We start from the raw sequence: 144,179 nt of genomic DNA on the forward strand, positions 1-144,179 counted from the left end.
CTGAAATGAATTAATTGCTGAATTTAAGTTAAAAATGCTGAATTAGCTGGAAAATACAGAATTTTTAACCTGAAAACAAAAGTGCAGAACTTTTGAAAGCTAATTTTCACACAGAAAAGTTGAAAATAGCTGAACATGTTTAAAATGTAAATTAGAAAAAGATGAGTAATGACAAAAGAAAATTAGTCAGAAAACCTCTGAATGAATAAAAAGTTCATATTCTTCTAATCACTTCAAGAGTGGAATTATGTATTATAAATCTCTAATTCATAAAAAAATAATAAAAAAATGTAAAAACAAATTTTTGAATTGAACTGAAAAGATGAACAAACATTCTGGAGAAAATACAAGCTTTAATATACAGCATAATGTTTTTCAGACATATACACATGTATATCATGTTTAATGGTATTACATACATCAATTGTTTTGTATGTCATAGAAAATAACATAAAAATCTTAAGTCATATTGTACAGCTTCTTTCTGAAAAGGACTTAAATTAGTTCAACAAATGTTTTTTTTTATTTTTCAAAATAGAATAAAAATCATTTTAAAAAGAGACGTTTGGAATGTTTTAAGGTGTTAATAATCTGATCCTGTCATGTGTCTGTTCAACTTTAGTTTTTGGCACAGACTCCATTCTTAAAGAACAAATTGCAAAATAATAACAAATAAAATGAAATTAAAGTAGCTTTTTTTGTAAACACTTCACAGTAGAATAAATAAAAATAACTAAATTAAATAACTAAATGAAATAATAAGCACATATAAATACACGAAATTCAACTTTTAAAACCACAATCCTGAACCTTTAAATTGTGTTGGTTTCTTAGAACATGGCTGAACAGCTGTTTCTATCGGTCTACTTAATCCACTGATCTGTCTACACATCTTTTATTACTCATTCTTTTTTATGTTTTAATGTAAACAGTGTCCACACAGTGGTAAAAGAGAATGTATAGAGATTTTGAGTAAACTCAAACGAAAGCCTAAGGTGGTGACACAGTTTAACACATACAAATAATCAAATAAACACATTAGCTCATTTTGTGAACATTGATAAATAGTATCATTAGTTTACAGCATTGTTCAGCCATGCCACTAAATGCTTTTTTACACTGTTTTAACCTGGGCTCAGACACAAAGTCCCAATTAGTTAGTCCTGACTCTGACTTGTGTTTATGACTAATTATTATACAGAAGGCTTTATCTATCTGAACTCTAAGGACACAAATATGAAAAAACCTATACTTACCAGCTGATACCCACACTACACACTAGGTGTGCCATGTGACCTGAAACTTGGTACAAACCCATCATAATCATTCTGTTAACACTGGTTTTTAACACTGTTTGTGTTGCTGTTCAGCAGTTTAAAATGTTTAGATGGATTACATGGAATGAATTTGAGTTCTCTTGGGGTTTTTGTCTGTGTCTCGTTCTTAGCAGATTTTTTGTACATAATGTAGAATTGAAGTTACCACATTTCTGGTCATATGACATCCCGAGTGCCCAGTTAAAAAATCCCCACAGTTAATTCAACATTAAAACAAAATAAAAAATATGTTAAATAAATAAATAAAGGTTTGCTCTGTGATGAAATATTAAATAAGCATACATTGTACAGAGCTCTAACAATGAAAACAATCCTTTAGCCTGTTGATCAGAGAGAGCAGTCATTATGTCCATTTAAAACCTGTAATCAAAGAGCACAATGTTTCTGTGAAACTATAAAGTCCCAGATGATGCTCATCATGTCCAGTGACTTCAGAGTGGATCCTCCCTGTCATCCGGCCAGTGTTTGATGTGTGGCAAGCAGCACAGAAGCAGGATAGCTGAGGACTTTAAAAGAAGAGCAGAAAACAGGAACATATGTAGTTGTAAATGTAATATCAGTGATACTTGTCTTGTCAAAGGAATAAATAATGAAAATGTTAACTTACACACTCATTTAAGGAGGATCTTGACACTGCACAGAGGAGGCACAGTCAGTGTGACAATGGTGGTGATCTGCAGGGATGTTTTCCTGCAGCAACATTCCTGCCAACTGGCCATATGATCCAGAGTAGTTGGTTTGTAATGAACAGAAAGGTCTATATGTTAGGTAGTGTGCACTTAGAGCTGGTCCTAAGAAACAAACACATCCTGTAATAAACTGAATACCTTTAGTAGTGCTGCTGCAAATATAATGCCCTTCTATCATGTGTGGTTTCAAAGAAGGTGTTTTGGAGGCTCAGTCACAGAAACTGTGCAGTCTGTTCAGTCCTGAGTGTCTCAGCTCTGAAGGGATGGATCACAGAGGGAAACACCTGAGTACAGACATTACAATACACTCTAACACTCCTAAGGTCAAGCGAAAACACAATTTAAACACATTACAAAGAATTAATACATGTTTTCATGGAAATATGTCATTAACCCTTTTGTTGTGAGTAAATCTCACCGACTGCTTGTGGGACAAGCTAGAAGGAGGATTTATCACAGAATCTCTCCTGTGCTCCAGATGTGAAGTCTCACGCTCTGATCGTACGGTGAAGATGGTGATGATGAAGCCTCTCTGATCTGTGGCATTACAGTTTCTGGCTGCTATGTGCTTCACACTGTTGGATTTTACATGTGAAGCTTGGAGAAGACACAGAACTGTGTCTCTCTTAACAAAAAGAAAAAGAAAAAGAAAAGAAACCTAACAACCTCCCACCGCATCCCCCATTCAACTCCCGCCTACCCACTCCACTCAACTCCCCAGCCTCACACCATCCAATGTCTATACAAATGTAGGGTATCAGCTGGTAACAAAAACAAGTGTAACATATGTAGTACATATGTGACACTGCTGAAACATTTCTGGCCAGAAATGTGCAGTTATCAGCCAGTGCATTTATCATCCCAGACCCAGACCCACCCTGATAAATGCACTGGCTGACACATGATAAAAGCTCATAAAAATGTATGTTTCATCGAAAGATTTGTCCAAAAATATAATCATATAGTTTTGAAAAAGTTTAAAGATTATAACAAACCAAAATCAATAACACTTTTTGTAAATAGTATTTCAAAATAGAGGCACAGATAAACTGGCTTAATTGTCATTATTGCTGTAATTAGATTTTTCTTTTTTTTTTCTTTTTTTAAAAAAAGCAACCTTTAGTCTGTGTTGTTCTCTCAGAAACGATGAAGAAGCTGTTGAACATTTATGTGTTGTGTGGCCAATCCTCTGGTCCACCCTCCCTCCCTCCCAGCCACAGTGAGACTGGGGCAGCCTGGCAGGATGTTGAAGCCTGGCTGCAGAGAGGATATGCCTACACTGTTCGTTTTAAACTGGTATATTTGATTTTTCTGACATTAATAGATTACTGATTTTTAGATTTTCTGTAATAAATAAAATTGTCATATTTTACTGATATCATTACTTAATTCATTTAATTGTATTTTATGTAAACAATTCAAACATTATCCCGCAATGCAGTGTGTGTTTTCTTAAGTCAACCTTTAAATATCGCTCTACTTTCTTAAGTCATTCAAAAATATAGAAATTACTTACTGTAGTCAAAGATCTAGATCATGAATCATCACAGGACAATACACAGTATACAGGGTCATGGTAACTATGGTAGGTCTTCATAACTCCAGAATGGAGACATCGCTCTGGCTGAGAAATGAAAATTAGGTCAAGCAGTGTGTTCTTCTCTGTGGTAGGGGCAGTGATGACCTGTGCGTATCCCCTAGACTCAAACAGCTCCAGGATTGGTTTGTTTGCACTGGATAAAACATTCTCATTAAAATCACCACACACTATGATGGGATGACAGTCCATGATCTCTAATGAGTCTAATAGGCTTACCAGGTTTTTCAGGAATGGCCTCAGAGTGTAGTCTGGAGGTCTGTATACAACTGCAATCAGAGCACTGACTGGTGCTTCAACCTTTAAAGCCAGAAATTCAAGGTCAGTTACATTATGGATGTACTGTTTTTCATGCACTTGAATGTCACTTTCACATAAACAGCAACTCCACCACCACTTCTGTTTGCCATCTGGGGTAAGTTTGTGTAGGACAGGTGTCTGTTGCGTTTGAACAAATTGTAATTTTCCAAGTGGAGATTCTCTGCGACAAAAGAGCCCCGCAGGTGTGTTTCTGTTAGGCACAAAACATCTGCTAGACACAATTCATGGTGACTCTTGATGTCATTAATGTGAGCTGGCAGTCCCTCTGTGTTATGATGAACAATGGTGAAAACGTCTGACCTGCTCAGTGTTTGTCTCACGTGTAGAAGAGGCATCATGTCATCAAGGTTGGCTTGTCTCATGTTCTCAAGCGCTGCAGTGATTTCTGGGTTGGTGAATATTTTTTCTCCTCCATATCAAGAAGATAGAGTCCATTGAGAGACGTCACTCTACTGACAGCTACGTAGGCCATGCCGGGCTCAAAATGCTCTTAAGAGAGACAACAGCTGATGTGGTTGTCATACCCTGTACCTTATGTATTGTACATGCAAAGGCCAGCTTTACTGGGAACTGTCTTCGTACCACTCCTTTCTGCTTTAGATTCTCCTCTGCTCTCTCAATGTACACCATGTCGTCTGCTGGTGTGCGGTTATTCTTTCCAGATGTCTCATTATCCATTTGAAGTCCAAGCTTGATGATGTGTTGGTCATTTTCAGAGTAAACTACTCTAAGTAGTTTTCCAAAAGCTCCATTAACCAAACCACTTTGTATGTCAATGTTTCTGGTGAGCATGACACGAGCTCCTTCTGCAACTTTCAGTGTGTCTGGTAAATCGTTTTTACCTCCTTTGAATGGTCTGTCTTGAAGTGCCATTCTGCCAGTTCTAGGATCCTTTCTATAATCATCTGCATGGATGTCAATGATATGAGTATGGAGCAGAGCCAGTGTTGCAGAGTTGTGTTTATCCACTTCTTTGTTAGTTGCAAAAATGTGCAACGCATCAGTCGGACAAAGGGCTGGCTCAGTTATGGCCTGTGACAACAAATTTCTATCTGCTTCGCAAAGCTCATCCAACTTTCCTTTCACACGAATTCTGTTCAGCATCTCAGCAAAGACAACATCATCTTTCTGACGCATAATCTCAGTCAGAGTGATCATCTGAAAATGCTCCCGCCACAGGTCGATCTCGGACGGGTCGTGCACACAGAGAGGTTTAGACTGTCGCACTGGGGTAGCTGATAGAAGTCTCCAACAGCAATGACTGACATGCCTCCAAAGGGTCTCCGACTCCCTTTGATCTGTTTGAGTCTTGCATCTACATATGCAAAGAGATGTCTTGACACCATAGACACTTCGTCAATGACGATTATTTCAGCATTCAAAAGTTCTGATCTGACTTCATCCAGCTGATTGCCAAGTCCCTGAATGGGAGGTTTTAAGCTTCTAGGGAGCTTGAGAAGAGAATGCAGTGTTGTTCCAGAAATGTTAAATGCTGCAGTCCCAGTGAAAGCAGTTAACAGGACAGTGGGTTTTGATATGTCAACGTCGTCTGCATATCTGGGCACTTTGCTCAGTATCTTAGATGCTTCTGAGTAGATGCATTTGATAAGATGTGATTTTCCTGTTCCAGCACCACCATTAATATAAAAGAAAAACTGCTCCACATTCAGAGCACAGACTCTTTTAATGCACCAGTCTCTAACTGCATAAAATATGCAGGCTTGCTTCTTATTCAGATTCTGAAACATCTGACGTAACAATGTGGGATCAATAGCAGGGGGTTCCCTGATGGCTCTGACTTCTGTTGAAACATCAGCCTGACGGCTGTAGTCAGGCACGTCTTCCTGTTCATTTTCATTGTCTCGCTCTCTTTCTTGTTCAACAAGTGGCAACCTTACGAGATCTGATTCAGGTGCCAGGTTACACCATTCGTCAGTCACACCTCTGTTCTGCTCATATTCCTCAACAGCGCTCTCGATCTCCTCACTGTTTTTCTCATATTTTTCTCTGTTTCTTTTGACAATGTGTTGCACGTATTCAAGATGGTCAGTACCTGGTAGCTGTACACAGCCAGCACCATAGAAAGCCTGATAGGTTGGCAAAGATGGTGTTTTCAGTTCATGGTCTGAACGATGAGGAAGGTACAGTTTAAGCAGTCTTCCGTAATATTGCTCTGGATGTTTTTCTTGTGAGCAGCAGTGAAATCTGATGACAGCAGGCTTATCATTTTTGCGCCTTTGCACAAATCCCATCTCATTGAGAAGGGGCAAAACATCTTTACCTTTTGTTTGTTGGCCATAGACAATCCTGCAAGTAGCAGCAAAGTCTGCCATGCACATCTCCTCATACTCTGGAGTTTCAGGTCTGGCTTTGTATTTGTCATTCAAAGATGTCATCCAAACATTGGAAGACTCAGGTGTTGTGTTGTCCAGAACTGACAGGGGACGACTCATTTTCACTGGATTATCATCAGTTGGTATGAATATTACAGCACGTGAACATTGCTTCATGTGAAGACCACATGCACGAGCAACACACTCCTGTGCACTGATCTCTCGCTTCTTTGAATATGCCTGCATGAAGGCTCTCATTTCATCGCACTCATTTACACTGTCCTTATGGGAGTTCTCAATGACAGTTTTCAGGTACTCAGATAGCCCGCCCTCTTTTTTGATATATATTTCATTAAATAATTTGCAGCGCCGAAAGCATCTAAAACAAAGCTTATGTCGATATTACTGTTCCAGGCTTCAAGCAGATGTGGATTATAGCTGTTTATCCAAGAGTCTTTTGGATCACGCTTTAGTATGATCGTACTCCTTGTGTTCATTTTATTCAGGTATCGCTCATATTCTGCATGTGTCAACTTGCATCTTGCCAAGAGCTGCTCTAAACTCATGGAAGCAGTTTCAGGCTCATTCAGCAGCTGGTTCAGTGGTCTGAGCTTGTTCTTTGCTGTTTCTACCTCCAGTTCATCATCCTCACTGGGTCTTGTGATCATTGTGTCATTGCAGGGTGGTTTGGGAAAACCAAAACGGCACCCGGAGCTTAAACTCCTAAAGCATGTCTTTGTGTGGTTCTTACTATGTTTTTGCACTTCTGTAACTTTCTTGTACAGTTCAGGTTGTTTATGTGGATCAGGCAGCTGAGCTGTGATGTATTTGTTTATAAAATCAACAACAGTTTGATCATCATCCTCCTCAAACACAGGAGCACCTTCTACCCACAGGAGGCAGTGTATGTGTGGGCTTCCTCTGTGCTGAAACTCGACTCTGTAAAAGTAGTCAATGACTTTGCCAAGTGGCTCTGCAGGAGATAAGAGTAAATCTCTGAATAATGCTTCAACTCTCTTGTCAAACATGCGCATTGTTGTGACAGGATTGCTTCTCAGGATGTCACACTTTGCTGACCAGTCGAGTCCTTCAAAATTCACTTGTTCACCTTGCTGCCTTGTTATTGCCTCAATCACTTCAGGCCAGCGCATTTCAGCAGCTGAAAATGTGCAAAAGAACGTGGGAGTTCCCAACTGTCTGATCATGGCAAAAAGATCTCTTGTTGTTTTCTCCCAATAGGCTGGGGTTCCTCTCAGAGGCTGCATGAATCTCACTGCATCTTTATTTCGCACCAGTTTCTCCACCTCATGTTTATCTTGTAACATGCCTGAGGTTATTTTTCTCCCATCTCTGGTCAGAGGCTTTGCCTTTCTTAACTGTATCGTCATGCTGGAAGTAGCCAAGTGTATTTCAGTCACAAACTCTGCAAAGAACAAATAGTTTGTGTCTTTGGCAAAACGATCATCAATGCAGAAAAGTCTTGATTTGAAATACCCACTGGGGGATACTTTGATCAGCCTTCTTTCATCAAGTGTGTTTGGCCTGTAGGAAACTGCACAGGGAAGGCCATGGCCTCCAGTTTAGGTTTTTGAAAAAACTTATTGGATTGTTTCTCTCTGCAGGAGCAACAGAGTAGATTCCTTCACTGAAACATAATATCTCCTCAGCCACATCAGGGGGCTGCAAACAGGACTCGAGTGCAAAACCACCATTAGTCAGTCCATCTTCTTGCTCTGAATCATCTCTCATCTGCTCATGTGGTTGTTCACCATCATAGGGTAACATGTCAATATCCTGTTCATTTTTATTTTGTGCTTCACATAGTGCATTTTTCTCACAGCTGTCAATTTCCATTAAATCAGCCTCATCATAATCGTCCTCATTCATGTTTTCATCATCATCATCCTCATCATCTTCATCAGGAAGTGTTGGATCACACAGCTCAGCATCATCTCTGATGCTCACATCCTTATACTGTGGATGAATCTGCTTGAGTTTATGCAGTGCTTGCACAAGTTTAGACCAGCTTACAGTCTGAAACAGCTGATGACCTTTGTACGACAAGCGTCTCTTCAGTTTTACTCTCATCACCTGAGAATTAATTCTCAATCGAGGCAATGCTTCAACAGTTTCCTGTACCTCTGATGGGACACAGACCACATTTCCTCTAATTGCTCTTTGTCTGCCTTTGGGAAGAGGAATAATCTTGGCAAATGGTATGCACTTGGCTATGAGATGCCTCTCCAGGATGTTGAGATCAGACAGTTCAGCTGGAATATCAGCAAGATCCAGTTTATTGGCAACAGCAAGTACTGGCATGGATCCATTTTTAAGATGAGTGTGGCAGGTGTGACAAATCCACTCTCTCTTTCTCTCATCAGGCACATTGCACTGCTCATTTCTGCAGTTTTCATCACAAACATGAACAAACCTTCCTGTCAAACATGTTGCAACCACATGTGGGTTTTTGACATAATTTGACCTTATGCAGGGTCGTACTTGGTTTGGAAATGAAGCCTTGAAACATACAGTACATGGGTATGATGGTCCAACTTTGATATGTGATTTGAACACAGATATGGCCTCGTTGATCACACTGTTGTCACTCTCTTGGGTTTGTCTGTTCACCCATCTGTATTTCCTTCTTATTTTCATGGCACATCTCATGTTGTGCATAATCCTGAATGCAAGATTACTTTGATACCTGTCTCGCATTAGTTGTTTCATCAGTTGTTTGTGTCTTGCTCTGAATGCGTTGTCACGTGCATAACGCTGAGTCACTCGAGATCTCTGTCTCTCTCTGAATTCTGGGCTTTCTCGATACCTTTTAGTGATATAGCTTTTTTTCTCCTCTCTGAAATCAGTATTCTCATAGTAACGTCTTTTAATATATTGTTTTTGTTTCTGTCTAACTTTAGCATTCTCACTGTAACGTCTTTTAACATACTGTTGCTGTTTCTGTCTGAATTCTCCATTCTCATAGTAACGTCTTTTAACATACTGTTGCTGTTTCTGTCTGAATTCTGCATTCTCACAGTAACGTCTTTTAACATACCGTTGTTGTTTCTGTCTAACTTCAGGATTGTTTTTATATGCCTCGCTTGTGCAAGATTTTTTCTTTTCTTTGTACTCTTTATTTGAAGCATACTTTTGTTGTTCTTTCCTTTTTTGGTTTTCTTTTCTCTGATTTCTGGGTTTCTCTGATGCCATTAATCTTCTTTTCATTTTTTGTCTTTGTTGTTTATTAACTTTTTTCAGTTTTTGTAAAACTATATCAGAAAGATCACAGGCAGCAACATTTTTTATTGCAGCATTTGATTGACATGAAAAAGCATCATTCGATGGAAAGAAATTTAATTCACTGCATAGTTCTTCAGTTGGTATATTAGCAGGTTCATTCTGATCTTCATATGATGTGAACTGAGTCATGTGGACTTCTTTTTGTTTCACCAGTGGCGTACAAATGGACATTTGACAAAAGATGTTCTCAGTCAGACCAGTGGTTGTGTTTCTCCTTGGAGTAGAGGGGTTTGCTTCATCAACAGTTGTATCAGCGTGAGTAGGTGCCACAGCAGCGGCAGCTGTTGGTCTGCAGACTGTGTCTGTGATAGTATCACTCAGGTTGACTGTGCTCATACTGTAGAACTGCACAGGCTTCAGCTCATAGTTACAAGAGGGTGATATCTCCATCATTTCATAAGAATCTTGTAGCCTCTTAATCATGTCACTGAGGAGTGTAAATTTCAGCATCACAGCTGTACCACGATTACGTGACTGTAGTAGTAGAGAAAGACCACTGGGTGTTCTGGAGTGTGGGTCAAAGAACCCATATTCGCCTGATGTGGATCTGAACACTGCAATACACAATCCACTCATAATCAGTAAGGCATACTGCACATCTGACAACAGGCAGCTCAGTCCTGCTTCTAAGCTGAGAAAGGTATCTACTGCTTCCTCTGGAGGTTCTTCAAATGTCCCATACCGGGAAGGCTGTGTCATGTCGACATGATACATAGACCTGCGAGCATAAACTTTGTCTGGCAGCTCATCGGTTGCCAAATGAATACTCTTGGGGAATCTTTTCTTTGCCTCTTTGTACATCACATCACCTTTATCCAAGACCAGATTAAGGTCAGCTGTAGTCATGTTTTCATTCTCATGAAGGAATGCAAGAAATGTGAGTGAGTTACATGTGCACTGGTGGTTTCTGGAGTCTCCATATTTAGGATGTGCCTGGCTGTGAGATGCACAGACATGTGTTACAGAGGGCTGGTTTTCAAAGTTCACTCTTTCTGCATGAGATGGTCCTGCCACATCACTGTGATGGCCTCTTTTCAACAAATCAGCATAACCCACCTGTGGGGCACTTGACACCTCATGTTGTTCACTAAATTCATGCTGCAGTCCACTCTTTACAGCATCAGCATAAGATACCTGTTGTACATGTGCAGGAACATGTTGACCTGCCTGTTTGACACTGTCAGAATTGGTCTTTGTAGACACACTGTCTTCTGCAGAGCTCTGAGGAAAATCACACTCAGCTTGTTCACATATTGGTACACTGTGAATCTCATGGAACTTCTTCCAGCGTTGTTTTGCAGCTTTTGACTTTTTCTGCTTCCTTGGCATTTTCACACACCTGCAAGTGTTTCTTAGTCTTCAGAAAATATGTTCACAAGATAAGAGTGGCACACACCAGGAGATGTTGTCTTTGTTTTTATATTTCAGTTTTTATTTGTCTGAAACAGTTGTCTTTCATTTGACAGTTTGTTCTTCAGTCGAGAGAATATTATGTACTGTCTTTATTGGCTTGGCACAACTTAGCAGCAAGCCCAGAATGAAAAACAGGTAGAGAGAAAATCTAGAAGAGAGAACAGGCAGAGCAGGAGAGACACGGCTGGGAAATCACAATCAAACCGTGAATTAGAGTTTTCTTTGTTTGTTCAGTTTGTTCTCAGGTAGAGGCAATATATGCACTCTTTATTGCTTTAATGGCTTGGCATTTTTCAGCAGCAAGCCAAGAGTGAAAAACAGGTAGAGAGAAAATTTAGAAGAGAGAACAGGCAGAGCAGGAAAGACACGGTTTTGAAATCAAACCGTAGAGATTTCTTTGTTTGTTCAGTTTGTTCAAAGGTTGAGGCAAAATATGCACTCTTTATTGCTTTATTGGCTTGTGCATTTCTCAGCAGCAAGCCAAAGAGTGAAAAACAGGTAGAGAGAAAATTTAGCAGAGAGAACAGACAGAGCAGGAGAGACACGGCTTTGAAATCAAACTGCAATAAGATTCTTGGTTTGGCAAAATTTCTCACAAACCACAGGGTGAAATACAGATGGAAAGAAGGCAGAGACAACAGGTGGAGCAGGACAGAGGATAGAGGGGTTGGGGGGTTGGGATGTGAGAGAGAAGACTGGAGATCTGGTCCTTGTTCTTCTTCTGCACACTGTGAACAAAAAAGGAGAAAAAAATAATAATTTTATTAAAATGATATCACATGGTAATTGTATGAACTAATTGTGACTACTGAAAAAGGACAAAACAAATATTCAAGCTAAACTGTTGTCGGCTGCCATGTGCAAAAAGTTGCATAATTGGGCACTTTTTAAAAGAATAAATATTTAATTAAATTCAGCAATAATATTTTAAATACAAATATGATTGAGTGAATCATTAACTATTCACATGTAATGTGACGACAAAAATGTATGAAAAAAATATTTTAGCCCAATTGTTAAGCTGCACTTATGTGTATTTATTATAAAATTGTGTTTAAAAGGTCTAGCACAAAGTTTGAACCCATCACTTTATAGCTTATATTAGTCAGATTATTTTTTTATTTTGGTCTACTTCTCTTACAGTATGTGCACACCTACCAGGCAAAGCACAGGTGTCAGTCAAGTTCCTGAAAGTGTAAGACGAGAAATAATATGTTAGTTGTCTGTACAGTGTTATCAGACTAACAGAAATACATAACCCACATGACATGATACACTGAACTTAGTCAGCAGGGTAATTATAGAGTAATATAGCACACCAGCTGATACAGCAGCCATTTTGTAATTCAAACTAATTAACTGAAGTATTTCCACTTATGTAAGGCTTATGTAACGCTACTGTTAGACTGTTACTAGTCTTAGCATTGCTGCTAGCGCTAGCATTCCTGCTAATGTTAGCACTTCAGTTAGTGTTAGCATTGCTGCTAGCACTAACACTCTTACTGTTAAAACTGAGCCACAATGGCAATAATAAAGCTCATTTGTTACTTTTGTCTCACTGACCGCCAATAAATATCACAGGAATATCACAGTAATATTCTTTTTGTCAGTTAACAACTGCTAAGGCTAGTGTTAGCACTATAGCTAGCGTTAGCATTGTTGCTAGCATTAGCATTGAAGCTAGCGTTAGCACGGCTACTAACAGCAAAAGTCATAAAGCACTCTTACTGTTAAAACTAAGCCACAATGGCAATAATAAAGCTCATTTGTTACTTTTGTCTCACTGACCGCCAATACATATCACAGGAATATCACAGTAATATTCTTTTTGTCAGTTAACAACTGCTATCACTAGTGTTAGCACTATAGCTAGCGTTAGCATTGTTGCTAGCATTAGCATCGTTGCTAGCATTAGTATTGAAGCTAGCGTTAGCACTGCTGCTAACAGCAAAATGTCATAAACCTATATAAATGATAGTGAAGGTTATTCTTTTTTTTCTTTCTTTATTCTTTGAACTCTTTTAAACTCTGTTGGACTTGATATGTGAGTTTAAATGTCAAACATGTATTTTTACCATCATAAAAATAAAACAGTGCAGTACTGAGTGTACTGTACTTACCACAGCAGAGAGCAAAGCGGAATGACGACAGTTGGTCCAGTGATGGGTTGAAAACAGATGAGGCGTTCAGGTGGTGCTTGGAAATTTGACCATCAATTTGAACAGCAATAATGAGTATATACATGTCTGTGTGTTAGTCTCTGTATGTGAGAGACATAGAGAGATAGAGGGAAAAAATACACTAGACTAGTGTACAAATTGGTACTTTTTGTATAAGCGAATGAGTGACATACAGAAAAATATGGCAACTGGCATTACATGAGCAAATAAAAAGTATTTCATCTTGAACTGTTATGTGGGTTTTATTTTAAGACTACTTTAAGTTTGTTAGTGGGGAGATAAACTATACAGACTATAAACAGAGACATTAAATGAGATTAGATTAGTTAAACATTAGTTAAAATGTGGGAAAATCAACTACAGACAGGTAGATGCTGTAAGCTTTAATTATCCAGTCAGAAAGGATGATTTTAAAGTCATCAACAGACTCCAACTGCCCAGATCTGAAAAACCTGTGTGCCAATCACAATGCTATACTTAGTTGGCATATACTAACTACTGACCCCTGTCAAATCTGTCTTATTGTACCTATTGAAAAAGTTAATCTTACTACAACTGCTTAGATGCAGCAGACATTTTTAGGTTTAACCTTGGCAGAGTGAGAGAGAGCTCGTTAAGCAGGCAGGTGTGAGCCTGGTTGCTATAGTGACTGCACCCAATGGCTCCATACACACGCACACAGACATGCACCTCACTTTAGCTGCTTAAAATGAACAGAAAAGTCAGGCCGAAACAAATCCTTCCCAAATGAAAAGTATAGGTCGTATTGACAAAATTCTTTCACCGTGAGTGCCAGCAATGTCCAGTCTACCAAATTCTCAGTTTTCATGCCTGTGGAGTTTATTATATGGACGTGGTGACAGTGTAAAGACAGCCTGTACTTCTGATTTTCAAAGGAACTTTCTGAGCCATTTTAACATTAGAGTCTATGGAAGAGTTGGAGGGAGGAGGCTGCACATTGGTGAAATTTATGACAGAACCATAACACCTAGTACAATAGTAAACACATTGGATGAAAGAGGACAGCGATGGCTACGTTTTGAGGGTAAAATCATACCTGTAGAGCAAATGCTGCGGACACAGCAGCAGTTTTAAAAAAGATTTTAAGATTAATTTTTTCGCTCCTCTCACTCTAGCAGTTGAGCTGTCTCACTCTAGCCCCAACATTCCGTCCCATACACACCCATTATAAACTCTGAAACGGATGAAAAAACAGCATGAAACTTAAACTGGAACTGAAGAAAAAGTATAATAGATATTGAAAAGATAAATACAAGTTGAAAGGTTGAATGTCTTGGCTTCGTTTTAAAGTTTGAATGGTGGTTCTATGTCAACGTATGTGGAAGTAGTAGGAGTTTAAAATTGAGTAAGGTGAATGAGGATTTGAAGGGTCTCCCCATTGAAATACATGGGAAATTTTTGTTGAAAAAAGTTGAATAATTTAAAAAATATAAATGTTAAAAATGAGAAAAATAGAAGCAGTCGTGTCCAAAAGAAGAGGAATCTAACGGTGTTTGAATGGTTTTTCTAAGTTGAACGGTTTTGAAGGAGTAGGAGTACAAAAGACGTACGGAATAGATAATAATAAAATAGAATAATAAAGATTAGAAGAACAATACTGTGAATGCTTTTACAAGCATTCACACTAATAACTAGAAAGTGCATTTTCTGAAGAAACTGCAGTGTGAATGCTTGAATCTGAATGTATGCACTGAAATGAATTAATTGCTGAATTTTAAGTTAAAAATGTTGAATGAGATGAAAAATACAGAAATTTTCACCTGAAAACAAAAGTGCTGAACTGCTAAAAGCTGACAAGCACAGAGAAAAAGTTGGAAAATAGCTGAAAATGTTTTAAATGTAAATTAGAAAAACCTAAGTAATGAGAAAAGAAAATTTAGAGTCAGAAAACATCTGAATGAATATTAAAAGTTCATATTCTTTGAATCACTGAATGACTAAAGTGTGATCCCTCCACTTGGATCCACACAGTTTTAAAGGTTTACATCTCTGAGCTTTGAAAGACACTGTGTTGTAAAGAGAACAACGATGGCTTCGTTTTTGAGGGTAAAATGATGGCTGTAGAGCAAACGCTGTGGACACAGCAGCAGTTGAAAGAGAAGTGTTTCAGATTAATCTTGGCAGAGTGAGAGAGAGCTCGTTAGGCAGGCAGGTGTGAGCCTGGTTGCTATAGTGACTGCACCCAATGGCTCCATACACACGCTCACAGACATGCACCTCACTTTTGCTGCTTAAAATGAACAGAAAAGTCAGGCCGAAACAAATCGCTCCCAAATGAAAAGTACAGGTCCTATTGACGAAATTCTTTCACCGTGAGCGGCAGCAATGTCCAGTCTACCTAATTCTCAGTTTTCATGCCTGTGGAGTTTATTATATGGACGTGGTGACAGTGTAAAAACACCATGCTCTTCTGATTTTCAAACGAAACTTCTGAGCCATTTTAACATTAGAGTCTATGGAGGAGTTGGAGGGAGGAGGCTGTGCTTTGGTGACATTAATGAAAGAACCATAACACCTAGTACAATAGTAAACACATTGGATGAAAGAGGACAGCGATGGCTACGTTTTGGGGGTAAAATCATACCTGTAGAGCAAATGCTGCGGACACAGCAGCAGTTTTAAAAAATATTTTAAGATTAATTTTTTCGCTCCTCTCACTCTGGCAGTTTAGCTGTCTAACTCTAGCCCCAACATTCCGTCCCATACACACCCATTATAAACTCTGAAACGGCTGAAAAATCATCATGAAACTTAAACTGGAAATGAAGAAAAAGTATAATAGATATTGAAAAGATAAATACAAGTTGAATAGTTGAATGTCTTGTCTTCGTTTTAAAGTTTGAATGGTGGCTCTATGTCAACGTATGTGGAAGTAGTAGGAGTTTAAAAATGAGTAAGTTGAATGAGGATTTGAAGGGTCTCCCCATTGAAATACATGGGAAATTTTTGTTGAAAAAAGTTGAATAATTTTAAAAATATAAATGTTAAAAATGAGAAAAATAGAAGCAGTCATGTCCAAAAGAAGAGGAATCTAATGGTGTTTGAATGGTTTTTCAGTGTGAATGCTTTTACAAGCATTCACACTAACTAGAAAGTGCATTTTCTGAAGAAACTGCAGTGTGAATGCTTGAATCTGAATGTATGCACTGAAATGAATTAATTGCTGAATTTTAAGTTAAAAATAAAAATGTTGAATGAGCCTGAAAATACAGAGTTTTTAACCTGAAAACAAAAGTGCAGAACTTTTGAAAGCTGATGTTCACACAGAAGAAGTTGGAAAATAGCTGAAAAGTTTTTAAATTAAAATTTGGAAAACCTAACAAATGAGAACAGAAAATTTAGAGTCAGAAAACATCTGAATGAATATTAAAAGTTCATATTCTTTGAATCACTGAATGACTAAAGTGTGATCCCTCCACTTGGATCCACACAGTTTTAAAGGTTTACATCTCTGAGCTTTGAAAGACACGGTGTTGGAAAGAGAACAACGATGGCGACATTTTGAGGGTAAAATGATGGCTGTAGAGCAAACACTGTGGACACAGCAGCAGTTGAAAGAGAAGTGTTCAAGATGAATCTTGGCAGAGTGAGAGAGAGCTCGTTAGGCAGGCAGGTGTGAGCCTGGTTGCTATAGTGACTGAGCCAGGGGCTCCATACACACGCACACAGACATGCACCTCACTTTTGCTGCTTAAAATGAACAGAAAAGTCAGCCCCAAACAAATCCTTCCCAAATGAAAAGTACATGTTGTATTGACAAAATTCTTTCACCGTGAGCAACAGCAATGTCTAGTCTACCTAATTCTCAGTTTTCATGCCTGTGGAGTTTATTATATGGACGTGGTGACAGTGTAAAGACAGCCTGCTCTTCTGATTTTCAAAGGAACTTTCTGAGCCATTTTAACATTGGAGTCTATGGAGGACTTGGAGGGAGGAGTCTGTGCTTTGGTGACATTTATGAAAGAACCATAACACCTAGGACAATAGTAAACACATTGGATGAAAGAGGACAGCGATGGCTACGTTTTGAGGGTAAAATCATACCTGTAGAGCAAACGCTGCAGACACAGCAGCAGTTTTAAAAAATATTTTAAGATTAATTTTTTTGCTCCTCTCACTCTAGCAGTTGAGCTGTCTCACTCTAGCCCCAACATTCCGTCCCATACACACCCATTATAAACTCTGAAACGGCTGAAAAATCATCATGAAACTTAAACTGGAACTGAAGAAAAAGTATAACAGATATTGAAGAGATAAATACAAGTTGAATAGTTGAATGTCTTGTCTTCGTTTTAAAGTTTGAATGGTGGCTCTATGTCAACGTATGTTGAAGTAGATACAGTTTGAAAATGAGTAAGTTGAATGAGGATTTGAAGGGTCTCCCCATTGAAATACATGGGAAATTTTGGGTGAAAAAAGTTGAATAAAATTAAAAATATAAATGTTAAAAATGAGAAAAATAGAAGCAGTCGTGTCCAAAAGAAGAGGAATCTAATGGTGTTTGAATGGTTTTTCTAAGTTGAACGGTTTTGAAGGAGATAGACTACAAAAAACGTACGGAATATATAATAAAATATAACTAGAAAGTGCATTTTCTGAAGAAACTGCAGTGTGAATGCTTGAATCTGAATGTATGCACTGAAATGAATTAATTGCTGAATTTTAAGTTAAAAATTTTGAATGAGATGAAAAATACAGAAATTTTCGCCTGAAAACAAAAGTGCTGAACTGCTAAAAGCTGACATCCACAGAGAAGAAGTTGGAAAATAGTTGAAAATGTTTTAAATGGAAATTAGAAAAACCTAAGAAATGACAAAAGAAAATTTAAAGTCAGAAAACATCTGAATGAATATTAAAATTTCATATTCTTTAAATCACTGAATTACTAAAATGTGATCCCTCCACTTGGATCTACACAGTTTAAAAAGTTTAAATGTCTGAGCTTTCAAAGTCACGTTGTTGCAAAGAGAACAACGATGGCGTCGTTTTGAGGGTAAAATGATGGCTGTAGAGCAAACACTGTGGACACAGCAGCAGTTGAAAGAGAAGTGTTTAAGATGAATCTTGGCACAGTGAGAGACAGAGCTCGTTAGGCAGGCAGGTGTGAGCCTGGTTGCTATAGTAACTGCACCCAATGGCTCAGTACACACGCACACAGACATGCACCTCACTTTTGCTGCTTAAAATGAACAGAAAAGTCAGGTCGAAACAAATTGCTCCCAAATGAAAAGTACAGGTCCTATTGACGAAATTCTTTCACCGTGAGCGGCAGCAATGTCCAGTCTACCTAATTCTCAGTTTTCATGCCTGTGGAGTTTATTATATGGACGTGATGACAGTGTAAAAACACCATGCTCTTCTGATTTTCAAACGAACCTTCTGAGCCATTTTAACATTAGAGTCTATGGAGGAGTTGGAGGGAGGAGGCTGTGCTTTGGTGACATTTATGAAAGAACCATAACACCTAGTACAATAGTAAACACATTGGATGAAAGAGGACAGCGATGGCTACGTTTTGAGGGTAAAATCATACCTGTAGAGCAAACGCTGCGGACACAGCAGCAGTTTTAAAAAAGATTTTCAGATTAATTTTTTCGCTCCTCTCACTCTGGCAGTTGAGCCTTCTCACTCTAGCCCCAACATTCCGTCCCATACACACCCATTATAAACTCTGAAACGGCTGAAAAATCATCATGAAACTTAAACTGGAACTGAAGAAAAAGGATAATACATATTGAAAAGATAAATACAAGTTGAATAGTTGAATGTCTTGTCTTCGTTTTAAAGTTTGAATGGTGGCTCTATGTCAACGTATGTTAAAGTAGATACAGTTTGAAAATGAGTAAGTTGAATGAGGATTTGAAGGGTCTCCCCATTGAAATACATGGGAAATTTTTGTTGAAAAAAGTTGAATAATTTTAAAAATATAAATGTTATAAATGAGAAAAGTAGAAGCAGTCATGTCCAAAAGAAGAGGAATCTAACGGTGTTTGAATGGTTTTTCTAAGTTGAACGGTTTTGAAGGAGATAGATGCCAAAAAACGTACGGAATATATAATAATAACTAGAAAGTGCATTTTCTGAAGAAACTGCAGTGTGAATGCTTGAATCTGAATATATGCACTGAAAAGAATTAATTGCTGAATTTTAAGTTAAAAATGTTGAATGAGATGAAAAATACAGAAATTTGCACCTGAAAACAAAAGTGCTGAACTGCTAAAAGCTGACAAGCACAGAGAAGAAGTTGGAAAATAGCTGAAAATGTTTTAAATGTAAATTAGAAAAACCTAAGTAATGAGAAAAGAAAATTTAGAGTCAGAAAACATCTGAATGAATATTAAAAGTTCATATTCTTTGAATCACTGAATGACTAAAATGTGATCCCTCCACTTGGATCCACACAGTTTTAAAGCTTTACATCTCTGAACTTTGAAAGACACAGTGTTGGAAAGAGAAGAACGATGGCGACGTTTTGAGGGTAAAATGATGTCTGTAGAGCAAACACTGTGGACACAGCAGCAGTTGAAAGAGAAGTGTTTAAGATGAATCTTGGCACAGTGAGAGAGAGAGAGCTCATTAGGCAGGCAGGTGTGAGCCTGGTTGCTATAGTGACTGCACCCACTGGCTCCATACACACGCACAGACATGCACCTCACTTTTGCTGCTTAAAATGAACAGAAAAGTCAGGCCCAAACAAATCCTTCCCAAATGAAAAGTACAGGTCCTATTGACGAAATTCTTTCACCGTGAGCGGCAGCAATGTCCAGTCTACCTAATTCTCAGTTTTCATGCCTGAGGAGTTTATTATATGGACGTGGTGACAGTGTAAAAACACCATGCTCTTCTGATTTTCAAACGAACCTTCTGAGCCATTTTAACATTAGAGTCTATGGAGGAGTTGGAGGGAGGAGGCTGTGCTTTGGTGACATTTATGAAAGAACCATAACACCTAGTACAATAGTAAACACATTGGATGAAAGAGGACAGCGATGGCTACGTTTTGAGGGTAAAATCAGACCTGTAGACCAAACACCGTGGACACAGCAGCAGTTTTAAAAAATATTTTAAGATTTATTTGTTTGCTCCTCTCACTCTAGCAGTTGAGCTGTCTCACTCTAGCCCCAACATTCCGTCCCATACACACCCATTATAAACTCTGAAATGGGTGAAAAAACATCATGAAACTTAAACTGGAACTGAAGAAAAAGTATAATAGATATTGAAAAGATAAATACAAATTGAATAGTTGAATGTTTTGTCTTCATTTTAAAGTTTGAATGGTGGCTCTATGTCAACGTATGTGGAAGTAGATACAGTTTAAAAATGAGTAAGTTGAATGAGGATTTGAAGGGTCTCCCCATTGAAATACATTGGAATTTTTTGTTGAAAAAAGTTAAATAAAATTAAAAATATAAATGTTAAAAATGAGAAAAATAGAAGCAGTCATGTCCAAAAGAAGAGGAATCTAATGGTGTTTGAATGGTTTTTCTAAGTTGAACGGTTTTGAAGGAGATACAGTACAAAAAACGTACGGAAGAATAAAATATAACTAGAAAAATTTGCATTTCCTGCGAAAATGCTGTGTGGATGCCATAACGCTGAAGCTGTCTGCTGAAAATGACTGAAAAAGATGAAAAGCTGCAAAAAATTGTATGGCGGTAAAGAAACTGAAAAATTCTGCTGAAAACAGGTGAAGAAGCAGAATCTCTTGCTGAAAAGAGTTGAAAAGGCAAAGATTCTGCTTAAAAGGGGGTTCAAATTTGTACTGAAGAGGTGAAAAAGTTTCTTCTGAAATGAGCAGAAGATACTGAGATTTGTACTGATAAGAGATGAAAGGCTGAAAATTGTGCTTAAAATAGATGAATCAGCAGAATTTCTACTGAAAAGAGGGAAAGTTGTAGAACGTTGCACTGAAAACAGGTGAATCAGTGGAATTTCCGCTAAAAAAGAGATTTCTGCTAAAAACAACCGAAAAAGCTGGTATTTGTGCTGAAAAGGGATGAAAAAAACTCACAATTCTGCTGAAACGGGATGAAGAAGAGGTGTTGGGGTCTTGAGACGAGTTAAATAAGTTGAACTGATATGGTTGGGTACAAATAGTATGATTTGGCAATAATACTGCGTTTTAGCACAACTACTGAGATTTGATTGAAATACTATGATTTAGAAGAAATATTATGACTTTGTGCAAATACAATGTTTTGGCACAAATACTATGATTTGGTTGGAATGCTATGATTTGAAACTAATACTATGATTTGGCAGAAATACTATTATTTAGTAGAAATACTATGATTTACCAGAAATACTATGTTTCTCCAAAAGTACTATGATTTTGCAGAAATACTATGCCTTAGGAGTAATACTTTAACATAACAGATATATGATGATTTTGCAGACATTCTGGTTTTACACAAATACTATAATGTGGCAGAAATACTATGTTTTAGCACAAATACTATGATTTGCTATAAATACTACGATTTGGCACATATACTTCATTCAGCAGATATACTATAACAAAACAGAAAGTCTACGACTTAGTAATAATACTATAACATAACAGATATACTATGATTTTGCAGACAGTCTATTTTTTTCCACAAATAGCACAATATGGCAGAAATACTATGATTGTGCAGAAATACTATGTTTCAGTACAAATACCATGATTTGGCATTAATACTGCGTTTTAGCAAACCTGCTGAGATTTGATTGAAATACTATGATGTAGAAGAAATACTATGACTTTGTCCAAATACTATGACTTCGTCCAAATACTATGTTTTGGTTCGAATACTATGATTTGCATCAAATACTATGATTTGGCACAAGTACCATGATTTTGTACAAATACTACGATTTCGCTCAATATGAAATTGCAGTAATACTATGATTTTGAAGAAATACTATGATTTGGTAGAAATACTATGCCTTAGTAGTAATACTATAACATAACAGATATACTGTGATTTTGCAGACATAGTATGTTTTTGAACGAATACTACGATTTTGCTCAAATACTATGGAATTGCAGTAATACTATGATTTTGAAGGAATACTATGATTTGGTAGAAATACTATGCCTTAGTAGTAATACTATAACACAACAGATATACTGTGATTTTGCAGACATTCTATGTTTTTGCACAAATACTACGATGTCTCTCGAATACTATGAAATTGCAGTAATACTATGATTTTGAAGGAATACTATGATTTGGTAGAAATACTATGCCTTAGTAGTAATACTATAACATAACAGATATACTGTGATGTTGCAGACATAGTATGTTTTTGCACAAATACTACGATTTCGCTCAAATACTGTGAAATTGCAGTAATACTATGATTTTGAAGGAATACTATGATCTGGTAGAAATACTATGCCTTAGTAGTAATACCATAACATAACAGATATACTGTGATTTTGGAGACATAGTATGTTTTTGAACAAATACTACGATTTCACTCAAATACTATGAAATTGCAGTAGTACTATGATTTTGAAGGAATACTTTGATTTGGTAGAAATACTATGCCTTAGTAGTAATACTATAACATAACAGATATACTGTGATTTAGCAGACATAGTATGTTTTTGCACAAATACTACGATTTGGCAAGAAATACTATGTTTGGGCACAAATAATATGATTTGCTATAAATACTATGATTTGGCTCATATACTATAATCAGCAGATTTACTATAACATAACAGAAATTCTACGACTTAGTAGTAATACTATAGCTTAACAGAAATGTTATATTTTGGCACAAAAACCATGATTTGGCAAAAATACTATGATTTAGCAGAAATACTATGATTGAGCAGAAGTACTAAGATGTAGTAGAAGTACTTTGATTTAACAGAAATACTATTATGGAGTAGTAATACTTTCTGCAATCAGAGGTACTGCTTCTGTCTGCTTCATCAGGCCTTGTACTTGTATGTATTTCTGCCATGGAGCGTTAACAAGAATCTGAGGTCCGTATTAGACAAACTGCTAACATCATAAAACTTTGCAGAATTGTAATAAATTAGCAATATAAATTACAGGTCTGTGATAGTGTATAAATTTGTAGTGAAAAAAAACCATGTGGACCAAGGTGGAATTGAACCCACGACCTTTGGGCTGGAGACCCATGTCATTACCAAATGCGCCACCAGCATAGAGAGCCGGTGCCTGGAAAACAGGGAGATGAGCAGTCAGAATTAGATCACGGTGAGAGGCATAAAGCGTCTGGAGTTACAAAATGTCGTGTAACTCAAAAACTAGGTGGGATAGAAGCACAACTCCTTTACTGGGTGAATCAGCAGAATTTCATGAACTTTGACTGCGATTTCCATAGCTCTTTGTACCTCCGTCGCGGAGATATGACGAGAGAAGAAACGGCTTCATTTTAAGAGTTTGAAAACAAACATAATTTATGGCTCAACAGGAAGACGACACTTTGCTTTATTAAAATTATTGTGGCATGCAGATGAATCTTGCAAAGAAACTCACAGGGAGAGATTGAGCCTGTATTTCCATCCCAAGCTGGTAGGGGGAGCTTTTTATTGAACATACTTGCTTGTGCTACAATGTGCTTCAAGGGTCAATAACAGCATAACAGAACTCACTTATGGTACTGCATTCTTCCTATAAAACAATAACTGTCAGTGACTTTGTACCGTAGTATAAACACAACATTCAAGACAACAGTTAAAAGTAACGTAACCATAAACAATGAAACAAGAACATCTAAAATGCAGCACATGTCCCAAGGAATGATGGGAGAGAACTAGCTGTTCCCCCAACATGCCACATTATTTATGATTTGTGATTTGGCAGAAACACTGGGACTTGGTATAAATATTATGATTTACATGAAATACTTTGACTTAGCAGAAATTCTATAATCTAGCAAAAAGCACTTCAGCATAGCAGAAATTCTATGATTGAGCAGAATTACTAGGATTTAGCACAAACACTATGATTTGTCTAAAAAAACCCTTTATTTTGCAGTTATATTGTGATTTGGCAGAAATACTATGCTTTGAAACAAATACCAAGATTTGGCAGAAATACTATGAGCAGTAATAATATAACATAGCAGAAATACTGTTATTTTGTGAAAATACTATGCTTTGGCACAAATACCATGATTTGGCCAAAATACTATGATTTAGCAGAAATACTATGATTGAGCAGAAGTACTAAGATTTAGTAGAAGTACTTTGATTTAACAGAAATACTATTATGGAGGAGTAATACTTTAAAATGGGAGAAATATTGATACACACACACATACACAGAGCCTAAAGGGAACAGTGGCTGTTAAGAGTCTGGGCTTGGTATATCTAGGTCAGTTAAATTAGCTGCACCTGCTGTAATCAGCCCTTACACACACAGACACAGAGAGAGGTATAAGTTTTCTGCAGTGTATTTCTCACATTCACATTCAGGATTCCCCTCGAACTTCCTGGTCTCAAGGCAGCTACTCATCTCACTGAGCCAAACTCATTCTCACAAAGAAGAGGTGGATAGACTGACAATTGTGGTGAAATTATCAGAAGTTGCTGAGAACTGTGCTGATAAGAGGCAAAAAGGATGAAAATTTTGCAGAAAAGAGGTGAATCAGCAGAATTTCTGCAGAAAAGAGGCAAAGAAGCAGAACGTTGTGCTGAAAAGAGGTGAATCAGCAGAGTTTCTGCTGAAAAGAGTTTTTTTTTCTGAAAACCGCCAAAAAAGCTGGAATTTGTGCTGAAAAGGGGTGAAAAAAATGAAAATTTTGCTGAAAAGGGGTGAAGAAGCTAAAGTATACCAAATCAAAGTATTTGTGCCAAAACATGGTATTTCTGCCATATTGTGGTATTTGCGCCACAAAAGTTACTACATTACAACATGAATACAGATTAAAGATGAAAGAAACTGGCAACAAATTCCTCCACTACAAACCAGTCTGATACCACTTCTTTGCAGTGTTCACGTTTACTAAGGCACTACCCAAAAGGCGCCACAAGAGGGCACTCCAACACAACAGATGACCTATGTACACTGATGCACTTAGTAACAGTCAGCCTCCTACTTAGCCACTACGTAATACAGTGATATTACAGTGTACAAATTCACATAAATTTGCAGGGGGAACAAACAAAGCAGGAACAAGCCCAAAACAATCAAATAACTGTGCTGCCATAGCTATCGCTAACTAGCACATACGCTAAAGGTAACTAAAACCAATACACACAAGTAGCAGGGTAAACATCTTAAGCATGGAACATTAACTCACGCTTATGTGACACACACCATCCCCAACAAATACAGGATGGGCTATTTGCTCCCCTTCCCAGCAGCTCTCTCCTCAATCGTTAGCCCAGGAACGAAGGAAGACCATCTAGCTCAGAAGTCCCATGAATTCCCTCACTGCTCAGAGGCTGCTGGGTAATGTAGCTCACACTAACACAGGTTTTTCTACAAGCACAAATACTATAACATAGCAGAAATACTGTGATTTTGTTGAAATACTATGCTTTAGGACAAATACTATGATTTGGCAGAAATACTATGTTTTAGGACATATACTATGATTTGGCTCAAATACTATGATATAGCAGCAATACTATGTTTTGGTACAAATGCTGCGCTTAGGCACAAATATTATGATTTGGCAGACACTATGATTTAGCAGAGATAATATCATTTGGCAGAAATACTAAACTTTGGCACAAATACTATAATTGAGTGCAAGTACTTTAAGATAACAGAAATACTATGATTTAGCAGAAATACAATGTTTTTGCAGAAACACTGTAATTTCACTCAGATACTTCTGCCCCCAAACCATGATTTGGCACAAATACCATGATTTTTCAAAAATACTATGATTTAGCAGAAATACTATGATTGAGCAGAAGTACTAAGATGTAGTAGAAGTACTTTGATTTAGCACAAATACTATTATGGAGGAGTAATACTTTAACATGGGGGAAATATTGATATACACACACATACACAGAGCCTAAAGTGTACAGGGGCTGTTAAGAGTCTGGGCTTGGTATATCTAGGTCAGCTAAATTGGCTGCACCTGCTGTAATCAGCACTTACACACACAGACACAGAGACAGCTATGAGTTTTCTGCAGTGTATTTCTCACATTCAGGATTCCCCTCGAACAAATGGCCATAATTTCCTAACCGTAGGGGCTAGAACGCTCATTCTGACACCGATTTGTTCAGAAGAGATGGGGAAAACTTCAGGCCTTCATAATTCAGAGATAAAATATAAATTATTGAAGATATATGACTTGTAATACACTGTAACTGAGTAGAGGCAAAGCAAAACTGCCTTGACTTGCCCTCAAACAACGTTTTGTAACTCTAAATCTATATGGAGCATCAAAATCATTCTTTCACCGTAAGAAACAGCAGGCTTTGGTGAACAGTCATGGAAATTTTCAGGTCTCTGTTGAAATCAATCAAAAAGATATGACGAGAGAAAAATGTGCCTCATTTCCAGAGTTTGAAATCTGAAGAAATCTGAGTGAGGGAAAAATTTCCTACCCTCAAACAAGTGTAATTCATAGCCAAACGGTAATAGGTGAGGAAAAAATTCTTGAATTGTGAGCATCAGGGATGTCTGAAGATATATTGGCACAAGCGTCATGTCTCAACTTTGTTTCGTTAAGGAGATATGACGATTTGAAAATGCCTCTCATTAGAGAATTCCAGCGCTGATTTTGAAGAAACTCTCCATTGAGTTTCTATGGAGAGTTTTGAGACTTTATGTTACTCTGAGGAGATTTGCAAAAAATCTATAAGTCCCACAACAATGATAGTGACATTTTCTGAAAGCCAGCAAAAATACCTACGTTTTGATGTATAATTTGTGGGGGTTGAGTGGAAATTGAGCGAGTAGCAAGAAGTTGTTCAGACATGAAGAGAAAATTCAGAAAGGACGAGTGCACACTCTGAGTTAATTGCATAGCAACCATAACAACGCATGTATTTTCTGAAAAATCACAATTTTGCAACTGAAAACTTAAAGAGGTATAAAATTAAAATGGTAGAAGATCTGAAAAAGCTGAATCATTCAGGAATAGCCCAATAGTCTGAGAACATTTTAAAGTTTGAATGGAGTTTCTAGGTGAAAGTATGACAAAGTAGTTAAGTTTCAAAAACAAGCAAGTTTTAGCAGAATTGTGGAAGTTTTCCATTCATTTCAATGGGACAAATTAAAGGAAAAAAGTGTAATATTTTAAAAAGTATAACAGTAATAAACACCAAAAGTCATAGCACACATTAGCAGAAAGAGCAGAACAGTATAGAGTTTGAACGGAGAAAATCGGCTGAAAACTGAGGCAGTAGATAGACGGCAAAAAACGTACGGAAGTCCTAAGAATAATAAAGAATAAAGAGAAACAGGAACTCAATAGTGTGGAAGCCCTTTGAGGGCATCCACACAATAATAACTAGAAAGTGCATTTTCTGAAGAAACTGCAGTGTGAATGCTTGAATCTGAATGTATGCACTGAAATGAATTAATTGCTGAATTTTAAGTTAAAAATAAAAATGTTGAATGAGCTGGAAAATACAGAGTTTTTAACCTGAAAACAAAAGTGCAGAACTTTTGAAAGCTGATGTTCACACAAAAGAAGTTGGAAAATAGCTGAAAAGTTTTTAAATTAAAATTTGGAAAACCTAAGAAATGAGAACAGAAAATTTAGAGTCAGAAAACATCTGAATGAATATTAAAAGTTCATATTCTTTGAATCACTGAATGACTAAAGTGTAATCCCTCCACTTGGATCCACACACTTTTAAAGGTTTACATCTCTGAGCTTTGAAAGACATGCTGTTGGAAAGAGAACAACGATGGCTTCGTTTTGAGGGTAAAATGATGGCTGTGGAGCAAACACTGTGGACACAGCAGCAGTTGAAAGAGAAGTGTTTAAGATGAATCTTGGCAGAGTGAGAGAGAGCTCGTTAGGCAGGCAGGCAGGTGTGAGCCTGGTTGCTATAGTGACTGCACCCACTGGCTCCATACACACGCGCACAGACATGCACCTCACTTTTGCTGCTTAAAATGAACAGAAAAGTCAGGTCGAAACAAATCGCTCCCAAATGAAAAGTACAGGTCCTATTGACAAAATTCTTTCACCGTGAGCGACAGCAATGTCCAGTCTACCTAATTCTCAGTTTTCATGCTTGTGGAGTTTATTATATGGACGTGGTGACAGTGTAAAGACAGCCTGTACTTCTGGTTTTCAAACGAACCTTCTGAGCCATTTTAACATTAGAGTCTATGGAGGAGTTGGAGGGAGGAGGCTGTGCATGGGTGACATTTATGAAAGAACCATAACACCTAGTACAATAGTAAACACATTGGATGAAAGAGGACAGCGATGGCTACGTTTTGAGGGTAAAATCATACCTGTAGACCAAACACCGTGGACACAGCAGCAGTTTTAAAAAATATTTTAAGATGAATTTTTTTGCTCCTCTCACTCTAGCAGTTGAGCTGTCTCACTCTAGCCCCAACATTCCGTCCCATACACACCCATTATAAACTCTGAAACGGCTGAAAAAACATCATGAAACTTAAACTGGAACTGAAGAAAAAGTATATTAGATATTGAAAAGATAAATACAAGTTGAATAGTTGAATGTCTTGTCTTCGTTTTAAAGTTTGAATGGTGGCTCTACGTCAATGTATATGAAAGTAGATACAGTTTTAAGAGGACTAAGTTGAAGGAGAATTTGAAGGGTCTCCCCATTGAAATACATGGGAAATTTTTGTTGAAAAAAGTTGAATAATTTTAAAAATATAAATGTTATAAATGAGAAAAGTAGAAGCAGTCATGTCCAAAAGAAGAGGAATCTAACGGTGTTTGAATGGTTTTTCTAAGTTGAACGGTTTTGAAGGAGTTAGATGCACAAAAACGTACGGAATATATAATAATAATAATAAAGATTAGAAGAACAATACTGTGAATGCTTTTACAAGCATTCACACTAATAAAATAGAACTAGAAAGTGCATTTTCTGAAGAAACTGCAGTGTGAATGCTTGAATCTGAATGTATGCACTGAAATGAATTAATTGCTGAATTTTAAGTTAAAAATAAAAATGTTGAATGAGCTGGAAAATACAGAGTTTTTAACCTGAAAACAAAAGTGCAGAACTTTTGAAAGCTGATGTTCACACAAAAGAAGTTGGAAAATAGCTGAAAAGTTTTTAAATTAAAATTTGGAAAACCTAAGAAATGAGAACAGAAAATTTAGAGTCAGAAAACATCTGAATGAATATTAAAAGTTCATATTCTTTGAATCACTGAATGACTAAAGTGTAATCCCTCCACTTGGATCCACACACTTTTAAAGGTTTACATCTCTGAGCTTTGAAAGACATGCTGTTGGAAAGAGAACAACGATGGCTTCGTTTTGAGGGTAAAATGATGGCTGTGGAGCAAACACTGTGGACACAGCAGCAGTTGAAAGAGAAGTGTTTAAGATGAATCTTGGCAGAGTGAGAGAGAGCTCGTTAGGCAGGCAGGCAGGTGTGAGCCTGGTTGCTATAGTGACTGCACCCACTGGCTCCATACACACGCGCACAGACATGCACCTCACTTTTGCTGCTTAAAATGAACAGAAAAGTCAGGTCGAAACAAATCGCTCCCAAATGAAAAGTACAGGTCCTATTGACAAAATTCTTTCACCGTGAGCGACAGCAATGTCCAGTCTACCTAATTCTCAGTTTTCATGCTTGTGGAGTTTATTATATGGACGTGGTGACAGTGTAAAGACAGCCTGTACTTCTGGTTTTCAAACGAACCTTCTGAGCCATTTTAACATTAGAGTCTATGGAGGAGTTGGAGGGAGGAGGCTGTGCATGGGTGACATTTATGAAAGAACCATAACACCTAGTACAATAGTAAACACATTGGATGAAAGAGGACAGCGATGGCTACGTTTTGAGGGTAAAATCATACCTGTAGACCAAACACCGTGGACACAGCAGCAGTTTTAAAAAATATTTTAAGATGAATTTTTTTGCTCCTCTCACTCTAGCAGTTGAGCTGTCTCACTCTAGCCCCAACATTCCGTCCCATACACACCCATTATAAACTCTGAAACGGCTGAAAAAACATCATGAAACTTAAACTGGAACTGAAGAAAAAGTATATTAGATATTGAAAAGATAAATACAAGTTGAATAGTTGAATGTCTTGTCTTCGTTTTAAAGTTTGAATGGTGGCTCTACGTCAATGTATATGAAAGTAGATACAGTTTTAAGAGGACTAAGTTGAAGGAGAATTTGAAGGGTCTCCCCATTGAAATACATGGGAAATTTTTGTTGAAAAAAGTTGAATAATTTTAAAAATATAAATGTTATAAATGAGAAAAGTAGAAGCAGTCATGTCCAAAAGAAGAGGAATCTAACGGTGTTTGAATGGTTTTTCTAAGTTGAACGGTTTTGAAGGAGTTAGATGCACAAAAACGTACGGAATATATAATAATAATAATAAAGATTAGAAGAACAATACTGTGAATGCTTTTACAAGCATTCACACTAATAAAATAGAACTAGAAAGTGCATTTTCTGAAGAAACTGCAGTGTGAATGCTTGAATCTGAATGTATGCACTGAAATGAATTAATTGCTGAATTTTAAGTTAAAAATAAAAATGTTGAATGAGCTGGAAAATACAGAGTTTTTAACCTGAAAACAAAAGTGCAGAACTTTTGAAAGCTGATGTTCACACAAAAGAAGTTGGAAAATAGCTGAAAAGTTTTTAAATTAAAATTTGGAAAACCTAAGAAATGAGAACAGAAAATTTAGAGTCAGAAAACATCTGAATGAATATTAAAAGTTCATATTCTTTGAATCACTGAATGACTAAAGTGTAATCCCTCCACTTGGATCCACACACTTTTAAAGGTTTACATCTCTGAGCTTTGAAAGACATGCTGTTGGAAAGAGAACAACGATGGCTTCGTTTTGAGGGTAAAACGATGGCTGTAGAGCAAACACTGTGGACACAGCAGCAGTTGAAAGAGAAGTGTTTAAGATGAATATTGGCAGAATGAGAGAGAGCTCGTTAGGCAGGCAGGCAGGTGTGAGCCTGGTTGCTATAGTGACTGCACCCACTGGCTCCATACACACGCGCACAGACATGCACCTCACTTTTGCTGCTTAAAATGAACAGAAAAGTCAGGTCGAAACAAATCGCTCCCAAATGAAAAGTACAGGTCCTATTGACAAACTTCTTTCACCGTGAGCGACAGCAATGTCCAGTCTACCTAATTCTCAGTTTTCATGCTTGTGGAGTTTATTATATGGACGTGGTGACAGTGTAAAGACAGCCTGCTCTTCTGATTTTCAAAGGAACTTTCTGAGCCATTTTAACATTAGAGTCTATGGAGGAGTTGGAGGGAGGAGGCTGTGCTTTGGTGACATTTATGAAAGAACCATAACACCTAGTACAATAGTAAACACATTGGATGAAAGAGGACAGCGATGGCTACGTTTTGAGGGTAAAATCAGACCTGTAGAGCAAACGCTGCGGACACAGCAGCAGTTTTAAAAAAGATTTTAAGATTAATTTTTTTCGCTCCTCTCACTCTAGCAGTTGAGCTGTCTCACTCTAGCCCCAACATTCCGTCCCATACACACCCATTATAAACTCTGAAACGGCTGAAAAATCATCATGAAACTTAAACTGGAACTGAAGAAAAAGTATAATAGATATTGAAAAGATGAATACAAGTTGATTAGTTGAATGTCTTGTCTTCGTTTTAAAGTTTGAATGGTGGCTCTATGTCACCGTATGTGGAAGTAGATACAGTTGAAAGAGGAGTGAGTTGAATGAGAATTTGAAGGGTCTCTCCATTGAAATACATGGGAAATTTTTGTTGAAAAAAGTTGAATAATTTTAAAAATATAAATGTTATAAATGAGAAAAATAGAAGCAGTCATGTCCAAAAGAAGAGGAATCTAATGGTGTTTGAATGGTTTTTCTAAGTTGAACGGTTTTGAAGGAGATAGAGTACAAAAAACGTACGGAATCTATAATAATAAAATAGAATAATAAAGATTAGAAGAACAATACTGTGAATGCTTTTACAAGCATTCACACTAATAAAGATTAGAAGAACAATACTGTGAATGCTTTTACAAGCATTCACACTAATAAAGATTAGAAGAACAATACTGTGAATGCTTTTACAAGCATTCACACTAATAATAATAATAAAGATTACAACAACAATACTGTGAATGCTTTTACAAACATTCACACTAATAATAATAATAAAGATTAGAAGAACAATACTGTGAATGCTTTTACAAGCATTCACACTAATAAAGATTAGAAGAACAATACTGTGAATGCTTTTACAAGCATTCACACTAACAATAATAAAGATTACAACAACTATACAGTGAATGCTTTTCAAGCATTCACACTAATAATAATAATAATAATAATGAAGATTAGAAGAACAATACTGTGAATGCTTTTACAAGCATTCACACTAATGACATGGCCTCCTTGTTCACCTGATCTGAACCCCATTGAGAACCTGTGGTCCATCATCAAATGGGAGATTTACAAGGAGGGAAAACAGTACACCTCTCTGAACAGTGTCTGGGAGGCTGTGGTTGCTGCTGCACGCAATGTTGATGGTGAACAGATCAAAACACTGACAGAATCCATGGATGGCAGGCTTTTGAGTGTCCTTGCAAAGAAAGGTGGCTATATTGGTCGCTGATTTGTTTTTGTTTTGTTTTTGAATGTCAGAAATGTATATTTGTGAATGTGGAGATGTTATATTGGTTTCACTGGTAAAAATAAATAATTGAAATGGGTATATATTTGTTTTTGTTAAGTTGCCTAATAATTATGCACAGTAATAGTCACCTGCACACGTATGGAATCAGAACGATGCCACCTTGAAACGAAACCGAAAAAAATATTGAAACCGAAAAAATCGCTTACAATTTTTATTTTTCAGTTTCAATCCATTTTTTTTCAGCTTCAATCCATTTTTCAGTTTCAATCTGCTGGCACTGTTTTGGCGTCCGGAGGCGCGCTTGAGGGGGCGGGGATTCCGACCCGCATGAATTTGCAGACATTATAGAGTCCATTGCTCGTGCTGACCGAGCTGCCATTTTTCTCTTTTTGCCTCTTTCAATGGCTGCATCAAGTTCAGGTGGACCCTCTAAACCGCAGGTAAGTAATCATTTTCCGTCGTCTTTCTTTGCTATTTCACTCGACTGGACATAGGTTTAGTTTTTATCAGCTAAATCTGGTGAAGTTGTGGTAAAATTCCAACATTAGCCTATTCGTTGTAGCAAGCTAGCTGGCAGCTAAAATTTGCTAAATTCAGTGATGCCCCTGTCTCTTTTGTGAATAAACAAACACTTTAACTTTGAAATGGATTCTGCAGTACAGGGATTTGAGGTTCAAACTGCAAAAGTATCTACAAGGATGCCAGAGCCTTACTCCTGATGGCCAGTGGTGATGATAACATATTAAGCAATGGCAGATTCCAGGCACATAACGGTAAGACAAGTGTAGGTTTGGAAGTAACGTCTTTATGGCAGTGTTGCAGGTCACCTTTTTTTTTTTATACATCTTTGGTTGCCGTACTCTTTAAAACAAAATAGTTGCGTGTCTGTCAGTGTAAAATGGATGCTGTGCCAAGCCATTTGTAACTAAATTAATTTCAAATATGAATATTCTGCTCCAATCTGGACAAAAATTTTTCACATATTTTGCATTTTTTAGTATTTTTAAATCACAAATGTATTTTAAAATACATTTGTATTTGTATACATTTGTCACCAACATGTAGCCACACATCTGAAAGCATATTGATTTGCTCTCCTGATATTTAGACTGTAGTACTGATATTTTAACATTTCATAAGAAATACATTCATAAGAAATGTATTTCTTATGAAATGGATGTACTTGTTTATGGAAACGATTTAATTTGTTTATCTTCCTGTTGTGTTCATGTATGTATGCATAGATTATTATGTCATTAGTGCACAATTAGCAAATGTATCAATTTCTGTTCCAGGTACCATTAATAAGGAGGCAGTTCTATGAAAGATTGCTAACAAAGCTTCATGGAGCTCTACAACGCAGACCTGTAGATATGGACTATTTGCATTATGTCATCACTCATGAATTGAGACTTATACGGTCATTTGGTAATATTTTAGCAGTACCACAAGATATTCTTAATGCCTTATCCAATCTTTTGAGACTGATAAATTTTCAAGACGGAGAGAGACACCCACATTTTTCTCTTGTTGATGTTGTATACACAGCGAGAGGACAACGTAAACTTAGTATATCAGAAGAATCTTTGAACAGCCTCATCAACATGAAATTTTCCATTCCCAGTATAGCTCGGCTTCTGGGTGTCAGCAAAAGGACATTATTTCGTCGGATGCAAGAGTATGGACTTTCAGTGCATGCATCATATAGCAGTGTCACAGATGATGAGCTGGACAGCATTGTTAGGTCAGTTAAAATGAGACTGCCACACATCGGCTATCGAATGATGATGGGGGAACTGCAGGCCATGGGATACCGTGTCAGATGGGAGCAAGTGTCTGCATCGATGCATAGGGTAGATGCTGCAGGAATCCTAGAAAGGATGGCATCTGTCGGCTGTGTTGCAAGAAGAGTGTACTCTGTAAAAGGTCCCCTCTCATTGGTTCATGTAGATACAAACCACAAACTCATCAGGTTTGTGTACAGTACGTGTTTGTATGTTCAGTACTCTGGATACCCTGTAACTATTTTCATTTCTGATTTGAGTATAAGGCATTTTACGTTAACAGTTAGAAGATCCAGGTAAATTTCTATTTCTACAAAGTAAAAAAAATGTTCCTGTTTAGTAAGCAAAGAAACAAACAAGTTGATAAAGTCAGACTTGTGGACAAATGTTATACTTGAACGTGTGTGTGTGTTTCATATTTTGCTTTTTTTTTTTTTTTTTTTTTTTTTTTGTTAGATATGGCATAGTTATATTTGCTGGGATTGATGGCTATTCGCGAAAGGTAAACAATATTCCATTGCAATCACAATTTTTTTCTCAAAATTAACTACCCTATAGAGAGAAAGTGGCGTATTCTTCTTCCACTCCTTTGACAAAAAATTTACGTTCATTAGTGTTGAGTTGTCTTTATTTTACTTTAAGTATATAACTGTCTGGTGTTTATTAGTTTGTTAGATATTGTGTTTGTTTCTTCAAAACAAAATCATTTATTCATAAATTATGTTCCAGATAATGTACCTTGGTGCTGGAAATAATAACAAGGCATCAACTGCATTAGGCTTCTTTATGAGCTCTGTTGAACAGTTTGGCTTTCCTTTAAGGTAATGTAAAACCTTGATACTTTCTATATTATTAGTCAACTTTCTGAAAACTTGTTTGTATTCTATTTCGTCATGCAGAGTTAGAGGAGACCAGGGTGTTGAAAATGTTGGCATTGCTCATTGCATGTTTACTGTTCGTGGTTGTGGCAGAGCAATCTACATTTCAGGAAAAAGTTTTCACAATCAAAGGTAAGTTATATACAGGGCTTAGCATATATATATATATATATATATATATATATATATATATATATATATATATATATATATATCTTGTAAACCCAAATCAATCATCACATTCACCAGCGTCTTATTCAATATTTATTTACTTATTTTTAAATACATGGGTCTTTTATCATTAGTAAATCAAAAACAGGTACAAGCCTGGATTTGTAAACTGTGTTCTTTTGATATTTTTTTATGTTGTAGAGTTGAGCGCTTGTGGCGTGATGTCTGGATGGCTGTAACCAGTGTTTATTATGAGCTACTTCACAACCTTGAGGAAGACTGCCTGCTTGACCCCTCCAACAGCCTCCACCTGTTCTGTGCTCAGTACATCTTTGTGGAACGTCTGCAGAAGGACCTTGACACTTTCAAGAACGGGTGGGATAATCATGCCCTGCGAACAGAACAAAGTCTTACGCCTAATCAACTTTGGACTATAGGACTTCTTCAAAATCCTGTGGCTGCACCAGAAAACACTGAGGTACGACTATAAAATGTGCTATTACAGATGTTTTATAACGCTTAGGTTTTTGTACCTTGAAATTCATGACATGCATATATTTAAATGTGCACCTGTCTTGTTTTTAAAGACATACCTTTGTAATAGCTGCATACTATAGTTACACTTGCTTTTGTTATGAACAGTATATTTTCAGGACATTCAAGAACATTTCTCTTTGGACCTTGACTGTTCGAGACCAGAAAGTGGTGGTGGAGTAGTTCTTCCACCAATACAGTGTCCTTTGGGGCCTGAGGCGATGGCAGGACTGAGGGCAGCCATTCATCCTCTTAGTCCCTCCTTTGACAACGGAAGAGACCTTTATGAGAGAGTGCTGAACTACATCAGAGTTCATTCAGTAACACAACAGAACCCACTCAGTTAGCCTTTCTCATAGGATTTAACCACATTATTTGTATTGTAATGACAGAATAGCAAATCAATCAATCTTAAGATGTATTTTCAGATTATTTGATGAATGTATCTTTTTTAATTGCATCAGATACTGTTTTTACCTTTTATAACTTAATGTTTAAATTAGCCACATTCAGTTAAGCATCTCATGTCTGATGTTTTTGTAACTGGGTTGATTAAATTTGTTTAACATGTCATGTCAATAAATACTCTAAACAATTAAATGATATCCTTTTAATGACTGAAAAAAACAATTCATCAAGTGTAAGAATATTTATTTTCAGCAAACTACATGCTTCATATACAGAAAATATATTTAAACAAAATTCACTTAAACTTCTTCAGACTTAAAGAATTTAATTTGCGAACAAGTTGAATCTTAGACTCAAGTTTTTATGAATGCAGTCTTCTGAATGGGCTCCTCCGTTTTGAGAACATAGTTTTTAACATTATAAGAACAAAAAGTGAAACAACGTGGAAAAATAATCTTTAACTGTAAGTATTTTTTCCTTTTTTACTCTGTGTTCCAAGAACTGAAATAGGTTTAAAGGGTTAGACAAATAGTAGAAATACAGTGCAATACTGCATAACTTGTGATGGTATGCTATTCAAGTGTTAACTACACACGGCTGAAATCTCTCCCCATTGTGACAGCTGTTGTCATAACTTCTGTGAACTCGGTGTATGAGTTCATGTGTGCCACAGGAAAGAAGATTGTGTTTGTGCAGGCACTTACAAGTGGGCAACATATGTAGTGTTCAGGCATCGTATCTTTGCATTGATGCTCAAATCTTACATGTATTTTAAAATTTGCCCTTTCTGAAGGAAGGCATGGTTTGTGTCTTTGTCCAGTTAACCACTGCATAATCGCTGGGACAGACATTCTCAGTGGTTGGTGTTTGGAATTCCAGTGTTCGTCCTGGTCCTGTAGGTCTTGGATCCCATACTCACAGCTCTTTTTGTCTTTATCCTGATCTGAAGAAGCAGATTCGACTTACTTTAAATCTTTAACTATCATACCACAAAATTTATTAATATGCAAAACCAATTTTGTCATTTAGACGTGGTAGATTGTATAAAACATCAAAACATATAAACAAATCTTTACAGAGATTTCAGTTCCTTTAGACTGTTATTGTTTGTGATGACAATTTTGCAGAGTACAGTAGGTTTGAAAGAAATGTTACAACACTGTATTTGTAACAGCTGTTGTGTTAATGTTGTTTTGATGATAATACCAGTAACTGGCCGACGGCACAAACCTGAGCTTTCAAGATTCTCCAGGAAGTCTTGGAAGAAGTTGATGATGGCATTTTCTTTGGCATGCCTTGGACTTCCCCTCTCACTCAGCTCAGGCTCAAGGATGCTCATTAGGTAATCAGCATCCGGCTAAAGAGATTGGGGGGGTCACGTGTTGTGATTTCAAATAAACAATAAGAAATTGTTTATTTATTAAGAAATTATTTAATAGTCATTAATCTGAGCAACCTAAATAAAGGCTGAAACAAAAAAGTCCTCACAGGGCTATTACTACATCACATGTATTTTTAGAATCTGTTGTAAAAACTAAACCACTGAAATGAATAAAGACATATTTACCGCTGTATCATCATTCTCATCTCTGGGAACAAACAGGTTTGAACAGAGACTTTCGTGCCTTCCAATCATCTCCAGAAGGTTGTAGATCTTCATGCCATTTCTGATTTGCTGTAGCATTGGAGTCAGACCCACCATAGCATGCACAACAATTGATCTATTTAGAAAAGCAAACACAGTCATTAGTGAAACTGATGGGGTATGGTGGTCGAAACCAGGGTTTGAACTTACAAAATATTACTTTCAAATGTTTCTGGTTGGTATATTGTCTATTAAATTATACTACCTTATTATACTGTCCCGTTTGTCCAGCTTCACAAGTCCTGTGTAACCACAGCTCACAATGTCTTCAGTGAGGTCTGTCAGGTTGTCTGCCACTTCCACCTGAAAACATACAAAAACAAAACAGTAAATGATTTCAAGTTTTTGAAATTATGTAACTATACACACAGTGTCGGGAAGGTTACTTTTAAAATGTATTCCACTACAGATTACAGGCCCCAAACTGTATTTTTTAACGTATTCTGTTACGTTACTGAATGGGAGTAACATATTCTGAATAGTTTGGATTACTTAATATATTATCATGCTGTTTACAACTACATAAATGTGATTTATTATTATTACTGAAGGTCCGCGGCTCTGAATCATAGTAAAAGGACCTCTGGCTAATATGTCAGGTTCGTGTCGGGCTGGTAGCCAAAAACTAGCTTTACTTTGTTGTCTGGGTCAAATTTGCTAGTGAGAGACAGAGAGAGGCGTTGAAAGGCTCCAACGGAACTTATTGTTTCGGAGGAAAACACGAACACAGTGTACAGTTGAGTCTTAATAGCTTACTTACAAATGGGCTCGTCAGGCACTCTTCTTGGCTGCTGTGGTTATTATTATATTTACATGCTTCCAGCTCCCGTTTTTGCTCCGTGACAGCTCGGACTTTTCCTTTCTCTCCCTCCCTCGCTCACAGACACATAACGTGTATGGCAGTCCATTCTCGCTGCAGCACGGACTACACTGCCCATGAGGCTACATTCTTTAGGGCTATGCCTGTAACACTCTGCCTATTAGCTTAGCACAAAAACAACAACAAAAAGGCGCTCTCTCACCCAGGAAACACACAGTCGCAGAGAGAGCGCGCATCACCCTGTAACCATGGCAACCGTAACGCTGCCGCTGTGTAATTCATATATTTCAACAAAGTAACTGTATTCTAAATACCACCTTTTTAAACGGTAACTGTAACGGAATACAGTTACTCATATTTTGTATTTTAAATACGTAACGCCGGTACATGTCTTACGTTACTCCGCAACACTGTATACACACACAAACAATCAGCATTTTTTCACTAGTCTGTACAAACACGGCTCACCTTTTCAATTAGAGACCTATATTCAGTGTCATCCACATCATCTTTGGTCAGCTGAAGCGCATCGAAGTTTCCTGTTGCAAGAAACTGAGAACACCAGCTTCTCAGGAAGCATGGTGGTGGACCTCCCTGTGCAAGGCTCACTGAAAACACTTCTCCTGCAGTTCTGCAAGATACAAAGAAATATTTAACATGCTTCATATGCTACATAACGCTGGGAAATGTATAAAAACAGACAAACCTGTAGAAACTATTTTCTAAATCACTGATAGAGTAGGCAGGACTCTTTCCCTTCTTGCCACTGCCTTCAAACAGTCGAGTCTCAATACCATGCATCATTTCTACATAGAGATACAGAAAGACAAAATAATTTAAAGGGTTAACCTTATACTGTATCTTAATTTGATTTGGCCATATTCAATATCTGAACTGTAAGTACAATGTACATAGCTATACCAGTCAAAAATTCTTTGCTTAATGCACCAGTATCAATTCCTGCTTCTCCGATAAAAGTCACGTGGAGTTTGTTGACAGGGGAACCCCAGATAGCAAGGAAACATTGAAACAATGTTGAGTCAATATCAGGCGACGTCATTGAATCAACGTTGAAGTGTGACGTTGACCTGACGTCACTCTTGCACCCATTTTTAACGTTGAAACAACGTCAGGTTTTGATGTTGAATCAATGTTGAAACCTGACATTGATTCGACGTTATATTTTCTAACACTGTTGACATTGAAACAATGTCAGATTCTGATATTGAAACACTGTTGAGCTATGGTGTTGATTTTCCACCTCTTTCGCACAGTTGCTTTTTATTGAAAAAAAAACAAAAAAACAAAAAAGGTCAATAGACATGTATCATTTGCAAAATACTTTATTAAAAGACAAAGTTTCCTATTTACATTTCTATGTTTCACGTCACTTTTTATTATTTACTCCGGGATGGGGATGGATGATGTGCGTCCTGCGCGCCACCCGTACGATCTGGAGCATATCTGAGCCATTTCTGGACTGCTTGAGCAAAGACCAACTCAGACATAGAGTTCGCCCCTACCTGCTGCGCCAGGCCATCTAAGACAAAAATAGACACACACAAAAAAACAAAGACAAAAAAAAGGGAATTAGAGCACATGAATAAGCTCTTGTTAATTGTCTTCAGCAGGGAGAAAGTATGTAAACTCCTAGGCTGATAAACATGAAAGTCACCAGGCGGAAATCAGCAAACTGCCGCATTTGATTCCCAAAGAGCTATAAGCTGAAAATGTGATATGTCTTAGCATGGTGTGCCGTGTATCCTTTAAAAAAAGAAAAAGAAAACATGGGGTCCTCGGGCTGTACAAAGTGTACAACCCGAGGACAAAACAAGCCGAAGACCAAAGACTCCATCTCCAGATGAACCGGACATGAAAGTCTTGTTATTAAGAAAGACAAAGTAATATAGCAAAAACCAGACATAGGAAATGTGAAACACACCCAGCACATCAATTGATCCCTTTATTGTTCACTTTAGGCTCATAAAACTACAATAAATGTTAAAACTTACCAAATATGCATCTGCACAGCGCTGTCTCTTTAAATGCCCTTTTTTGCTTTGTCTGGTCCTTGGTTTTTTTTGCCCCTGCCCAGTTGAGTACAGAGGCCAGCTCCTTTGTAACGGCATAAACCATTACACGGCGGACTCGCACCTCCAGTGTGGTCCAGCAGCACCAATCAACGCAAAGCGTCTCACCTATAGACACATTTTATGAGATGGAATTAGCGTGTCTCATGTTTTAAATGTGTATGGAAGTGCTTGTGTGTTTACTTCATGTAATTGATGATAGAAACATGTCATTTAGTTTTCCCTAAAGCCTGATTTTCAAGTCATACAAAGAATAAACCAAAGTATTGGCAGTACAATGTATTTCTATTCCCTTTTGTTGGATATTCATTTGTTAGTTCTTGTAACTGCCAAAAGTGTTTACTAGTTTTTGCCTGTCACATATATTTGTGAATATATAAGAATATATATATATTCTTCTGTCGTTGCCACTGAATGAAGCCTCTTTGAACAAGATCATTCCGAGTGATGCAAATCCTAAAGTCTTTGCTGGTATATCACCTGACTTGAAAGCCATTGTAGCACATCTGCTTCACTGAGAAAAAAAAATTGAAAATGATTATTGTTTCTTAAAATGAAAGCAAATGTATTATAAACAAAACCAGATAATCTGAAATGGCAAAGAATATAAATCATACCTGACTAAATCAGTCAAAGGATCTGTTCTGTTGCTTGGCACACTGCACTCAGAGTCAGTACTGACATAAACGTCTGTCATGTGAGTGGAAGTGTCCTCAGGTCTAAAAATTATGAACAATAGCAAAAATATATGTGATGTAACTTATGATGTCCTTTAACCGATTTTACTGGCATTTAAATTGGGTCCTGAGCTTAACAGGTACGGTGATTACATTGTGTGTTTCAAATATACTGTACGCATTAAAATGTGGACCAAGTAAGTATTTACTGTAACTACATACTGAGCTCAAAACTGTAATGCCATAAAAATTTTTCAAAAGGATTCAGATGTAAACATAGGAAAATGTGTTTAATATGTATAAATTTGAAGGAACCTTTCACCACACAGGCTTGCATGCTGGGCAATCTCATTCACTGGAAAGCAGCAAAGACAGATTGGGCATGCTGTCATGTCCTAGAGAAAAAAATATTGTTAAAACATGAAAGAAACAATGATCTGTAAATATGTGGATTGAACATTATCACCTGCTTCATGTCAAGAGGCTCTCTACAAAAGCTTGGTGAATTCATGACAGACAGAAGCTGGACATCAGTCTATGAAGTACAGTTGTAATTACTACAATGCATTGTACATTAACAAAAACAGAATAGTCACACACACAGAAAAAAGCCTTCTATAATTCCGTGCACAAATATCCCAAATATTTATAGACTGTTAATAAGGCAATATTCCACAATATAACATAAATTCACCTCATCTTCCTCTTCTGTTGACTGAGACTTCACACAATTGTTGACATGGAGTGCTAGGATATGCAGAGGCATACTTTCCTTGCACACCTGGCAAGAAGCCTTTGGCATGGTTTGAAATTCAGCTGCATCTGATGGAAGAGGAGTAAGATCAAGGTCCTGCTGCAGCGGAACAACATACAAGAGGGTCTTTCCTGCACTGGAAACATTGCGGATCAGTCTTCCTGTGTAGCCATTTACATCAGGAGGAATTGCTACAAGTTTCCTCCTACCTTGACCACCTAAATACACAGATTGATAGAAAAAACATTGTACAATTTTCAACTTTCACTAGCATCTAAAAACATAATTTCAAAGAGGAAAATTATGCACCTGAGGACTTGTGCAACAACCATCCTTGCACTCCATCCATTTTGGGATATTCTTCAGTGATCATTTTATTAATCTAAAACAGTACATTTGGTAAAACGACATAATTAAGATATATTTTTATCAGTGCTAATATATGACCAAAAAAAAAGAATAACTACTATCATTTGCATGTCTATCATAATGATTTGATATAGAACATGTTTTTTTTTAATGTAAATGCATTTCTCTTATATAAATTTAACTACATTAAATCTGTGAGACATTACCATTGTATGGCTCATATCATCAGTCAAGATGAGGGATCTCTTTCCCAGCCCTGCTTGGCTCCGCTGCAGCTCCTCAGTAGCAGAAGGAGTGTTGGTACAGCCTTTATTCACTAGATATATATATACACTGAAAGGCTTGCTGGATTTAGGCCTCAGCGCACTACTTTGGAGTGGGGAAAAGCGATTTTTCCCCCTTTTTTTGGTAAAAAATCCTGGAAATGACCTACATGTGAGAAGTAGAAATAATTTTCAACATGCAGGGATTTTTTTTTTTTTTTTTTTTTACTAATCCAAATGATTAAAAAGTATAATTGCTCAATACAATTTCTAACCTTGCCATCTCCGTCTGCACTGTATCTTTTGGGGTCTGGGCTTGTCCACCTGAGTGCTCGTGAGAGTGCTCAGCATTTGGTATACATGTGGTATTAGGTTGCTGAAGACTTTGAGCTAACCTGTTGACTATATCTTGTGCCGCTGTTATAGGGCTTTGGAGCGTGATGTCACGGGGGTGGGCGTGGAAAGGATTTTGGCCCGATCCGCCATTTTGGGGGTCTAGCGCAAGTGAAAAGGGAGCAAAGGCACACACAACAGCCATGGTTCGTATTTGCTGTGTGGTTGGCTGCAATGTGTGATCGCACGACCGGCAAGAGAATAAGCTTGAAAAGGGTTTATCTTTTCATTCTTTCCCAACCTGGAAGCAACATGAGGCAGCTCGTGTATCGATGTTACCAAACGAAGGCGTCTAGCCTGGATAGCAGCTGTGAGACGAGCTGATATCCAGCTCTCTTCCATCTCCAAATATCTGTTGGTGCTCCAGACAGTTTCATTCCAGTAAGTTCTAAATCTGTTCATATCACTCTTTATAGCCTTTTCAATGCACTCTGAGGTCATAGCAAATTAGAACAAACATCCTACTGAGTGATTTTGCAGAACTACCTTCTATTTATAGAGTTTCTAATTATTTGGCATTATTGCAGCAAACCAGCCTATGAAATGGATGAAACACATCGTGACTGGGTTCCAGCGCTACATAAGGGACCTGCTTCAAACTTACCACCATGCCAATCAGATTACTTCTTCCATGTGTGGGGTAAAGAGGTGACCCTTCTGGATAAGATGGTGAAGGTTTGCTGCGTTTGGGGAACAGTATTATAGTAAAACCAGGGAAAATAAAACTCACTCCTGTTAAATATTCTTAAGTCTTTTGCTGTATAAATAGTGGTATTTATTTTTCAAAAGATACAGTAAATAATGTTAGTAGTGTGTGATATCATGTAAACACTGTCATGATTTTATGTAAACATTTTGTCATTTATAAACTATAAATGACATGGATTCTACACTGTAACTGATGTGATGTTCTATAAGGTGGTTTTAATAAAAAAAAAAAAAGAGGCAAAACTTAGTTTGTTTCTTTATTCAACTTTTGAACAGTGGTACTCAGTCAGTACATATTCAGTAAATGCAAATTATTTACATGGCAGTGCACTACAGGCATTTAGACCCCTAGATAAAACATTATGGCATTATAGCAGTGACAACTCCTCCACAGTAGCAGGTGGGATTTTTCTTTTTTGAGGACGGCTCCTTTTACCTTTCAATACAGATGGTCTGTTTATGTTTTGATCAAGAGCCTTTTTTTGGGCAGCTGAAGAGGAGAAGTCTATCTTATGGCCAACCTCTGGCTGTATCTTGGTCACATAACCCAGCAAAACCCAGTATGCAGGTTCATCTGTAACAGTCCTTGTGCCACAGATCTACACTGTTGCTTCTACATTAAACAGAAGAGCAGCGACATGGATGCAGGTCTCCACGACTCCGGCCATACAGGTGCAGTGGGCGGCTTCAACCTTCCCTGTGATGCTCACAGTGACCCATGGCTGCAATGCTGGTTCAGTCTTTGAGAGTGCAGTACCTGAAACACACACAGACAAAGTTCATTTAAAGACAAGAACTATGAGCCAAGGCCAACATAAATGTGTTTTATCTACTTTATCATAAATGTAACAGTGTTTAGAAAGTTAGCACATACATGTAATTTTTCATTTCTTTATGTATCCATCTATAGAACGCTGCATTTTATAGTCTAAATCTGCCTGTTCTCTGTCAGAAACCTGCCTGCAGAAAATGAACCTAAAGGATGTAATGCAAGGATGTCATCACTTTAGAGATGGAGAAAGCATAAAGTGACAATTATGAATCACTTAATATGATAAGGAGATTCTGCAGGTCATTAATCAATGTATAAAACTAAAGATGTATTTTTAGTGACACAAGATACAAATAATGAAGCAAGATGTATAATTAGAATTATTTATAATAAATATGAATAAATTATTGCAATTTCTTTAACCATAAAGAATAACTAAATCCTTCAGGACAATGTCACATCAATGCACTGAACTCACTATGTTATCCCTCTAACAGCCTCCACATGTTCTCACTGTAATTTCACCCTCATGAATGAATTTATGCTGCACTAATCTGAATGTTTGCAGGGAAATCAAACGCATTTCACTCGCAGTACTCAAGCTGACTTACCTTTGTTTGAATGACGACTTGTACGCGCTGACTCCACAGATAAGGTACGAAAATATGTCAGGCTACATCAGTAGCGGTTGGTCTTCAGGGTTTCTACTCCACCGCCGTGTTTCATACGGGTCCACATTTCCAATGCACGCGATTTTCTGCAAGTACCGCTGCTTCGCCTCTGGACGCAATCGGTCTCTATACAGTCCATTCTCTTTTGAGCTGCTTTTAAGCATCTTGTAATCATTGTTCCAACACAGTGTGTTTGTTTTGATTCGTAGACCCCGAAAATGGTGCCGCGCTCCCACAATGCATTGCGGCGTGACGTCAACTCCAAAGCCCTATAACACGGGCCTCTAACTCCTAAAAGAGACAGGGGCATCACTGAATTTAGCAAATTTTAGCTGCCAGCTAGCTTGCTACAACGAATAGGCTAATGTTGGCATTTTACCACAACTTCACCAGATTTAGCTGATAAAAACTAAACCTATGTCCAGTCGAGTGAAATAGCAAAGAAAGACGACAGAAAATGATTACTTACCTGCGGTTTAGAGGGTCCACCTGAACTTGGTGCAGCCATTGAAAGAGGCAAAAAGAGAAAAATGGCAGCTCGGTCAGCACGAGCAGCACACTCTATAATGTATGCAAATTCATGCGGGTCGGAATCCCCGCCCCCTCAAGCGCGCCTCCGGACGCCAAAACAGTGCCAGCAGATTGAAACCGAAAAATGGATTGAAGCTGAAAAAAAATGGATTGAAACTGAAAAATAAAAATTGTAAGCGATTTTTTCGGTTTCAATGTTTTTTTCGGTTTCGTTTCAAGGTGGCATCGTTCTGATTCCATACACACACAGATATCCCCCTAAAATAGCTAAAACTAAAAACAAACTAAAAACTACTTCCAAAAACATTCAGCTTTGATATTAATGAGTTTTTTGGGTTCATTGAGAACATGGTTGTTGTTCAATAATAAAATTATTCCTCAAAAATACAACTTGCCTAATAATTCTGCACTCCCTGTATTGTGGGTGCTCCTACTGTGCAAGAAATATAACAAAACAGATAAAAAGCACACAATAAAAGACACACAGTTATATTAGGTACAAAACAAATATACAATATTTGTTATAATCATAATGAAGTTGTAAAATAACAAAGATGTTTGTTATAATACATAACTTGAGGCTTTTTATATACAATGAAAAATATTTGCATGCATAAAAACATTGAAATTTCCTATAAATTATGCCAAACACTGCAATAACAAAAATTAAAAAATGTAATTAAAACTTTACTAGTAGTGTTATTGTCCCAGAGTCGCTCGTGCTGTCCCACCTTTCTCTCCTTTTGTTTTTTCCTTGCTCTCGCTCTTTGTTGTTGTGCCTTCGTGTTGGCTGGTCACCTATCAGCAGTCAGCTGTTCTGACTAACCTGCTGTTCATCGGCCATTAGGTTGTCTACTTAAAGCTGGAACTGTCATGGGGACCTGGAGGCTGGTGCAAGGATTTGGACCAAACGAGAGACAAGGAGGCCAGTTACCAACATGTGATTATCATCTGTTTGCGGAGGGGGGAAAATGGGAGTTCCACGTACAGACTTTTTCAGCCCAAAAACCGGAAGGAGCTCCAGAGATTCCTGGGATTCATCAATTTCTATCTACGGTAAGGGGTACCCCCTTACCAAAGAGATTTTGGTAAGGGGTACCCCCCTCACTCAACTCACCTCCCCCAAACTGGTTTTCCACTGGTCTCCCTCTGCCCAACAGGCTTTGATTGGCTGAAGCAGCATTCTGGTCCAGGTGCACCAGAGTTGACCGTTTGTGGTGGAGGTCGATGCCTTGGATTCAGGCATGGTAGCTATCCTCTCACAACAAGCAGAAGGTAAATTACACCCCTTTGCTTTCTTCTCCCAGCATCTCTCCCAGACAGAATGGAACTATGATGTGGGCGATTAGGAGCTTCTGGCCATAAAGTTGGCTGTGGAGGAGTGGCGTGTTATGGAAATTTTAACAATAACCTGCAACACACCCAGTGAGCTCGATTTGAAGTGGTTTGATTAACACATTGCAATGTGGAGAAAACGTTCAGATCAAACACCAAACAATTTTCTGAGGATGGACACCGCCCTGAACTCTTTTATACCTCCCCAAACAGAGAACATTACACAACTCTCACATGTTGGCCCATCTCACGAGGCGGCTATACCTCCTCCCTCACAGAGAGAATTATGACATTGTTTTCTGCTTAGCCGTCACCTAAGGATTTACATCCCTGATAAGGGAAGGAGTCCCACTATCTGTTTAGCGGCTCCCATTAAAATGGCGTTACTGTGAGAAAGTGAAATTACTATTACTAATGTGATATGATTAAATATGTGATTAATACAACTGAAAAGAAATCTGCTTCCACAGGCGACATTGGCTAGAGGGGAGCACCCGGTGCTGGTCTAGACCGACCAAAGAATTTTGGCATACCTTCAGGCGGCCAAGCGCCTCAACGCCCGGAAAGCCAGGTGGGCCTTATTCTTAACCGGATTTAACCTCACCATAACTTACAGGCTGGGATCGTGGAACTGCCCTCTCTTGCCAGTTTGTACCAGATATGAAAGCTGAAGAAAAGGAGAAGCCCATTCTCCCTCCTACATCCATCATAGGCTTGCTGACATGGGAGATAGAAAGGCTGATCAGGGAAGCCCAACAACAAGAACCTGACCCCGGTTCGGGGCCTACCGGTCAACTGTACGTCCCCACAACAGTTCGAGGAAAAGTCATCCACTGGGCTCACACAGTCAAGTTCAATTATAAACTTCCTCCAATGTCTGTTTTGGTGGCCGTCTCTTGTTAAGGATGTTCAGGAGTATGTCACGGCCTGCCCTGTGTGTGCAAATAATAAGGTACCAAGTTCCCCACCAGGCCTGCTTCAACCACTGCCCATCCCCAAGTGACCATGGTCGCATATCACATTGGATTTTGTCACGGCACTATCTCCATGATCAGATAACACCACCATCCTCACTATCACTATTATTATTATTGTACTATTTTTGTGCAAAGCTAACTGAACCTTGTGCTATATTAATGTAATGATAAAATAATATCAGTAGATTGAGAGCTCCAGCAGACTTTCTTAATGTACTGGCTGATTTATACACAAGTTGTTGTCCTGACTGATTTCTATTCTCTACACTGACAGTATACTCTTTATACTAACTTTATACTAGACAGCCACTGTGCACCAGTCACACACACTGTTCTTTACTTAAAATCCATCACAGTACAGCAAACTAACCTCTTTATCCTGCACTAACCTGCAGAATATTTTCATGCAACCTTTAAAAAACACAGTTAGTCTACCTTAGTTTGTTTTGTAACATGTTTCAAAATATGAAAAAACACATGTACAGACTCAATGCCTGATTTACAATAGAATAGAAAAGCCATTTATTGTCTTAAATATACAACGAAATTATGGAAATTATTATTTAATAACACAAGGACATACATGTAAGCTTAAAATTTTAAGCTTATCAAATTCCACTGAATAGTGCTGATCTTAAAATATGACTTTGTTCCTTACCTTCTTCCTCTCCTGTCCTGTCTTTCTTATCTTTCTCCATCTCTGAGTGAAGTTAGCTCTCATTCTCTCCCTGTGTAATACAGGACCTTTAGCTAGAAACACACTGTGTGACAAACTGCGTACAAACTATTTGTTTTCTGATGTTGTTGAGCAGATAGAAATGCTGCATTTAGAATTAGCTGCCACTTAAAAAACATCACTCCTGTTATGTTCGCTGCTCCTGGGGCAGAAATTGGGGCAGCATTCTTCATTTCTAACCTTCCATTGTGTATCCTTTGCCTCTGCCGCTACTCATTTCTGCTTCTTGATTTCCAAAGACAAGCACTCAAGCTGGACAAGTACTTGTTTGACGGTGTCAATGGAAAATTGTACTTAGTAGTCAGTATAAGCTTTTAATGATATGTTTAAATATGATAGAATACTGCATAATAACCTTTTTGATGACTTAGACTGTTGTTACTTGTTCTCTTTTATCAGTTCTCACAGCAATAGTACAGAGCTGAACAAGCAGTTCTGACTCCCTACAAGGAAAAGGAGCTGCTTCACACACACACACACACACACACACACACACACACACACACACACATTCACATACGCACATGCTCACGTATCAACATTCCACTAAACAAATGTACGCATTATTGTATTATTTTTCTTGTGTATAAATAAAGACAAGTGCAAGAACAGAGCGCACATCACAGGTCCCCACTCTGGTGTGAGCGTTCTGTGATCGCCCTTGCAAGTAAAAACTGCAGTGTGTGTGTCTTCACTCTTAGACTCTCAGCTGAAGAAGTGTCTTTTAGAATAAATCTCTTGACAGAAGGGTTGTCAGAAGGAAGCCTCTTGTCTCTAAAAATGACATGACAGCAAAGCTTAGGATTTAAAACTTGCATTTAAATAAATCACAAGACTTACTGAGCAAATGTCCTTTGGACAGATGAGACCAAAGTGAAGATGTCTGGGCTGCTGTTACGGCTGTGGCCATAAGAACTCTGTGTGGGCTGTTTTGTTATCTGTCCCTTTACTGTGCTTAAGACTCTTTGCAGGTCCCTCCCCTAATGAAGAGTAGTGAGCAGCTGATTGGACCATGGAACATGTGACTGCATTCAAAAAGCCGCTCTGACAGCTGCCGCGAGAGAGAGAGAAGCAAGCGAGCGGTTTGACAGCAGACGCGGACCTGGCCCTGGTTTCCAACCTATACTTTTCTGTGTATTTGTGTGAGCGTGCTCTGTGAGAGCCGCCACTGGTGTTCCAACTTAGGGCTTAGGCACGCATAGGCTGAAGCGGAAGGGGTGAGCCGCCTTTTTCTTTTGAACAGTTTTCTTTTCGGAGCTAGGGAGCGACGGTTAGGATTGTTATTTGTTTGTTTCGTTTCTTTCTTAGGGTTTAGTTAGTTTTCTCTGGTGGGTCTTAGTTGGTTTTGTTTATTATTTTGGCCTGGGTTCACCCTGGAGCTATGCTTCCTGACCTTCAATAAAATCACCTTTGTTTTACTCACAACCGGTTTCGGATGTTTGGCTTGGGAATCAGGGCGGGTACTTGTCTCTCTCTCCTCCAACCTTATGTACATCTCTACACGCCTAGACTAGGGGCGTAACAGCTGTAACGTGCAACAACGTGTATGGAGAACACAAAATACAGCATATCAGCACAAACACCTGGTACCTGATGATTTGCTTTGAAGCCACAGAACCTGGGCACCTTGCATTCATTGAGTTGACTATAAACTCTGCTGTATAGTGAAGAATTCTAGAGTCAGGTGTAAGGATATCTTTCCAAGAGCTAAATCCTGGCCAAAACTGTGCCATTTAACAGGCAGTGATCTAAGGATTGCAGAAAATCTACAGAATGGTTGAAAAAGAAAAAGATCGAGTTGTTACAATGAGTAATAGCTCATGTTTTTAGTTAATCTAATGTTGCATTTAAAGGATTGTAAATGCTAAGGACACCGAAGAACTGAAAGAGCGTGTTTTTTCTTTTTACCATGACTGTACTAACTGGCCAGGACTCATTTGAATATAATGAGTACCAATTAGTATACATTTTTGAATGGATAAGTTAGTGATTCAGTTAGTGGCTCAGAATCATCAGCATCTTGTCAGGTAAAGCAGTATATAAAGTCCACCCAAGAATGCTGAACAGATGGAGGTGTAGGGGCACTATTTCAAGATTTATGTTGCCCTTAATTTGGGCATAGGTAACAAAACAACTCGACCAGTCCAAAGTACAGTGTAGACAGCACAAGAGCTTGATTACAGTACAGTAGCTTCTTTCTTTTGGCTGCTTCCTTATGTACTGTTGAGTTGAAAATTTAAGAGATAGTTCAACCACCACTCAGGTTAGAAGGAAGTTGATTTCTGCATCCAGATACCAATTAAAATCAAAAACACAAAAATCACAGGAGAAGAGCAGAGCTCTATGTCAGTTATTTTATTGAACAATCACGTTCAGCAAAACAAAGGAAAAAGCAAAAGCTCCCCCAGGGCGTTCGCCGTGAGCACATGCAGATTAGAAACTAACACAAAACAAACAACAGCAGACACAAGCTACCCAATGCAAATCCAACTCGTGTTATATAGGGACAGTGATCCCCCCTCCTGCCATTGGGTATAACCTTCATCCTTTGTTCTTTCTTTTCATCTTCCACCTATAATACATACTTTCTGACCCTACCCCATAACTTCTCGAGAACCAGTCTTACATCCATCACTGAATCGAGTCCCTTTGTCAGTTTTATGGCCAAAGTGAGTCAGAAAGTCTGCAAAGCGGCAATTAACAGTTAATCAATTTGACAATTTTGTTGGGTGCGCATGCCAGACATAAACGACTATCTATGCTAAGTAAGGGTTTTTCTCTCCTTCAGGTGATTGAGGCATGGACCAGAATCTCAGGGGCATGCCCAGCAGGGCCAGGTTTGTTTACTATACAGGCATTGAAAGGGCTGTACTCACCGTGGGATGGTACAGATAAACAAAGATGAACGCTGAGAAAGGATCCTATGTGCATACTTTAGCAGTGGCAAGCTGCATTAACCCTATGTTGGACTAGTCACCGTTGGCTATAACACAATCAAAAGTTACTTATTGATCTTAATTACTACAATTTCAAACAGTATTGATCAACATGTGTTCCTACAACAAGTGGCTCAAACCTTTTCATAAATATGATGCTAGATATATTTGACCTAAATATGTGGGCCGTGTGATTTGAACATTCAGGTTAAATGCTTAACACAGTGACTCCACTTTATAAAATACTCCATTGTGAGTGGGCATAGCATATATGAGTATATATGATTACACAGAATTTACGTGAGTAAATATGATTACATGTCTAGTGTATACAGGTATATATGTCATAATAAAATCCACAACAGTACAAGGGGTCCCACAGCAGATCCACAGGATTGATTTGGCAGATTTTTTTTCTTCTACTCCTCTTCCTCTTCCTTTATATGTCCTCCTGGCCTTTAATCAGGTATGTTCAAGTTAGGCGAATGTATAACCACTAAACTATGAAGACACTGAAAAATGACAACCCATGAACACGTGAACACTAGTCTGATAGTTGGTATGATGTGAGCTGAGAGCAAACTGGCTGGCTGAACAGGTGATATTAGAGATTGCCAGGAATGCTGTTTGTTTTCATTAGTTAGAAAAGAGGTCTTTAGGATCCTGCTAGTCCCTGCTAGAAAATACCACTAAATCATATTTGAATAGGCATGCCTTTACAAATTTCGAGAGTGCCTGCTTCAGTATCTGCTTTTTCTCAATAGCGAAGGGCTACAAAATTGCTTATGAAAGACAGAGAAAAGAAGATGAGGAAAAAAAAACACTGTCCAACACTGTCAGCACAGTGCATCACCATACAAAATGTAACAACTATAGCTGAATTTGACTTAATACGTATCTCACAACACAGCAAAGGTAGAAAAAAAAAGCCAAAGAAAAATGATCACTGGACATTCAGAGAAAGAACTGTGTAAAAAACAAAAACAACAAAAACAGTGAGCAAGAAAACAGTATGAAGTATCGGAGCTGGAGTGGAAGTCATTTTCAGCCTGTGGGTCTCAACACATCAAAATTGCATTTTAAGAGGGAATGCAGAGGAGAGAGAACAAATGTATCAACACTTTCTACCAAATGTTCAAAAGCAATAGCAGTCACAGTATTTATGTGGGTGTTTGATAGTAAACAGAAGAACACAAGCAGCACGTCCCAGTTACATTTGCTTTGCCTCTGATCTGCACATGGTATGTTTTCCTACATAACTTCACTTCATAATGGAAGTCTGATTTTGCTAGATCTGGGGGGAAACACATTTTAAAGTAAAAAACACCAAAAACCACAAAACTAAAAATCCTATATAATTGAATTAAAATGAAAGCAGAACATTATGGTTTGGTAACTTATGAAAATTAATTTTACTTATTTTTTCCAAGAGTCCTTGCTTTATACCCAACCCAAACACACATTTTTGGACCCAAATTGGCCAGAACCTTTCTTTTTTTTATCCTAACATATATACCAAGTCTTTAAGTGATGACGTATGAACCCTTCTTCCGGGCCCAAACTACTCTGTGTTCACTAAGGCTGTTGTGTTTTTAACATGTTTTAATGTTTTGTATCTTGTTCTATTTAATCTCAACAAGCCCCTAAAAACAGTCAGTGATCACTGTCGGCCTCTCTCGGTTTTTATTACCACTGTTCATTTTAAAGCTCAGTTTTTAAACCCTTACACTGTAACTACAGCCCAGCCCATGCAGCAGTACATTAATGACTAACCTCGTATTGTGGATGGATTATCTCAGTTGTTCTCCTGACTGAAGTTTGGTCCGTTTACAACATCCTGCCATGCGATTGCATTTGTCCCTAACCCTCACGTTAACTTTTATTGAGTGGAAAAACAAACAGGCACACACAGACACAAACATGCATTCCCACCCTCATGCACACATATGCAAATACTCAGCACTCGCCCAACATGGAAACACACAGTACTGAGCACATTACACACACTCACACTCCTCAAACATACTCTACAGCACCCCTTGAAGGGGAATCTGCCCCCAGACTCAGGAGATGGTCCCCTTTACTCTGAGGTGGAAACAAGCAGACCCACAGCAGCAGGGAGGCCCACCAGCCCAGACCCTACCACATGGCCAGCTCTTCCTCCTGGCCCCCTGCCCCAGAGAGCGAACAGAGAACGGAGGTGTAAGAGCCTCCTCCATGCCTCACTCTGTCCACTAATATGTGGTGTTGATGCGTGCTGTTCTAAAGTGCAAAACAGGGTGAGGGGCATAGTGCCAATGACCTTCTGTCAGACAACGGCTGGTGCTAGCCTGCCCCTTCTCAAGAACGCTACATGTATTTAAAATTGAGGAGTGGCCATAAACACCAGAGGTGAGGTTGAATAAACAGACTGTCCTCCAGACGCCATTCAGTGTTCCCACCCCCAAAGCCCTGTATGCATGTGTCATAGAGCGTAAGTAAAAATGTAAAAATGAATGTAATGAGTAATGTGTGATATTAGTTACTTTAACAAACAGAGTGCTCATTTTGAGACTGACTGAATGGCTAATTACATTTTGAACTGGCTACAGTTTTATCCCACACAAGCCAAAATTCAGGACATGATCAAAAAAGCCATTTTAGGAAAAATCCAGACATATGTGATGATGGAGTTTTAAATCATATCATATCAATTTTATTTGAATAGCACATTTAGAGACCAAAGTACACCAAAGTGCTTTCCAGTAAAACCATGATACAGATAAAATCACAATATAAAATATAAATTACAGATATAAAATAATTACATAATATAAATGCAGAGCCAGATGAAAATCACACTAATTAGCCTTAAACGCCAGGTTAAACAAGTACGTTTTTAGATGTGATTTAAAAGATTGAATAGAATCTGATGCGCAAATGTCAAGAGGAAGATTTGACAACTTGTTGCATTAAAGGAACATTGGGGGTTGATACAGTGCTAGTGTGGCTAGGTGTGAATATGTGTTTTTTAGAAGTATCACAGTTTATTTCTAAAGGAATACATGTTATTTGTGACACTCTGTTTGAAACTATTAGCCTCTGTGTGTTTCTGTCACGGCTGCCGAGGCGAGCCGTGTGGTGTTGGTGGGAGAAAGGACCCAAAATGCAAGCAGTGGATGATAATGCTAGTGACGTTTATTTACAAAGTGGAGTGGTGGCAAAACAGGAGGACAATAACTACAGAAACCTAAACTGGGAAAACTAAATAACAAACCTGAGAAGATACCAAAAGGGGTGAGAGGCAGAGAGACGCAGACGAGGAACATGACACCGAGGAACACAGACGAACCGGCAACAGGCAGGAGAACACACAGGGCTTAAATACACACACCAGTAATCAGGGAATGAGAAACAGGAGGGCAACACAGCTGGGAGAAATCAGAGCTGACGGGACAGGGGAAACGTAAACTGAACACACTCACAACAGACGGAGACCTTCATAATAAAACAGGAAACTTAGACACAGAACCAGACAAGACACTGAACTAAACAGACAGATTCACAAACAGACAGTGTGACACCATGGACAGACGGAGGGAACACAGAGAAGTGGGGGCAGGCAGGCAAAGAACAGAAACCTAACAAATGGCAAATCACAACAGAATACATACTCGGAATGAACAAAAGCATAAGGAAACACAAAACACTGAGTCGGCAGGCTCAGGACCGTGACAGTTTCAAAGCGCTAAAGAAAAGTAAAATGCTCCTAAACTAGTTAAATTAAAAGTAAAATGCTCGTGCTGATGAACGAAGTGTTATGCTCTCAAGGGCCGATGTAAAGTAGTGAGGAAAAATACAGGGTGTCTGATTAGGGTGTTTTTATATAGGTGGGTCTTGTTTCAGTTGACCTCTGAGATGTAGAGATAAAAAAGGGTAGGATGTAAAGAAGAAAGGTGAAAAACCTTTGGTGGCTCTGTTGGACCTGGTTTCAGTTGACCTCTGACATGATAAGATAAAGGACACTGTTTGTGATGAAAACTATGGAAGTACAGTTGAGATGCTCTTGATAAGGATGACCTCTTCTGCTGACTGTAGGGGTCTAACTGTAACCCCCCTCTGTCTAACTGTTGCAGAATTAAGAATCTGAAGTTTTAGAAGTATCAGAGTTTATTTCTAAAGGAATACCTGCTGTTTGTGGTATTCTGTTTGAAACTATTACCCCCTGTGTGTTTCAGAGCACTAAAGAAAAAGCAAAATGCTCCTAAAACAGTTAAATCATCTATGTGTGTTTGTGACTAGTAGATAATTATGGGACTGTCTGCATTAAAGGAACATTGGGGGTTGTTACAGTGATAGTGTGGCTATGTGTGAATATGTGTTTTTTAGAAGGTGAAAAAAACTTTCTGTTTAAAAACTATTTGCTCCTGTGACTGTTCGAAGCACTAAAGAAAAAGCAAAATGCTCCTAAACTAGTTAAATTAAATCATCTATGTCTAAATAACAGAGCTCTGAGACCTATACAATCCTTTAAAACAGCTTAATTAAAACACATAATGGTTTCATTAAATAAAACGCTATTAAACACATGTAAACTCATATGACCCCCGAACTCACAAGCATGTACAAAAGTCCGTTCACGCGCACACGCACTCACATGAACGCGCAGAGGGATAGGGGAGGGGGTGAGGGGATGCGGGTGGGGGAATGCGGAGGGGGGGGGCAAAAAATGCTGTAGGTATATTACTACTGACATCCCTCAAACAATCAAACAGAGGACGTAGTGAAGATGAAACATCCCCAGTCAAGTGGAGGTAGATTTGAATATCATCACCATAGCAATGAAAAGAGACATTATGTTTTTCAAAAACGGAGTCCAAGGGCAACATATACAGGGAGAACAACACAGGACCCAGCACCGAGCCTTGAGGCACACCACAGCGAAAAGGGGCAGAAGAAGAGGAATATTTTCCCATCCTGACAGAGAATGACCTCTCAGAAAAATATGATTTAAACCATGAAAGAACATTTCCTTTAAGGCCAACTACATGTTCTAACCTTGCCAAAAGAATTTTAGGGTCAACTGTATCAAAGGCTGAAGTCAGATCTAATAGAACTAAGACCGCAGAGCGCCCAGAGTCAGCGATTAGAAGGAGGTCATTGAAAACTCTTAGTAGGGCAGTTTCAGTACTGTGACGCGGTTTAAATCCGGACTGGAATTTATAACTGATACTGTTTATCTCTAAATGGGTCTGTAGTTGCTGAAGCACTATTTTCTCTAAAATTTTTGACATAAAAGGGAGTTTAGAAATTGGCCTGTAATTTGCGAGAACATTATGATCAAGGCTGCTTTTCTTAATAACAGGTTGCACAACTGCATGTTTAAAGACAGTTGGAACACAGTGAGATAACAATGATGAGTTCATTAAAAGTAAGATCCAGGACCCAATTGTATTCAAAGCATCCTCAATGATACGAGAGGGAATAATGTCATGCAAAGAATTTGAGCTGCTCAGGTTTTTAATTATTTCCTTTAAAGTTGAGAATGACACAGGTTCAAACTGTTGGAAAGCTGCTGAACATTCGGAAACTGGGGCTTGATTTACTGCCGGAAAATGAGGGGCCCTTAACACTGAGATTTTATCTATAAAATGATTTAGAAATGTTTGCTGAGAGCTGGGAAAGCCTCCCTCGAAACATCACAGCAAGGATTAATCACTGAGTTACAGATTTTAAACAGAACTCGAGGATTGTAACTATTTGCTGCAATGATGTTCGACAAAAAAGAAGCTTTTGCCATTTTGGCAGCCTTCTAAATTTAGATCAGCTCGTATGCAGAATGTCAAGGGACACCTGAAGTTTATCTTTTATCCATCTCCTCTCTGCTCCACGACATTCACGTCTAAGAGTGCATAACTCAACATCAAACATGACCGGGAAATGGTCTTAAATCCCAGCATCATTAATGTCCATGATGTAAATATCCAGTCTATATGACAAAACCAAGTCAAGCGCATGGCCTTTAATGTGGGTTGGTTTTCTTACCCACTGAGTAAGATTAAAAGAGTCAATAAGGGCAAGGAAGTCCTTAGCCAGTAGGTCCGCCTCACAACATATGTGAATGTTAAAATCACCAGAAATAAGAACACGATCATAATTTTAAAAAAGAAATCCTAAAAGATCAGCAAATTCATGGATAAAATCCTTGTTGAGTTTCGGAGGTTGATACACCACTGCACAGAGAGTGTGGGGGGAGCCAGTCAGCTCCCTTAGTTGTACTTTGAAGCTGGAATACAAGGCAGGAGGCAATTGCTGCACTCGGAGTTTACTTCTAAAAACTGAGGCTAGCCCTCCACCCCTGCCCATGGTCCTAGGAGAGTTAAAGAATGCACAATCCAGGGGAAGACGTTCCGAAAATGAAGAGGACTCACCGGGGCGAATCCAGGTCTCCGTTAGGAACAGGAGGTCCAGCCTTGACGAGAGAAAAAAGTTGTTTACAACGAAGGACTTGTTCGCCAGTGACCTAGAGTTTAGCAGAGCCATCTGGAGTCACATTGACGCTACTAGGAGCAGGTCTCAGCCGGCGTAAATTGCTATAATCCACACCTCTTCCAGAGACCCGCTTCCAGTTCCATACAGGTGGGAACTCAACCAGTAAGACTGAGTGAGCTTGCTGTCCAGCATAGCGGATCCATCGATGACTACACAGTCTGAAAGTACACTGGGAGGGCCCACAAGATATCCATGATGGAGTGGTAATTAATAACTTCATGCGCTTTTAGATAGGCCTTAATACGAACACGAATACCACTCCGTTTACCCCGTTTCCTATGTCGTTTCTTGTGTGGTGGAAGAAAAGGCAGGTAGTATGTGCAGGCGGAGGTATGAGACTGGGAAAAATTCCCTAAGTTCCAATATAGATCCGGCTTTTGGTGATTCAAAGGTCGAAGATTTAAAAGAGTTTGTCGATCACAGGCAATTAGAGCAGTAGCATCAGGAAAGCATATAGAAAATAAAAAGGCAAAAAGTAAGCAACACTCAGGAAAACGGAGCCAAAGACGGCCAGCCGTACACACTAGCGCCATTTTGGTTAACTCACTACATCAAAAAAAAAAAAAAAATGAACAGTTTAAAACAGACAAACGCTCCATGTTCCATGGATCCAGTCTTTCACTGTGTCTGTGTGCTGTTTGGTGTAGAGCATCTGCACTTTATGACAACCTTTTCACAAAAAACCGCTGTTGAAACAAGGTTCATAACCACAAAGTATTAGCTAATGCCATTTTAATGCAATTTTTTGTGTTGTCAGGTGCAGCAGTTTAATTTTTTGCTTCCCAGCAGGACAAAGTTATTGAGGACAAAGCACATTTTGCAGTTTCCTGTGGAAGAAAAAGTTAAAAAGTCCATGTAGACACAAATAATGTTTCCTATCTGGGAAAATGGAGAAGCAAGGAGCTTTATCACTTCCACCAAGTGCTTGTCATAGATAGTGCCTATCTAAAGGGCTACTTTGCACTGACATGATGTGCAGTGCAGCAGATAACAGACAGTCAGCTATGGGGCTATGGCAGCACTCCAGAAGACATATCCAAGTCCAAGCCTGGTCCTTTGCTCTCTTGTTGTGACTTTTTTTTGTGAATGAACTGATCAGTTTTAAAACAAGATCTTGAAATTATGTGAAACCTCGAATTTCTGTGAATGTCACCTCATTATTATTGCTACACCTTTGACTAAAAGCTATCACAGTTGTTTGAAGCACTGTAACAATGTGGGTCAATTCTCCATGCTGTGAAGCAGGTGCTATTGTCTCACACAATTCGTACATGTGTTCAAGATTAAAGATTAAAGATTACCATAGATAAGGTTTCCCCAACCTTGTACTGTTTATAAGGTTGGAAACCTGCAGTCAGCTGAGACTGAAGAAGTCACATGGATGAGTGACAAAACGTTTCTGCCATGACATTCAGATATACAGAATCAATTTTGGGGCATAGATAACGAGTTACTACTACATTTTATTTACTTGAGTGCTGTCTAAGGAGCTTGGAAAGAAAAGTGTCTGGACTTCTTTAAGTGTTCATCCGAGAAGCTTCTTCAGTTCTTAGAGCAATTGGTGGAGAGTCTATGGGAGTGTCCCCCCAAGAGGGTTGATCCTCTACCTAATCACACACGGGTGTAGGTCACATCAACCAAGGTTTTGGGTGAACCCTCTGTGAGAAATAGCCCCACCCTATCATGTGATTTCCTGAGGTCAGATGGCCCAGAATGTGAGTGGGTGTTAAGGCGTTTGGGAAGGGTCTAAAACTGGATTATAGATGGCAGACAGTTGGTGTTTTCAGCCACGCCCTCTGTTCAAAGATGGTCGTTCACAGTGGACATAAATGGCTTCTTTCATTCCTCTTTCAAACCATCTTTGTCCAAAATGTGAACATTGGCATCCTTGAAAGAGTGACCTTTGACCTTTAGATGCAGATGGACAGCCGAGTCTTGTCCTGTGGAGGTGGCTCTTCTATGTTGTGCCATGCGTTTATGAAGTGGCTGTTTGGTCTCTCCAATGCAGAGGTCTGAGCACTCCTCATTACACTGTACAGCATACACCACGTTGTTGAGTTTTCTTTGACACTCCCATAGGGTTTAAAATCAGGGACTTTCCACCAGTTGCACTTAGAACTGTAGAAGCTTCTCGGATGAAATGTCTTCAAGGAAACTTAAAGAAGTCCAGACGCTTTTCTTTCCAAGCTCCTTAGACTATGATGACCTTGATGACTGAGAACCTTCACAGACACTTCAGTACTGTGGCTTGTATATCTACAATGACCACTGTGCAGAAAGAATTATGGCAATTTTTCCAAGTAAAAATAATTCTTAAGGTGCTATTGACATGAAATTCTAACCAGATTTTAATAACAACCCATCCAATCCATGCATGCAAAGATGACCATAAATTATGTATAATAATGTGAAATGACACAGGGAAAGTTGGACATGCTTACTGAAATTCATTTAATACTTAATAAATACTTAAAGAATATCTTGGTGCATTTTTTCATTCATCCTTCCTTCAATTATATGAAGCGTGCCATATGCTGTAAAACAGCCCCACACCACGATATTAGCACTTCACTGTTGGTATGAGTTTTCGGGGCGCAGTGCCTTTTAACTTCCACACATAGACTGCATTATGGCCAGGGGTGCATATAAGTGGTCCGCAGGTGCGCATTCGCTGTCACAATAAAAGACGCGCACCAGATAAGAAGTTGCAACACGCGTTTGCGTACATAAGATTTTCTGGAGGAGGACAGACATTTGTTTAGAACTCTTAAAGATGTCGAAGAAGCTCCTTTAAGCAATTACTTTGCTGTTCCTCCACCTCCAAAGAAATGTCAGAAGGAGTCCGAACCGCAAAAGAAGTGCGCATTCTCAGAAAATTGGTTGCAGGAGGTGAGCTGGCTTCAAACAAATGATGAACACACAGAGATGTGGTGCAGAATATGCTGTGAAAATCCCACTCAAGTGGACAAAAACAGTGCCTTTTATATGTAAGCAAACGCGCATTGCAACTTCTTATCTGGTGCGCGTCTTTTATTTTGACAGCGAATGCGCACCTGCAGATCTCAGTATTACACAGGCTTGTCTAAATGTTGTTCAGCAGACATTAAAAGCACTTCAACATGCTTTTGCTTCAGGAATGAAGTCCTGTGTGCTGGGTGTGTATATAGGCCATGACAGCTGAGTGCATTATGTCGTGATTTTTTACGCCACCACCTTTATTCATGTCTTGAATACTTTTTCTCTGTGTCATTTTTCATTAACATACATAACATAATTTCAGTGTTTTGATTTCTTTGCATAGATGGATTATTATAAAATAATTGGTGATGTGTTCAGTACTTCTTTTACCAGTTGTACAGTGGCGTGCAAAAGTATTCGCCCCCCTTGAACTTTTCCACATTTTGTCACATTACAGCCACAAACATGAATCAGTGTTATTGGAATTCCAGGTGAAAGACCAATACAAAGTGGTGTACACGTGAGAAGTGGAATGAAAATCATACATGATTCCAAACATTTTTTACAAATAAATAACTGCAAAGTGGGGTGTGCGTAATTATTCAGCCCCCTGAGTCAATACTTTGTAGAACCACCTTTTGCTGCAATTACAGCTGCCAGTCTTTTAGGGTATGTCTCTACCAGCTTTGCACATCTACAGACTGAAATCTTTGCCCATTCTTCTTTGCAAAACAGCTCCAGCTCAGTCAGATTAGATGGGCAGCGTTTGTGAACAGCAGTTTTCAGATCTTGCCACAGATTCTGGATTGGATTTAGATCTGGACTTTGACTGGGCCATTCTAACACATGGATATGTTTTGTTTTAAACCGTTCCATTGTTGCCCTGGCTTTATGTTTAGGGTGGTTGTCCTGCTGGAAGGTGAACCTCCGCCCCAGTCTCAAGTCTTTTGTAGACTCCAAGAGGTTTTCTTCCAAGATTGCCCTGTATTTGGCTCCATCCATCTTCCCATCAACTCTGACCAGCTTCCCTGTCCCTGCTGAAGAGAAGCACCCCCAGAGCATGATGCTGCCACCACCATATTTGACAGTGGGGATGGTGTGTTCAGAGTGATGTGCAGTGTTAGTTTTCCGCCACACATAGCGTTTTGCATTTTGGTCTCATCTGACCAGAGCACCTTCTTCCACATGTTTGCTGTGTCCCCCACATGGCTTGTGGCAAACTGCAAACGGGACTTCTTATGGTTTTCTGTTAACAATGGCTTTCTTCTTGCCACTCTTCCATAAAGGCCAACTTTGTGCAGTGCACGACTAATAGTTGTCCTATGGACAGATTCCCCACCTGAGCTGTAGATCTCTGCAGCTCGTCCAGAGTCACCATGGGCCTCTTGGCTGCATTTCTGATCAGCGCTCTCCTTGTTCGGCCTGTGAGTTTAGGTGGACGGCCTTGTCTTGGTAGGTTTACAGTTGTGCCATACTCCTTCCATTTCTGAATGATGGCTTGAACAGTGCTCCGTGGGATGTTCAAGGCTTGGGAAATCTTTTTGTAGCCTAAACCTGCTTTAAATTTCTCAATAACTTTATCCCTGACCTGTCTGGTGTGTTCTTTGGACTTCATGGTGTTGTTGCTCCCAACATTCTCTTAGACAACCTCTGAGGCCATCACAGAGCAGCTGTATTTGTACTGACATTAGATTACACACAGGTGCACTCTATTTAGTCATTAGCACTCATCAGGCAATGTCTATGGGCACCTGACTGCACTCAGACCAAAGGGGGCTGAATAATTACGCACACCCCACTTTGCAGTTATTTATTTGTAAAAAATGTTGAATGTTTGTAAAAATGGTGATGATGAGGCAGTCGCTCCATATATCGGTTGTTAAGCTTAACATGGGAACGCTTTACAAACATTCAGAGATGAACTTACACACTTGCTTTACTTCTCTCTGGGATAACTTCCTCGGTGATGAAATGCTGGTTTGGTAGCGAGGCTACAAATACACACAGCTGCTCTATCAGGTGAGCACACTGCTCCGATGTGCAACGGTTATGAGCCGAGTTACGCCGTGTCGCAAGTTTTGTGAGGTGCTTTTTTGATATTTAATGGATCGGATTACATTTTTTTATTTCTGGCCGATATCCGATCCAGTAATTTAGGTCAGTATCGGACCGATACCGATACGTAATATCGGATCGGTCCATCTCTACTAAAAACTGGTAATTCTCTCCTACCTGTCAGCACATGGAGTTTTTCCGCCTATAACTAAATAAATAAATACTGCAGGTTGGACACTTATTTGCGGGACATGTACCAGTTGCTGGATTTGGAGTCTCCCATTCACAGAGCCAAATTTTTGAACCAGAGTATTAAAATAAATCACAAAGGCGATAGACTAAGATTAGCGGCAGACAAAGCTATCACTGTTAATTTATTTGGAAAATGTAAATGGAGAGAATTAATAATAGTTGGCACACTTGGATTGCCCATACATGAACGATAAATGCAAGTGCATTTTGACCTCAGGACTTCCAGGCTATACTGCTATGGCGTTCCATGTATGCCTTGCCTGCTAGCATCTTGCACCCTGCTGTTATGTGCTGGATTGTCTCAGGGGCATCTTTACACAGCCTGCACCTGGGGTCTCACCTGGTGTGGTAGAGCCTGGCCTCTGTGTGTTGGAATTGATATTTTTGATATAGTCATTTGTGTTTAGGAACATATAATCATTTATGCTTAGAAATATATAATCATTTGTATGCTGATAAAGTATCCTTATTAGGTCTGATAAAAGTCTGCGTGCACTTGTGTATCATTAGATGAGCGGAAGCAGCCTTGACATTATAATTTCCATTATAGATTTAGAAACCAGACTTCTGCTTTTCTGCATACCTCATACACACAATTTAAGTTCATTGAAAGGTCGTATGTGTATGTATGGTATAGCTGGAAACACACACACACATACACATGGACAGGCACATACATTGCTCACACACACATGCTTGCCTTAAAACTGTCACGTGGTTAACTGAATTATGTGTAACCTCTGTTGTCAATAAAAGAGTGAGGCGGACGCAGAGGAGTTGGAGTTGCTTGGACAGGCGAGTCGCAGCACTGCTCTCCAACGCTCCCCTTGCAAGTGAAATGTACACTGGTGTCTGTGTAGTTGCTTTCAGTAACAGGTTTTCTTTACCAGCAGGATAGACTTAAACCCAACACTATGGATCTTGTGCTAAGAGCTTGTGCTCCTCTGTCCTGTCTTTCAGTCCAGCTTTGTCCAGCCACTGGTATCTTTGTTGTATCTCAGCCACTTCTTCTATGTGCCAGCGGTACATACTGTGCAGGGGCCTGTCAGTGGCTTAACTCTCTTCGTTTGGCCAACTCATTATCCCAGCGGGGTATCTGATTACAGGCAAGTTGTAGGTATTGTTTGCTTGGATCTTTTTCTTGCCATTAAGCTGACTCCTTAGGACTTGCCTTACTCTCTGCAGGTATTTGATGGTTGCACCTTTCCTAGTGGCCTCTTCATTGTTCCTATTTACCTGTGGGATTTTCAGGTACATGCAGCTTTCCCTTAACTTGTAGCTGTCTGCAATTTTCCTTTCTAGTAGTACAATCCCCTCAGTTCTGACTACTTTACTTTTGTTTGTTACCATCCGACTACATTTCTCCAGTCTGAATGACATTCCAATGTCATTGCTGTATATCCTGGTGGTGTGGATAAGTGAATCAATGTCTCGTTCACTCCCGGCGTGCAGCTTGATGTCATCTATGTCGAGGAGGTGGCTGACGATTACTCCATTACATAGACTGGTATCCATAGCCAGTCTTGTTGATGATCTCACTGAGGGGATGTAGGCATATGCAGAACAGCAACTGGGACAGAGCATCTCCTTGGTAAACGTAGCACTTGATGGCAACTTGTGCAGTTGGATTGAAGTTGGCCTCTAGTGTTTTTTGCTACATCCCCATTGAATTCCTGATGAAGGATCTTGTATGCATGCCAGGATCCACATGTGGGACACTGAGTCATAGGCTATAGTCAATCCAGGCGATCTTGGAGTCTTGGGTGATGGCTTTGTCTACCAGTAGGTGGTCTTTCATCCCCTCTGGTGTTCCTGCAAATTCCTTTCTGTGCCCAAATCTGATGCCTGACAGCAGCTTCTGTGTGGTACTGAGGGAGATAGTTGTTTAGGACCGGTCCTTTCAGGAGATCCTTGGGGATCAGGACTGTCTGGATTTTGGTTAGCCATTCTGGGTGTGTCTGGTCCATTAGCAGCTATTTCATTTGTGGTGCCAGACGCTCATGGAGCGTAGTTAGCTTCTTCAGCCAGTATGGGCTGCGTTGTTATCCTATATGCTCTTCCAGTATTCCGCCATTTCCAGCCTTCCAGCCTTGTTTGGGTTTGTATTTTTTAGCTGTCACTGAGAGTATACCTTGGATGTTTAAATGGAGTACAGCTGGTTTATTCTCCATCTGCAGGTGGTTGGCCATGAAAATGTGCAGGTTTCTATTCATAGATATTCTATTCTGATGTTACAATGCTGATGTTAAACAATTTTTGCCTTCCATAATGGTTATATTTCTGGTGTTAATTATTGGTACATTATGATTATGTAAAGGTGACAATTTGGGTTTAAATACCATTTAATTTAGCAGCAGTACTAACCACTGCTCCACTGTGTTCACCTGTTAGAGCACTTTCATATTATTTAATTTTGTCTCTTAAATTTCTTTACAAAACTAAATAAAAAAATATGAAAATAAAGTATAGAATATGAACCCCTGAATTACTAGTTGTAAAAAATAAAGTCCTTCATGCAAGAGTCATTGGCTGGAAAGTAACACAACTGCACTGTAAAATATAACTTGTTGTTTCAACTTAAAAATATCAGGTACAGGGCTGCCTTAAAATTTTAAGTTAAGTCAAGAAATAGAGTTTGTTCTTGTAACACAACCAAATGTTATGTTGATGAAAAATCACATGTTGTCTAAACTTTCGTCTTAGTTTAGTTGACTGAGATTTGTTAGTCAGTTCAACTCCTTTAATTGTCATTTTTACTTGGGAAAACCCTTTCAGCTAAATTAAAATAATCTATTGTTAAAACTCTTGTGCTAGTTCAGTTGACTTGGGTTTTTTAGTTAATTCAAATACTTTAGTAGTTCTTTTAACTTAGGAATCTATTTTAGCTTAACTAACATAACCTGTTAGCTAAGTTGATTTAAGTTTATTAATTAACTGAGCCTTAAGGTAGCTGAGTGAACTTGTAAATCAGTTTCATTTTAATTATCAGAGTTGATTGACTGGATGTAAAGAAAAATGTGTATTAAACATCTTAAGTTGTTTTTTTTTTTTGTTTTTTTTAGCTTTCTAACATCCATTTCAGCAAAACTACCTGTTAGGTTCATCTTAGATCTCCGGTTTAAATATCTACATTTCTTCAAATTAATTTTCTGTTGCTTACAGAAAAAAATAAAAACCCACAGATTCCATTAAAGTGTATCTGATCATTTCAGGCAGAAAGTTTGTTTTAAGAACATGACAAGACAATTACTCATGAGCACCCAACATTCACCATTTATTGTGCCATCTTAGTCATCTGAGAAACAGAAAAATCAGTGACGTAGCTCATCAGGCTCACAATCCATCAAAACTCAAAGGCTGCTCCCTGTGAAACAATAAATTTGAACTTGGTCTTGAGCCCAGTTTGGGTGAAGATTAAATTCTGACCAATACTCTAGGAGCAGTAGTGATTCTTGTGAAGTAACAACATAAAGTCTGCATTAATGTAATGTATCAACGGGACACTTGCTATTTTAGAAAAGTTATTCTTTACATTTGCAAACTTTTTAAACTTCATTGTGCTCAGTCACACCTGTTAGCATAAAACGTGAAATATTAAAATAGTACAAAACCTTTGATAAGTGACAGTAAAGATCAGTTTATAACAACTAAGACATCAAACTCTTGTATTTGTCTTCGTTTACAATTGCAACAAATTCCACAGAACCAATATCTCTGAAAATGAGTGCATGCTTCTGAAACATTTGATAATATGGATATTTCAGAAACATCAGTTTGAGTCTGCTCAATTGCAAAACAAAGGAAAAACTACTGACTTGCATGAGATAAGCATCTGCAGAGTCCACCGTTATATTGTTGTTCACATAAGTTTCTTAAACCATGAACAAATGAGTAATTGTCTAATCTGGAATGTAAAGAGTGTAAAGAGTCTGTTTCTTAGACCATGCACTAGTGAGATGCACTGCCTTCCACCAATGTTCATTAGGACGTTCTGAATGACTTCAAAGATGTCCTTAAGTTCCTTTGGATAGTGTATGTTGAGGGCAAAAAGAAGGCCCATCAGCATGGAAATGGCACTTGAGACATCCCTCAGATTAGACAGGATTACTGCCGCCTCAAGGACAACCAACACATCGATGATGTCTTCTTCTTTCACCATCGCAATGCCAACTTTCATCCTCTTAGAAAACGTGTCTTCAATACCTGTCGGCTATAAAAGGGTTCAAAGACAAAAAAATAAAATAAAATTACACAATTACAATTACACAATATCCCTTGTGCTTAACAATTCATGTCTTTCCAAAGAAGAGCCATACTGATGCTTTGGATGATGGTGATTGGCTTTGGGTAACACTTATTAGTTGTTAAAGTTTTTTCAGAATGAGATATGCACCCCCATGTTACAAATCCATTTCTTGCTTTAAACAAAGACCATGTTCATAAATAACTGAGCATGTCTTCAAATGCAGAATGCAAACAACATTTTCAATTTAAATCTACTTATGCTAAATATTGGCTGTGCTCTAAACCAAATCTGGCTGAGAATACATGAAATGTGCAAACTGCAGCTACACTACAGGATCAGATTATGGCTCCATAGACAATGCTTCTTTAATCAGTTTATTGATTAAAGTTTATTTTTCCCCCTATATTAACAGCATGAAAAAAGAGCATATAGACATGGCTGAACAGGTTGCATAACTGGCACTGAATATCAACATCCAGCTTTACCCAGCTGCCCAATGACTCTCGGCCAGTAACCTTTAATTGCTTACCCAGTCTACACAGTCTCTTTTCCAGGGTCCAGGACATTTCACCAAAGTATTGCCCCCCACAGCTGTAGCAGCCACTGCAGCCCCTTAAATATCCTAATATCTCTGCCATTACAATATACAATGTGAGAAATCAAACGTAAAGCTGAAGTGAACAGTACAGCAACGAAATGTCAAAGACCCTGGTGAAGACATGAATAAACACAAGACACTAATAATATCAATGCTAGCTTGCCAGTTAGTTTCTCTGAAACCCAGACCAAATCCAGTGTCAAAGATCTTGTAATAATACATTTGGTGAGGAAAAAGTACACATGTTATCATGTGGCATCTATTGTTTCATAGATGCCACATGTTTCATTTAAAATCCACTGTGGTGCTGTCATTATTAAATTTACTAAAAGAAACAATGCTAACCTTCACAGTCTTGAAAGTGTGTGAGGGCTCTTCCTTTAGAAAATGAGGTCCTCTGTCCTCTTCCTTTGTGTAGGGCTCTGGTCAAAGAAGTCAAAAACAAAAAAACATTTTTTAAACAGTGTTTATGAAGCATGTAGACAGCTCCAAATTCACAGCTTTTTGATGCATAATTCCATCAATATATGATTATCATTGGAGATTTTGAATCAGGCTTATCAGGACATTCAAGTAGAATATGATATCCAACCTACCACCAATATACACAGATTCTGTAAAAGTTACCACACTAAATGTCCAGTTGTGAAATATGATGACTGACTTTACTTATCAGCTTTCTTTCAATGAGTTCATCAGTTGAACTGGATAACCTAAAACTTAAACAAAGGATTAGATTTCGCAGTTGAACACTTACATCATCATTGAAGCATTTTATGAGCCTAGTTAGCCCTCCTATGCCGCTCTTGATTTTGTACAGCTCCACGAACCTCTCCATAATGGTCAAGCACAGCAAAAAGGAACCCTTTCAGGTCAACAGATGTAAGACGGGCAAATTCTGCTTCAACCTGAGCAATAGAAGAAGAGGGGTGGAGAGTACAGGCAGAATAAAAAAAAGATTCTTTGAGACCCAAATTTAAGCAAACAGTCATCTGAGGCCCATTAGAGAAAACACAAACACACAAAAGCAAACAAACAAAAAGATGCACTTTACCTGCCGTTCAGCAAACAAGGAAGTTCAGAGAACAATAAGCTCTGTCTTGAAATCTTTTAAAGTAGAATGATTGTGAAAATGACTTATGTGATGTAAAACTTTAGTAAACGTGCGATTAAAAGAACACTGAGTAAAAGGACAAGTAACAGTTTCCTTATTCCTCAGATGTTTACCTTGATGAGCAATACTGTTTTAGTCCAACTGCCTCATTAAAGTTACACAACAGGCTTTTTACATTAAAGCCAGCAAGTCCATTACATACTCCCTTTTTAGATCTGAAATACTGTGCACATTCTGTGTATATGTAGTGGACAGCAATTTACCCAAAAGAGCGCAAAGTTTGCAAGTCCACCTCATTTAAATGACAAAGTCAGACGTGATCATCTAGACCTGTGAAAATAAATTAATGACAAACTTGCAGTTATGGATGTTATTACAACCACAAGAACCTAAACAGTCTGCTCCATTGCTTTTGTTAATGAATCATTTGTTGGTAGCACGTCTGAATATTTAGTTTATGCCACCTGCATGTGATCATCAATAGTGCCATATTACTTCTTAAGAAGTACCCTCACACTACAATCTTTATATCATTTGTTCTACAGAGCTATTAAGTTACAATATAATCTGAGGTGTTTCCAGTATGACAAAATGCACAAATTGTAACTTACCATTTGACTCCACTGACAAAAATAAATCCCCAGCATCAAGTTTGGCTTCACAGACCTAAAATAAGTAAAATAAAAATATATGTTATAATTATATTGTTTTCGCCATTTATTCATGTTTGCTAATTTTCTGACATATAAACAATGTTAGTTTTGTTACAATACAGAGAATGCAGTTTAATTAAAAGGTAAATTATGCAAAAAAAAAAAGTTAGTATGGAAACTCACACAATCTGGTCATACTGATCACAAGAGTTCAAAAATAAGTCAAAATAGTGAGCTGTTGTTAAGCATAAAGCATTTCAGGGTAACAAATAACTGCACAATAGAATTAAAGCAAAAAATAAGCACACTGGAGGACTATCTGATAAAAACTAATATAATGCTGGTTTGTAGACCATATTTTGTCTCAGTCCTCAGTGCACTCTTGCAGCTTAGCATGCAGCAGTTAATAACAACTTAAGTGATTACATAGGGGTAAACAGATGACAACAAGCATCGGAGTCCTGCCAAAAGGTTCTTTTTGAACCCAGTCAGTTATTGGAAATATTGCCAAAATGAACTGCCACCAAAATACAACAGCCTGTGAACGTGAAAGAAATTCACAAGTACAGAGACAATATGAAATAAGCTTTATTAATTAGCTGAGTTAGCTTGCTAATATCGCAACAGTGGTTGAGTGCACAACCTTAAAGCTAGCGGCACAATACTTGTGATTTGGTCAGTGCCACATTAAACCCATAAAAAAGGCCATGTGTCAGTTTATTAGGTCAAGTTTGGTCATGACACACAAGCTGGACCTTGTCGGCTAAAGTTACATTAGCTAAAGCAAACATTTCGGTAAAAGAGAAAAACACACATCATGCCATAAATTCAAAACATGTTCCAACTTTTGTAGCTCTCTTTCCTTATAGTTATAACCAATGTTACTCACCTTGAAAGCATATTCCAAAGAAGACGATTAGAAAACGTCCAAGTAAAGTGAGCATGTCGTTAACCGCCAATTCCCCATGATGCACCTCGGTAGCAGTCACGTGAGGCAGTTTTGAATCCTGCTGTGCTCAACAACTTCAGTCATCTATCGTCAAACTGATATAGAATAATATGTTGAAATAACAAACAGCTAGAATTACATTTTACAGTGTGGTGGCATTATACTGATTCTGTAATAATTAATGAAGCGATTAAGATCCTTTATTGGTTCTGAAAGGCTCTTCATAGGTGGACATTTGGACATCTAGCTGTGCCCGTCATATGAGAATGGCTTTTACGTGTTATGAATTCATTTACAAGTAACTGGTTATTGCACTGTGAAAATAATTAGGTACATTTCATATTCCTCTGTGAGCAGGATGTGACATAAATAGCTTTTTTTCCATGTTAAATTTTACACAAGTGGGTAACATTACTACATAAAAATATATCCAAACAAGCTGTGAAATGTGAAAGGTAATCTGATCCTCAGTTTGCTCACTTGTCTGATGTTGGAAAGAAAGATTTCATTGTCAAATGGACTAAATTAAACAGCCCAGCAGTCACTGGCAATGATGGGCTGTGTGTTAGAAAGTATCACAAATTTGTATGTATTATATTGAATGGACTAGAACAGAGGAAATGAGTGGAACAAGCAAAGTGTAGCAATTACACATTAGACTTTGATAGCAAAATGAAAATCCATGTAAAGCCAGTGAGGACGAACTGAGCACAATATGTGTTTATGTCGCCAAACCTTTTCATGTATTTGTCTTGGAGGACAATGTCCATTCAAACGGGCAACAATAGAGAGGAAGTGACATAAGCGACACCTTTCCTCCCTTTTCAAAATGCATAACTGATTATGACATGTGCGATATTATTGTAGAACCAGCCATTTGCATTTCACTGTGGTGAAATGAACTCATTTCATGGTCTGCTGGGTGGTTCAGGCAGTCCACAAATGAGCTAGAATTTCCACTGGCCCAGTATTTGCATGGTTGGGGCACTGGACAGTGAAAGGGGTGTATGGAGAAATGTGAAAATTAAGTCTATAATGCCTGGTTGCAGTTCACATTAGTGCCAAGAGATTTGCATATCACTTTGCTTAACGTGCAGTAGAAAGAGATCGATTATTCTGCAAGCTTTTGAGCACAGACAAGGCAAATATTGGAAGGTCTTCTGTCATCGATGTCAATCTCACCCTCCTGGAATGAGCTCAGATTTCCATATCAATTCTGTGATATTGGTAATAGGCAAACAAGGCCATCAGTGAGGAGACTGCCAAGCACTACTACAATCTAAAGTCCATTTTAAAGCTTAAATAACATCTGGGTTGCTTCACAACAGTGTACAGAAACACTGAAAGTATAGTTTTTGTCAAATTACACAGGGGCTCTTGCTTTCACCTTCACATCTTTATTTACAACCATCTTAAAATCACAAACTGATCTAATGAACATGATACTTAGATAGAACACAGCATCAGAAAACAGTGAAAACAAACTGTACACAAAAAGAATCCAGACAGGTGCTAACAACTACACCATCTTGCATCCTTAATAGCGTTCTGCTCAACCAATTAGTAGAGCACATTTTCAGGCCCTATATCTAACTAAGGCTTTCACTGAAATTCACCTACCTTATTGAGTCTTTTCTACCAGTTGGTTTACATCTGTAATGCCCAAAAAATCCACCAGAAGGCACTGTGAATGTAAACGGTTGGCTCTTCTTATCCCTCTCCCAACCAGGAAGTCAGAAACAAAAAACCATCCAACATATTTTGAGTGTTTTTGATGAAACTAAGGTAGGAAGATATAATTTTTTGATATATGACAGTGTTAGAGGACTTACTAAACAGATGTATGTTACTTGACAGCATTAAAAAAGTGAAATTAAATGTTTAATAATTTTTTTAAAAAGTGGTCAACCAAACGGTTGATTTGTCCCTTTATGGTGCTAATGCTAACATAACCTAAATGTTATTAAAATAGATTATTTGACATAAAATCAGATCACTAGACCCATTTTTTTATCCATTGCTATTGATAAATCACATTAAGTGTTAGCACAGCAAGAACATGATGAAATAATTTCCTCAGTAAGTTATTTTTGTAACTTTCTGAGTTAATATTAGTAAATATTGTAAAAATCAAGAATAACACATTGTTAGGTTTTGTATTGTTGATTGTCATTTATGCTTAGAAATATCTACTCATATATGCTTAGAGTTTTATAATTAGTTGTAGATTGATAGAGGTTTGATCCTTAGTAGTCTGCAGACACACGTTGTTTGCATTCCAGAGCACTCTGGCTTTCACACCCACATCTTGGGAGCATGGGAGAGGCCGTGCCTTGTCTTATTGTTTTATGGTATAGCAGGACACCTACTCTGTATCTGGTTAAGCATAAGAGTCTTTTGTTTAGATGGACCGCGAGACTCCTGGCACCAGCTTTGGGGAGTCTTCCTGGGGTCACATCTTGACCCCCCCCCCCCCCCCTCCCCACACACACACACACACACACACACACACACACACGGTATTCTTTGTTCACATGTATACCTATGTAAGATGTCATATGTTAATGAACCTATGCATATTCATGTAACCACAATAAAAGGAGTGCTATGGGGAACCTGGTTGGGAGTCTGACGGAGGTCAAGTGGGTGGAACGACACTTGGCTCCAGACAGGCCTCCCTCATGCATGAGTAACACAAAGAACGTTGCCTACTTGTGTCTTGTTCTTGCTGTGTAATTACATTGCCTTCAACATCACACGTGGAAATCACAAATATCACAACTGATTACCTTTTAATCAAATTACAGTAGCTGGTTAATCAATTCCAGCTACAAGAGGGACTGTGCCCTTACTAAGTTGTCAAAATTATAATTTCATGTTTAACAAGTACTATATGGTCGCTAAACAGTTATATGGCTAAAAATCACATGGGTCTGTGGCATGATACTCATGATACCATCCACCTTCAACCACAGTGTGTTTGAGGTCATGGTTTCATATGAAGCCACAAGGGCTGGCACTCTCCACCAGTATATTGCCAACAAAGCAGTTGAGTGGGGCTTTAAATTGTTCTGCCAAACAAGTTCATCTGGCATCATCCACGACTTGCAGCTGTATCAAGGGGGGTCTACATTCTTCAGTGCTCCCCTCAGTGAAAAGGAACAGAAGCTACCTCTAAGGGGCCAAAGTTGTAAAAAAACAAAAAACACTATGCAAACCCATAAAAGAACCTCAGCTCTTCACAAGTTTCAGCTTGGTCCAGAACTTGCACACCTCCTTGGGTGTCAGGTGCATTGGTACTGTATGACCAAACTGCACTGGTGGAGCTCCCCTGATGGCAGACAAAGACCTGATGACGAAGGTCCATGGAGCCTATGATTACAGGCTCTGATGAAGGTCTGATTGCAATAAAATGGTTTGACACCAAATGTGTCAACCTCCTAAATAATGCCTGTGGGTTCATGCCTCTTTCATCGGTCAAACGGTGGAGCAAAGAGTCCAATGCAAAGATCACCATCCCATGCCCATCACTCATCCCTGTATATAATTAGCATATGGGAGGAATCAAGCTTTCTGATATGATATTACACCTGTATAAGTTACAAGTTAAGGACATGGCATATTCCACTGTTCGGATACATCCTTGACTTGAATACCTGGTCTACAAGAGGGACTGTGCCCTACTGGAAACCGCGGCTCTCAAAAGGTTTCTGCTTGGCTGTGTCTGAACCAAGTTAACAAGCCAGCATCTAGAGTTGGACAACCCTGATTCAGCTCTCCAAGACCACAGAATAAATGCTACACCCTAAGACCCCAACGACCAAAACCACAAGCAGATGTGCTTGATTTGCACAATTTTTATTTTATTTTTTTTTAAACAAAAATGATTTTGCACAGTAGCATTCAATCAGAAGTGGCCTGAATGTGAGTATTTTGTGCTGTTGCACATTTTTCACATTGTTGTTTGATATAATAGTTTCCTTTGATGGAATGAAAACACCAATGGTCACTGGCATGCTACTAGAAATAAACTGTATCCAATGCCCTGAATAGTTTTTGTTATTAATTTAATTATAATTTGGCCCTTTATTGGTCTGTCAGCACATCACGGCCAGTCTGCCTCCCACTTTGGACCCCCACCAATTTGCCCACAGGACTAATCGATCCACCGAGGACGCTATCACCATAGCGCTCCACACTGCGCTGAGTCACCTGGAGCACCGAGGAAGCTATGTGAGAATGCTCTTCCTGGACTTCAGCTCAGCATTCAATCATATCATCCCGGAGATCCTGGTCCAGAAACTGTCTCACCTGGGACTCTCCACCCCCATCTGCCTCTGGATCAAGGACTTCCTGACAAACAGACCACAGTCTGTCAGACTCGGCCCCCACCTGTCTAGCACCATCACACTCAGCACCGGGTCTCCACAAGGATGTGTTCTGAGTCCCCTCCTGTTTACGCTCTACACATCCGACTGCTCCCCTACCCATCTCTCAAACACCATCATAAAGTTTGCGGACGACACCACTGTGGTTGGACTCATCTCAAGGGGGGATGAGTCGGACTACAGAGATGAGGTCAACAGACTGACTGAGTGGTGTTCAGTTAACAACCTCCAACTGAACACCACGAAAACTAAAGAACTCATCTTGGACTTCAGGAAGGGCAGAGCAGACCCGGCCCCTCTTTACATTCACGGGAACCGTGTGGAGAGGGTACACTCCATGAGGTTTCTGGGCGTGCAGATCTCTGATGATCTCTCCTGGACTGCAAATACCACTGCGGTGGTAAAAAAGGCCCAGCAGCGTCTCCACTTTCTGAGAGTGCTCAGGAGGAACAACCTGGAGGACAGGCTGCTGGTGACATTCTACAGAGCCACCATAGAGAGCATCCTAACGTACGGCATAACAACATGGTATGCAGGGTGCTCAGCTGCAGACAGGAAAGTTCTGCAGAGGGTCATCAACACAGCCCAGAAGATCACTGGCTGCTCTCTGCCCAGCCTGGAGGTCATTGCAAACTCCCGGTACCTCAGCAGAGCTGGCAATATCATCGAGGACCATTCTCACCATTACCATCAGGCCGACGGTACAGGTCACATAAAACCAGGACAAACAGATTCAGGGATAGCTTCTTTCCCAGAGCTATCACCGTTGTAAATAAGCACAAAAACGATTGAACCTGCTTAGCCATACCATACTGTCACTGTCATTATATTATGCTGCTATTCATACTGTCATACTGTCATTATATTAATGCTGCTATCCTGTAAATATCATACTTTACTTTTGTTGAGTACTTACGTTTGTTTTATTGTACCTTTTATATTTTACATTTATATTTATTATTGCATTTTGCACCAAGGGAATGGCACTCCAATTTCGTTGTACCCTGTACAATGACAATAAAGGCTATTCTATTCTATTCTATTCTATTCTATTTGATTTTTTCAACTGTATTATCTACTGTACTTGTATTTGCATGACATTTCATACTTTTACCATGTAGGGACATGTCAACCATTTGGTAGAGATCAATACTTTAAAAACTACAGGGTCTATTGAAAAAAAAAAATATTGATTGTGGTTATTCCTCACCCAAGTCAATAAGAAATGCAAACAAAAAATTAAAAAACTTTGTAATTCAGGTACTTAACTACCTTAAAATATATATATTTTTTTGTTTATGTTGTTTCTAGTATGTTAATGCATCAAATATCATTTTGTATGAGTTTTTTCCCAGTGGACAAGAGGGTGGTTTTCCCTGAACAGTGAAAGGGGCCTGACTGTTGTTTGTGTTCATCTGAGGAACAAATTTCCTAGAGTCTCTGTTGGGGTAGGGTACCGGAAGGAGGCTCTGCTGGGAAGTCCACTGTATTCATATGGAACTTCTATACTTACAGTATGTGGACAATCAATATTATATGCTAACATGATATATTTTTATGTGTTGAGTTGAAAATGTGGACCTAAAATGCACATTAATGGAACAGAATTAAAGATCAAAGTTTACCTTTAAAAAAAACACTGAAGGACTAAAGAAAATCCATAAAGCCACACGAAGGAAACCCGGGCAACAAACAGTATGACCAAACAACAAATACAAGTAGACTGAGGATTTAAATAGTCACATGAAGTCACCAGGAAGAGACACACAGCTGAGGAAAAAACATAGCACAGGTGAACAGATTTAAGATAATGAGACAAAGGGGAATTATAACTGAATAAAAAGCACAAGAGACAAATGCTACTAAAATAACACAGGAAATAATTTTAAAAAATGAGACCACAAATCATAGATGAACACTTAAACAAAATACAGGGCTCGAGCGGCAGTTTGTGACTGGACTGCAATGGCTACTCAGGTAGAGGAAGATGATGACATGGATTTGAATGATCGGACTCAAGCAGTTAATGGAAGAGGTCGAAGAAGTGGAAACAGTCGAGAGAATGAAAGTTTGGGACACAGAATAGTAAATGAACTCTAAAACACAACAGTTCGGATGAAGGGACCACTGTAGTCTGCAAAAGGATTGTTCAGAGAAGAACATGACAGCATCCAACTTAGTCCGATAACTTTACCCAGGTAGCTTAAAAGAAGATTGGTGATATTCCACTTGCAAAAACCCTTTAAGAATTTACTGATTTACAATTTACTGATTGTTTGCAAGACTGAGGAGCAGAAAAACAAAGTCTTATATACTGACACTATCTGTTAAAAAAACCCAAACTAAAACAGAAAAGGATTATAGGAGAGAATGAAGTAAAGAGAGGGGTAATAACAGAGTTACCAATAAATGGAGAACTAGAAAAGCTTAAACGGAGCATTCATGGTGTGGAGGTGGGTTGAGTAAAAAGATTGTTGAAAACGATTAATGGTGAAAGAGTTGAAAATATGTCTATAATGATGGAATTTCAAGTAGACTTGTAGTCAAGACCGCCTAATCCGAGACCAAGACAAGACCAAGACCAGAGGGTATCGAGACCAAGACAAGACCAAGTTGAGACGAGACCAAGACCGAGACCAAGTCGAGACGAGACCAAGACCAAAACCAAGACCGAGACAAAAAAAGTCTTTAAACTGCAGCCAGATGCTGCTTCGTTTACGGGTGTCAGGGATATTTATGTGTTTTTGCTTTCGCACAGCCCTCCTCACCGCTGTCTACTGTCTCGCTCACTTACTGAGAGGACAGACGCACGCTCCACTTGACTGTCGCGTCTCTCACCCTCTGTTTTTCACATAATGATATTATCCTATATCCTCGCATGTGATTGGCCACAATATGGAGGGATTGGAGCATAACTGAGCCACTGTGTGAGAGCTGAGCAGCGAAAGGAAATTAAGTGAGGGTAGAAATGACTGAAAGATTATTAGGCTCTGTTTTGAGTTTTGTTCAAAAAAGAATGACTTCATATATATATATATATATATATATATATGTATGTATTACTTCTATATACATATGCAGGACACCTTAAACTAGTTTTTTTAATTAAGCAGCAAGGCAGAACAAAGTCGGGCCTGTATCAAGACACAGGGACTAAACCCCAATTCATCCAGACCCAGAACTGATCCGGAATTAAAACAGGACTACAACATGTGAAGAGGAGAAATATTTTACTGCTATTATTTGCTGCTATTTTTATAATCATCATTACCATTTCATTATTAATAGTGATGTTGCATCCAGATGCATTCAGATGTTCAAATATATTGGTATTATATTAGTCTTTATTACAGGTCCAGTAAGAACCACTTTAAACTGTTGAGTTGAATCTATAATTTTAAATGCTTTTCAATGCTCCTATAATCTTAAATGTTTCTGTGCAGACTGCAGGGACAGGAAATATACTCTGTGTAAAAGGAGACAGGAAGTTACATGTTTTTGAAGTTGCATGCTTTGCAAAAGTGAAACCGAAAGCAGAGTCTGAGTGCAAGTACTGTGAGTAGGTTATGAAACTGTAGTATTTTATTATGCATTTATATCTTTGGATTAAGCTTTTAGTAGAGGCTTTTGATTAAAACATTTATTCAGTAGATTACATATATAGTTCCAGTTAGGTTATTGCATGTAAGGATGAGCCTCTGTTCTGGTGAAAGGTCAGAAGTGCAATGGGTGAGATGAGAGAGCATTTAAGGACGAGACACACATACACACACATAGTTTCAGTTGTGTACGTGCTGGCCTTCTGTCTGGTGGAAAGGTTACAAGGGTTAGCTGATGAAGTGAAGGGTGAAATACAGGGCAGCAGAAGCTGACACCCACATACACACACATATTAGGTAGATTCATTTATATAGGTAAGAGTTTAATCATGTTTTGCTTGCAACTGCAAAATTGTGCCTGCATATGTGACAGTTTGTGCAGAACGTGTGCCTGATGTTCCAGACAGATAAGCCTGGGCAGGATGGTGACAGGAAGCACCTGGGTTCGAGCCGAAGACAATGTTCTTTTTAAACTATGTTAAAAGTTGTCAACTGAACGGTTGTGGTTTTGGATTGACGTATGCTGTACTGGATCTGCCTGGCAACAGAAGAGGGGGCTGTACTATTTTCAACCCTGTAAAGTCTTTGTTCTGACTATTGTGAGACAGTTCAACCCTGAATCTACACAAGTGTTGGACTCCACATGTGTGTGCATTAAAATCTTCGTCTAATTGCACCAGGCCGGATCAGTGGTCATTATTTTGGATTCCTCCTCAATATCTGAACCCTTAACAAACAGTAACCAAGACAGAACCAGAATCAGAACTAGATGATAGTAGCACTGAAAATCATCATAGACCTGCACTACACTTATTTTTTAATTCTACCAAAGTCCACTATTTAGATTCTGAAAAGTTTATATAATTATTTAGCCTTGTTGTGCAAACAAGCCTGCATAACTTAATAAATATAGAATTTGAAAAGTAACAAATGGTATCTAAAAAGAAACACTAGGTACTAGATACATGTTCTGATGAGTTTTGGCAAACAACCATTTGACTAACATGTGTGTCTCACCTGCTCTTGTTCCATCTCTGTTCTGTCCTCATTCTCCTCTCTCTCCCTCTCTGCTCCTCTCTCTCTCCCTCCCTCTCTGCTCCTCTCTCTCTCCCTCCCTCTCTGCTCCTCTCTCTCTCCCTCCCTCTCTGCTCCTCTCTCTCTCTCCCTCTCTGCTCCTCTCTCTCTCTCCCTCTCTGCTCCTCTCTCTCTCTCCCTCTCTGCTCCTCTCTCTCTCCCTCTCTGTTCCTCTCTCTCCCTCTTTGTGCTGACAATCAAGCCAAACACCAACATCATCAAATATACAGTTGAAACCAGATATTTATAAACTCTTCAGATAAAAACACTTTTTTAATTGTAACATCAAATCAGACTAAATGTTTATTTTTTTAGATTGATAAATATAAAAACATATTTGTTAACTTTAAGAGTAAAGAGAGAAACTATCTGTATTTCTTAATTGCAAATGGCACCAAATTGTATTCAAAACTGAGCCACACTTATGGAGCTCCACAATTCTTTTCCTGGTGTTTTGGTTGACATCTCTTGTTTTTCCCATTTCAAAGAAACAGGCTCTGTGTTTTGCCTTATATGCATCCACAGGTGTGCCACCAATTTACTCACATGGACTCTACTAACCTATCAGAAGCTTCTTCAACTCAAAATGGAATGGTCTGGAGTTTTCTTATTAATTAACACTAAACTTAGTGTATATGTACTCCTAAATTTGATGAAAGTGATTAAAATAGACAGCTCCCTCTTTTTATTCTGACATTTAACTAATTCAAAAGATATTTCAACATTTATTTATCTAAAACAAAAGTTTACTCTAAATTGATGTTTAACAGTAAAAAAAAGTTTTTATGTTTTCTCCCTAAAGTGTAAATATCTGGTTTCATCTGTGAATATACTGCTGTGTATTGAAATTCCTCTTGTTTTGCATAGATATACTGAACAACATACAAAGCATAATATATAAAATAACATCTACCTGAGTTTTTTCTTTGAAAGAAGCTCCTTATGTCCATTGTTGTGTACATCAGTACACAATTGAAACCGATTTAGAGAGTTTGTTTAGCCGTGGAGGGAAACAACTGAAAATATGAAATGTAAGCTAAGACTTTCTAAAAAATCAGCATTGTTGTTCGGCTTTTTATTTATCCATTTGTTGATTCACTTGAAGAGCAAGTAACGCAACCAAGTGATCGGTTTGATATCAATCTTTTGTGATACACCGTCATATTTACATTATTAGTTCAGTACGAATGATTTGCTTTGGTACCTGGTCAAACTTAAGCTGTCCTCTGTCTGCAGCAAACTCGCAGGCAGCAGCTTCTCCCCCCTCGCTCACATGGGTGCTGTGCTCAGTCGCCCAGTGCCTGAGCTCGGATCATACCAAAATTAGGAGGAATTTACGACGGTGCGCTCTGTGCTTCGTGTGTTGTTTTTGTTTTATACAGTTGTCAGCCAGGCATCTAACTAACAAATTACACTCCAAAAAACCCCATGCTTCTGAAAAAATGACCCGGGCTTAAGCCCAGTAAGCCACCCCCCACCCCCCGCTCCATTGATGGTTGACTCCAAATCTCCCGAACACTATGTCGATTTGAGAACGGAAGACCGAAACAGCGAGACCAAGACCGAGACCAAGACAAAAGTCCGTCGAGACCAAGACAAGACCAAGACAAAAGTCCGTCGAGACCAAGACCAAGACAAAAGTCCGTCGAGACCAAGACCAAGACAAAAGTCCGTCGAGACCAAGACGAGACCAAGACCACGTAAAAGTGGTCCACGTAAAAGACCGGTCTCGAGACATCCAACTCTAATTTCAAGGAAACATACTTCCAGAGAGGACTAAAATAGGATTTTCAGCCAGTTAGGCCTTAATCAATGGATGAACTTCATATCCACTGTTACGTTATCGGCCTAAGGGTAAATTGAATGTAACAAGAAATGTGGGTGGTGGCCAGGACAGAGGGCAGGTGGCTGTCATCTGGTGGTTAAGAACTTGCTGTTCAGCCAATTATCCAATCCTGGAACAGGAATGAATTCAATCCAACCACTCAGCAGGCACTGGTCTCCATTCAGACACACCCATGTCCACACATGAGAGGGAGGCGAGGGAGAGAAAAACCCACAAGCATCCTCTGGTGGGAGGAGTCACACACACACACACACACACACACACACATATGACCCACATGATCATGGTCATGACATCATTTAAATGGAAAAGTATTTTGGTGTGGCAGTTGTAATGCATATAGCTCATCATGGGGTACTAATAATGATTGTAATGGAACAGTAATTGAAGAATTAATGGACGATAAAAATCTTATAGGTCTAAATGATGGGACAGGTACAAGGACTGAGTACATGGCAGGTAGTTAAAGATACAGCACTAGGCAGGGATCACTATCCTATAATAATAGGATAATATTGAGTGGTCGACTCTCTTCGTTATTACCTTTTGGGGGCCCTTTCACCCTGGTCATGGCTGATTTCCTCTCCCACTTGCGGGAGGGTGGGGAGGCTAGGGTGGACAGCTCCCTGGCCTAAGTTAGGTGAAGGAGGTATGCGGCAGGGTGTGGTTTTTATGCTGTATATAAAAAAAACACTTAACAAACTGCAATCCTGTGGTCATTGAGTCCTTCATTATTACAGGGGTACTTCAGGAACGAGGCAGACACCTCTAACTAGGCCTGGGTATCGTCACTGATTTCTATAATTGATTGATGCCGATTTACAAGGTCTGGTTTTGATTCAGAGGTGTGAGCATCACAGCAGATGTCTTTGTGTCAAACTAACTGAGGATAAAACAGAAAAACATGAAGGAGATTTTCCTGGCCTGGCTTTTTATAGCAGATAACCTTAAAAATATTCTGCAGTAGAAGAAAAACAGAAGAAAACCATTAATCAACATATGAACATTACCTGATGCTGCTGAAGTGAAGCAGGGCAACGTTACAGAGGTTTAATTAGAAACACAGCTAAGCGTTTTGCAATTTTGCATCATTTGAAAAAAATTAAAACGCATTGAACAGCAAAAATGAGGCTTTCTTGTTGGAAACTGACAGCACTGAACACAACAGTAGACTGGTATGTATTAAGAAAGCGAATAATGCAGAAAACAGAGATTTGATGGTAAACTGGTCTCTGAGTACACTGAGAGAGAGAGAGAGAGAGAGAGAGAGAGAGAGAGAGAGAGAGAGAGCTGTGCAGGAAATGTGATTAAACATTAAATTAGGAACATGTTAGGATACTGGGTTTCTGGGTTTGTGCTCCCTCTGTTGATCCCTGGTGTTAGTGTTCCCCTGTCTCGTCAGGTTAATCAGGTCCAGCTATGTCTCCCACCTGTGTGTGATTTCCCAGTGTCCCTCTGTGTATTTATAGTGTGTGTCTGCCTCTGTTCCTCGTCGCGTCGTCTGTATTCATCCTCTGCGTTCATTCCCTGTGTTCTCTACATTACTCCGTGAATCCTCTGCATGCTCTCCCTGCTGTCCTCCCTTTGTGTTCAGGTTTGCTCTTCTATGGTTTAGTTTCTCCCAGTTTAGTTTCTCCTTAGTTCTGTTTTGCCATCCCCACTTTGTATTCTGTATTCTTAATAAGCCACCCTCACATCTTAGTAAGTGCTGCATTTGAGTCCTCCTTTCCACACATCACACGGCTGCTGCCCCAGTCGTGACAAATATTGGACTGCATTGATATAGCGCTTTTCGAGACCCTCAAAGCGCTTTACAATTCCACTATTCATTCACTCTCACATTCACACACTGGTGGAGGCAGCTACAGTAGTAGCCACAGCTGCCCTGGGGCAGACTGACAGAGGCGAGGCTGCCATATTGCACCATCGGCCCCTCTGGCCAACACCAGGTGGTAGGTGAAGTGTCTTGCCCAAGGACACAACGACCGAGAGTGTCCGAGCCGGGGCTCGAACCGGCAACCTGCTGATTACAAGACGAACTGCCAACTCTTGAGCCACGATCGCCCTAAATAACATTATTTGATGTAAAAAATGTTTATAAGAATCATTTTATATGTTTTTCCATAGCATTACATTTGAATTTAACAGTTCAATCTTTCAAATAACGGACAAATATTTGTGAAATCATGATACATTTATGAATGTATTTTGTCTGTACATATGCATATGTACAGACAAATATATGTAAAAAACAAGAAAATTATGATTTATTACATTTACAGTGATTTTACGTTATTTTACATTTGAAATGTAAAATCAGTCTATTTATGTATGTAACACTTTTACCACCGGCTCGTGTAACAAAACCCACCTTATGCCTTCGGGTGAAGTCTTAACCCTGGTTAAACATTCTGTGATAAAAGATACATCTCGAAAAGTAAATATCAGTCTAGGGTATCGTATGATTCTCTCGTCTAAATAATCAGTTGGAGGCTACGGGAAATACACTTGGCCTGTAAACGCTTATGTATCTGAATACTTAAATGATAAAACACCATGCAATAAAACCAACACAAGATCTCAGTTTTGGAAAATGTATTAAACATTTGCAGGAAATTCACATTCAAACCCTTTTTTTTTATGAAGAAGAACGAATATAGAAAATAAAATAGAACCCCGGGGGATAGGTTTTAATCTTTCTTTTCTCAAACTGTCTAATTTTATTTTGAGTGCACTCTTAGTCTATTTTTGTTGGCGCGCTTTAGTTGGAGCTCTTTTTAATAACGATACCTCCGTGCATCCGTGAAGTCTTGGCCGCATCCGATGAATCACTCGCTCGTTGCGGTAGCAACCGTCTCCGCTCACAGCAGCTAGCAACGAATCTCCGGTTCCCTCGGTAGTAGCGAATCGTCCTCCGTCAACGACTCTCTCCCGAGACGACTCTCAAAACTCCTTCTGTCCGTTCAGGCGGTATCTCCTTCAGCAAGGACCGTGGCGTTAGCCTAGCTCCGGCTAGCTAACGTAACCAAACTTGCCTCATGTTCACCAAGCACAAATGGATACGGAAAGTCCAACTCAAACGCTCCGAATAGTTACCGGAAAGTCCACAGTCTGTTGTTTTGTTGTTGCCGAACAACTTCAACATTGGCGACATACGCAGTCCCGGAGTCTTTGCTCTGACTACGCCATTTGCACATTACTCCTTTTCTCCTCTCTTGTTCTCGAGTCTTCTCCCGGAAGTGAAAAAAAACTCAAGGTCATGAACTCACGTAATGTAGCGTAAGAAAATAATTTTTAAACCTCTTCTCTTTTTAAAGACATTCACATTCCATGAAATTATGTTTTTAAAGTAACTGATTTTAAACACAACTATTTATGCATTCTAACACATTTATTTATATCAAATATTTATGCAAGTTTTAGCTTCACCATGAACTGTAATTTTATCTTTAACTTATTCCCATGAAAAAAAAATACAAAATAAATACCACTGATATTTATCAGAGTATTACACTCTCCCCCCACCAAATAAAAGCATGCCCTCATGACTTTGTACCTTGAAACATAAACATTATGGCACAACTGGTGAGTAAAACACACAACTAAGCAAAGATGGGTGTACCTATCCACTTGTAAATACAAGGGGCTGCTACAACACTGGGGATGACCTGGTTCATCATAAGTTAACCTTAAAGGAGCCCTCCTTAACCTCTGAGGTCTGGTCTTAATGTCAAAGTCAGGATTAGGCTCAGAGTTAAGTTCAGTGTCTTCTTCTTGCAAGAGAATGTCTTCAGTCAGTGTTTTGTCTTTGTCAGTCTCTTCGTGATTCTCGCAAGTCTCTGGTAGTTCAGTTTCGGTTGTCTCAGTAGACTCAAATTCATTTACACTGTCCATTTCAGGTTCCTCCACACATTCCTGCGTTACTCCCAGCTCAACTGTTTTTGGTTGTTCAGTCAAGTCGCTTAAGGAAATATCCAAATCCAGACTGAATGGTTCCAGAGTACCATCATCCATGTTGTTTCTGAGAGGTTCAACAATTGAATCATACCAAAGTCCATAGTCCTCATCCTCTGAGTCAATGTACTCTTTTTCAACTTGATCACTGGGTGTAACTCCTTCTCTTTCAGAGTCTTTATCTGGCGTTTTCTGTGATAGTGTCTTTTCCTTTTCAGGTTTGTCTGTGCGTTCTTTCTGTTTTCTCCGTCGAAGAACTCTCCTTGTAGGTGTAAGATCCGTATGGGATTCAGGATCTAGACATATCCTCTTCCCAAGAGGCAGTAGGTGATTTTGATGGAGGATCTTGATTGGTCCATCACCATCTTCAGGTTTCAGCCGGAACACTGGTAGGTTCGGCATCTTGCTTTCCACAACATATGGTTTTGACGCCCAGCGATCGGCCAGTTTATGCTTCCCTTGTAAGCCGAGGTTTCGTAGCAAGACTCTGTCTCCAGGTAACAACTGTGTGAATCTGATTCTTTTGTCATACCTCTGCTTATTGTTATCATTTTGCTTGGCAGCAACGGACTCTGCTAGTTCATAGGCAGCCTTTAACTCCTTCCTCATGTCAGAAACGTACTTGAGGTAAGTTTTCTGTTGTGTGCCATCACTGGAAGTCTCAAAACATAGATCCACAGGTAATCTGGCTTCACGCCCAAACATAAGAAAATAGGGAGAGAATCCTGTAGCTTCATTAGGAGTGCAATTATAAGCATGAACCAAATGAACAATGTGCTGACTCCATTTTTTCTTTTTGTTCGGTTCCAGAGTCCCTAACATGTCCAACAATGTCCTATTAAACCTCTCGGGTTGGGGGTCTCCTTGAGGATGATAGGGCGTCGTTCTTGATTTTTCACCTCCAAGTGAACTCAAAACTTCATGGACAAGATGACTTTCAAAATCTCTGCCCTGATCACTGTGCATCCTCTGTGGCAATCCATAATGAACAAAATACTTCTCCAGCAACACTTTTGCAACTGTAGAGGCTTTCTGGTCTTTTGTTGGAAAAGCTTGAGCATAGCGAGTGTAGTGATCAGTAATGACCAGAACATTTTCTGTGTTGCTCGAATCAGGCTCAATGGACAGAAAGTCCATACAAATGAGGTCAAATGGTCCATCACTTTGCAAATGCGACAAAGGTGCAACTCTCTTGGGTAGAGTCTTTCTTTTTATGCACCTCTCACAAGACTTGCAATACTCTTCAATCTCTGACTTCATCCGAGGCCAGTAAAACCGATCTTTAATCAGGCCGTATGTCTTGTTGAGGCCCAAATGACCTGAGTCATCGTGCAGTGATTTCAGTACGGTGGTTCTGTACTTTTCTGGTAGTACCAACTGAGAACAGCGTGATTTACCTGGAGGAGTTACAATGCGATACATCACTCCTTTCTGCATCTTTAACCTGTCCCACTCTCTCAACAGCAAAGAGCAAGTTGGATGCTTGGTCTTGTCAACTTGGTTGCCATTGCCATTACTCAGAGCTGACCACACTTGTCCTATGCCAGGATCTTCCCGCTGAGCGGTTGACAACTCAGTAAGACTCACAAAGGGCATATTTTTAACACTCAAAGAAGCCAGATTGCAATAAGCTTGTGGGATAGCTTGTGGAGAAGTGCCCAAAGGGTCAATGGCTCTTCCAGAGTGTGGATTTCTGTGCTTTATCACCACAGACATTTGACACATGGCTCTCACGCCTGCTGCAGGAATGTCGTTCCACTCTGACTTGTGTATTGAACTCGGATGTGGGCGGCGAGAAAGAGCGTCGGCATCAATGTTTTGGACTCCTGATCTGTACTTGAGACTGAAGTCATATGTAGATAGGGCAGCAAGCCAACGGTGACCCGTCGCGTCTAGCTTGGCAGACGTTAGCACATATGTCAGAGGGTTGTTGTCTGTCCTCACCTCAAACTTGGTCCCATACAGATAGTCATGCAGTTTGTCCACTACCGCCCACTTCAGCGCCAAAAATTCCAATTTATGGGCTGGGTAATTCTTCTCTGAAGGAGTCAAACTCCGACTGACGAAAGCCACAGGTCTCAATCCTTCACCTTGATCCTGGTACAACACTCCTCCTAGCCCTTCCCGGCTAGCGTCTACATGTAGCACATAAGGTAGCTGAGGATTCGCAAAAGCCAACACAGGAGCTTGGGTAAGTCGTCGCTTCAGCTCCTCGAAGGCTGCTTCACATTCTTCACTCCATCGACCACCAAAAGGCTCTGAGGGGTTAAGGTAAGTGCTATCCTGCTTTTCCTTTGCTTTCTTCTTTGCAGCTGGGGGGTAACCGGACAACAGTTGGTTCAATGGGTGAGCTACCTTGGAATAATCCTTCACGAAGCACCTGTAGTACCCACAGAATCCAAGAAATGACCGTAATGCAGTCACAGTGTTGGGTCTCGGCCACGTGGTTACAGCTTCAGTCTTCTTTGGATCGGTAGATACCCCATCTTGAGATATAATGTGTCCAACATAAGTTACCGATGGCTGACAAAACTGGCATTTATCCAGTGACAACTTCAGTCCTTCGTCCTTTAAACGGTCAAGCACCTTTAGCAACCTGGTCTCATGCTCCTCAAGCGTTGCTCCAAACACAATGAGATCATCGAGATAAACCAATACCTCAAGCAAGTTCATGTCTCCAACAGTCTGTTCCATTACCCGCTGAAACGTAGCGGGAGCCCCTGTCACTCCCTGTGGCATTCTTTCAAATTGGAAGAATCCAGCCGGGCAAATGAATGCTGTCTTGTCCTTGTCGGAGTCTGCCATGGGCACTTGATAATATCCACTCCGAAGATCAAGCACACTAAACCACTTGCTTCCACTGAGACAGGCCAAAGCATCTTCAATTCTTGGCACCATGTATTGGTCTGGGACAGTGCGGCGGTTTAGAGTCCGGAAATCCACACACATCCTTATTTTCCCATTCTTCTTCCTCACGACCACAATGGGTGAGGCATAAGGACTGCGTGACTCTGTAACAACACCAGCGTTTTTTAGCTGCGATAGATGCTGTCTCAATGCCTCCACGTCTGCAGGCGGCAGCCGACGAGACCTCTCACGAAATGGTTTGTCCTCTGTGGTTTTGATAGTGTGCTGGGTGCTCTTACTGCATCCTACATCAAACTCATGCAGAGAGAAAACCTCACTCCGTTCCATCATTTTTGTCACCACTCTCTCTTTCCACTCCTTAGGAACTGGTGAGTCTCCAAAGTTGAAAGAAGAGGAGCTCAACTTCCCAGGTGACTCAACTTCAGACTCTTCCTTTCCAGGTGGAGATGACACAACGTCGACTGGAAACAGATGAGCTATTGGCGTCCCTCTGGTCAAGGTAATTTTCCGTGCTGACATGTTTCTAACTAGAACAGTGATTCTTTTAGCCGTCACACCAGTGGAGGTCTGCAACTCTGGTCTCACCAGGAGTCCATCGGGAAACCGTGACTCATCCGCAGGGTCATCAGGTGAGTCTACAAGGATTGTCTGAGTGCTCAGCACTCCCTGAAACTTTGGTGCCCCAGTCACTTTGGCGACTCCCCCAGGCCGTATGGTGACAGGTTTGGTTTGAGTGAACCACACAGTTCCTCCCTGGTTATTGTCAGTATCAGGTGGTAGAACTGAGATCTCACTGAAAACTTTTCTGAAGACTGGGTGAATGTGCATGGATCTCACAAAGTTTTCTCCTCCCTTTTCCCTGCAGTGGCTAAGCAATCGCCTCACAGTGGGTGTGTTTGTGCCAACAAGCAGGGAAGCTTCACCTCTCACAACTGGGTCGGGACATACCAACACAAGTGCATCAATGGTCTCACTCACGCCTACGTCTGCTTCCAAAAACTCCAGCCTAAGTGACAAATAGCCATCATAAGGGTACTCGGCAGAACTAAGACCCCATATCGCCAAAGTGTCGATAGACGTCAATGGCAGGTGTGTCAAATATCTGTCGTAGAAGGATCTGTACAGCAGAGTTACTTGAGAACCAGAATCGAGTATGGCTTTAGAGTAGATGCCTTCAATCTGTACTGACACTACAGAGCTAGGGCCCACTAAGCCTGCAGGTACAGTGTCGTTCACTTTTCCATCTAAGTTGCTGCACTTGGTGGAACGTTTTACAACCACCGGGATGCCAGGCCGTTCCTCTACTGGATCTCGCGGTAGTTTCCCGATTTCTTTGTCAGTTTAATGAGGTGCTTATTGACTTTGAGTAGGTTTTCTTCACCCTCACATTCTCTCTTAAAATGTCCATCCTCCCCACATCTATAGCAAAATATTCCAGGTTTATCCTCTTGATAGCCAGACCTTTGTGGGGTAGCATTTTTTTTGTAAGGTGTCTTGGCAGGGATTTCTAGTTGTGGAATCTGGGTGTCTGGATGTGATGCGACTGCAGCAGCTTTAAGACTAAGCATCTCAGCTTTCATGACACTTATCTCTTTTTTCAGCTTTGCTACTTCAGGATCGACTTCTTGTTCAGGTGCCGACTTGGAAACAGGAGTTACAGACTGTGACATTACTGGGTTCTTAAGATTGTTTCTGCTTTGGAGCATATCCTCTTCCTCCCTTACTTCTTTTAGCAACTCACTGAAAGAAGGAGGTTCTCGCAGCTTGTGAGTCATACAAAGACGAAGTGCAATCATGTCTTGTTGCAGTGCTCCTCTCACAACCTGCTCCATCCGTAATCGATTCATGTCAGACAGTGCCACGCCTCCTTTTCTGAAAATACAGTGCAGCAGTTTATCCAGCCTCAACAGGTAAGTAGACAGTTTTTCGCCAACATTTTGGTATGTATGTCTAAATTTCACCAGAAGATCAGATGCACTCTCAGTTGTTCCAAAAGCTGTCTCCAAAACTTGCATGTAGTCATATGAAGTTGCAGTGGGCTTCTGCACTCTTAGGAATCTTACAATGTCAGCAGCTGGACCTTTCAGACTTTCCACTATCCGCTGTTTCTTTATATTGTCACTGCACTGCCACTCTTCTAGCAGATGTGTTGTCTGCTCTGCCCAGGCATCATACTCTTCCTCCCCATTGGGCGTAGGTTTCACACCAGAGAACATGCGCAGCTTACGATAGCTCTGAGAATCAACAGATGTGGTGTTACATTTATCCACTAAGGAACTGATGGCATGTATCAGAGCAGTGTTCACGTCAAGGGGTGAAGGCTGAAGTAAGCCACTAACATCAGTAAGAGTTTTACCTTCAGTCTCCAGGAATAACATTAGCTTAGATTGAAACCCGTCATTATCTGCAGGAGCAGTGAGCACATGAGCCGGCCATGGACCAGCCTCCCCAGGAAGTCCAACAACACCAGGTAAGGTTTGATTAGTCAAGTCAGTTGAAGTCTTGATCAGTACAAACTGTGTCTTAGAAGCTACGTCAAGACAACGGTCAACTATCTCGGATTTCCCAAATACTTTGACCTGACTCAAAGCTGATAGCAGAACTGCATCTGTGACATCTGGGTCCACATCACTCAAGACAACTGCATGTCCATAAGCTAACTGCTTCTTTTTGCACCAGGCTTCAATTTCAACGGCTTCCATTTTTCTTTTTAGCTCAAACAGTGAAAGATCTCACAATAAATGTAACCACACTTGACAATTCCCTGTTATTAACAATGAAAATAATTACCTTAGCAATCTCAAAAAAAAATTAAAAATTAATTCCCTCTCTTTGTTGAATAAAGGAAAACCAGGTCAGCCATAACAAAAATACATATATCCCGGGACGAGCCCCCAAAAATGTAACACTTTTACCACCGGCTCGTGTAACAAAACCCACCTTATGCCTTCGGGTGAAGTCTTAACCCTGGTTAAACATTCTGTGATAAAAGATACATCTCGAAAAGTAAATATCAGTCTAGGGTATCGTATGATTCTCTCGTCTAAATAATCAGTTGGAGGCTACGGGAAATACACTTGGCCTGTAAACGCTTATGTATCTGAATACTTAAATGATAAAACACCATGCAATAAAACCAACACAAGATCTCAGTTTTGGAAAATGTATTAAACATTTGCAGGAAATTCACATTCAAACCCTTTTTTTTTATGAAGAAGAACGAATATAGAAAATAAAATAGAACCCCGGGGGATAGGTTTTAGTCTTTCTTTTCGCAAACTGTCTAATTTTATTTTGAGTGCACTCTTAGTCTATTTTTGTTGGCGCGCTTTAGTTGGAGCTCTTTTTAATAACGATACCTCCGTGCATCCGTGAAGTCTTGGCCGCATCCGATGAATCACTCGCTCGTTGCGGTAGCAACCGTCTCCGCTCGCAGCAGCTAGCAACGAATCTCCGTTTCCCTCGGTAGTAGCGAATCGTCCTCCGTCAACGACTCTCTCCCGAGACGACTCTCAAAACTCCTTCTGTCCGTTCAGGCGGTATCTCCTTCAGCAAGGACCGTGGCGTTAGCCTAGCTCCGGCTAGCTAACGTAACCAAACTTGCCTCATGTTCACCAAGCACAAATGGATACGGAAAGTCCAACTCAAACGCTCCGAATAGTTTATATCAAATATATCAAATATTTATATCAAATATTTATGCAAGTTTTAGCTTCACCATGAACTGTAATTTTATCTTTAACTTATTCCCATGAAAAAACAAACAAATACCACTGATATTTATCAGAGTATTACATGTAAATTTAATGATATTCTAGAAAAACAGTACAAAACTGTAAAATACTTTTATATTAGGATTTTATTTTTACAGTGTACAACAGACAGCTTTGCGCGTGCTGAGCTGATTTTGTCGCAGCACTTAGATATCATCTGGCTCTAACCTTGCTCGCTCACTTGCACATTTGCTTGAACTGAAACAGAGCCACATCTCTGGGCACGACAAAGACAAAATGAACTGGAAAATACTGTCGGTCCCTGTGGGTGACAAGGTGATGGTGTTGTAGACCAGTGGCAACTGAACAGACAAGGCACCGTGTACCACAGTCACTTTTAGTAAATCGATTTTAAACTTTTGGGTCCAAAAATGGGTCAGTCTGCTTTTCCAAATCATAAGAAAGTATTGCTCAAGTCCCAAGGCAAATAGGGGCATAATTTATTCCTTGAATCTTTAAAGCCAAGGCCAAAATGAAAAGCTTAATGTCTTATAAGTACCTCACTTAGGTTTATGGAAGCCTTATCTCAGTGATGCTCAGCAGCCCAAATTCCCTATTGAGTTTTGATTATTAAAGCCTCATACAAGGAAAGCTGTAGATGTTAGTGAACCTCTAGAGCCACATTCTATACCATACTTACAGCTCTGAACTGTCTATGACTGTCTTGTGTCTTTTGTGATTAACCTCCTACACATATGGGCGTTCTAATGACTTTTACAATCAATTTCACACAGTATTGCAGCGTCATCAGTACTGGTTTGAGAGCTGCAGACACAGGGAGAGGTCAATAACTTAGATGCAAGCCACCTTAATTATAATACATGCTCAGCTGGGAATTGTGAGAGACTGATGGTTTCACCTTTTCGTCAGACTATTATACAACATGAAGCTGTAGTTCATGAAGTTCATACTTGAAGTTAGGCTCACCATTAGTTTGCACCCACTTAAAATAAGCCTGCCGCTTGGCCTTGTCCAACCTAGCTGGAAAACTCAAAAAAACAAAAAAACAAAACCAGTGCTCAGCTCAGATAAAATAATTATTGTGGGTGATTTTAACATCCATGTAGATGCTAAAAATGACAGCCTCAACATGGCATTTAATCTGTTATTAGACTCAAAATGTAAAAGAACCCACCCACCACTTTAATCACACTCTAGATCTTGTTTTAACATATGGCATAGAAACTGAACATTTAACAGTGTTTCCTGAAAACCCTCTGCTGTCTGATCATTTCCTGATAACATTTACAATAATTGATTACACAGCAGTGGGGAGTAGACTTCAGAGTAGATGTTTTCATGAAAATGCTGTTTCTAGTTTGAGGATATAATTCATTCACTGCGATCTTCTTCCACACTATTTGCCGACACAGTGCAAAGCAGCTACTGTCTTGTTAAGAATTTTACAACTTTACATGCGTACGACTCTGGATACTGTAGCTCCTGTGAAAACTAAGGCCTCAAATCAGAAGTACCTGACTCCGTGGTATAATTCTCAAACACGTAGCCTAAAGCAGATAACTCGTAAGCTGGAGAGGAAATTGAGTGTCACAAATTTAGAGGATCATCATTTAGCCTGAAGAAATAGTTTGCTGCTTTATAAGAAAGCCCTCCGCAAAGCCAGAACATCTTACTATTCGTCACTGATTGAAGAAAATAAGAACAACCCCAGGTTTCTCTTCAGCACTGTAGCCAGGCTGACAAACAGTCAGAGCTCTACTGAGCCAACAATCCCTTTAATGTTAACTAGTAATGACTTCATGAACTTCTTCACAAATAAAATTCTTATCATTAGAGAAAAAATTACCAATAATCATCCCACAGATGTAATATTATCTACAGCTACTTTTAGTACCATTGATGTTAAGTTAGACTCTTTTTCTCCAATTGATCTTTCTGAGTTAACTTCAATAATTACTTCCTCCAAACCATCAACGTGTCTTTTAGACCCCATTCCTACAAAACTGCTCAAAGAAGTCCTGCCATTAATTAATTCTTCAATCTTAAATATGATCAACCTATCTCTAATAATCGGCTATGTACCACAGGCCTTCAAGCTGGCTGTAGTTAAACCTTTACTACTTAAAAAGCATCTCTAGACCCAGCAGTCTTAGCTAATTATAGGCCAATCTCCAACCTTCCTTTCATATCAAAAATCCTTGAAAGAGTAGTTGTCAAACAGCTAACAGATCATCTGCAGAGGAATGGCTTATTTGAAGAGTTTCAGTCAGGTTTCAGAGCTCATCACAGCACAGAAACAGCTTTAGTGAAGGTTACAAATGATCTTCTTATGGCCTCTGACAGTGGACTCATCTCTGTGCTTGTCCTGCTAGACCTCAGTGCTGCGTTCGATACTGTTGACCATAATATCCTAGTAGAGCGATTAGAACATGCTGTAGGTATTACAGGTACTGCACTGCAGTGGTTTGTATCATATCTATCTAATAGACTCCAATTTGTACATGTAAATGGAGAGTCCTCTTCACCCACTAAGGTCAATTATGGTGTTCCACAGGGTTCAGTGCTAGGACCAATTCTGTTTACATTATACATGCTTCCCTTAGGCAGCATCATTAGAAGACATAGCATAAATTTTCACTGCTATGCAGATGACACGCAGCTCTATCTGTCCATGAAGCCAGGTAACACACACCAATTAGTTAAACTGCAGGAATGTCTTAAAGACATAAAGACCTGGATGGCCGCTAACTTTCTGCTTCTTAATTCAGATCAAACTGAGGTTATTGTACTCGGCCCTGAAAATCTTAGAAATATGGTATCTAAGCAGATTCTTACTCTGGATGGCATTACCTTGGCCTCCAGTAACACTGTGAGGAACCTTGGAGTCATTTTTGACCAGGACATGTCCTTCAACACACATATTAAACAAATATGTAAGACTGCTTTCTTCCATTTGCGCAACATCTCTAAAGTTAGAAATATCCTGTCTCAGAGTGACGCTGAAAAACTAGTTCACGCATTCATTACTTCCAGGCTGGACTACTGTAATTCATTATTATCAGGATGTCCTAAAAACTCCCTGAAAAGCCTTCAGCTGATCCAAAATGCTACAGCAAGAGTCCTGACAGGTACTAGAAAGAGAGAGCATATTTCTCCTGTTTTGGCTTCCCTTCATTGGCTTCCTGTTAAATCCAGAATTGAATTCAAAATCCTGCTCCTCACATACAAGGTCTTAAATAATCAGGCCCCATCTTATCTTAATGACATTGTAGTACCATATCATCCTATTAGAGCACTTCGCTCTCACACTGCAGGCCTACTTGTTGTTCCTAGAGTATTTAAAAGTAGAATGGGAGGCAGAGCCTTCAGTTTTCAGGCCCCTCTTCTGTGGAACCAGCTTCCAGTTTGGATTCAGGAGACAGACACTATCTCTACTTTCAAGATTAGGCTTCAAACTTTCCTTTTTGCTAAAGCATATAGTTAGGGCTGGACCAGGTGACCCTGAATCCTCCCTTAGTTATGCTGCAATAGACGTAGGCTGCCGGGGATTCCCATGATGCATTGAGTTTTTCCTTTCCAGTCACCTTTCTCACTCACTATGTCTTAATAGACCTCTCTGCATTGAATCATATCTGTTATTAATCTCTGTCTCTCTTCCACAGCATGTCTTTATCCTGTTTTCCTTCTTTCACCCCAACCGGTCGCAGCAGATGGCCCCGCCCCTCCCTGAGCCTGGTTCTGCCGGAGGTTTCTTCCTGTTAAAAGGGAGTTTTTCCTTCCCACTGTCGCCAAAGTGCTTGCTCATAGGGGGTCATATGATTGTTGGGTTTTTCTCTGTATGTGTTACTGTACGATCTACTGTACAATATAAAGCACCTTGAGGCGTCTGCTGTTGTGATTTGGTGCTATATAAATAAAATTGAATTGAATTGAATATGGACACTTTTGTAAGAGCACAAAGGAACAGGAGTTTATGGTAAATGGACTGATTCTTATATAGTGCTTTTCTACTCTCCCAGAGTACTCAAAGCGCTGTATACAACATGCCACATTCACCCAATGACACCCATTCTCACAAGCTCTTTATCTATACTTAGTGCTTTCTAACTACATTCACACACAGGCATACTCCGATGGATGCATCGGAGAGCAACTTGGGGTTAGTATCTTGCCCAAGTATACTAAGGACATGCAGACTAGAGGAGCCAGGGACTGAACCACCAACCCTCCAATCAGTCAGGATCGGAGCCATTGCCATAGCTCCTTTTTCAAAGCAGCGACTATTGTTATTAGCTATTACTATTGTCACAACACAGACTTATGCAAACTTAAGTGAATCACGTCCGCCCCTTCCTGACCCCTTCTGTTGAAAGGAGGTTTTTCCTTCTCACCCACAGGTTAAGAGTGTTGGAAGCTGTTGGATTTTTTGACTTTGATTAGCATACATTGTAAAAGGTGGGTACAAAAATGTTAACAACTGTTTGTGTTGTTGTTATGTTGCTTCATCTTTTCTGTGAGCACTTTGCTTTTATCGTCACACCATTTATATGAAACTATGCAAAATAATGGTCTAAATCTTCAAACTATAGTTCTTTCTTAATTTTTTATATTTTTATAAGTTTATATTAGTGATGGCATTCAGCTTTCAATACTTCTTCAATAAACTTACTGACAATTCAATTTTATTTATACAGCGCCAAATCACAACACACACACACAGAAAACACACACACATCTCTTTGTTCATTTCTTTTCCAAATGCATCATCCAGCACTAGAAAGACCTGATAAGAATTCAAACTTTTCTTCTTAAAAAAACAAAAACATATTTAACAATGTAATGATCATCACCTATTAAACTGCATATCAATATAACACTAAGTAATCAGCATCTTCAAACTGTGGAAATTATGGTGCACTGAACACTGTATTTTAAGGCAGTAGTTTTTGTTTTATTGCTTCTGTTAAGGTTCAGAATATTGAGGGGGAATCCAAAAAATAACCACAGATCCAGCCTGGTGCACTTAGACGGCATTTTAATGAATTACACATGTGTGAGCTCAACAACCCAATCAGTATTGAACTGCTTTACCATATTCAGACAACGGTTTTATAGGGTTAAGATAGTACAGCCCCCTTTTCTGTTGCTAGGCAGATTTAATACAGCATACGTCAACTCAAAACCACAATGACTTTTAACATAGTTTAAAACAGAACATCTTCTTCGGGTCGAAGCCAGGTGCTTCCTCTCAGCCCGCCTTCGCTGTCGCTTATCTTCTGGGACATCTGGTGTACTTCCTGGAACAGACTACCACGTACGCACCCAAACTTTGCAGTTATAAACTCTTACCTACTAAATGAGTCTATCTAATTTGTGTGTGCGTGCACGTGAGGGGGCGCGTGCGTGCTGTGTACTGCGTACGTGTCATGACCTCTCTCACTATATGTGTCTGTATGTGTGTCTCGCCCTTAAATGCTCTCACATCTCACCCGCTGCCCTTCTGCCCTTTCACCAGAACAGAAGGCCAGCACAACTGAAACTATGTGTGTGTATGTGTGTATGTCTGTACATACACGCTGCACCTTAATTGACCTCAGCTTAAGCAACCAGGCTAAGGCCATCCTGTGTGTAATGATCTTGACTTATGTAAAATATATAAAACAACTGTTTCAATCTAACACAACTACTTAAGGCTTAATCTGCAATAAATGCATAATAAACACCCTACTCTTTGGCTTGCACTCACTCTGCTTTCGGTTTCACTTCTGCAAAAGCATGTAACTTCAAAAACATGTACTTCCTGTCGCTGCAGCTCAGTCTTCTCACCCACTGAAGACTCCAGTGTAAGCATATAAAAACATTCAAAAACCTTTAAATTATAGATTCAACTCCACAGTTTGAAGTGGTTATAGCTGAACCTGTAATAAAGACTATAACCATATATTTGAACATCTGAATGCATCTGAATGCAACATCACCATTAATAATGAAATGGTAATGATGATTATAAAAATAGCAGCCAATAATAGCAGTAAAATATTTCTCCTCTCGATACTTCACAAAGGCATTATGGGATAATGCAATTTAAAAGCCTAGGTTAAAATGTTATGCTTAAAAATGACCCAGCTTCGAGGTGAGAGTTTCATCAGAGCCCAGGTCAAGCTTCCAGAGGATACCGTGAAGAACATCAGCTTCGATCGAGTGCATCGTCTCACAGACGACAGTCAAGCAATAGGACTGGATTCACTGCTGACATCAGGTGAACTCCATGAAGCCCTGATAAGTATGCCCAGCAATAAGGCTCCAGGTCCAGACAGCTTTCTAGCAGAATTCTACAAATAATTCTGGACAATTTTGGCACCAGTTATCCACAGAACGTTGCAGGAAATCAAGGAAAATGGCAGACTACCACCAAATATCAATTCTGCCAACACTCCTTCTAAAACCAGGCAAAGACCCTGTATTTACCACCAGCTATCATCCTTATTAATGTTGACCTCAAAATAATCTTAAAGCTCATAATACATCCTGACCAAATGTGTCATAAAAGGTATAAATACACAGTGCTGTTGAATGGGTCTCCAGCTTCAAGTTCTTGGGGATCCACATCTCTGAGAATCTGTCTTGGTCAACTAACACCTCCAGCCTGGTCAAGAAGGCCCATCAGCGCCTCTTTTTCTTGAGGGCACTGAAGAAGAACCACCTGTCTACCAGTGTTGGTCAAGTTACTTGAAAAAAGTAATCAGTTACTAATTACTGATTACTTCCCCCCAAAAGTAATCCCGTTACTTTACTGATTAGTTATTTTCAAAAGTAATTAATAACTTAGTTACTTAGTTACTTTTTAAAAACACGATTTACAACCTGAATAGGTGATAAAGCGATAGATCTTTCAGCCCAATTCTACTTTTTCTGCATAATCCATCATACAAAATGTAATCAAATGGAAAAGTCTCTTTTTAAAACTTTAAATCTTTTAACTTTATGCATCAAGCAAAAACTTAATTATATGCAACATTCTCTGACTGGAAGAAATTTGTTTAACATTTAAACCTATTTTCTGCACATTCCAGCACATAAAATAAAAGTGGCTCGGGCCACTTCGGAGGCGGGGTGCCCTCGGCCTCTCGGCCCAGGGCTTGGTCACTCTGGCACAGCTGGCTGCCGGCGGAGCTCACGGGCACGTCACTGCAACCCCCCTGGCTTCTGCTCCGCAGCTGCTGAGTGACCCCTCATCTGGGACTCTCCTCAGCTCTTTCTGGATAGTGGCGCGGCTGCCCCTCTGTTGGTCTTCCTTGGTCTCTTGTGTTCTGGGGGCCTCTGGATGTCTAGAGTTTTGATCTCCTCCATACCTGCTTCATGCCCTGGAGGACGGGGCAGTGGCCCCCCACACCCTCTAGCCGATCATTACATGAAGGAACCTTTAAAAAAAAAAAAAAAAACAAGCGCGTCCATGCTCACAGGTGTACACACAGGTGATCACACACACAAACTACACCCTTTTTGGCTCCTACCTCAAAGCACACTGTGCGCTGTCGATCTTACGTGCTGCACAATAATGTTTAATATTTAGTATTTACTGACATATTCCCATAGATCATTGTGATGATGTTTATTACTCTCGTTTTCTTCTGCTTGCTTTCTCTTTCTTTCTCAACAGGTGATCCAGGTGATCGATATATGTATTTTTTGTCTGCTTATTCTGTTGGTTTTTGGTTTTTTGCCCTTTTTCCCCGTCCCTCTTCCCCGCTGTTTTTCTTTCCCTCTTTCTTTCTCCCCTTTCTTTCCCCCAGTCAAGTCTGTCCCGTATTCAGCAAGTGAAAATAAAATAAACAATAAAAGGTGAATCAAATGGACCATTACGGCAAGGCTGGGATGGTCAATTTGGTAAAGTAAATCCGTTGGGCATCTTTCTTCGCCTTTAGACAATAATTCTGATGGCAAAAGAACCAAACGGGACAGGCAAAAAAAAAAGAAAAAAAAAAAAGGAAAAGTCTCTTTTTAAAACTTTAAACTTTAAATCTTTTAACTTTATGCATCAAGCAAAAATTTAATTATATGCAACATTCTCTGACTGGAAGAAATTTGTTTAACATTTAAACCTATTTTCTGCACATTCCAGCACATAAAATAAAATGTTTTTTTGTGTTTACACTCACTCTTTCAAATAGATGCAAGTAAAACACAGCAGAAAATAAATAAAATCAAAGACTAGTTGTTCTATTTTCACCTGTAAAGCAGGAGTGGGGTAGGCGGAGGTTTACCCTGGTGCAGGTGTGCTGCAGCGGTCAGTGGAAGAATCCGCGAGTTTCTCTGTGAATTTCACATTACGTCATAGTACACTCGGTGCTTGCTTGGAAGTTTAGGGGTTTTTTCGCTGTAAAAAGAAGTTTTCTTCCCACGCAGTGAACAGTGGACATTAATGTTTTTGTCACTTTTTATGGAATCAAACTCAAAGTAAGGTCAGTACTTCCACGCTTTAAACGCTGCATGCTCATACTCTCTCCCGCACTGTCCATTGTTGATCTGCACACAGCTGTTGTCACGAACGTCGCACTCGCTTACGTCACTGTCATGAGACGTTCTCGCAAAAAATCACGGTTTTAGTAACGCAGTAACGCAGCGTTCCTACGTGAAAGTAACGGTAATCTAATTACCGTTTTTGCAATAGTAATCCCTTACATTACTCGTTACTTGAAAAAAGTAATCAGATTACAGTAACGCGTGACAAGTAACGCGTTACTGCCCATCTCTGCTGTCTACTGACATACTGGGTAACTTCTAGTGCTGTGCAGTAGAGAGCATCCTGACCAACTGTGTCACGGTCTGGTATGGGAACTGCTCTGTCGCTGCCCGTAAGGCACTGCAGCAGGTGGTGAAAACTACCCAACGCATCACAGGGACTCCACTTTCTGCCATTGAGGATGTCCACAAGAAGAGACGTCTACGCCAGGCATGCATCATTCTCAGGGACTCCTCTCATCCTGCCAATAAACTCTTCCAGCTCCTCTCCTCCAGAAGGCGCTACAGGAGCTTTCAGACTAAAACCAGCAGGTTTAGGAACAGTGTCACAACAGCCAGTGGTCGGCACAGATGGGAGTACTTGGAAGCAGACACAGTGAGTACAGAATTTTCACAACTAATTTATTTAGCGGAGACAGTGGGAGAAACACAATGTGATAAACAGTGGAAAACAAACACGCTAGCTCAATAACTACTATTTGCAAACTGGAGTGAATGATACTGATCGTAGGTCCGTTTACAGAGCGGGGTTGCAGAGGTGATTAGGGATTCCTGGCTGGAGGCTGCCGACAGAAAGACGGTGTGAACGTTTGTGGTAAGCTGTTAACATGGAGAGAAACTCGTTACGAGAAATACAACCTGTTACCACCATGAGTAGCTTACGGACTGGAAAGTTGACCATGCCGGGTTTCAGAACAGCCTCCTGATTGCTGCTGATTAGGCCCAGGTGAGAGACATCAACTGCCTCCATCTCAGAGAAACTGCTGCCAGCCTCCAGACACACCCACCACTCACTTGGAGTGTGACAAACAGCTTCTTCCCCACAGCTGTCACCCTACTGAACTCAGTCCCCCACTGAACCTTTCCATCCACACTCACTTAACCCTTCTACACTCCTCTTCCCCCTTATCCTCCCCAATGACCATGATCATGACTGTCATTTATTCTCAACATTCAACATATGCTCACATTGGATACTGCTATAGTTTAGGACACTGACATAGTATAGTCTCTGTTATAGTACGTACTTATACTGTTGCCTATTTTATTCCGTTCAGAGCGCTTTGCTTCAACTATGGTAGATATATTCATAGCACTCTGTAGATCTGTTTACCACACATCAATACACCTGTGCATATGTATCACATCTGTATATCTAATAATAGCGTAATAATGTATACTTTATTGATCCTGGTGGGGAAATTCCTCTCTGCATTGGCAGTGGGCAGCCGTTGGGCACCCGGGGAGCAGTGTGTAGGGAAGTTACCTTGCTCAGGGGTACCTCAGGGTAGACGTTCAGTGGATTCGAAACCCCGACCTTCCGATCATGGGTGACCAATCTACCTACTGAGCTATCCCTGCCCCGTATCTCCCATCTGTATAGCAATGTAGAACATCTGTATGCTATACAGTTCATCTGTATATCTGTACATATGTATAACATCAGTACATCTGTATATTTGCTCTCTGTATAATTTCAATTCAATGTAATTGTAGTTTTTACAGCGCCAAATCACAACAACAGTCGCCTCAAGAAGTCTCTCAGAAGTCGTGGCTGGATGGTGTTGAAAGCACTGGAGAAATCAAAGAACATGATCCTCACAGTGCTTCCAGGCTTCTCCAGGTGAGTCAGAGCTCGGTGCAGGAGGTAGATGATGGCGTCCTCCACCCCAATGCCAGGCTGGTAAGCAAACTGCAGCGGATCCAATGAAGACCTCACCAGGGGGCGCAGATGGTTTAGAACCAACCTCTCGAGGGTCTTCATCAGATGGGATGTCAGGGCTACCGGCCTGTAGCTGCTGAGGTCCTTGGGATGGGAGGTCTTTGGTACCGGTACCACACAGGAGGTCTTCCACAGCTGTGGTATTGCAGTGACAGGCTCAGGTTGAACAGATAACAGATACAGATAACAGATAAGAAACCTCCAGCAGAACCAGGCTCAGGAAGGAGCGGGCCCATCTGCTGTGATTGGTTGGGGTGAGAGAAGGAAGACAGGATAAAGACATGCTGTGGAAGAGAGACAGAGATTAATAACGTGTGATTCAGTGCAGAGAGGTCTGTATAGCGATATAAATATCTGTATACTTAACTTATTTGCACATAATCTGTCATAACTATTCCACCATTAGTCTACCCTTATTTTATATAATCTGCTCTTATTGCACTTACTGCTCTTTGCACTTATTAGATGCTGATTAGATGCAAACTGTATTTCGTTACCCTGCATTCATACATGTGTAGTGACCATAAAGTTGAATCCTAATCCTACAGCAGTATCTAGAATGTGGCTTTGATTCCAAGTATACTGTTATACTTCATTGGTTTATGCAAGCATATATAGAAGAGTATGAGGATCTATGAAGCAAGCCAAAAAGGAGACAAATGGTGGCCAATGTTTGCAGGTGGCACTTCACTTCTTCTTTGGCTTTATCCAGGGATAATATAGAAAGTGCAGTCTGCCACCTACTGGCAGCCCACTGTTTGCAGCAGTGCCTAGTGTTGAAGGGGAAGATTAAAGTTCTGTCAGTCAGTTAATTTATTATGGATTTAGATGAAATTAAGTTAATTGGGGCAATCGTGCATCACTTCAAATTGCCAGTTTAAGTTTGCTTTAATGATTGTTATTAAACAGAAACAGGGAGTTTTGCATTTTGCAGCTCTGTTTCCTCCATATTACACAGAAACTACCACAGGTAATTGAGTGGTAATAAAATAGAAATTACTACATTATTACATTCTTGTTTCTGGCTTGTTATCCCACTATTACCACTAATGTGGAACTACACCTGTGTAATAACACAGGTGTAGTTCCACATTATTACCCCCAGTTTTTGGGGCCTTATTATCCAATTATATACATTTTAGTGTAATATTACTCAACTGCAACCACTGTTGCTACCAAAATATTACTTGGATATTAAGTGGTTTTACTTTAGTAACTGAGTGGTAATAATTTACTGCTAGTTAGTTACCCTACTATTACTACTTTATTACCTAATTATAATAGAACGTGCGACTGTTTTCTTTTATTTAATGTTAGTAAGTCTATGCAGTGTTGAGATAAGGAATATGGATGAGTCTGCCTCCTGTACTGATGTTTCAGCTCCCCCAGTCAGTGCCCATAGACGAGCTGTAACCTTGAACAACCTTGTTGCTGGATGTTGTCTCCCCACTGCTGAAAGTAAACAAGGCAAAGCTGACAGAATCCGAATGTTTCTAGGTAGTGATCTGTAAGCATCTCACACTGATAACACTGTTTACATAATTAACCATCTTACAAAATTAATCTCCCGCAGGTGAAATTTAGATACATTATCTGTCAACTTAATGCCAGATATCTGGGATCGACAGTAGCCCTTTTTTTTCCTGGCCTTTAACAAAGTTCTGTGTTCCAGTGCTGATTTCTGGTTCTTTGGGTCATTCATTTTCATTTCTGTTCTTATACATGTGTTGTGGTGGAACTTTTTCCTCTGAATGTCAAAGCAGGCTGGCAAAAAATAAATCAATAAATAAAAATAAAAGAACGAAAACCTGAGTGTGTAAAAGCAAGGGAGCTTGGAAGTGGGAATTCCAAGGGGATCTCTGACTGTTTCAATTAGAAAATGGATGAGACAAATATTCACAACATTTAATACGCTCATATGGCACAGAGGCTATTTTCCCTCTAGGTTTATGGATAATTACATGCCCAGTGGAGATGTAAAAAGCTTATGAGAGGGAATGTAATGAAGGGAGATATAAAAGAAGGCATCAAAAGGAATACTTAAAATGGGACCTACAGGAATCAAAAGATTTGCTGGGTAAAAATCAACTGCAGCTGCTGAAGTATCCTTTGGCTTGTAGTGTTGTCCCTTTTGTTGGTGTATCAGTGTCACGTGGTGGTGACTTTTTATGCACAATATGCATCAGCATATTTGTAATTTTACACCGTCTTTCAGTTTGTGGTTGAGCTGTTTTTGTTCCTAATGCTTCTATTTTTGCAATAATAATATAATAACCACTTACATTCTATGAGGGAAGACATTTGCAGCTGAATTACTGCAGTGGTGGCACCCTAATACAGTACCATGCCCAAATTCAGTGAGCTCTTTAGAGCTTATTCTTTAGTGTTTGTAAAGGTGCTTAATTTTACACAACTGGTGCAATGGGACTGAAAACGCCTAAATTCAAAGATTAAGAGTGGCAGCTCAGTACTTTTCTCCATGTAGTGTATCTCCTCAGTGGTCTTTTCTTTTTAGAGATTGGGTTAAAAATAGTTGGATTAAGCTCCATGATTTGTTACAGGATTACCTGCCCATCCTCGTATGTCCTTGTATAAAGATAGCGATTTATGTTCATATGTTGGCGCAGATTGAAAATGTTTCATTACATCTTCCAATGTCAGTTGTTTGAGTGCTGATGATAACTAAATGTGAAATGACAACTATAAACAAAAAAATAAGAGTCACAGATTTTCTGCCTAATTTTTGTAAAGTAAAAAACTAAATTTAACCACTCAGTGAATGAAATACAGTGAAGCTCTTAGGGACTCTGTGTTCTTTTGAAAACTTAATCAAGTCAACAGTTCTATTTCTCCCCTGTATCGTTCTGGCAAACACTTTTTTAAATGTGTATGTTGCACCTATTTAATTTGATGATCATCACTTGCTTGCCACAGTCCTTCAGTTAGTGTAGGCTCTTCACAATAAGAGGCTGCAATAACTGATGTACTGTGCTAGGCCCTGGGTTTGAATGCACATAGAACTCTGTCCCACCGCTGCACAATATGCTATTTTGGCCCAGGACACTTTGGTAAATGAAATTTCAAGTGTTTGGTTTCCTGGTTAAATAACAGCCATGCAGTTACTACAGATACAATGCACAGCCATCATGTGAATTTCCCATTCAGCTATTCTTCCTGGGCTCATAAAGCTAAAAATTTATTCTAAGACAGAGACACATGTACAATATGACATATATATATATATATATATATATATTTGTCTTGTCATAGTGTCATATTGTACATAACTCACTCTGATATTAGGGTGCTGTATGGAGCTGTTTTGTTGTGTTGTGTAAGCCTTGAAAACACATTTACATAACATAACATTTGATTTTACAGCACACACAAAATTTCAGATTGCGGCTAGTGTTGATCTGATGCCAATAGCAGCATTAGAATCAAAACTTTCGATATTTGGATCAGTCCGCCCACCTCTACCCCCCCTCCCAACAGTGTAGCAATCAGAATTGTTGTCTGAAGGCCAACAGATTTAATTTCCCAACCGGACAGCATTTGCTATAATGGTCCACTTAATTAACAGTCGTATTTTATTAAAACTTTATTAGAAGTTTTTATTTTGAGTTATTACAATCACAACGGACCAGACCAGGGGAGGGAAAAGAAAAAGAAGAAAGAAAGAGAAATTGGGATAGAGCGATAGACAGAGGAAGGAAAAGAGGGAAAAAACACTGAAAATCTGCTTCAGTGCTAATGATACAACATATGTTTAGAGACAACAGCCAACCACCATAGTGTATGTCTGTGAGTACCTGTTTGTACACCTGCATGGACACTTGTGTGTACACCTGTGTAGGGTGTGCACACGAAGGAGGGTCACCCAGCAGTCATAATTTAATGATTAGAAATCTCCCCTCTGGATCTATAACTGTGATAAGTACTGTGAAATTAACATTTTCATGTACTAAAATTGCAAATAGTATTTTGTACTACTTTTTATAATCCATTCCATTGTACCACCAGACCATACTACTGGGTAATAATCAGGATTAGACATAATGAATGCCTGGGTTAACTGCCTGACCGATTTTTGAATCAAAGACCTTTCATGCCTTTAAACCATAGAAATACCATTTCCCAATTTAGCATCCATTTTATTAGTATGCTCTGTCCAAGACAATGTGCTATGTAAGATTACACATAGGAGCCTGGCCTCATGGGCCTCATCAACAGGTACACCATTAATGTAAACCTCTAAAACTGGATTCCTTCTAATAGAATAGTTGGAGCCAGTTATCATATTACTGTGTCTTAGACACATTCAGAATCATAATATATTATTATCAATATTCAGGCCCACTTTTATTTTGTTTAATCTTTTTAGGATTAGATGCCATAAATTTAGTTGAATCATCCACATACATAGAGATAATTACCTCATTAAGGACGAGTGGCAACTCTATTGTAAATATAGTATACAACAGTGGTCCAAGACAACTTCTTTGGGGCACTCCAAACTCTACAACACTAACATCTGAAAATGTCTCACTTTCAATTATTCTCACTGAAATAACAAATAATCTGCTGCATGCATGTGCATTTTTTCCATAATCCAACAATGAATTTATTGGACGACTATTATATCCAGAAAAAGGTTATTTGATATTTTTCAGGATTTTCAGGATTACTTTAGCAATTTTCCACACTTCTGGGCACATTGTTTTCTATAGAACTGCAGTTTATAATATGACAAATGGCCAGAGCAAACAGATTACTACATTAAGCAGTGTTACATCGAGTCAGTCAACACCCAGAGGTTTGTTTTTGCAAGTTTTAACATATTTTTGATTATATTTGTATTTACTTAGTTAAAGTTAAATTTACAGTTTCTTTCCTTTAGAATTTGCATTTCAATTAGATATAATGCATCTTCATCTGCTCTAGGCATTTTATTTTTTAGATTATTTACCTTACCTTTATAAAACATTTATTTAAATAATTTGCAATATCAATATTAGCTAAGAATGAACCTTCTTTAGTTCATTATTATTTCTTACCTCTGGAATTTCTTTTGCTAAATTATAGCCAACATGTACAAAGAAATCATTCAATTCATTTGCAATGTCTTTAATTTTATCAAGCACAATATCTTTATCTTTTTAAAAATAGTCTGGATAATTCTGATTTTTTTTAGCCCTTTTTGATTATGCTATTTAATAATCTCCATGTTTCTTGTGTGTTACTTCTACTTGGCTCCAATAATGTGTGGTAATATTCTTTCTTACTTGTTCTTAAAATATTTACTAATCTATTTTTATATGACTTGTACTTTATTTCAGCATCTTTTGTCCTCTGTTTTATAAATCACTTATATAGATTATCTTTGTTTTTACATGTGTCCTCTATCCCCTTTTTGATCCATGGTTTATTTGATCTGTGATGTTTTCTAGTGATTTTCATTAAAGGACAATGTTTTTCAAATAGTGAGATTACAGTTGACAAGAATGCATCATATGCACTATTAGACTCTTCATTTTCAAAAACCTCATTCCAATTGTGTTCCTTTAAGTCCATGTGGTGAGGCGTGGTCTGTGGTGCGGTGCGGACACACCTCCGCCGTGTTAAACACAGGGAATCAGGGTTTGGGAAGAGAGAGTTGTGAGCTGAAACGTGGTGTGATGAATGTGCGGCTGCCAACTGAGAGCTGCAGCTCTGAAATAAAGATGGCTCTGACCACCAATCTATGGACCCGCCGTGTCTCAGTCATGCCACACTGGTGCCGAAACCCAGGTCTACGCCTGAGCCAGGAAAGGGAGGACCTGGCCCAGATTTTGGCCGAAATGGCGGCCACCCAGCGGGACCAGGCAGTGGAGGCATGCCGGCAGTGGGAAGAGCTGCGGGACCAGACCGAGCGTCACCTGGAGAGAATGGGAATCTGGCGATGCTGCCGCTGACACCCCCACCGGTGTATCCTGACGGTGGGGAAGCAGTGGAGGAGCCGCGTGGGGCACCTTGACAGCCGGAGGTGGTGGACAGGGTGCGGGGGGTCCGCGCTGATACAGCCTCCCCCTTCTATGCAATCATCCCCTTAGAGACCTCAGCCCAAACCTACTGCAACAAAGTCTATACACAATCCCAGCAGCATTTTAATTTGTCCCCTCGATATCTTATTTGTCAACGGGGGAACCAAGAGGGGCCTCACTCCACGAAAAAGAACAGAACATCATTGAACAAACCAAAGATCACAAAGATGGCCTAGTATTGATGCAGACAGGGAGGAGGAGTGATAGAGGTAAAAGGCTGGGGGAAGACAGAAAAGATGAAGGAGGAATGAAGAAGAGCAATGCAGGATCTGAAGTACAACAAATGCTGTAGGGAAGGAAAAGAGTCAGCACAGATGCTCAAAAGAAGACGCTTTGATAAAATAGTACTTAAACACCTCTTTGTCACCACCTTTGTCACCTCAAAGCAGCACTGGAACAGGTACGTGGTGAAGAGCTTCTTGAAATCAGAAATCACCTGCTGGTCCATGGGCTACAGGACAGGGTTGGTGTTAGAGAGAACCTTTATAAACTTGAACTCGGATGTTATCTTCAAAGGTAGGTGGATGAGCAGGCACATTGTCCAGGACGAGAAGGGCTTGCAGGGGTAGGTTGTTTCCCTGTTTCGCTTTGTAGGATAGATACATCAGTTTAAGCATTTAGAGATCAGTCAAAATACTGTACTGAGATACAAGTCAGGTGGAAACACTCAACACTGCAATTAGACAGGGAGAAACAAAACATCATGAGCTGACACATCAGTTTAGGTTTAATATTCCATGTCTTTATTTCATCCTCATATTATTTATCAAAGTGTAGTAAAAAGTGTTCACATAGATCAGCAAATACAGCAAACAAAGCAAATAGTGTAATCAAGCATGATTTATTTCTTCCAGATATTCTCTTTCTTCAATTCAATTGTCTTTTATTTCCTGTGTTCACAACACCAGAATATTACGCATAAGGGATAAAGACAGATTTGATCCTCTCAAACTAACATGAAGCTAAAATAACTTAAAATGATTTAGCAGCACTTATAGTGACCCCACACAAATACAGCATTTACTTGTAATATTATTTACTTAAATTTAATTAAAATTTCATTCAAAGGACAAAGAACATGATAAACTAATCACATGGTGTCCTGTTGATGTCAAAACACCTGACAGATAAGAATCTCTTTAAATCTAGTTTTCATAACAAGTTATCAAACCCAGATGCCTTCATCCATGACTGAGCTTTGACTTTAACCTACACTTTAATAACATCTTTTTTCTAAACCATATAGTCTTCTTTCTCATATTGTAATAAATGACATTATATACTCAGGGGTGGATCTAGAAGGGTGGCATGGGGTGGCAAGTGCCACCCTAAAATAATAATAACAATAATAATAATAATTATTATTATTATTGTTATGATAATAATGCATTTTATTTGAGGGCACCTTTCTAAAACCCAAGGTCACCTTACAAAGAGAAAAAGACATCAATAAAACAGTAGATTAAAATAGATTCTAATAAATTAAAATACAGAAACCAGCAAAATACAACCACAAACAACAAATAAAAAAACCCCCCCAAAAAACAAAACACGATTTGACAGCAAGTAAAATCTGTATTAAAGCGAGTAAGCCAGTTTAACAAGTAGGTTTTGAGTTGTGATTTAAATAAGGGAAGGGAATCTATATTTATTATAACTGGAGGAAGGGAGTTCCAGAGCTGAGGAGCAGAGCGACTGAAAGCTCTGTGCCCCACAGTGGTAAGGCGAGCAGAAGGAGCAACAAGATGAGTGAAAGATGTGAGAGAGCGGGAAACTGTGGTGATATGAAGCAGATCACAGAGAAGAGGAGGGACAAGGTTATGAATACACTTAAACGTGAGAACTAAGATTTTAAAGTTTATCCTGGCTTCTATGGGCAACCAGTGAAGCTGTTGAAGAATTGGTAAATGGTAAATGGCCTGTATTTGTATAGCGCTTTACTATTGGGGTGATATGGTCTCTTAAGGGAGTACGAGTTATGACCCGAGCTGCAGAATTCTGAAGAAGTTGAAGTTTATGGAGGGACTTATTGGGGAGACCAAATAGGCGGGAGTTGCAATAATCGATCCGGGAAGTAATAAGACTATGGACAAGGATGGCAGCAGCATGGGGAGTAAGGAAGGGACGAAGTCAGCTAATGTTACGTAAGTGGAAGTATGCAGACCGGGTTATGTAATTAATGTGAGACTGAAATGAGAAAGTACTGTCAAGTATGACACCCAAACTATTTACCTGGGGGGAAGCAAGGATGGAGGAATTTTCAATATTAATGGAGAAACTGTGAGATTTGGTTAAGATAGAGGCTGTGCCAATGAGTAAAACTTCTGTTTTATTACTGTTAAGTTTGAGAACATTGGAGGAGAACCAAGATCTGATCTCCAAAAACAGTTTGAGAGGGAGGTAGGTGGGAGGGATGAATTGGGTTTAGAAGAAATGTAGAACTGGGTGTCATCAGCATAACAATGAAAATTTATATTATATTTTCGGAATATTTGGCCAAGAGGGAGCATGCAGATAGGAGGGTGTGATTAATGCCAATGGATGCTAATCTGCTCAGGAGGACATAATGAGAAATTGTGTCAAATGCTGCACTAAGATCCAGAAGGATGAGAATGGTTAAAAGACAAGAATCAGCTGCCATCAGAAGGTCATTAGTAATCCTTAACAAGGCAGTTTCTGTACTGTGATTGGGGCGGAGCCAATAAGGGAAGACAAGCTTTAACTAACACAGTGGGAAGAGGGTCGAGCTGACAAGTGGATGATTTTGATTTTTGAATAAGATTTGATACATCAGCTATAGAGGGAAGAGTAAAACATGAAAATGACTGGGAGGCCAACAGTGAGGAAAACAGAAAGTCTACTTCACAGTTAGAAGCTCCTACAGAGTTAAGTTGTTGGTGGATATCAGCGATTTTATGAGTGAAAAAAGATATAAGAGAGTTGCAAAAGTCAGCAGAGTCCATATGAGAGGGGAATGAGTCCGGAGGTTTTGTAATTTTACTAAACAATGAAAAGAGAGGCCTGGAGTTACCTTCACTAGAACTGATTAAACCAGAATAGTATGCAGATTTGGCTGAAGGAATGCAGTCCTTATACAACAAGATATGATCGTTATACATTTCTTTGTGTATGGTAAGTCCGGTTTTCTTGAACAGACATTCCAGTTGGCGTCCTTTAGCTTTGAGATGGTGCAGGTTAAGAGTAAACCATGGTGCTGAACGGGTGTTTAAGTGGAGCAAATATGTTAAGAAGGTTATGGAGGTTGACATTATAGTGAGAAGCAAGTTCATCTGGGGATGAGGAGATGTGAATAAATGGAAGGTCATAAATGGCAGATGAAAGATCAGCAGGGTTAATATTACTAATTTTTCTAAATGTGATGTCACGGGGAGTGCAGGTTTTGGAGGCTGTTGTATTTACAGTAAAAGAAATAAACTTATGATCAGATTGGGGAAACAAATGAGCTTTACAGTGAGTGGGGGTAACGCCAGAACAGCAGACAAAATCCAAGATATGACCTTTAGAATAAGTAGAAAATTTTATGTATTGTAGGAGCCCAAAACTTTCCAGACAACAAGTAAAATCTTTGGTAAGAGGGATTTTATCATTGTCCATATGGATATTGAAGTCACCAACAACTATCAAATTCGGGGAAAGTACCGAGAAATGAGTAAGAAGAGCAGCAAAGTCATTTAAAAACTCCTTATTTGGCTTAGGTTGCCGGTACACAGTACATATAATGGTGGGAGTAGATCCAGGGAGCTGTATTGTGATGTATTCAAATGAGTGGAAGGGTGGGGCAGAGACAGGGAGAACCAGTGCTTGTGGTGAATTATTGGGAGGCCGCTGCCCCTCCCAGAGTTGCGAGATTGACAGATGTAAACAAACTCAGATGGAGTGAAGTCATTAATTCAATTCAATTTTTCAATTCAATTTTATTTATATAGCGCCAAATCACAACAAAAGTCGCCTCAAGGCGCTTCACAGGTACAGAGAAAAACCCAACAATCATATGACCCCCTATGAGCAAGCACTTTGGCGACAGTGGGAAGGAAAAACTCCCTTTTAACAGGAAGAAACCTCCGGCAGAACCAGGCTCAGGGAGGGGCGGGGCCATCTGGTTGGGGTGAGAGAAGGAAAACAGGATAAAGACATGCTGTGGAAGAGAGACAGACGTTAATAACAGGTATGATTCAATGCAGAGAGGTCTGTTAACACATAGTGAGTGAGAAAGGTGACTGGAAAGGAAAAACTCAATGCATCATGGGAATCCCCAGCAGCCTACGTCTATTGCAGCATAACTAAGGGAGGATTCAGGGTCACCTGGTCCAGCCCTAACTATATGCTTTAGTAAAAAGGAAAGTTTGAAGCCTAATCTTGAAAGTAGAGATAGTGTCTGTCTCCTGAATCCAAACTGGAAGCTGGTTCCACAGAAGAGGGGCCTGAAAACTGAAGGCTCTGCCTCCCATTCTACTTTTAAATACTCTAGGAACAACAAGTAGGCCTGCAGTGTGAGAGCGAAGTGCTCTAATAGGGTGATATGGTACTACAAGGTCATTAAGATAAGATGGGGCCTGATTATTTAAGACCTTGTATGTGAGGAGCAGGATTTTGAATTCAATTCTGGATTTAACAGGAAGCCAATGAAGGGAAGCCAAAACAGGAGAAATCTGCTCTCTCTTTCTAGTCCCTGTCAGGACTCTTGCTGCAGCATTTTGGATTAACTGAAGGCTTTCAGCGAGTTTTTAGGACATCCTGATTATAATGAATTACAGTAGTCCAGCCTGGAAGTAATAAATGCATGAACTAGTTTTTCAGCATCACTCTGAGACAGGATATTTCTAACTTTAGAGATGTTGCACAAATGGAAGAAAGCAGTCTTACATATTTGTTTAATATGTGCGTTGAAGGACATGTCCTGGTCAAAAATGACTCCAAGGTTCCTCACAGTGTTACTGGAGGCCAAGGTAATGCCATCCAGAGTAAGACTGGATGGCATTACCATCATTAAGAGAAACAAAATCAGTATCAAAATCAGAAGCCGTGGCTGTTGCCACGTTTCAGTCAAGCAAAGAAAATCCAACTTACGGTCCGAGAGGAGATCCTGGACGAGATGCCCCTTACCAGTAAGAGAGCAGATGTTTAATAGACCGAAGTTGATGCTGGAATTACCATGTCTGACAGTAGGCTTAGCCGCCCTAACAAGGGCGATGAGGGTAAAAGACCGAGCAGGCAGCTAGGGTGCGAGCAGTAAAAACCTGCAAATATTGGGAGAGCAAGTCAAAACAGGATTACACTTTAAATACGTTTTAAGTACTTGGTTCAAGTTGTCGTCAGTAACTTTAGATCAAATAAAAACAAATAAATACGAGAACAAATCAGTAAGCAGCGGCAGCCAGACACGCCACCGGAAGTATTGAGAATAGAAATATTTTACTGCTATTATTTGCTGCTATTTTTTATAATCATCATTAACATTTCATTATTAATAGTGATGTTGCATTTAGATGCATTCAGATGTTCAAATATATTGGTATTATATTAGTCTTTATTACAGGTCCAGAAAGAACCACTTTAAACTGTTGAGTCGAATCTATAACCCGAAATGCTTTTGAATTTATAATCTTAAATGTTTATGCAGACTGCAGGGTGAAAGAGTAACTCTGTGTTAAAAGAAGACAGGAAGTTATATGTTTTTGAAGTTACATGCTTTTGCAGGAAGTGAAACCAAAACCAGAGTTTGGATGATGCTATTATCATCTTTTATGCATTTATATGTCTGATTAAGCTTTGATTAAGTTTTAAGTAGTTGTAGTAGATTGAAATATTTGTTTTATACATTTTACATAGAAGTTAAGATCATTACACACAGGATGGTCTTAGCCTGGTTGCCTAAGTTGAGGTCAACTAAGGTTCAGAAAGCAGATGCAAACTCTGCACGCACAGACAGACGTGACATACACATACAGACACAAATAGTGAGAGGTCACGACACGTACGCAGTACACAGCATGCACGCGCCCCCGCACGTGCACACACACACAGACTCATTTAGTAGGAAAGAGTTTATGACTGCAAAGTTGTGCCTGCATAAGTGACATTTTGTGCAGAACGTGGACCAGATGTCCCAGAAGATAAGCGACAGCGAAGACAGCTGAGAGGAAGCACCTGGCGTTGACCCGAAGAAGATGTTCTGTTTTAGACTATGTTAAGAGTCATTGTGGTTTTGGAGTGACGTATGCTTTGTTTAAATCTGCCTAGCAACAGAAAAGGGGGCTGTACTATCTTAACCCTATAAAACCGTTGTTTGAATATGGTAAAGCAGTTCAATACTGATTGGGTTGTTGAACTCACACATGTGTAATTCATTAAAATGCCGTCTAATTGCACACCGGACCGGATCTGTGGTTATTTATGGATTCCTCTCTCAACAATGAACCCTAACAGAAGTCATAGTGAAATGATCTCTTGCCACCCCAAGTGCCACCCTAGTTTTGCATATGACAGTGTTGTTTATTAAAATAAGATAGTAACAGTGAACAGTGAATATAAATATTAAAACTGAATATATTAGTAGTGTTCCCCCCCACCATTAACAAATGGTTCAGCCCATAGCACAGACCGGCCTTTTTCTTATTTTCAGTAGCAACCGATGCTTGTGATTGTGCCAGAGCACATTTTGAACAACACCATGGGAACTTCAGATTTCACACAGGTGGTTAGTTTTTGCACTTTGGAAATGGAATGAAGATGAGTGTTATTAACCCTCCGCAGACACGCTGCACCTCCAAATCATATCACATCACATTTAAGCTGACACAGCAACAAGCTGCAGCCAGACTGAGTCTTTCAGCCCGCTTTGAAAGTTCGGAGTCCAAAGTATACATCGGTTTTTAAATTTTAAATACAGGCCGGTAAATCCAGAGTTATGATACAAATATATATATATAAGCCATGCTTTTTTCTATATACTGTCGTCACGTTTTGGGTTTTTTTTAAAAAAAGCATTTTCTAAGGACAGCGCGAAAACAGTAAAAAAAGGGGAAAAAAGCCACCTCTTTCCTATCGGTGGAAAAATGTACCATGTTGACCAATTAAAAAAAAAAAAGTGAACACATGGGATTTGGTTGTTTAGGAAGAGGTGAAAGTTTTGGGAGTGACGGTAACGCCAGCGAGACAGAGCGAGTGAGAGTTTTTAGATGTGGGAGATTTGTGACGTGTAGTGTGTAGTTAGTGTGTTGTGTTCTCTTGTGTAGTTAGTGACACACAAAATAAAACAACGACTACACAACAGACTGAGGGCACTAATGAATGCCACAAAGGCACATTGCAATGGAAACACTGTCACCAGATAGAAAACCAGCGATTCAGTAAAAGGACTAGATGTTACAGTCCCTGATAATGCATTGCTTTAAATGGAGAGAATCTTGAGGGATGGCTGTTATGAGGAAAGGCAGCCTGGAAACTTTGCCAGCAGCACGCATCATTATGCCTCAACTTTTTACCCAAGCTAATCTGCCATTTTTCCTTGGTTAGGTTTAGGGATTAGAGATCTGATCTAGATTATCATTTTAAATTTGGGACACATCATCAGTAGTGGACCTTGGATTCATCGGGTGTTTCAGCCATTATCACTAGACACCCTCATCCAAGGAGGCCCTGCCAGGGTTGATCAGGCCCCGGAGTGTGTCACTGGTTTATGTTAAATTGTTATTTCTTCTTTCTTCTGTTTGATTTTCTACAGTTTATTCTATCTATTCACTGCAACTGAGAAGTACTTACCTCTTTAACATTTATGGAGCCTCACTTCTTCAAAGGGATAGAAAAGGTGATAGAGAGAAGTAAGACAAAAGGGACCAGATAGGAGAGAGCAGAGAGGAGAGCCGGAAGGGGGGTGCCCGATCTGGGTTCCCACACCTCTCCGCCGGATCGGGCTGTTACACTCTACCTCCCCACTGCCTCCCAGAAAAGGGAGGAAGAGCAGAGGGGAGAAGAGCAGAATATTTTCTTTTCTTTTCTTTCATTCCTCCTTTTGGCTTTACTACCATGAGGTTAATTGCACAGTCCCCAGGAGGCCCTGAGACAGCTGCATCAGTCAAGCAGTGAAATTTCTAATGTTATGTTTTGTTGTCAGCCTTGTCAGCCCTTTTTAGCCATCCGGTTGTTCAGTCTGACGTCACTGGCCGTGTCTGGGCCTAAACTCCGCTGCAGGTCCATATATCAAACGATCACTGTGGCATTACTGAGAGTTGAAAAACTGTCTAAAGTCTTTCATCTTTAATAAAATGATCAGTGTTCTGCTCTACCAGGTGTAACAATTGAGTTTAACATCCAGGCATCCATGAAAATGGAATTTATGACATTTAACGGCGTTAGAAGTTAGCAGGAAGTTAGCTCGCTAGCTTCTATGTAAATACAATATAGCATGTCCTGACTGCGGGGTTTTGGAAAAAAATTCAAATGTACAGCTCTGCTATAACTTCCAACATAAATGAAGACAGAAAACTAAACAGCAGTGACGTTTGTAGGGTTACTGAAGTTTGGCTAGCTGGTATATAATGATGTGCTACGTGACCGCTAGCGACACAGCTATGTTAGCATAACATAAACAAGCTAACTTTTTTTCCACTCGATAAAAGTTAACGTGAGTGTTCTCGGTGGTCAGGAACAAATGTAATCGCATGGCAGGATGCTGTAAAAGGACTAAACTTCAGCCAGGAGAACAACTGAGATAATCCATCCACAATACGAGGTTAGTCATTCATATACTGCTGCATGGGCTGTGCTGTAGTTACATCGTAAGGTTTTAAAAACTGAGCTTAAATAAATGATTAGCAGTAATAAAAGCCGAGGGAGGTCAACAGTGATCACTGACTGTTTTATGAGCTTTTTGAGATTAAATAGAAGAAAATACAAAACATTAAACATGTTAACAACACAAAAGCCATATTAAACGCAGACTACTTCAGGCCCGGAAGTAGGATTCGTCACGTCATCACTGAACAACCGGATAGCCAGTGACTGGTCCTCTCAGCAGTGTTAGCTAGTTCTCTTATAGCCTGCCGTTGTGCCTGTCCTCTGATCCCGATCTCTCTAAGCAGTTTTACTGTTGTACTGGCAACAAAGCCCCTGCACCCCACTTCCACCGGGCACAGCTTGATCTTCCAGCCTCTGTCCTCTGCCTCAGCTGCCAAGCTGGCATACCGCAGCTTCTTATGCTCAAATGCTTCCTCCCATGGTACCGTCAGCTCAATAAAGTTCGCAAGTTTTTGGGAGTTAGACCAAGGGACGAGGTCTGGTTGCAGAGTAGTTGTTACGATCTCTGTGGCAAAAATTAGCCTCTGATCCAAGTCCACTTGCATCTGCCCTGGCAACCAATCCCTGGCAACCTTCAGCGGGCCCAGGTCCGGGGTTGAGGGGCTTGTCCTCGGCTTGTCTCCTCCCGGGAGTGATACACCTCCTGTTGTTAGGCCTGCAGTTTATCCCTGTGGTGTTCTCCTCTGTCTTTTTTTATTTTTACGGGCACACATAATTTGTGGGGCATCTTATTGCAACACCTTATTGTTCTGTCATTTTAGTTTTAGTAATATTTTTAAATGGTTGTACAAAAAACAGCAGGTGTATTGGCTGCATTTTTAGATAAGTAGCTGTATACGTTTACAAAATGTGTGCATACGTTTTCAAAATGTACAATTTATATTTGCATTTCAAGTTCTAAAAAAAAATTACTCAACATGTCTGTTTTTTTACAGTAAAAAAAATACTACTAGGATTTTAAGTTTTTTGTGTGATTTCAGATCAGTAATATTAATACAGTATGTCAGTGAAGAAACAACTAAATTCAGACACGTGAGGTTGAGCTAAAAAGAATGACACCAAGCAAGACAAGGGAAAAAATAAAATGAAACAATTTGAGGGTGAAATACAAATGTAAAATCAAAAGGAGTCAAAACTGGTTATATTTTGGACCTCAGAGGGTTAATCCAACAAATCATGAAAAATTAGGTTTAAATTTGTTTTCATGACAGTGCAGATTTCTGACATTTTGTGTTATTTAACCATGAAACAATGTGAATTTTTTTCGACCAAAAAACAGTGTGAAACTTAAGTTAGACTTAAATGAACCGCCCCATGTTGTGTAGCTTTCTGGATTTTGTACTTATTGGGCTACATATTTATTTATTATACAGGCTATACAGTACACAAGATCAAAACTCACATGTTTTATGTAACGAAAGTGTTTAATTATGTGGGCTACAGAAAATAATTAAGTTATAGAGTATATTTATATGAAAAACGTGTATACTTACTGCATTTGAATCATTTTAACCACATGTAACCACCAGCATATGTGTTTGAAAAAAAGGCTTTGATTTTGCCACCCTCGTGCCACCCTAAGAAAATTTCTCTAGATCCGCCCCTGTATCTACTACCTCGGAAAATTGCAGAAAAAATTGTCTTTTTTTTGGCGTAGTTTAAGCAAACCTGGGAGCACCTACATGTAATGCCAAAACAACTGGGTCATTCATTTAAATATGTAATTTACACATAATTTCCTTAGGGATTAATTAAGGGATCAAGTATTCTGATTTTGATTAAAATCAAGCAAACCTGAAAAGAAAATTCCCAAATGATCGTCTTGGGGCTAAGGAAGAATCAGATGATTTATTCATGTATAATAACTTAAGTGTATTTAGTGAAATCTTGCAAAATTCTGTCTTCTTATTATTCATATTTTCCTAGGGTTGAAACTGGACTGGTTGAAACTTTTTTCACAGTTTCTTGCTTGGTTATCGCTTCAGTGCTGTACTCAACATCAAAACCCTTTTGCTAACTCTGATTTTCCTGAGAGAAACTAGGTGTTTTGTAAATACCACTGAAGCAGAAGAGGTGAACTGCCCATTTATTTTTGTACATTTGTCTCTTGGTTTCTCTTGTTTAGTGAACTAGGAGGAGGGTTTCTTTTTCCATAGGGTTTAGGTAGTACTTCCTCTGTCATTGCTCAGCAGCCAGAAACATGAAGTGGACCCAAGAGCAGATTCAGAGGGAGGCTCAAAGTAATGTGAAGAAAAGCTTTATTTATGTATTTGTTTTATTTATTTAAGATAAATGCTAGAAGTGTAACTTGAATGCTATGAACATGAGCTAAGTGCAATGAGCACAAAATATGAGGTTCCAGGCTAGGGGAACTGGGAACATGAGCCGTGACTGTCAGAGCTTGAAGGGGAAACAGTGGTTTGAGAGGTGGTTAAAAGCACTGAAACAGAGGGAGAGAAGAGTCAGGGCGGTCTTGAGAAATAGGTGAGAAACTTCCAGTTGAAAAGTCTTAATGCCTTACTTGTTTCCAGGTGGAGTGATGGGGGGGGGGGGGGGGATTGGGGTGGCTGGGTGAGTCCAGTGGTAAATGGATCCAAACAGTGAGGCAGGGAGGCAGGCAGGTGAAGCTGGCGAGCATACAATGAATGATTACCGGCTGCGGTGGAGCAAAGGAGACCAGCGTCCAGGAGAGCGTGGTTATGGCAAAGATAAGATGGTTTTCCAAGGAACAGTACAAGATAACACAGGTAAGTAAAGTAAGTAACTAGAGCAATGGTTAGCACAGAGGTTCCCAAAGTGGGGGGTGCGCCCCAGAGCCATTGCAGGGGGGCGCGGTATGAAAAAAAAGAAGAAAAAAAAAAGAACGCTTGACAGGGCTCCCACACAAACGCAAAGCAGAAGATGAAGCATCACCAAATATGTTTCCAAACCAACTTCATTCCAACCCAAAGACTAGAAAATATGATGAAGCATATTTTGCCTTTGGCTTCACCTGCACAAGTGCCAAGGTAGGTCTCCCCTGCAGAATTAGTTTCCCTGCGTCGGGAGCAGCGCTGGGCTGTCTAAATCATGGGCAAACAGTATCCAACATTCTTGATTTTTAGTTCACAAACACTTCTTAAAATGACATTTTGGACATGTTAGCTCTTTATAGTTAAAGTTACAGTGGGATACAAATAATATCAGGCTGATCCTGCCGTAATTTGTTCTCCCGGTTCAAATCACGGACAAACAGTATCCCACAGCTGTTTTTGTTTTTGAAACCATTTTGCACAGAGAGACATTTTTTGAAAAATGTATTGATAGCAATGTTGTGTAGTTGTTTTTTCACAGGAAAAAAACAACTACACGTAAAATAATGACACCGTGATGCCTCTGGCTTTCTAAATGGAGGGACAGTAACTGTGTGTGTGTATGTAAGCGTTTAAAAACTGCAGATAGTCAGATTAACAGTGACAGTATTTTGTCTCTATCCGCCATTGTAGAAATTCATCTAATGTAAACAATAACATGGCGCACAGCGTGACGTGAAAAAAGGCACACACCTTTGACGTTGCGTGACGAACTCCATATTCCTCGTCCACACGTAAAACGCAAAAACGGGGTTTTCAAAATTCTCCAACCTGACAGGAGTTTTATAAAATGTCCATTTTCAGTGATTCAAAACGCTGTTTACGTGTGGACGAAAGGTGCAAACGCATAGAAAAAGCTGCGTTTTCCAAAATACCGGTGTAGGTGTGGACGTAGCGTAAAAGAGTTAATAGTTTATTTTATTGCTACCTGTAATTTATTGCAGTTTACTTTTATTTGTTTAACTGTTTACTAAATGTTTGAGGTGTGAAATAAACTGCAATGGAGTTTGAAAACAAAATATGGGTGTGTGTGTTTGGAGGATGTGTTTGTGCGGGGGGGATTTTCTTGTAAAACAAAGGGGGGCCTAGTAGAGCAGGGCGATATGGCCAAAAATATTTATCACGATATATATTTGAAAATTTGCGATAACGATATAACTGACGATATAATTGATGCGCGACAAAATACAACTCCACAACATTACTAGCGCAAAAAGACAACCTTCCATTTATTTTCACTTAAACAAGAAGCTGGTTTTTATGTGCATTAAAGCTATATAAAAATTTAACAGTGCAAATGCAAATTCCTTGCTGAAAGTTTAACCAAAAGGCATTTCCAGTAGAAATGGGCTGACATATCCTGAGCATAACCATGTATAATATCCACTGAAGTTAAAAAGAGTTGCTTTGCAACATTAAACTGCAGTGTGCGGTACGTATTTTTCGGACCATAAGGTGCACGGGATTACAAGGCACATTAAGCGAAACAAAGCAGTCAGATAAATCAAACTTTATTAAACTCATTCTTCTTGCTTCCTCCACTTCTGTACCATTGATTCATTAATGCTGTATTCTATCACAGCTGCTCTATTCCCATGTTGTTGCAGTATATTAATTACTAACCTCATATTGTGGATGGATTATCTCAGTTGTTCTCCTGACTGAAGTTTGGTCCGTTTACAGCATCCTGCCATGCGATTGCATTTGTCTCTAACTATCAGGAACCTTAACGTTAACTTTTATAAGTGGAAAAGTGTTAGTGTTCGTCCTCCAGCTTCACTGTTTATGTTATGCTAACATAGCTGTGTCGTTAGCGATCACGTAGCACATCATTATATACCAGCTAGCCCAACTTCAGTAACCCTACAAACGTCACTGCTGTTTAGTTTCCTGTCTTCATTTATGTTAGAAGTGATAGCAGAGCTGTACGTTTGAATTTTTTCAGAAATCTCTCAGTCAGAACATGCTATATCATGCTTAAGTAACTAGCGAAACTAGCGAGCTAACTTCCGCTAGATTCCTGCTAACTTCTAACTCCGTTAAGTGTAATAAATTCTGTTTTCATGGATGCCTGGAAGTTAAACTTCATAGTTACACCTGGTAAAGCAGCAATGCTGATCATTTTATTAAAGATGAAAGAATTTAGACAGCTTTTAACTCTCAGTGATGCTGCAGTGTTCGTTTGACCTGAAGCATACGGAGTTTAGGACCCAGATTACTTCCAGATTTAAGAGCATCTTAGTCCAACAAACACGGCAATAACGACGGCCCGCTTGCATGTTCTGCAAAAAAAAAGTGCTTTGTCGTGTATCTGACGGACAAACACCAAACCAGTTCCACATCACTGAAGTTGCACCATTTTTACAAGCCAATTCTGGTTCATCTGTTTCACTCAACAATGGCCAAAGGCACTGCGCATGCGCGTTTTACTCATATTCTATCACGATATTTCATTTTCCTATCGTTGCCTAACATTATACCGGTATTACCGTGAACGGTATAATATGGCCCAGCCCTAGGGCCTAGCAAAAAAAGTTTGGGAACCACTGGGTTAGCACAAGATACATGAAGCCACGAACTAACATAGGGTTAGCAGACAATCTGGCAAAGGTTAGTTGTGAGCGCTGGTCTGAAATACAGCCGGTCCAGGTCCAGGTGGGAATTCTGGGAGGAGTGATAATGACTCCACCCAACGGAGGAGCACCAGATACTGTGGAAAAACACTGACTCGCCCAGACCATGACATCCTCAGAATAGCTAGTTTTGTATGTTATTTTGGCCTTGGTTCACCCTGGAGTTTATGCTCCCTAGTACTAATGTCATCATTTACTGGAATTTCGGCTGGTTTACTGGCTTTGGGGACGAGAGTAGGGACATCCTTTTAACATGGATGCATGGATTTATGCTGCTGCCTTATCGCTGGTCCAGAGTGTAACAGCACTTCACTTTTACTTATTTAAATACATTTTAAACAAAATTTAAAGAGAATTATTATTAAGTGATATACCTTTATTAGTCCCACAAGGGGAAATTTCATAAGGCTGCCGACCTATTGTACGCAATGGCGGCGCCATCTTACCCTCCGACCATACATACATTACACAAAAACATCACATGGGGAAGACAGGTCAGAGAGGTATAACTACTACTACTGTTAAATGCAGTGCTCCCTGTTCTCCTGCTGTCTAATAGTGAGATCATCCACTGATTCGGGAACCTTGGGTGTTCCAGGTCCTTTTGTGCACTCAACTTACAATGATTTTGAAAAAAGATCACTTTGATAGAATGGAGTCCAACAATGGTAGGAAGTAGGTCAGCAGGACAGGAGTCCCTGGACTCTAGATGGTGGTGGTGGCAGAGATGAAGCAGGTGGAGACTTGGATAAGAATGACATGAATGAGAGAGTAAGGTAAAGAACTGAGATTTGAAGAACATGAAACAGAGGCTAGTGACTAGGCCAGATAATGATGATAGAATTTGACAGTAGGGCAGCAGAAGACAGAGCTACTTCACTGTTTCAAATATGACTATATTCAGCCTTGTATCCAATAATAATAACAATAATAATTGCATGGAAAAAGTTGTATTGGAGACTTCATTGTTCAACTTGTGGTACCTGGCTGTGGACACCAGGGTGTTAAAAACAACACGATTGGGTTCTGTGTCGTTGTTTTCTGGCCCTGGTTGAAAAGAGACATTTTTTGCTCTTTATATTAAAACATGTCACACATGTCAGCTCACTGGTCAGCCCAATCAGACTATTACGCCTGCTCCTCTGTAATGGGAGTTGAATTGACTCGACATTTAAGAATGTCTCACTGCACCATTTGTCAATGAGTGGATGACACAATGGCAGGTTTGGGATTGTTAGACACTCTACAAAGTTAGATTTATATTCATAAAAGTCCAGTGGCACAAAATGAAAAGTCCAAGTCTTGTGTTCATTCCCTCCCAAGAAAAAACAGAATGAAAGTCCTGCAATGTGAGATGATCCCTCACACTGGTCCACACCACATACCTGTGATGTATTAAAACTGCACCCTCCATTTGCCGTCACGTTAGATATCATTCCCTCAAGTTCATCCAGTGCCGGTGCTTTGTTGTTGTTGTTTGTTTGTTGGTTGGTTTTTTCTCACTTACCTGTGACTGGCTATCAAATTTATATCTATTTTACAAAAAAATAGTAAAACCTCAATGGTATGGACTTTTATTTAAATAAAAAAAAACTTTGCAAAATATCTGTTGCTATTAAAGATTCTAAGATTAAATTAAAGATTAAAGATTCTAATTAATGTATTTAATTGTGTATCTATCTGAAGAACTGAAAATTATTTAAATTGTCAAAATTGCTATTTGCACCTTTTTACATTATTCATTTGACACTGTAACAATCATGCACTTGTATGAAGATATTCCATTTTATTCCTAACAAGATGTGGTCCTTTCTTTGGGAGGAGGATACTGGTTCGAAATACTCACTGACAAAGCAAATCGATACCTAATTACAAGCCTCACATTATGATGCTTCAGCAGGGGAATAGAGAGAGGCTTTCCCTTCAACTCTTAAACCAAGGGCTCAATAACACCAAGATTATTTCTTCACCCGTCATTTGCATGCTGCCCACATAATGACCCCTCACTTTGAAAATCTATTTCCATTTTTGTCTTAAAGTCAGCACTTTTCAGGGGATGGAGATTTCTCTTGTTGTGGTCCATCATTCAGCCTAAGATGTATTCGATTTACACCACAAAAACGTATTGAAGCTAGTTTTGTCTTGCAGAAATTTAAGTACTATTCTCTGGTACCAGATATTTAACAGAAGCAAGCAATCTTTGGTAAATTGATCAATGATCAGTGGTTTGATCATGGTTGTTGATCAATGGTCATGACAATTTGCATATTAATAATCAAGAAACTGACCTCACATCAGTCATTATGCAGATGTGATGTTTATAAGGTTGGGGAACCTGCAGTCAGCTGAGTCACTTGGATGAGTGACGAAAGGTCCCGATGTCCTCTGATGGTCTGCATTATAGTCAAAGTTTCTCCACAAACAACCGTGATCTTCCAGAAGGATAATCAAACTTTCTCACGTTATCTCTGCTTTATTTATAATGCAACAAGCCTAGACTGCTGGGGGCTTCCCATGGTGGGCTGAGTGTTTCTTATTCATCCCCCTCTTTTCACTATGTGTTTATACACCACTCTGCATTTATGTAATAGTTATTAATATCTGTCTCTCTTTCATAGTGTGTCTTTTGTCCTGCCCCCCTCCTCTCATCTCCAACTAATAGGCCTAGTTCTACTGGAAGTTTCTTCCTTTTTTAAAGGTTTTTCAGTTCCACTGTCATCAAGTCCTTGCTTGTTTTTCTCTGTATTATTGTAGGTTCTGTACCTTACAATATCTTATACAAGATGTGGGTGTAATGAAATAATATGTGAAATAATCTTAAAGCCTTAAAGTGCACAGCTTCCAGGAAAGTTTAAAGTAATCTAAAATATTTTTCAGGTTTTGTCTTGACGCATGCTCAATCATCTTGGTAAGGACATCCCAAAGAGTTGACTCGATGAGTGACGAAACGTTTCTCCCACTGAAAACGCTATGTCCAGATAAACAGAATAAACAGATTTTTAGGTTTTACACCACTCTTTTTTTGACACCACTGAAATATATAATGTCCCCTTGCATCCTCACATTTCCAAGCCTTTTCTGGGTCCCTAATTGTACCGTCCAAACTGCAACATACACCTAGACAAAAAAATATTACCTTGCAGCAATGGCAGGGGTGTGTAATACATTTTTTCACAGGGCCACATGAGACTCTGTGGAGAGTGAACCCAATAAGCTGAACTCAGTTCTGCTCAATATGAATTTTCTCTCTTTGTAAACTGCTAATGGTGAGAGTCTTTCCTGTTAGTGAATCTGCCTTGCCATGGCAGGAGATCTTGTGCTGCCTTAATAAGCCCCTAAGCTGTGTAAGCGAGAGCCCTCTGCTCCTGGTAGATCCAACCATGCACACCAGATCTGTATAAGATAGAGGCTAGACAAAACTGTGCACTCTAGTCCTCCGAGTTGGGGGTTGTGCAATGAATGAATGCCCCACTCACATAAAATCAACACTATTACAGAAACTATTGACAGATTGCAAACCACACGCTCAGTTCTTGAAACAACCAGGAGTCCATCCGGAGACTTATGATATGCTGCAGCCAAATCCACCAGGAAGCTCCTGGTGGATTTGGCTGGGTAGGAGGTGAAGCAGAAGCACTGAAAAGCACCCAAAACAAAAAACACAGACACACAGACTAAAAACACAGTTACTATTCCCAAATTGGATGAAGATTTACATGATTAATGTGTTTAAAGCATGGGAATTGATGAGAAAACAGTGGTTGGGAAATATTGTTGTAGATAACAGCAGTGTTATGTTTGTCCATACTGCCTGCTGTTGTTGCTGTTACGGAGAGTTCCAGCAGGTATCGCTGTGGTTCTCTCTGGGTTATGTGTACTTCCTGTTATGAATGTACAAACGTTCATGTTGGCTGTTAATAAACGCCTGGCATACAGTTACAGCGGACTGATTATTGTAAGCAAACCTACATGGTGTCAGAAGTGGGATTTGCTACAAAGCCTGCACAGTCCAAGAAGAAAAGGGGAGCCGGTAAGGACAACGAAAAAAGCAATCTCCGCACAACATGGCGGACGGATTCTGGCGCCCAGATCCTCTCATCTTTGACAGCAACGTCGCTGAAAACTGGCGTAAGTTCGAGCGCGAATATGACATCTTTATCACCGCTGCCCACAGTGACAAAAATGCAAAGACTAAGGCCTATATACTCCTCAATCTGGCAGGACCAGAGGCCATCGAAAGAGAGCGATCATTCACGTATGCCCCCGCAGTAATATCAGCTGAAGGCGTAGTAGAAGTCGCCGCGGAATCGAGGGAAGACCCCGCATGTCTAAAGAGAAAGTTCAGGGAGATCTGCAACCCAGAGACCAATGTCATAATGGAGAGGCATAACTTTAATAAAAGACAACAGAAACCCGGCGAAACCATTGAAGCATATGTGAGCACGTTAAAGAACATGGCCAGAACTTGCAGCTTTGGTGCACTACAAGACAAGTTAATCAGAGACAGATTAGTATGTGGTATAACCAGTGACAGCGTCAGACGTTCCCTGCTTAAAGAGACGGAACTAACTCTTGCCAAGGCGGTGCGTATATGCCAAATAAGCGAGCTCACAGATCAACATAGCAAAACCCTCTCTACACCAAAGCATATTACATCTGCTAGTGTGGACACTGTACAGATTAAACATGGCAAGTTCAAAAGGAAAACAAATAAACCTCTAACGAACATTCAAAATTGCAGAAACTGTGGTGGTTTGCATCCAGCCACACAGGAGCAATGTCCTGCTTTCGGACAACAGTGTCACGTCTGCAAAAAATACAATCATTACAAAAAGCAATGCAGAAACAATGCAAAACCACGTCACAGAGGCAAACAAGTGAACCAAATTTCAGAGGATGCTGATCCAGACAGTGATGAGACATTTTGCATTGAACACCTAACAACGGAGGGCGAGAACAATCACAACAAAGAAGGATACTGCACAGTCAAAGTTTTTGAAAAGGCCCTCAAACTAAAAGTAGACACTGGGGCAAAGTGCAACGTAATCTCACTAGACACTTACAGAAACATCTGCAACAACGAAACCATACCCAAGTCACAAAAACAGGTAAATCTCGTTGCTTTCGGAGGCACGAAGATCAAGTCCACAGGCACAGTTACTCTCAAGTGCAAGCTAGCTGGACAGTTATATGACCTGCAATTCCAAGTTGTAAAACACAATGTGCAACCCATCATCGGATTAAAGGACAGTGTGCGAATGAAACTGGTTAGTTTCAGCAAGGAAGTCTACCATGTTGACACAGATCAGGATGAGACACTGGCGCAGAAAGTGTTTCACGAATATGGAGACCTGTTTAAAGATGAAGTCGGTGACTTACCTGTAACCTACTCAATGAAACTCACTCCAAACGTGTCACCTGTCGTCAACCCTCCACGGCACGTTCCTGTTCCTATGCAGAAAAGAGTTGAAGAGGAACTCCAAAGAATGCAGGCCTTGGGAGTAATTGAACCAGTGGAGGAGCCCACAGAATGGGTATCCAACATGGTCGCAACACACAAAAGGAATACTGATGATGTTCGTATCTGCATTGATCCAAGGGATCTGAACAAGGCACTAATGCGACCTCACCATCCCATGCGAACTGTGAAGTAGCTGCTCAGATGTCTGGAGCAACCATTTTCTCAGTTCTGGATGCAAAGAGCTCTTTCTGGCAAATCAAACTGGATCCTGCCTCATCTCTTCTCACCACATTTGCAACACCCTTCGGCAGATTCAAATTCCTGAGGATGCCCTTTGGCATCAACACCGCTTCTGAAGTCTTCCAGAGAGCCATGGAACAGATATTCATGGGATATCCATGCGCAGTGATTGTGGACGACATCCTAGTGGGAGGCAAAGGAATAGAGGAGCATGACAAAAATTTGAAAAAAGTTCTGGAGCGGGCCAGACAAGTAAACCTCAAACTGAATCCAAAAAAGTGCAAGTTCAGACTTAAAGAAGTGAGCTATGTGGGACACATATTCACTGACGAAGGACTAAAAGCAGATCCAACTAAAATCTCCGCTATCAATGAAATGCCACCACCAGACGACAAGACGTCTCTCCAACGTTTCCTGGGAATGATCAATTACCTGGGCAAGTTCATCCCAAACTTAAGTGAACTGTCAGCACCACTTCGTCAGCTGCTTCACAAGGATGTGGTGTGGAGCTGGACTCAACATCAGCAGGATGCTTTCAACAAACTTAAAGCGTGCCTCACCAGCCCACCAGTACTTCAATACTATGACATGCACAAGCCAGTGACTCACATGTGACGCTTCCCAGCATGGTCTAGGGGCTGCATGCCTTCAGGACGACAAACCTGTGGCGTATGCATCAAGAACTTTAACTCCAACTGAAAGAAGGTACGCTCAGATAGAGAAGGAGTTACTAGCTGTAGTGTTCGCATGTTACAGATTTTACGACTACATCTACGGAAAGCCAGTGGTGATTGAAACTGACCATCAGCCTTTGGTCACAATCCAAAACAAACCTTTCCACACAGTTCCGGCACGGCTACAGCGCATGATTCTACGATTACAAAAGTACAACCTGACTCTGGTGTACAAGAAAGGCAAATACCTTTACATTGCAGACACACTCTCTCACACACCAACGCTGGATGAGCAACCTCTAAAGGAAGAGGGGCGCGACTTCGAGGTAATGTCACTTCAGCTCATCTCACCAAGACGCCTACAAGAGCTTGCCAAACACACCTCGAAGGACGCTACTCTACAGACACTTGCTCGTTACGTCCAGCAGGGGTGGCCAAAACAAGTGAGTAGTGTACCTATAGAAATCAAACCATTCTTCAGCTACCACGATGAACTAATCATCGACAACAACGTCATTATGAAAGGCAACAGAGCCATCGTTCCAGCATCACTACATGAAACCTATCTACAGGAACTACACAAGGGACATCCAGGCATGGAGTCTACAAAAAGGAGAGCAAGGGAAAGCGTGTTCTGGTTGACAATAAACTCTGACATTGAGAACAAAGTCAAATCATGCAGCATTTGCAACAGTCTAAAGCCTCACCAACAAAAACAACCCCTGAAACTACACCAAATTCCTGATCTTCCCTGGTCCATCACAGCCACAGACATATTCGAATGGGACAACCGCCACTACCTTGTGCTCGTGGATTCGTATTCTGGATGGTTTGAAATAGATAAACTTGAAAACCTAACATCTGCCTCAGTCATTAACAAACTCAAACGCCACTTCTTAGTACATGGGATACCACAAAAACTGTACTCAGACAATGGCACCCAGTTTACCAGCCAGACCTTTCGTGAGTTTGCCACACACTGGGAGTTTGTACATGTCACAAGCAGCCCTGAGTTTCCTCAGTTGAATGGACTGAAAGAGCTGTCCCGAGTGCTAAAAGACTCCTTGAAACATCAAAAAGAGATGGAACTGATTTCTATTTGAACCTGTTACATCTACGCAACACGCCACGAGACAACATTCTTGGCTCGCCAGCACAGAGGCTGCTATCAAGGCGAACGCGGTCAACCCTTCCTGTGTGCAAAAAACTGCTAACACCAACAGCAAAAGTGACAACCACTATCAAAACTCAACTCACAAAAAAGCGTAAAATTCAAAAACAGCACTACGACAAGTCCAGCAAGCTGCTCAGGCCATTAACACCAAACCAGGTGGTGAGATTACAAACACAGAGAGGACATGACAAGATTGGAGTTGTAAGTAAGGTATGTGCTGAGCCTCGCTCGCATGTCATTGAGTCGGGTGGAAAAGAATACAGGCGCAACAGACAATATCTTCTGCCTGTGAGCGAGCCTCAACCTGAAAAGCTCGCTACAACACAAAATGAACTGGACACATCTCAACAAGCAGATGAAACTGAGCCCAATAAAACACAAACCAACAAACATGAAACAATTCAAGTTCAACTTGACCCACCACAACATGGCACAAAACAGAACAGGTGATAACAACTACAAAATGCCAAGTACGCTCTGATGACAACTTGTACCGAACCAGATCTGGTAGAGTGTCTAAACCGAATAGTAAATATGTGGATTAAAAGCACACTGGTGCTGTAATTTCTGTGTTTTATCTCGTATTATGTTATTGCATACTTGTCGCAGTTATGACAATGATTACCGTGAATTTCATTTGACATTTGAACCTTCATTTTTTTTGTGTAATCCATAACCTGATAAGTTCTTCCATTACGGTGGTGTTGTTTGATTTGGGTTTGCCTGAGAAGCGCAAAACTAAGAAGAAAAAAAAAACTGAAAAGTGGGATGTAGATAACGGCTTCCCTTCATACAAGGTATTAAACACTCAGGCCCCATCTTATCTTAATGACCTTGTAGTACCATATCACCCTATTAGAGGACTTCGCTCTCACTCTGCAGGCTTACTTGCTGTTCCTAGAGTATGCGTTCGATACTGTCGACCATAATATCCTATTAGAGCGATTAGAACATGCTGTAGGTATTACAGGTGGTTTGTATCATATCTATCTAATAGACTCCAATTTGTACATGTAAATGGAGAGTCCTCTTCACCCACTAAGGTCAATTATGGTGTTCCACAGGGTTCAGTGCTAGGACCAATTCTCTTTACATTATACATGCTTCCCTTAGGCAGCATCATTAGAAGACATAGCATAAATTTTCACTGCTATGCAGATGACACGCAGCTCTATCTGTCCATGAAGCCAGGTAACACACACCAATTAGTTAAACTGCAGGAATGTCTTAAAGACATAAAGACCTGGATGGCCGCTAACTTTCTGCTTCTTAATTCAGATCAAACTGAGGTTATTGTACTCGGCCCTGAAAATCTTAGAAATATGGTATCTAAGCAGATTCTTACTCTGGATGGCATTACCTTGGCCTCCAGTAACACTGTGAGGAACCTTGGAGTCATTTTTGACCAGGACATGTCCTTCAACGCACATATTAAACAAATATGTAAGACTGCTTTCTTCCATTTGCACAACATCTCTAAAGTTAGAAATATCCTGTCTCAGAGTGATGCTGAAAAACTAGTTCACGCATTCATTACTTCCAGGCTGGACTACTGTAATTCACTATTATCAGGATGTCCTAAAAACTCGCTGAAAAGCCTTCAGCTGATCCAAAATGCTGCAGCAAGAGTCCTGACAGGGACTAGAAAGAGAGAGCAGATTTCTCCTGTTTTGGCTTCCCTTCATTGGCTTCCTGTTAAATCCAGAATTGAATTCAAAATCCTGCTCCTCACATACAAGGTCTTAAATAATCAGGCCCCATCTTATCTTAATGACCTTGTAGTACCATATCACCCTATTAGAGCACTTCGCTCTCACACTGCAGGCCTACTTGTTGTTCCTAGAGTATTTAAAAGTAGAATGGGAGGCAGAGCCTTCAGTTTTCAGGCCCCTCTTCTGTGGAACCAGCTTCCAGTTTGGATTCAGGAGACAGACACTATCTCTACTTTCAAGATTAGGCTTCAAACTTTCCTTTTTGCTAAAGCATATAGTTAGGGCTGGACCAGGTGACCCTGAATCCTCCCTTAGTTATGCTGCAATAGACGTAGGCTGCCGGGGATTCCCATGATGCATTGAGTTTTTCCTTTCCAGTCACCTTTCTCACTCACTATGTGCTAATAGACCTCTCTGCATTGAATCATACTTGTTATTAATCTCTGTCTCTCTTCCACAGCATGTCTTTATCCTGTTTTCCTTCTCTCACCTCAACCGGTCGCAGCAGATGGCCCCGCCCCTCCCTGAGCCTGGTTCTGCCGGAGGTTTCTTCCTGTTAAAAGGGAGTTTTTCCTTCCCACTGTCGCCAAAGTGCTTGCTCATAGGGGGGTCATATGATTGTTGGGTTTTTCTCTGTATGTATTATTGTGCAATCTACTGTACAATATAAAGCGCCTTGAGGCGACTTCTGTTGTGATTTGGCGCTGTATAAATAAAATTGAATTGAATAACAGCAGTGTTATGTTTGTCCATACTGCCTGCTGTTGTTGCTGTTACGGAGAGTTTCAGCAGGTGTCGCTGTGGTTCTCTCTGGGTTATGTGTACTTCCTGTTATGAATGTACAAATGTTCATGTTGGCTGCTAATAAACGCCTGGCATACAGTTACAGCGGACTGATTATTGTAAGAAAAACTTCAATTGTTAAGCAAGGAAAGGTCAAAATTAAATGTAGCAATGATGTCAGATGCAAATAAAGGAACCATGGAAACAACAGACAAATCCAGAAATGATATTCAACCTTTTGCCTCCTTGCATCCTGTTCTGGATACAAACCACTCCTCCGTATAATCAGATGACGTAAACCCTTGGCTGTTTTTTAAGATGGTCTGATAAGCAACAATATAAAGTACCTAAAATTATTACCACCTTAATTTTTGCAGAAGCAAATAGTAGCGACATGCAGATTTTGAAGTGGAGAGAATAATTCATCCAAAAGAAGAAAAAAGAAAATATAGATAAAAAAACTAGATCCAGGGGTGACGACAGGGAGAGAAGAGAAAATAAAATATGTTCGAGAATATATGACGTGAATTTAAAAGAATCCTAGGTGTCACTGAATGTGGGCAAGAAATTGATATAAATGAATTTTCTGAATAATTAGTGGATACTTTTAAAGGCTGTAGACTGCAGGGCTGAGAGTGAAGGGCTACATTTTAAAAGAAATACGCAGCCTATGAAAGAGACATCACAAAAGTTTTGAATTGGAAACTTAATGAAATCTTGTCTGATGATAGCCTGGCTTCAACAGTGCTGGAAAGAGCACGCAAAATTAGTCATTAAGAAAACATAAGATACCTTTTTGTGTTTAGAACTTAAAACCACCTACACTGTTAAATTAATTACACCTACCTACTCCAAAAGCTTTGTTAAAGAAAATTAGATAATTGGAGGTTATTGGGTTGTTGAGTTCATTGAGTAATGAAATGCATGCTGGACACATGACTCCTGAAGACGATGAACATATTAGAGAGATTACTATTCATGTGGAACTGCTCAATTTGCCACCATGTCACAATAATACTGATCTTAATAAATATGCAATTAACATTATACAATTGCCCTCTTAACAAAGAGTAGGAGGACTTATAGAAAGCCTATCATAATAAGGAATGATTGTCATGAACTGGGTACGTATCACTGTATTTATGATTATTTTACAGGCGCATTAATTTGTGAGCTGTGGGACAACCATGTGATTGACACATACAGGCCCGAGGAAGAAGGAGACATCAGCTACAAATGATGGACATGGTTTATATTAATGATGTGTCTGCAGGAGAGCAGTAAGAGGAAGAGTGACCCGTCTAAGGAGAGCAGTGACATGTAAGAAACACGCTCCATATATGGACTGGAAGAGGCATGAATAATACACGTATAACTGCTTTAGAGGGGAAATGTTTGAGGGGTGAGTGCACTGCAATGGATTCATGAGATTGATTTATACTAGATGAGGATGATGAGATCAAAGCATAGGTGAGGCAGAGCTTAAGGGTGGTGGTGGTGGTAGGATATGTGAAGAAAAGTGATGAGGTGATGCAATATAACCAAGTAAATGTACTGGTGGAAAATCTACATCCATTCACAACTAATTTGGGGGAAAATCACAAGGAGGTCATGTTATGCATGTTTTCTTCTTCCACAGTCAACTCAAGATTTGTGTTTTTGATGGTTAAACCTCTAAGAGGGACTCGGGGATTAATCCTCTTGGTACATAAATCATCCCTATTAGTGATGAAACCCATAATAAACCCATAATAGGCCTAATAATTTATTTCTATGCACATTTAAAGCAACAGCTGTTGACCAAAGTGATGTACATCTAATTAAATAAGATTTATAGAAACACACACACACACAAGAACAAGATGACAGAATTGATTTAATTTATTTAATAAAAGAAACAAAATGAGAAAACCTGAGTATGTAGTAACACAAGTAGTTGAAACTCATTATGATTTAAGAACCAGGGAATAAAAGTAGGTAAAACTACAAAGAAAACCTATAAAATTAATAATTCCTTACATTAAGTACCCAGTAGTACACGCCAACATTTCTAGTGATCACAATGGAGATGATGTCCACATCATCCAGGTTAAATTTTATTTTGCTCTTCATTCTATATATTTCACATACAAGGTTCAGTACATGCCAACTTGTAAATTGAAGAAATGGAAAAGAGGGCTTTGTTATCCTACCCTGGAACACTGCCAAGTCATTGGTTCAGGTATGTGGATGACGCCTGGGTGAAAATCAAACCACAATTCTCTGATCGCATTAACTCGGTGGACCATCACATCAACTTCACCAGGGGGGATATGAAAAATGACAGGCTAGCCTTCTTAGACTGTGACTAATGGGGGATATTTTAGAGTTTGTGTGTTCATAAACCAACACATAGAGATCTGTATTTAATTTCGAAAACCTTTAGTGACCCCTTATGTGTCAGGAGTATCGGACCATGTGACATCAAAGATAATACTATGGCACTACGGGATAGCACTAAAAATAGTCAGCATCATCAGGAGGGTCTACGATGGGTTCTCTTGCAAAGGCATTCATGACTTGGGAAGCTATCCGAGTTCCTGACAAGAGTGCCAGTGGTCACTTCTTTTCTTGGTGAGGCTTGTGCCAGCTCTGGAAAAGACATCCAGGGGACACTGAAAAGGAAAGGAAAGACATGTAGGAGAAAGGTTGAGAAAGAAATCACTGTACATGGGCCCTAAGATCAGCCAGGAGAAGACATAACTCCTGCACATCAACAAAATAAAGGAGCCAGTACAGGTTTAAGAAGAGGCAGTGAATAACAACAATGAATTTACATATCGTGTAAAGGTCAGGAGGGTTTGGGGAAGACACCCAAATGAAGAAATCCCAGGAGGCCTTCCAGAGAGCTGCAGCCATCTCTGTTAAAACCAAGCTCCCGACATTCACATCTATTGTGAAGTTCATTTTGCTGTATAGGTTAGTGATGGGAATTCCGGCTCTTTTTAGAGAACCAGCTCTTTCGGCTTGGGTCACTAAAAAGAGCCGGCTCATTCGACTCCCAACCGGCTCTTCAGGCTGTTTTGTTGCTTTAATTAATTTATTATCAACAACAATATAAAATTATGCACAAAAGGAATTACTAAGTTTATATATATGAATATATACGGTGGCCCCTAGAGACAAATCACGTACAAACTCCAAAAAGCACGTACAAACTCCGAAGCACATACAAACTCCAAAACACATTGCTAGTGTTAACTGAACTTCCTAAACAGAGCTACCTAGATCACTTAAATTACACAATTGAAAGCATATGTGTATTGTTTGTGTATTTATACACCAACACTCATATATATTTATATAATTAAAAAAAAAATGTTCATGTACCTGTTACTACCACACACCAAATCCAGTTGTTGGTACTTTCTGGCTTGTGTAGCCACTAGGTAACAAAAGCTCAACACTGCGCCTAGCATCCTGGAGCACTTCTGTTGTGTTTTGTACGTGTTTTGGAGTTTTTACGTGCTTCTGAGTTTTTACGTGTTTTGAAGTTTGTACGTGCTTCTAAGTTTTTACGTGTTTTGAAGTTTGTACGTGCTTCTGAGTTTTTACGTGTTTTGGAGTTTGTACGTGCTTCTGAGTTTTTATGTGTTTTGGAGTTTGTACGTGTTTTGGAGTTTGTACGTGCTTCTGAATTTGTGTGTGCTTCTGAGTTTTTACGTGTTTTGGAGTTTGTACGTGCTTCTAAGTTTTTACGTGTTTTGGAGTTTGTACGTGCTTCTAAGTTTGTACGTGTTTTGGAGTTTGTACGTGCTTCTAAGTTTTTACGTGTTTTGGAGTTTGTACGTGTTTTGGAGTTTGTACTAGAGATGGCACGATACCACTTTTTTATGTCCGATACCGATATCATAGTGTGTTTTTTAATCAATAAAACTGTTTTTAATATCTTGCTGCATTTTGTATAAGTTCATACTCAAGTTTAAATAAACAACAACACTAAAGCTATTCTGTTATACCTGTGTGTAAAAAATACACTGCACCCAAAATATTTCATAGTTCAGCAACACTGATCAATCTAATAAACTTAAACCTACTCCATCCTCCCTATTCTGGTATTTTAAAGAGTACTTAGCAGAAATATTAAGCAACCTAACTAATAGGGTTGCAAACTCCCAGCAAAAGAAAATAGGGAACCACCCCCCACCCTCCACCTCATGATGCTTAATCGATGTAATCAACTTTAATTTGATGCAGTGTGAAAAAAAAATGCACAGAAATAAATTATTGTTAAAAGATTATTGAACATATATGTGATCAGCTCCATGAAATGTATTCCTTAATTTATCATGTCTACGTGACTTTTCACCTAGTAACTTGTGTGCAGCTACTAACCGCTTCCTGTCTTCAGAGAACATTTAGATATAGAGAAGTGAAACCTCAGCTCTTTTGCGAGTAGAGAAGGGAAACACCTGCTGCTCTGAGTGACGTTGTTACCTTGACACACACACACACACAGACAGAATAAATAAAGAACGCAGACAGAGATGGGACGCAGATCCTGCGTTCCATGGCTGCCCTCGCGAGTTAAAGAAAATCTGCAGTGTTTGTGTTTTCTAACTCAGGTGTCTCAGCTGAACAAAGAACGGCAGGGTGATTTAAAGAAATCCCCTGTCAATTATTTTTCAAGAATAATTAAACAGAGTCAACATCTTTCTTCAACAGAATTGCAGACTGCACAGATGGTACCTTCCCAAAGGAAAAAGTACTATAGCTTACTAGAGTATATTAGACTTAACAGTTACTATATACAGTAATGGACTTCTATACATTTTACATCAGATTAAAACTTTGGGTGTAAGATTCAGATAATTATTTATTAAAAGCTAGACATTTTAAATGAGAATAGGAAAGATAAGTATGTCTTTGTGCCCCCCTTTTCCCTGTTCATGCCCTATCGGCCCCTCTGGCTAAACTTTGCTAGATCCGCCCCTGCACAGTTACCAGCCGTCAGCTACGTAGAAAAGGATCCTGGTGTAGAAAGTAATATTAAATAAATTCTAACAGCTTATCAAGCTTAAACGTGCTGCTGTTGTTCAGCCGCTGGTTTCCTCTTTCTGGTGCAAAGTGGGCCAAAAACAAAGAAGAGAGACGGACTCGCGACAGAAAAGCCGATCAGCTGATCATTGATCAGTTTCATGAAGTAGCAGCAGGAGAGAGAGAGAGAGGCAGTCGCTCCATATATCGGTTGTTAAGCTTAACGCGGGAACGCTTTACAAACATTCAGAGATGAACTTACACACTTGCTTTACTTCTCTCTGGGATAACTTCCTCGGAGATGAAATGCTGGTTTGGTAGCGAGGCTACAAATACACACAGCCGCTCTATCACGTGACGCACACTGCTCCGACGTGCTACGGTTATGAGCCGAGTCACGCCGTGTCGCAAGTTTTGTGAGGTGCTTTTTTGATATTTAATGGATCGGATTATATTTTTTATTTCTCTCCGATATCCGATCCAGTAATTTACGTCAGTATCGGAGGGCTCGCGTGCGGAGTGAAGCGGAAAAAAGGTGCGAGAGAGAGGACGAGGGAAAGAAAAAAAAAAAAACACGGCTTCCAATAAGGAGCCGGCTTGCGTCGTTCACTTCAAAGAGTCAGCTGTATGGGGTCAGAACGATGCCACCTTGAAATGAAACCGAAAAAAATATTGAAACTGAAAAAAAATATTGTAACTGAAATAAATGTACTGAAAAATCTTGTATTGAAACTCAAAAAAAAAATTGATAGTGAAAAACAATTAATTGAAACTGTAAATTTTTTGTTTTCGCTTACATTTTTTTTTTCAGTTTCAATCCATTTTTCAGTTTCAATCTGCTGGCACTGTTTTGGCGTCCGGGGGCGCGCTGGGGGGACGGGGATTCCGACCTGCATGTATTTGCATACATTATAGAGCCGACTAGTGCTGACCAAGCTGCCATCTTTCTCTCTTCCCGTCTTTCAATGGCTGCTTCAATTTCAGCTTGACCCTCTAAACCGCAGGTAAGTAATCATTTTTTGTCATCTTTCCTTGCTGTCCCACTGGACTGGAAATTAGTTTTTTTAGCTACATCTGGTGAAGTTGTGGTAAAATGCTGTTATTATCCTGTTTGTCGTAGCAAGCTAGCCTGAAGCTAATATTTGCTAAATTTAGGGATACCCGTGTCTCTTTAGGAGTTGGAGGCCGGTGTTTTAGGAGCGGCACAAGATCTCATCAACAGGCAGTGTTGGGGAGTAACGTAATACATACGTATTTCAAATACAAAATATGAGTAAATGTATCCGTTACAGTTACCGTTTAATAGGTGATATTGAGAATACAGTTACTTTGTTGAAATAAATGGATTACATGGCGGTATTTTCCTGTTTCATATGTTAGGCTATGGTCTCTCTATTTTTGGTAATTCTACGCCGGTGGAAACCCAAACAAAACACACAATAAGAGGCTCTAATGCCTGTGTCTCAATCTCACGGCTCATGTCACCCCTACTTAGTGAGTGAAGAAATATTTTTAAAAATTATTATACAAAAATTATTTAATATGAAGGCAATAGGCAGAGTGTTACAGGCAATGCCCTAATGCATGTAGCCTCATGGGCAGTGTAGTCCATGCTGGAGGGAGAATGGACTGCCATACCCGTTATGTGTCTGTGAGCGAGGGAGGGAGAAAAAGGAAAAGTACGAGTTGTCACGGACCAGAAACGGGAGCTGGAAGCATGTAAATATAATAATAACCACTGCAGCCAAAAAGAGTGCCTGACGAGCCCAGTTGTAAGTAAGCTATTAAGACTCGACTGCACACTGTGTTCGTGTTTTCCTCCAAAACAATAAGCTCCGTTGGAGCAGCCTTTCAACGCCTCTCTCTGTCTCTCGCTAGCAAAGTTGACCCAGACAACAAAGTAAAGCTAGTTTTCGGCTACGAGTCCGGCACGAACCCGACGTATTAGCCAGAGGTCCCTTTGCTACGGTTCGGAGCCGCAGACCTGTTTTATATACGCGCGGAATAGTTTTCTATACGAGATCGCTGCAAAAAGTGCAGCCTTACCTAATGTCCACCTACTGTTACTTATTTTATATTAAGATTTAAACATCTAGTTGGTATTGGTATGGTGAGTAACCTTCAGTAATAGTAATAAATCACACAGCAATAGTACATTCATGTAGTTGTAAAGTATTCAGAATACGTTACTTCTGTAATCTGTAGTGGAATACATTTTAAAAGTAACCTTCCCAACACTGTCAACAGGTTAGCACCTCGTACTGCAGTGCACCAAAAGCAGCCTCATGAGCGCTGGGAAGGACAAGCCCAGAGCCCAGTGACAGTGCAGGAGATGACAAGGTTAGTATTTGTATGGTGAAAATGATACTTTTAGTTATTTTGATTGGCAAAAAAAAACGTAAATACAAAATCTGCTTCTCACATATAGGGCATTTCCAAGATTTTTTTCAAAACTTTATTTCATTACAGCTGTCCTGTGCCAGATGTTCTGTTGACCCACTGTGAGAGGCATCATTTCAGAAACACCAGGAAGACCGAAACTCATCGCAGGGATCAAGCAGGGCTCGTGATCTTCATCAGCAGCTCCCTCACAAGAGGGATAAACCCAGCATTTTATGAACATTGTGATGAAGACCTTTGCTTTGTGTAATGTAAAGGTCTGGACTTTTACAGAATATAATATCTTTAAGTCCTGTTGAAAGTTAAATATATGTTGTGCTCTCTGGTTACTCTGGTATGAATGACTCTGAATTACTTTATGATAAATAACACACTATTGACAAAAAACAGTGAAAGAATTCCAGGTCACAAGTTTTTAGTTCAAAATACAAGTAACAACCTTTGACTTTAATCAGGTTTTATTTAATTGTGTCAGAGAAAACATCTTGTGCTCTTCATGTAGCTGAGTACAGTTTTCTGAAACACCAAACTGAAGTACTATTAATGCTGATGTATAGTGACACAGTTACATGAGTGATTAATCCTTTTGACTTTTTGTCTTTAAATTTATCAATAAAACAGCTGCAGCTTTCACTGACAGCACATGTGGTACACTGTAAAAAAAAAAAATCCCAATATAAAAGTATTTTACTGTGTATTTTACAGTTTTGTTCTGTTCTTCTAGAATATCATTAAATTTACATAAATAGACTGTGATTTCACATTTCAAATGTAAATTAACGTAAAATCACTGTAATGTAATAAAATATAATTTTCTTGTTTTTTAAATGTATCTGTCTGTACATATGCATATTTAGATTGTTAAAATACATTCACAAATGTATCATGATTTCACAAATATTTGTCCGTTATTTGAAAGACTGAACTGTTAAATTCAAATGTAATGCTATGGAAAAATATCTAAAATGATTCTCATAAACTTTTTTTACGTCAAATAATTATTATTATCATTGCTATTTAGGGCGATCGTGGCTCAGGAGTTGGCAGTTCGCCTTATAACCAGAAGGTTGCCGGTTCGAGCCCCGGCTCGGACACTCTCGGTCGTTGTGTCCTTGGTCAAGACACTTCACCTACTGCGTACTGGTGATGGCCAGAGGGGCCGATGGTGCGATATGGCAGACTTGCCTCCGTCAGTCTGTCCCAGGGCATGCAATCCATTATTATTATTATTTAAACCAACTGTTAACTGTATATTTCTGTACATTTAAGTATTATTATTCATATTGCCACATTCATTGACCTTGTTTATAGGTAATTTCATTGTTTAATCACATTAACATGTTCCTAATTTAATGTTTAAGAGCACTTGAAAAAGGCAAAATCCCATGTAAAATTAGGGCAACAAACTGTATTGTCATTACTGAAAATAACCGTATTTTTATGAGAAAGTTATTTTCTGTTATTTTATGGTATTATTTTGGCGCCCCAGCTGCCGGAATATTACTGTTTTTCTAGGATTTCTTTTTTAACAGTGTACTTTAACCTTTGTACTGTTTTCATCAGTTAATTTTGGAGTTACTACAAAGAGTGAAGATATAGGATGATTTGTCTGCTGTCACTGGGTGGTGCTGAGGTCTGAATCTGAGGACGGTTCCTGTAATCACAAAGAGAACAGAATCATCACAAACTGAAATATAAAGTTTATCTCTCAAATCTGAAATAAAGCTGATCCTCTCAGTCCTCACACACTCGGGATCTGAAGTTGTTCAGTCCTACAGTTCTGCCGACAGCTGACATATGAGCTGTTTATTATTATTATTTTTTAAAGGCCTTATATACTAACACATTTTCCAATATCATGTTTACCTTAGAGTTGTTGATGCTTTATAAATGGACATCTGCAAAGATGAGATGATGGAGCAGGTTTCAGTCCTGGTTCAGTCTGCTGCTGCATCCTGGTCAAAACATACGGAGGCGCTATCAGCAGTGGTACTGCACAAGAAATATTAATGCTTCAAATTATTTGTCTTAAAGGATGCAAGCTGTACAGAGTACTGCACATGTGACTTTGTGAACATAACTCATTAACAATAATTTCGGACAGTTTTTTAACCTGAATATTTGCAACAAACTCAGTAAAAAAATATATACAGAGTCAGTGCTAAAAAAATAATCAGAGGAAAAATTAAACATTTTAACTTAAGCTGCCAAGCGGAAGTAGTTGGTTTCAGTACATAAATATCAGGCATTGCTATTTAATCTGTAGCTATTGACTAATGAGGGGTTACTGAAGTGCCAGCTTTTTAAAAGTTGGTGTTAATGTCCTTCCACATGTGGCAAGCGAGAGAAAATACGCTGCTGTTTGCACATATTTAATAATCAGCTCTGCATAGGAGCAGAAGCAGAGTCCAGCCTGTTGCTCTTACAGTATAATACTCACCATATGTATATAGCGCTGCAGAACTGTACCCCCCCAGCATGTTTGCACTGAGTAGGAGATGCTCTGTATCTCATTGTACAACTGTATAGTGACAATAAAGGCATTCTATTCTATTCTATAATAAAAGTACAGTAACCGTGGTTAGTCACTGAGCAGCCCGGTGCGTTTCTCTTGATTTCTTTAGTCAGGGTA

General features: G+C 39.5%; 5 protein-coding genes and 3 long non-coding RNA genes across 15 annotated transcripts in view; 2 read left to right on the forward strand and 6 right to left on the reverse strand.

Moving 5' to 3' along the window:
* Positions 1–1,696: 1,696 nt before the first annotated feature.
* Positions 1,697–3,986, reverse strand: LOC109196871 (uncharacterized). Of its 2 annotated transcripts, XR_003216456.1 has the most exons (4): positions 3,543–3,986; positions 2,165–2,281; positions 1,945–2,048; positions 1,697–1,843 (listed from the first exon to the last, which is right to left on the reverse strand). It is a non-coding gene; the product is annotated as an uncharacterized LOC109196871 (long non-coding RNA). The 2 variants fall into 2 exon arrangements; XR_002058210.2 differs by having other exon boundaries at positions 1,945–2,281.
* A 3,818-nt stretch (positions 3,987–7,804) lies between these two features.
* On the reverse strand, positions 7,805–13,824 carry LOC109196870 (uncharacterized). The gene is made up of 3 exons (XM_025903000.1): positions 13,111–13,824; positions 12,149–12,177; positions 7,805–11,718 (listed from the first exon to the last, which is right to left on the reverse strand). The coding sequence occupies exon 3, from the start codon at positions 10,904–10,906 to the stop codon at positions 7,805–7,807; it is 3,102 nt and encodes a 1,033-aa protein (XP_025758785.1). The 5' UTR covers positions 10,907–11,718; positions 12,149–12,177; positions 13,111–13,824.
* Positions 13,825–33,210: 19,386 nt separating this feature from the next.
* LOC100695163 (uncharacterized) lies at positions 33,211–36,933 on the forward strand. 2 transcript variants are annotated; one of them, XM_019351332.2, is made up of 8 exons: positions 33,211–33,406; positions 33,624–33,739; positions 34,262–34,938; positions 35,207–35,252; positions 35,480–35,571; positions 35,650–35,760; positions 36,001–36,277; positions 36,453–36,933. In XM_019351332.2, the coding sequence occupies exons 2-8, from the start codon at positions 33,716–33,718 to the stop codon at positions 36,678–36,680; spliced, it is 1,455 nt and encodes a 484-aa protein (XP_019206877.1). In that variant the 5' UTR covers positions 33,211–33,406; positions 33,624–33,715; the 3' UTR covers positions 36,681–36,933. The 2 variants fall into 2 exon arrangements, with proteins under 2 accessions (XP_019206877.1, XP_019206876.1); XM_019351331.2 differs by having other exon boundaries at positions 33,322–33,739.
* A 202-nt stretch (positions 36,934–37,135) lies between these two features.
* Positions 37,136–86,012, reverse strand: LOC100695424 (uncharacterized). Of its 5 annotated transcripts, none has more exons than XM_019352233.2 (7): positions 85,472–86,011; positions 39,913–40,012; positions 39,675–39,837; positions 38,592–38,689; positions 38,309–38,462; positions 37,972–38,098; positions 37,136–37,684 (listed from the first exon to the last, which is right to left on the reverse strand). In XM_019352233.2, the coding sequence occupies exons 1-7, from the start codon at positions 85,479–85,481 to the stop codon at positions 37,329–37,331; spliced, it is 1,008 nt and encodes a 335-aa protein (XP_019207778.1). In that variant the 5' UTR covers positions 85,482–86,011; the 3' UTR covers positions 37,136–37,328. The 5 variants fall into 5 exon arrangements, 4 of the variants coding, with proteins under 4 accessions (XP_019207778.1, XP_025758980.1, XP_025758979.1 ...); XM_025903195.1 differs by lacking the exon at positions 85,472–86,011 and adding an exon at positions 50,323–53,923; XM_025903194.1 differs by lacking the exon at positions 85,472–86,011 and adding an exon at positions 40,155–40,276.
* LOC109194416 (uncharacterized) lies at positions 41,370–44,241 on the reverse strand. Of its 2 annotated transcripts, none has more exons than XR_003216433.1 (8): positions 43,635–44,241; positions 43,303–43,525; positions 43,037–43,109; positions 42,668–42,945; positions 42,440–42,508; positions 42,289–42,368; positions 41,777–42,015; positions 41,370–41,404 (listed from the first exon to the last, which is right to left on the reverse strand). XR_003216433.1 is itself a non-coding variant. In XM_019352232.2 (8 exons), exons 1-8 carry the CDS (start codon positions 43,895–43,897, stop codon positions 41,753–41,755), a joined length of 1,146 nt encoding a protein of 381 aa, XP_019207777.1. In that variant the 5' UTR covers positions 43,898–44,241; the 3' UTR covers positions 41,631–41,752. The 2 variants fall into 2 exon arrangements, 1 of the variants encoding a protein (XP_019207777.1); XM_019352232.2 differs by lacking the exon at positions 41,370–41,404 and having other exon boundaries at positions 41,631–41,810; positions 41,914–42,015.
* Positions 86,013–90,804: 4,792 nt separating the features above from the next.
* On the reverse strand, positions 90,805–92,382 carry LOC112843840 (paraneoplastic antigen Ma1 homolog). The gene has a single exon (XM_025903001.1). It carries the CDS (start codon positions 92,203–92,205, stop codon positions 90,805–90,807), a length of 1,401 nt encoding a protein of 466 aa, XP_025758786.1. The 5' UTR covers positions 92,206–92,382.
* A 47,484-nt stretch (positions 92,383–139,866) lies between these two features.
* On the forward strand, positions 139,867–142,094 carry LOC109196899 (uncharacterized). The gene is made up of 3 exons (XR_002058234.2): positions 139,867–140,151; positions 141,395–141,487; positions 141,617–142,094. It is a non-coding gene; the product is annotated as an uncharacterized LOC109196899 (long non-coding RNA).
* Positions 142,095–143,058: 964 nt separating this feature from the next.
* The window catches only part of LOC109196908 (uncharacterized), a 1,510-nt gene continuing 389 nt past the window's right edge, over positions 143,059–144,179 (reverse strand). Inside the window, exons 2-3 of the long non-coding RNA XR_002058257.2 lie at positions 143,414–143,502; positions 143,059–143,201 (exon numbers count right to left, since the gene is read on the reverse strand). This is a non-coding gene — a long non-coding RNA (uncharacterized LOC109196908). The remainder of the gene's footprint in view (positions 143,202–143,413; positions 143,503–144,179) is intronic.

Source organism: Oreochromis niloticus, linkage group LG23 (assembly GCF_001858045.2).
Source record: "Oreochromis niloticus isolate F11D_XX linkage group LG23, O_niloticus_UMD_NMBU, whole genome shotgun sequence".
NCBI lineage: Eukaryota > Metazoa > Chordata > Actinopteri > Cichliformes > Cichlidae > Oreochromis > Oreochromis niloticus.

Coding starts and splice junctions, on each gene's coding strand:
- LOC112843840 (XM_025903001.1), bottom strand. CDS start 92,205: ATGGAAGCCGTTGAAATTGAAGCCTGGTGCAAAAAGAAGCAGTTAGCT.
- LOC100695424 (XM_025903193.1), bottom strand. CDS start 40,266: ATGACGTCGCCTGATATTGACTCAACATTGTTTCAATGTTTCCTTGCT. Junction 40,013..40,127: donor AAGCAAAGAATTTTTGACTG/GTATAGCTATGT, acceptor ATCTCTATGTAG/AAATGATGCATGGTATTGAG. Junction 39,838..39,912: donor TTAGAAAATAGTTTCTACAG/GTTTGTCTGTTT, acceptor TGTATCTTGCAG/AACTGCAGGAGAAGTGTTTT.
- LOC109196870 (XM_025903000.1), bottom strand. CDS start 10,906: ATGCCAAGGAAGCAGAAAAAGTCAAAAGCTGCAAAACAACGCTGGAAG.
- LOC100695163 (XM_019351332.2), top strand. CDS start 33,716: ATGGCAGATTCCAGGCACATAACG. Junction 35,572..35,649: donor CAGTTTGGCTTTCCTTTAAG/GTAATGTAAAAC, acceptor TTCGTCATGCAG/AGTTAGAGGAGACCAGGGTG. Junction 36,278..36,452: donor CTGCACCAGAAAACACTGAG/GTACGACTATAA, acceptor GTATATTTTCAG/GACATTCAAGAACATTTCTC.
- LOC109194416 (XM_019352232.2), bottom strand. CDS start 43,897: ATGGCTGTTGTGTGTGCCTTTGCTCCCTTTTCACTTGCGCTAGACCCC. Junction 43,110..43,302: donor ATGATATGAGCCATACAATG/GTAATGTCTCAC, acceptor GTACTGTTTTAG/ATTAATAAAATGATCACTGA. Junction 42,369..42,439: donor AGCCTCTTGACATGAAGCAG/GTGATAATGTTC, acceptor TTTTTTCTCTAG/GACATGACAGCATGCCCAAT.